This window comes from Equus caballus, chromosome 13 (genome assembly GCF_041296265.1).
Source record: "Equus caballus isolate H_3958 breed thoroughbred chromosome 13, TB-T2T, whole genome shotgun sequence".
Taxonomy (NCBI): domain Eukaryota; kingdom Metazoa; phylum Chordata; class Mammalia; order Perissodactyla; family Equidae; genus Equus; species Equus caballus.
In genome coordinates this window covers 8726917-8859007 of record NC_091696.1, presented here as the reverse complement: position 1 = coordinate 8859007, position 132091 = coordinate 8726917, and the positions used below count along the sequence as shown (strand labels likewise).

Below are 132091 nucleotides of genomic sequence, written 5' to 3'. Positions count from 1 at the left end.
CAGGGTGGTGTAAACCAACACCAGGTACATGTAGTAGGCTGAATGGAATGAGCTAACGGAAGAGTCAATGCTCTGACTAGCTCCTCTTCCCCTTAAGGAATAGGACTTTTGGCCTCTCATTAAGTGACTTTCAGAATTGCCCCATCAGGCCTATTCTAAGGACTCATAATGCTCATCTTGCTGACAGTGCCCAACAGGATCCTGGAGAGGCTGTTGACCTGCTCTGGAGTATATCCCAACCCTCTTCCCCACCCATCCCACTTACAGCGTTGAACTGCGGGTGAGTCCGCCAGGGGGCCCAAATGAGTGCAGGAGGATGACATTGGCTGTGGTCTGCCCCTCACCCATTTGCCCACCTGTCCTGTAGATAAGAGGCCTCTGTTCCTTGTCTCAGCAGAAGCCAGTTGAAGCTTGCACTCTGGGCTGAGAGATCTCCAGTGCCTATCAATATATTCAACTTCTAACTCATGTGAGGACTATGAAGCCTCCCCTTCCTCCAGTACCCACAGCACTGGGCTTTTGCAAGATATGAATGAGATAAGGCATGTAAAGCAGTATCCAGGGAACCACACCGTAATTAATTCTCAGTACATAATGTCGACTCACTCTTATTTCATTACCATGACCACCATCTTTATTGTGTGAAGTCTGCTAGAAGCACCAGCACATTAATAATGTAGAAGACACAGGTCCTATCTGGCAGGCTGCTATCAGCTCCAGAGCACAGGTGGGAGTTGAGGCCTGTTTCCAGTACCCCAGGGAGGGAAGGGAGGGACACCCCCATGATTCACATTCTGAATTCCAAATGACGTTGAAGTTCATTGTGAAGCTGAAGAGCAGCAGGGGTGGCACCACTTTACCCTGGTGATATCGATGTTCCTGCTCAGAACTTTCTAACCATTTTCCTGAAAGCTGGGGAAAAAGGATGTCTATAATAAGGACTTTATGGAGAAAAATGTAAAAAGATTGAAAAGACTGAGCTCAGATGTCTTTAAAATGACTAATATCAGAGTTGATGTCCATAGCTCAAGGAAAGTGGGCTGTGAAGTTGGGTGAAATAGGGAAAGAGAGATCAGATTGTTGAGGGAGATATGGGAGGCAAACAGCAAGGTGTCCCTCCACTTGAGTCTGCCCTCCCATTGGGTCAGCAGAGGAAGCTGACACTGGTGGAAAATGTTCTGTGAGATTTCCGCAGGGGCTACCATGGCCCGAACATCCTGAAGGGGAGGGGCTCTTAATGGGCTCACTGAGAGGAGTACTGAGAAAGGGACCAGACCCTTGTCAGAATTGGACATGCCCCCAATCCAGAGCAAGAAAGGAATGATCAAGAAAGAGCAGAGAATGGAGCAATGTGCATGCAGATCACAGTGATGGTAAAGTGGATTTATACTCTCTTACCTTAGAGGTGTCCATGTGTGCCTTATCAATCCTTGCCTCATAGCTGTTCATCTATCCACCCATTCATCCATCCATCCTTCCATCCATTCATCCATCTATCCACTATCAATCATGCACACATACACAATCCATCCATCCACCATTCATTCGTCCATTCATCTATCCCTCATACATACATCCACCACCCACCCACCCATCCATCCATCCATCCATTAATCTACCATCCACCCATTATCCATCCATCCATCATCCATCCATCCAGCCACTCACCCATTTATCCACCATCCATCCCTCATCTATTGATCCATCCATTCATCTACTCATCTGTCCACTATCCATCCATCCAGCCAGCCAGCCACCATCCATACAAAATCCTTTCATTTATCCCCTATCCATCCAACACGTATCTATCCTTCAATACATTTATCCATCCATCCATCACTCATCTATCCATTATCCATCTATCCATTCATCCATCATCCACCTAACCACCATTCATCCATCCACCCACCATCCTTCCATCCTTTCACCATACATCCACTATCTACCATCCATCCATCCACCCACCCACACACCCACCTACTATCCATTCATCCACCATCCATCCATCCATTTACTAGATAATTGTGGAACATGGGATAAAAATTGTTATGATTGTGTGGCCAGACTTTCCTTTGTCCGGACACTATTGAGGGCTCCAGATCCTCTAAACCAATACCATTGCCAAGCTCTTTCCCCTGAAATCAATTGCAGTTTTGTTCTGATGATGAGCACACATATGCATGCTATTCCCCAGGTCTTGGGCATGACCACCTACCAGGAGCTGGTTTACCAGCACTAGCTCTTGCCTCATCCCTGTGTCTTCTGGGGTTCAGTTTCCTTGAGAGGCTGAGGATAAATCTCAGGGTTGAATGAGACTAGTCTTTTCAGGCGTGAGGGAGAGGGAGGATCCAGACATGGGCATATAACTGGGAAAAGGCACAGAGAGGGGAACTTGGGTCCTCAGGCCCAGGTGGACAAGAGTGAGGCTGACAAGCTGCCCAGCACCTGCAGAGGAAAAGTGGACATGGGGAGACAAATGGGCAGAGAGGGGCCGGGAAACTTGGACTCTGCAATGGGAGCCCAGGTGTTGAGTATGCCTGGAGCCCAGGCCTGAGTGTCAGGGCTGTCTAGGTCACAAAAGTACCAACAAGAGGCACAGAGGGTTCCCAAGGAGGTGAGGCTGTGATGGTCCCTGTGTAGGGACCAGGAGTTTGGTGGTATCTAGACATTTGCAGACCTCAAATATTGTTTAAACAGCACCATGGATTTTTGAAGTTTATAACACATTTGGTAATAATGTGTTTGATTTTTTTTTTTTTTATTAATGTTATGATAGATTACAAGCTTGTGAGACTTCAGTTGTACATTTTTGTTAGTCATGTTGTGGGTACACCACTTCCCCCTTCGTACCCTCCCCCCACCCCCCCTTTTCCCTGGTAACCACTGATCAGATCTCCTTCTCAATATACTAATTTCCACCTATGAGTGGAGTCATATAGAGTTCGTCTTTCTCTGACTGACTTATTTCGCTTAACATAATGCCCTCGAGGTCCATCCACGTTGTTGTGAATGGGCCAATTTCGTCTTTTTTTATGGCTGAGTAGTATTCCATTGTGTATATATACCACATCTTCTTTATCCAGTCATCAGTTTCTGGGCATGTAGGCTGGTTCCACGTCTTGGCTATTGTAAATAATGCTGCGATGAACATAGGGGTGCAACGGACTCTTGAGCTATCTGTTATCAGGTTCTTAGGATAGATACCCAGTAATGGGATGGCTGGGTCATAGGGTATTTCTATTTTTAACTTTTTGAGAAATCTCCATACTGTTTTCCATAGTGGCTGTACCAGTTTGCATTCCCACCAACAGTGTATGAGGGTTCCTCTTTCTCCACAACCTCTCCAACATTTGTCGTTCTTGGTTTTGGATGTTTTTGCCAATCTAACGGGGGTAAGGTGATATCTTAGTGTAGTTTTGATTTGCATTTCCCTGATGATTAGCGATGATGAACATCTTTTCATGTGTCTATTGGCCATATTCATATCTTCTTTTGAGAAATGTCTGTTCATGTCCTCTGCCCATTTTTTGATCGGGTTGTTTGTTTTTTTGTTGTTAAGCAGTGTGAGTTCTTTGTATATTATGGAGATTAACCCTTTGTCAGATAAGTGGCTTGTAAATATTTTTTCCCAATTAGTGAGCTGTTTTTTTGTTTCAATCCTGTTTTCCCTTGCCTTGAAGAAGCTCTTTAGTCTGATGAAGTCCCATTTGTTTATTCTTTCTTAATGTGTTTGATTTTTAATATTGATCCCAGTGCAGTAGTCTTGCAAAATATAAACACATAATAAATGTTATTCACATTTATAGATGGACTTAAAATATGCAAAGTTCCTTCCGAACCATGACTTTGACATCTGAGGAAACTATGTCTTAGAAAGGCTACCTGACTTGCTCATAATTTCACTAGGAGTAAGGGGTTGTTAGGGACCCCTGATGGATGGAGATCTGTCTAAGGCCTCACTGAGCTCCACACCCCTGCAATGGGCAGGAAAATGCTCTGCTCTGCCTGGGAGACATCACCAAAGACATGAGAGGAAACTATGGCTCAAGTCCTCCTGAGGTTCAGAATAACAGGACTGAGACCCCAACACAGTGCAGGTGAGTACCCAGTTCTTGCTCCAAAGGGTGGGTGATTTGACCTTTACCAGGTCCCAGTATCTTCTATGAACCCTCCAGCCCTGGCCATGCTGCTTCTCCGCTGCGGGTGCATCACCCTTGTGGTCAGGAAAAAGCTCAGGGCTCCCTTCTTTGGCAGGTCTTCCAGTTGCTCCCGAGGAGGGTCAGCTCTCCTTTTCTGTCCCCCTTTCATGGCTCCTCACAGCCAATGAGTCTGTCCATCACTGTTATGTGGCAGGAAGGAATATTTGCCTTGTGTGTGCACTGCCCCACCCAGGGGCTCTGAGAGTTACTCATCTCAGAGAGGTGGATCCTCGCTGATGCTCTAGCAACACTGCCTGAAATGCCCTTCCTGTCCAGTCAAGGGCCAGAACCTGTGAATATGTTTGCTTTCATGGCAAAGATATATGAAGTTGTAGGTGGATTAAGAGAGCCAGTCAGCTCACCTTGAGATGGGAGCCAATCCTGGATTATCCAGGTGGGCCCAGTGTAATCATAATTCTTATAAGTGGAAGAGGGAGGCAGGATGGTCACAGTAGAGAAGATGTGAGGATGGAGGCAGATTCAGAGTGACGTGACATTAGGAGGACTCCACTAGACAATAAGGGCCTTGAACATGGATGAAGAGTCCATGAGCCAAGAAACATGGTGACTTCTAGAGGCTGGAAAAGGTGAGAAAATGGATTCTCCCCAGAGCCTCCAGAGGGAACCAGCATGCATCAGAAAAACAACAGTGGTCTGTTGTAGCGATGGTTTGAGCAGCCCCATGTCGGCTCATTCAAGAGGACATCTGTTTGTCTACGAGATACGGAGGCAGAGTTGGTCTGCACAGAGAAGACATAGCAGGCGGTTCTACCTGAAGAGATCTGGTGCAATCCTCACAAAACCAAAGGGAGGAGCTATTCTCTGGTCTTCAGGTGGGCTTTTCAAGGGGTTATGATTCAGCCTGAGATGAAGAGCTCTGGCTCTGTGTACGAGAGTGGCCTCTGTGAGTGTGTGTGCGTGTGTGTGTCTATGTGTATGTGTTAGTTTCTTGGGACTGCTGTAACTAACCACCACCATGTTGGTGGTTTAAAATAACAGAAACTTGTTCTCTCACGGTTCTGAAATCAAGGTGTTGCCAGGGAGCTAATACAGTGCATATACCAATCAATGATCCCCATTCCACAGCCTAGTGTCTGAAGGCCCAGGCAGCCTACAGACTGGTCTCTTCCTAGGGTGAGGCTGGGGATGTCCCCAGCTGACCACTGCCCCCTGCTTACTGCACATTGTCCAGATGCCTGTGGATTCTGTGAGCCACAGGATCATCTTGAATTTTATTTCTGCTTAAATTAGCTAGATTTTCTTCTGGTGTTTGTAGTCAATAACCCTCATTGGTCCAGATGCTTATAAAGAAAAAAATAACCCCTGCAACTCTTGCCTCCAGAAGTCTGTGATAGAACCAGCTTCCCAGTGTCCTCAGACTGGGTCTATCAGACAGAAGGACAATGAGACGGTGAAGAGCCGGTGAAGGGGAAAAGAAAATCTATGGGACGTGTGTGGATCGCATACAAGACTTGTCTGACCCAAAGGAATTGCTAACAGGGACCCAGACAAGTCCATGAACAAGTGTGTTCATTGCAGCATTATTCACAATAGCCAAAGGATGGGAACAACCCCAATGTCTACCAACTGAAGAACGGATAACCAAATGTGGTCTATCCATGCAGTGGAATATCCTTCAGCCATAAAAAGGAATGAAGTTCTGACACATGCTACAACATGGATGAACCTTGAAAACATCATGCTGGGTGGAAGAAGGCAGACACCAAAGGCCACATGTTGTAGGATTCCATTTATAAGAAATGTCCAGAGTCAGCAAATCCAGGGAGATAGGAAGTAGATTAGTGATTGCCAGGGGTCAGGGAAGGGGGAGGAATGAGAAGTGACTGCTAATAGACACGAGGAACCTTTATAGGGTGAAAATATTCTGGAATTAGTTCCTGGAAGGGGTGAGGTTGGGCTGCACCTCTCAGAAGGGGAGGGGAGGAGTTGTGTGGAATTTCTGAACTTGATGTGGGGCAAAAGTGTGGTGATCAGCGACCCTAGATGGCCAAGTGGCCTGGGCAACCCCCACCTGTGGGCAGGGTTCCCTCTAAGCTGACCCAGAAGGGGTGGGTTGAGCCCCCAGGGACAGCCACATCAGAGGGACCCACTGCTTAGGTTCAGGTCAGCACCAGGTAGACAAATGGTACAAATTCCAGGGCCCTGGAATCCCAGGACAGGGGCCTGCAGGCAGCGGGGCTTCCACTGGCTCCCTCCTGTTGGGGGTCATTTCCTTCTGCTGAGTTAGATGGCAGGGCCTTTTAAGTGCTGGGCTAACCAGAACTGGGTCCCTCTGGAGGAGACAAGCATGACTCCTGCTCAAGATGGTTCTTCCCAACACCTTAACTAGAGGTCAGGGATTGGGCAGCTCATCCCTGCAGATACAGTGCCCCCATGCTTGTTGGCCATGAGTGGACACGCGCTGCCTCCTGATCAGCATGTGAACAGGAACATCTGGGTCATCCATCTGGGCACCACTGAGATGGAGGGGGTTTCAGGGTGTGTGGCATAGAGAAGGAACAACTGAGGGGAGGCTGTGAGAGGCAGTCTGGCCCTAGGACCAGCTGTAGTGGGTTGGGGGCTGTGGTTTGACTACTAACCTCCCTCTTCTGAGTGTCCTCTTGGAAGGAGCGTTCCTGGGACCTGGAGGAGCTGCTCCCCAAAGGTGAGCAGAGGTGTTTACATGCACCCAGGACATGACAGGTGGGCTATAGTGTCCACACAGGGTGACTCTCTGAGCCCCTTCAGGAGAGAGACTGCCACTGAGGGGCAAGGATGACAGCTGGCTGAAGGTCCCCAGTAGCAGCGCTCCCAGGACCGAGCACAAGAGGAGATTTGTGGAGGAGAGTGCTAGGCTGGCCTTCTTGCCCTGAAGGTTCCTCCATGGGCAGCCATGGCTCCCAACTCCCCCCTGAGCCAGCTAGGCTCCTTGGAGCATCTCCTGCCTCATTTGGCTTCTTCCCTCCTGATCTTTCTCAAGGATCAGCTCCCAGGACCCTCTCACTCTCTTGCCTGGCTCAGTGGCCACTTCTCAGAGGACCCAACTGAGCAAGAAAACAGGTAAACAAACCAGGAGGAGAAAGGAAGAAATAGAAGTGTCATGTCTCCGGGAAAGATGAACTTGATGTGGTTGAACCCAGTGAGGTCTACTTCATACCCTTCTTTCTGTGTTTCCCCCCATTGCTTTTGGGGGCACCACAGCTAGGACCCTCAGACCTGGGACTGTGGGGCTGGTTTTGTTTTAGGGCCACTGCTTGGTCTCCACCCTAAAATGAGGTCCAGGTGGGGAGAAAAGCATGGTGGTTCGACAGTAGGGACTTGAACCCCCAGGACGCCAGCTGCCTCTCTGAGAAAGTCTGTGGTCTTCCTGGGGCCCCTCCAGGATCCTGTCCCATGGGAAGTGTGGTTTGCAGGATTCTTTTAAGATCTCACTTGTTCTGCCCCATTTGCCTGTGAAGGTCCTTCCTGGACACCAGGCCCTCTAGGGCCCAGGTCTTCCCTGAAGACCACTGCCCAGCACAGACCGGGCACCTGGACAGCCTTCAGGCAGGGCCAAGGTTGTTGGGGGGCAGACGGCGCTGGGGCAGGTGCTGGGCTTGGATCCCCAGATTGAGGAAAGGACTCCATGTAGGAACTCTGCGGCCCCCCATCTAGGAAGACAGACCCTGAAAATAGGCTCTGTATGAGCCCAGGAGCTGGGCATGGGGATTCTTCAGCTCTGCCCACTTATTCTCCACTTGGAGGGACGTGTCCTGGGGCAGATCTGCTGAGGATTGTCACCTGTCAGATCTTAGCATCCCTACCCCAAGTCTTAACCTCTCGACCCTTGAGGAGCCTGCAATGTGACCCTGGTCAGCCCACAGCCCCTTCTCTGCACAGCCCCCTGGGACAGCCACATCAGAGGGACCCACTGCTTAGGTTCAGGTCAGCACCAGGTAGACAAATGGTACAAATTCCAGGGCCCTGGAATCCCAGGACAGGGGCCTGCAGGCAGCGGGGCTTCCACTGGCTCCCTCCTCCCAGGCTCCTGCCTTGATGGCCTCGTGCCATTGCAGGGACAGTGGTGTAAGGACTGTCATCCTTATGGAAAGCTGAAAACACAAAGACAAGGCCATTGTAACCTCTGATTGACTGGCCCCCGGGCACCCCCTCAACTAGTGGGGGGCTTGCACCATGCAGGAACTCCCTACTTGGTATCATTGTCAAAGAAGGAACAAACAAATGCCAGGGTCCCAGCAGTCAGCATTTGTGTCCAGGAGAGGCCCAGGGATGCTGGCCACCCTACTGGGGACCTTGGGCCTGGGACTTGGGAAGGTGTATTGACCCTACATGAATGAAGCTCCCGGTGTCCCCCTGCCTCCAGGGAAGCTGGGCTGGGTTCACCTCTCCCACCACAAGCAAGGAGACCCTGACCTCAGTTGGCTGGCTGTCAGACCACTCACTGCAAAGCCCCAGGGTAATTTGGGAAACCATAGTGATGACATTAGAATTGTGACCAAGGTCGCTCTTGAAGTGGCTTCCTCCCCAGGGGCAGTGCCTGTGTCCAGTCAGGCCTAGGGGGAGGGAGCAGGAGCAGAGTCCCACTCAGGCTGGAATGCCGTGGTCCTGTTGTCCCTATCCTGGTGGCCTGGGGAAGCTTGGTCTCCTGCCTGGGCCCTCAAAGGCAGCTTCCCCTGTCATTCCTGCCACCACCTCCAGGCATTCGGGAACCAGGTGATCCCCACCTGCACACACGTCCCCTCCTCAGGGCTGGATCAGACTCTGTTATCGTCACACCCCCTCTTCCAAACCACGTGACCACCCAGAACGTGAGCTTCTTGGGTGTCAGACCTGTCCCCCATTAGACCCTTGGTCAGAGCTGTAGCACCCACCCCTCGGCCTGGACCCTAATGCCCATTGGATTGGTCTAACTCTCAAGGAGAATCCAGACATAGATGGGTCCTCCTGTCCTGCCTTCCCTGGCTTGCCCACTTCCTCCCAGTTCCCAGCCCACGCGAGGGACCCCACAGACAGGCAGAGTCACCAGGAACTGCTGAAGCTCTTTATGTGGAACTAGGAAAGAGGATGCAGGGCTCGGGGAGGAAGCGGAGTCAGGGTAGCAGAGGGGCAGAGCAGGTCAGGCTCAAGAGGCAGGGGCTCCTTCCATGTCCTGCAGGACAGAGGGTCCTGGTGGTGTCGCCCTGGGGCTGCTGTGGGGTCCTGGTGCCCCCTGCCCTAGAAAGAAGGGAGAAGGTCAGTGAGTCCAGGACAGAGGAGGGGAAGAGGGGGCAGGTGCGGGGTTCTCAGGGGTGGCAGTGTGGGAGGCACATGCAATGCTGTCAGGGCTGCTGCATGGAGGGCAGGTTCCCACTTCCTCCGGGTGCATGGGTGTGGAGGAGGACAGACCCTGGCCCATTGGTCCCAAGTTACAGAGACAGAGAAAAAAAGGAGTCCCTAAATGTCGCAGGAATGATGTTCGGGGACAGACATCCCAAGTAAGGATCGAATCCCAGAGGGGATCTCAGAGCAGACAAGGCTCTGCCTGGCTCACATGGAGTCCCTCTTGTCTCCACCTTGGGGGTGACTTGGTGACTCCTGACATTCCTTTGAATCCAGGACTCTTGTTTGCTTCAAGGGTCACTTACTCTAGTCACTTTCAGGAATGCAGCTTTCTGTAGAAACCAAGGAGAATTCAGCAATGAGAAGAGACCCTGGGCAAAGGCCCAGACCCCATCAAGCTGCAGCTCTGACACCAATAACAAAGACCCGGCGTGGGGCCCTTGTGCCCCTGTGACACACCACAGCGCTGATGTCTCCCCCATGGGGGGGGCAGGGGAAGGGAAGAGGAAGGTCATGGGGGACACAGAGGGACTTGAAGGGCACAGTGGGACACGAGGAACCTGCTAGGGACACAGGGAGAGAAATAGGGGACAGTGGGGGATGCAGAGTGGACACAGGGAACCTGGGCAGAGTTGTCCTCTTACCCGTCTGGACGGGCATGATGATGTTGTCCTGTGGCAATCCCTTGCGCTCTGTGAATTTCTTAAATTCTTCCAGGGCTTCCAGGCTCATGTCAGGATTTATACCTGTAGGCGAGGTGACCAGGTGAGCCCCAGGTTCAGGAAGCAGACCCCAAGAGGAGACAGTGCCTCCTAGCACTTGGGGGGCTTCGCCCTGTAATAGCTGAGGCTGAGATGGAGGGTTCCCCCTGAAAGTGGATACAGAGTAGGCACAGAGGAGGCAGGCCATCACCCAGCTGACAGGTCCCTGTGAAGGAGGATAGCCAGGGAGACACTCCGAGACACCGAGGGCCCCTTGGGTCCCAGGTCCACTCTCAAAACCGATCTGCAGGGTCACACCCCTGACCTGGAAGAAGCTGATGGCCTGGAGGAAGCTGATGGCCTGGAGGAATTGTGATGCTCTCTGGCCAGAGAATTCTTGGACTTCACCCCAATCTGGAGGGTCATTGCTCCAAGAAGACCTCTGTCAGCAACAGTGCACTCCCCAATGCTGACCTGGCCTCATGCCCCAGACCCCAGGAGATGGGACTTTGCAGCTGCGTCCATATCCCCTTGGTGAGAAGTCAGGTCACTGAGGGAGTTTGGACTGGACACCCCAGGGCAGCAAATTGTGCCAGGCCCCCAAAGACAGAAGCAGGGTGTTCATATTCCCCAGAATCAGGACTGAAGCCAGTCCCACTGGCTTCTAGAAGCAGAGCCTGTGGGGGTGAGTCAGGAGAGGCGGATCTCTGAGGACCTGGGGCAGCAGCCTCTTACCCACGAGTTTTGCCATGCGGATTGCTTTCCCTCCAAGCTGGCCCTCGCAGTAAAAGATATGGTGGTCCGTCACTGGCAAGTCCAGGATGTACACGTGCCTTTTGCCCCCATCTGCAGACAGACATAGAGAAAATTGGTATTTAGTGTCTTCATTGCTGCAGAAAATATTTGAGACATTAGGGAACATTCTGGAACGTTTCAGTTTCTCGGCTGCCTTAGCTCTACTGACTGCCCCATAATCCAGGTGCCCAAGCTGGTCCTGTACCCAGGACACACTGCTGCTCAGAACCATGACCCCCACACTGGAGATGGAGACTCCTCATGAGGAAGTTTCCAACCCAAGCAGTGGAGTCACTAGAGGCCAGAAGACATCAGAGGCTGGGGCTCTGTCCTTTGTTCTCCCAGCACCTGCCCCGCCCTGCATCCTCATCCTCAACCCTTGGTTCTCTGCAAGCTGAACTGCTAGGACCATCCAGAGGGAGGGTTTGGTACTGTCATCCCTGCTGTGGAGAAACCTGTCCAATGTCAGGACAAGGAGACTCCTGGGAAGGGAGTGGTTAGCTGCTCCTGGGAGGGGACAGGGCAGGGACTGCCAGGCAGCAGGCGGCCTCAGGGGAAGGGGAGGCCTGGGCTCTGGCGGGGAATGTGGCACAGCCTGGTCTGGGACTCACGGGCGCTGTATCTGCCAGGCTCCTCAGTTTGGTGCATCACAACTCTCTTCTCGTGGCACTGGCCCCCCTTCCTGGAAAATGGGAGGCAGAGGGAGAGGCTGTCGGGAAACACACTCGAGCCAACCTGAGCTCACCTGGCACATGAGCCTCTGCCCTGGTGTCCCCACAAGTTCCATTGTCATCCCCACAGTCTGGACTCTCTCCTTTCTATGTCAGGGGGACATTCATTTTACCCACATCCCAAAGTGGGATGGGAAGAGGCACGAAGAGGGGCTGCTCTGGGCCACCTCGCAGCCTGGGGAGAGGGAGGAGGAGGGGAGAGCAGCACCCTTAGGAGGCAACACTCACATGAAGGTGACCATGGCCTCCAAGTCTCCACCATCCAGGGCAGTGACTGTCAAGGGGAACACCTTCTTGGGCCTCTTCTCCTTAGGCAGGTCCTTGTCAGCCACCACGGCCTTCACATACCACGTCCCTATGATCTGAGCAGGGTGGGGGCTGTGAGTCCAGCACAGACACGGCCCAGAATCTCCTCCTCACCCCACTACCCCCATCCTCTGTGCATGGGCTGCAGCCATCACCAGACATCCCCAGCACCCCGGCTGCTGTCCTCCTAAGGCTGGCTGGGTCCCACACATCCACACCACGGGCTCTGTTAGAACAAGCCCAGCACTCAGGGCTCCTGACCCTAAACAGAGGCAGGGGGTCTCCCACCCCATGAATCTCTTCTCTGCTGGGACTGGGCCCTGGCCCTGGATGAGTCTATACTCCACAGGGTCCTCAGTGCCTCTGTGTTCCCAAAGTGTCAGACCAACAGTCCCTATGCTGAACCGGCTCCCCTGCTTCAGCCTCTGGGCCCAATGAGGAGCGCTGTCTGAAGACACAAGAACAGAGCCTCCTGTTCCTCTGACCACACTCTGCAGGGAGCACAGGGTCAGAACTTCGACCTTGAATGACACCTCCTAAAACAATGCCACTGGTCACTGCTGGCCAACAGGTAGTCACCACCTTTCCCCCATACCTCTCTTCCCGCCCTTCCCTGGGCTCACATTCTCGTTCTCTGAGGGGAAGAACAGAGGGTCCTGGGCCTGCAGGGCTGTGATCAGGCCAAGGGTGATGGTCAGGAACAGAACCTTCATCCCCAGGGGTCTGTGCTCACAGCCGCCGGCAGGTCACTGGGGTCTGGAGGAGGCTGTGCGAGTCCTCACAGTGCTGCCCTTTATGCCCAGCTCGGCTCGTGCCCATGAACACTTGGCACTGGCCACACCCCTCCCACCTAACATCCTGGCCAATTCTGCATCAGGGGAGGTGGACTGTCATTATTGTTGGTATCTAATGAGTGACAATTAAGTGCCACCCACAGAATAAAAGACATATAATACCATCCCTTTTTTGTGCCTCCCAGGGTGCTTGCTCCAGGTGAGCCATCTGGATGAGGACATTATCAGAAGGGGCAGGGGTGCATGTCTGCACTCCCAGTCATGGAGGGAAGGCCAAGGGCTTCCTTACCCTCCCGCCCATCCCCCTCGCCCAGGATCCCAGGGCTGGATCTTCCGCCAGTTCTCTGGTAAGTGGCCCCTCACTGCTGAGGGGAGAGGGACTGAGCTTTACAACTACAGAGACAGGGTGTGCAATCAGCTGAGTCCCACAGGGTACCCAGAGTCCGAGCTCTCTCCTGCCCTGGGGCCCCTGCATTTGCTCGTCCTGGGCCTGGGACCCTCAGGCCACATCTTCCCGGCATTGGGGGCACTATTTTATGTCTCAGGATCAGTTTAAATATCACCTGCTCAGAGGGGTCTCCCCAGGCCACAGGAGGGAGTGATATGGCTGTGCCACCCCTTCCATTCTGGACCCGGAGGCCAGGCTGTGTTTCCCAGAGAGCACTCATTACTCTCTGGATTGTCTGCTCATTTCTCCCCATGAGTGTTCACTGCCCATCTTCTGTGTTAGAATTAAGTTCCCCAAAGGGAAAGCCTTGATTCCTGGGTCTCACGAGTTCGATGTCCTGTAGGGAGGAGCTCCATCCACGTGCTAGGTGCTCTTGGTCGTTCGTTCATTCAAGAATAAACCAGTTACTGAATCTCTCTGAGCCTCAGAGGATTCCTCCCCCACAGGGGCACCCACAACTTCGACCACTTTGGATCTTTGTAAGACTCTGCTGAGTGGGCCTGCGAAGACTCGGCTCCCCTGACATGTACAAGGCTCAATGAATGAGGGCTCCCCTCTCTTTCTGCCTGGAGTGGGACCAGGGACCAGGATCCATCAGAGCCTGTCCAAACCCCCAATACTGAAAGTTGCTTACATTCATTCTTCTAGAACCCCGACTTTCCAAAATGCTTTCACCTTCCTCCTCAGCTTTGACTGCCTCATGTACCATAAGACAGGCCTCACATCTCCTTCCCTTTGGATAAATGGGCCGAGTGAGGCACACACAGGCCACGAGGGGCCTGTGCTCTGAGTTCATGGTTGAGCACACTTGGGCACGTGGCTCTGCTGGCCTCAGCCCTGGCTGCCTTCTGAGCAAGAATTTGGCCTTCTCCCTCCCTGACCCTGTACTTCCTGGGCTTGAATCATCTCCGCTGAGACCCACGGCTGATGTAGGCCCTGTACACAGGTGCTGCGGCCACACAAGGGCAGCTTTGTGCCTCTTTGGCAGAACATTGGACACCACTGTCGATTGCACACCCCCAAGTACTCACTAAATAACAATAATTAGCCCTCTCTAATAACCCCTGGGGGATTGTACTGAGGGTGCTGGCACGATCCAGTAATCAACTGCCAGCTTGGAAGGTGCTGCTGAGCAGAAAGCCTTCCCTCCTGGGAGTAGGAAAGGGCGAGGCCAGTGCACTTTAGGACCAGAGATTAGTAAACATGCTGGAGTCTCTATGTCAATGGGAGAGCATTTCCTGTGTCCTGTTCTTGTTGACTTTACCCCAGAGACCTTGATTTCCCTCATTATATGGAGTCACTCATCTAAGCATATTATGACATTGACAAATTTAATTCCATCCTTGAAAAAGATGATGGAACACCATGTAGGGGTCGTTGGGAGTACAGGGCTGCCCCCATGAACTCTATGCTTACTGCAATTGGAGGTTTCCAGGGGCTGCCCGTCGTCCACCATCTTGTGCTGTGCCACCTCAGGTGAACTCTACAGAGCTTTCCAATTGTGTGGTGTTTTTTTGGATACTGGATGTGTTCAACTGGTGGTAGACACCACTGGGAGAACAGCGGCAGGAGGGGAGACCTATCTCCGCCCCCCAGTACACAATGGCCTGAGGCATTTCTTTGGATGGCTGCATCCCTTTATGATGGGAGACCCTCATACCATCCACACCATGATGACTGCGTCTACTCCACAGCTGTAGCTCTCATCACTTCTGTTGACACCTCTCGCAACCTCTCCTTTGAATCTCAGAGTGGTCACAGCTCCTCACAGCTGCTACTTCCCAGATGTCTCACCAATGGGGACAATGTCTGGGCCTTCCTTGGCATATGGGAACAAGAAGGTCTTGATGGCACCACCAAAGAATCACCAAGACTAGAGGGTTTGCTGGCTGGAATAGGTGGGCATGTAGAAGGGGTAGGAGAGGAGGCAGGATGGATGCCAGTTAAGACCCCAAGAGCACCCGGAAAGCTGGGACTGCAGCTTGTTTCTACTAACCATCTCCTTTCATTGTTTTAGAGATTGTGGCTGGTTGCCAACATAAAGCCTCAGTTCCAGAATTTGCCAGAACAGATTTGGTTTGGAGCGTGAGTGCATCAGTGCAGTGCAAGGTGTGGACTATGGTTGACAGTGCTGATGGCCCACCCCCTCAGCCCACTGCAGCTGCAGTTCCTGCACATTGAGAGGGTCACAGCTTCCCATCTCAATGCCTTCATCCTCTGTTCCCCTGTGCTTCCCATGACACACATGGTGACACCAGAAGTGCAGGTGAATTCACCTACCGAGTCAGTAGAGATGGTAACTGATGGGCTAATAGTCCTAAGCTGTTTGTTCCCCATGGGACAGTCTTGAGATGGTTCCACCCTATTTCTCAGAGGATCTTCAGGAAGACTGAGCCCCAGTTGCCCATAATAGTGACCATCTCATTAGCATACCCTTTATTGGATTTTCTACCTTTCCCATCTCTCTTGATCTCAGACTTCTCCTCCTGGAACTGTGAGAGAATGAATGTCTATGTTTTAGCCACCTGGCTTATAGCACTATTTATAGCAGCCTTAGGAAACGAATGCAAGCCTTTACATATTAATGATTATATCAAATGTACATAGACTAACCATGTAAACTAAAAGCCATGGATTGGCAGAGTAGATTAAAAACCATGATACAACCATACGCTGTCTTCAAAAAACTTACTACGAATATAACAATAGAGGTAAGTTGGAAGTAAAAGCATGGAAAACATAAAATAAACAAAATAAATCAGTGAATTATGGTACCAGTTATCAATAGATTGCTTCTGTAATACAACATCAATGTGTTGCCCTCCATTGTTTGCTCTGCAATAATGGAGCTTGACCCAGTAGGCATTTCTCTTTTGCACCTGGCAGGGGTTAAGCTTTGTTAGCAGAAGGCTTAGGGCAAAGGGGCTTCCTTCCTGGTTCCAGGGTGCTTCCAGGTTTTTTCATTTTCTTTCTCCTGGTGTACAACCAGCAGTGGCACAATTTGGGGATGTCCACAGGCACTCGCCCACAGTGGGTGATCAACAGTGGAATCACTGGATCCCCTTGGATAGCTTCCTAGGGGGATTGAGTGGCACCCCCACAAGTGGAATCCCAGTGAGTCCTCTAGGTGTCCTATCTTCAGCCCACCTGGACCTGGGAGGGTACAGAACTTTGCCACTTGCCACTGTCCACCTACATTTCCCTACCCGCTGAATGCTGTTCTGACCATGGACCAGCTCTGGCCCTTGGCAACCAGCAAACTTGTCCACCATCTCTGAACTGCAGCCACACCTTCTCTGACAAAGTCTGAACCCAGCCTTGCAGAAGTGGACCCCTCCCACATTTGTTTCTTTCTTAGCTACTCTACTGTAATTCTGGGCTATTCTCTATAGTTCTCTTTACACTTTTATACTTATTTTTTCATTGTATAAACTATTCCTGCTCAATCTTTTGTATAGTTTCTGTGTCCTGCTTGAACAGTGATTCACATAATTACATATTATTTTAAAAGATGATAAGTGCTATGGGGAGAAATCTAAGTGGAACAAGTTGTTTAAGGAGTGTCAGGACAAGGGGATAGTTTTACTTTAAATGGCATGGTTGTGACAAGCCTCACCAAGGTGACATTTGAACACAGAATTAAAGATAATGAAGGAAATGAACCATGAAATCATCAGGTGGAAGAGAATTCCAGGTGGAAGGAACATAGTGTTCAAGTCTTTGGGTAGAAGAGTGCCTGGCACACACCAGGAACATAATGGAGGGCAGAGGGACTGGAGAGATTAATACAGGGGAAGAGTGGCCAGAGATGAGGTCAGAGAGAGGGTGGGACCGATTCAGTTGGGCTTGTAGGCCATGATAAGGACCTTAACTTTTACTCTGAGAGTAATAGGAAGCCTCTGGTGAGATTTTACAACAAATTTGACTTCTGGTTTTAAAACATCACTCCAGTTGCTGCATTGAGGATAAATTTGTGGGGCAAAAACAAAGGCAGAGAAACTACTTTTAAAGATACTTCAATAATCCAGTCCAGAACGATGGTGCAATGAGGCCTACCAGCCATCAGGGAGTAACGGGGTGTGGAATTACATACCCACAGCAAACAAAGAGAAAACTGGTCAGAATAAATGAAATGATTTCTTCACTAATGGCCAGTCTACATATGTATTGTTGGAAAGTCCACAAGGCCAGAAAAAAAAATCCTTTGTATAAAGAATGATTCCAAGGAACTGTAAGTCAAACCACACCCAACACACACAGATTCTAGAATTAGTTGACGTGCCAAGAAAATCGCACAGGAATAGTCTTTCAACAAGCAGTGTTGGGATAACTGGATATCCACATGTGAAATATTAAGTTGACCCCCTACCTCACACCATACGCAAAACTTAAGTCAAAATGGATCAGGAATGTAAATGTAGGATCTAAAACTACAAAACCCCTAGAAGAAAATGTACAACTAAACTTCATGGCCTTGGATTAGGCAATGGTTTCTTACATATGACACCCAAAGTACAAGTGACTAAAGGGAAAATAGGTCAATTGAACTTCATCAAAAGTAAAACTTTTGTGCACCAAAGGACATGATCAAGGAAGTAGAAAGACAATGCACAGAAGGGGAGAACATATTTGCACATCTTTACATGTCTGATAAAGGTCTACTGTTGAGTATACATAATATACTCTGCAACTCATCAATAAAAATACAAATAGCTCAATTATAAATGGGCAATGCATTTGGATAAGCATTTCTCCAGATTAATATACAAATGGCCAATAAGTACAGGTAAAGATGCTCCCCATTATCAGTTGTTAGGGAAATGCAAATCAAAACCAGAATGAGATATCACGTTACACACACCAGGATGACTATAATAAAAAAGCCAAATAATACCAAGTGTTGGTGAGGCTATGGAGAAGTTGGAACCCTCACTCATTCGCCGCTTGCCAGTGGGAATGTGAAAAGGTAGAGTTGCTCAGGAAAATAGTTTGGCAGTTTACCCTGATGAATAGATCAACAAAAGTGATATATAAATACAGTGGAATATTATTCAGCTGTAAAAAGGAATGAAGTATTGATACCTGGTACAACATGGATGAACCTTGAAAACATTATGCAAAATGAAAGAAGCCAGACCCAAAATACCACATGTTGTGTGATTGCGTTTACCGGAAATGTCCATAATAGGCAAATCCAGAGAGACAGAAAGTAGATTAATGAATACCGGTGGCTGGGGGGAAGGAAGTATGGGGTATGACTGCTAATGGGCACGAGGAACCTTTTTAAGATAATGAACATATTCTGGAATTAGCATAGATGATTGCACAACCTTGTGAATATATTAAAAACCACTGAATTATACGCTTTTTAAAAATTAAGATTATTTTTTAGAGCAGTCTTAGGTTCACAGCAAAATTAAGGGGAAAGCACAGAAATTATTCATATGCCCCCTGCCTCCACACATGCATGGCTTCCCCCATTTTCAAATCTCCCACCAGAGTGATAAATGTGTTATGATTGATAAGCCTACATTAGCACATCATACTCACCCCAAGTCCATAGTTTACCTTAGGGTTCACTCTTGGCCTTGTTCATTCTATAACCCTGGACAAGAGAATAAGATGTGTCCATCTTTAGGGTACCATACAGAGTATTTTCAATGCCTTAAAAATCCTCTGTGCTCTGCAGATTCACCCCTCTTCCTGCCCCCATCAATCTTCAGCAACCACTTAGGCGTTTGTTCAGATCTTTCACTCATTGATTAATGAGGTTGTTTGTTTCATTATTATTGAGTTTCAAGTGTTCTCTATGCATTTCCTGTATCACTCCTTTATGAGATGTGTTTTTGCAAATATTTTACCGTAGTCTGTTACTTGTTTTCTCAATCTCTTATCATCTTTCACAGAGCAGAAACTTTTTACTTTTAATGAAGTCCAATTTATCAATTTCTCATGGATTGTGCCTTGAGTTGTGTCTAAAAAATCATCAACATACCCAAGGTCATCTTGGTTTTCTCCTACGTGATCTTCTAAGAGTTTTGGAGTTTTGCGTTTTACATTTAGATGCATGATCTATATAGAGTTAATTTTTGAGAAGGGTGTAAGATCTGTGTCTAGATTCATATTTTTGCAGCTGGATGTCCATTGTTCCAGCAGCATTGATTGAAGAGCCGATGTTGGCTCCAGTGTATTGCCTTTGCTCCTTTGTCAAATCTCAGTTGACTATATTCCTGTGGGTTTATTTCTAGGCTCTCTATTCTGTTCTATTGATTGATTTGTCGTTTCTTTCACCAATATCACACTGTCTTGATTACTGTAGCTTTCTAGTAAGTCTTGAAGTCAAGTAGTTTCCAACTTTGTTCTCATTCAACATTGTGTTCTCTATTCATGTTGAATTTTTTGGTATGGAAATTAATATCTAAATAAAAAATATTTAAATCACCTCCTCAGAGAAACCTCCCCAGGCCACACTATGGAAGATGCTACCCCACGGCACTCCCTGCACTTCTGTCTCTGTCACTCCCCTGGCAGTGTCTATTGAGGACACATCTCTCCCTAGGGTTACCCTGCTCCTTAACTGCAACCCTGGTGATGATCAATTTTCCCATGGAGTAGGTTTGGTAATGGCTGTCACCAAAGATGTCCACATCCTAGTCCCCAGAGCCTGTATATGTGTTACCTTCATGGTAAAAGTCGCTATCCCAGTGAGATTAAGTGAAGGATCTTCAAATGGAAAGTTACCAACCTCTGTTGGCATCTGGAACTTCCAGGACCCCACACACCTGAGTGTAGACAGGGGCTAGAGGAGAGAGGCCACAGTGTCTCCTGTATAAATTAGGATGCTTGAAGTCAGTGATCCACATGACTGCAAAGTGTCTGTAGGCTTTGGTTCTCCATCAATGACCCACTATGCTCCAAGACCCTGGGATAATGCTTCCCAGACCCTGCAGGCCTGTGGATTAGGGAGAGATTCAGGGGCTTTGGTGGATGATCGTCAGGCTAGAGAAGGACATGCCAGAGCATGATGCAGCAATGCCAAAGTAGAAGGAAAGATGGTTTTTGTTGGGGTGCTCTTTTGGAAGTCGAGGGGAGTCGTTGTCCTAGCTGAGGCAAGGATGCCTTGTGAGTGAAGATGACACCGATGAATGAACACATGGGTGGGGGAAAGGAAGCTTCCAAAGCCCCTCATACTGTCCTTGGTGTCGTAGGTCCCACTGGGAACCTAGAGAGCCACCGTCTTGAGAACCCCCAATAGAGATGAATGTGTGGTTTTGTGCTGTCCCTGGCGTGGCTGCAGTCAAGTACTGGCCACTGGGGGGAACCTCCAGTGTCAGGGGGGCCCACTGAGCTGTGCTGGAGCAACTGGACAAAGGAGGAGTCATGTGGAAGTCACGCTGGCCATCCCCCCGCCTCAGATCCTGCTTGCACCTCCTGTTACTAGCGTTCGTCTCCACCATTGCAGCAGGTCAAAAGCAGGAAGGAGGGACCGAAGATCCCCCTGTTTCCTCATTCAGCAGCTGTATGCCAAGCCCTCACCCTTGGCCAGGAGCCCTGGTCGGCCCTGGGGTGGTGCTAAAAAGTGCCCAGTGGTCCCTGCCCCACAGGAGCTCAGTCTGGAGGGAGACGGGCAAAAGCACCACATCCGAGACATGTGAAAGAGAAGAGCATGAACTGGAACGACAAGAAAGAGTGTCCTGCAGGGAGGGCTGGGGTCTCACAGGGTAGGAGGGTCTGAAAGGCCTCCCTGGGGTGACATTGGCTGTGAGCAGAGTGACAGGAGGAGCCAGCCCTGAACATACCTGGAGCAGTGTGCCAGGGAGAGGGCACTGCTGGTGCAGAGACACTCAGGCCAAAGCGAGTTTGACAGAGGAGGTTTGAAAGCCTGGCACTATGGCTGCAGAGAGTCTGGAGGAGAGTGGAGGGAGGAGGGCAGGCAGACCCGGGGCCTGGGAGGCAGCGCGAGGGATCTGCTTCTCCTAGACTCCATTGCTCCCAACCCTGCACCTCTCAAATACAAATACTGATGATCTCGCCATCTCTGTGGGCCAGGAACGCTGGCACTGCTGAGCTGGAGCGTCTGCCTCCTGGCGTCTTGCAGGTTGGGGCTGTGGCCTCAACTGAGGCTGTGCTAGAGTGAGATTTGCTATGGAGGTCACTCCCGTGGGCGTGGTCAGGATCAGCTTGACTGAGAGCTGAGCTCCTTTCTCCCTGTTGTCCAGGGCATACCCCTGATTCATCCCTATGTGGCCTCTACATAGGGGAGTTCAGGACATCCATGCATGGTCCCTAGGTCCAGGGGCAAGAGAGACTGAGAGAGAGAGAGAGAGAAACAAAGGGAGTGAGAGAAGGAGGGAACACAAGAGCGGGAGGAAGTGGGAAGGACAGCCTAGGGAATGAGATCTGGAGGGCTGATCTATCACTTGTGCTGTGCTCTGTCGGTCAGAGGCCAGTCCCTGCCACTGAGTGGCTCCACAGGGGTGTGTCGGACAGGCAGTGACATTCATGCCTGCCAGGACCACACTGACCGTGAGTGGAGTGTCCCGCGGTGAAAGGCTCTCTTCCTCCCTGGGCTCGTCCTGGGCTGAGCTCCGATCCTCCTCCCTGGGAGTGTTACTCATCGGGACCAGCTCTGCTCTCCAGGTTTTCCGGGACTCCATCTCCTCAGAGGGAGGTGTACACAGAGGGGGACTGAGGGCCGAGAAAGCAGGGTCCCCCTCCCCACTCCCAGCTCCTTCTCTTCCTGTCCCAGGAGGGCTGAGGCCTCAGGAGCCTCTCCTCCCTGCTCCCCACCTTCTCTACCTTCAGAGCCCCTCGGCTCACCCTCTGAAGAAGACCAGGGAGAAGTTTCCAGGTGGGAAGGCCTCTCTGCATGCGAGCCCCAGAGAGGACAGGGACCCCACACAGGGCTGGGCTTTGCCCCTCAGTCAGCTGGGAGCCCCTGGGAGGCAGCAAGGCCTGGGGCCAAGGCCTGGGCTGGTGGCAGGTCTCTAACCCTCCCCACAATGCGCACCTGCCTGGTCTCTCCTGAGTGTGTACAGGCCTGCACGTGCGCACAACCGTCCAGACCCCCAGGGATGCGTGGAGCCCATCAAGTCCTTGTGTCTGTCTCACTGCCCGGTTCTCCCTCTCCACTTTCTGGCTAGTTTGTGGCTCTGTTCTGGATCCAACCTCAGGCAGCTACAAAGTTGACCTTCCACGGCAGCTTGCCGCTGAGATGGCTACAGTTTCCAGAAATGCTCAGGGGCTGGGGTTTCCCCACCCGTGCAGAAACCAAGTAGGCAACTTCTGACAGGGAAGCAGCCGCCTTCAGGCTTGCCATTGTCACAGGGCCCTGACACTGAGGGTGTGGGGCCGGGAGCTGCCCTGGGTGAAAACACCACAGACTCTCATTGGTCTCCCTCAGCCTCAGATGCTCCTCGGTGGGTTGTGTGCCTTCGTTCTCTTGGCAGAGTGCTGACCTGGTGGTTTTCTGCCGGCTTCTCCAGTGTGGTCATTGCTGTGTGGGAGGCGGATTTGCTGAATTCCTTGCTCCACCATTCCGTGTGTCCTGCCAGCCCACCCTGAGGACGTTTGGAAGGCACATCCTTCCAGCAATCTGAGCACCCGAGATGGAGACTCGGGCCTGGAGGGATTTTGAGAAGAGCTGGTGGGAGGGCAGTACTGCAAAGCTTTTTGCTTCCAGAAAGCTCTCTGGGGTCCTCAGCATTTTCCTGTTTTGCATCAAAATCCTGAGAGCTTGAAAATGCCAGCAAGGTTACAACGTGGGCCCCAAAAACCACTGTCTCTGGGCATCCAACACCAATCAAATATTCGGAATTGCTTGTCGCTTGAGATGAGTGGAAAGGAATTGGGCAGGTGGGGTGGAGGGGTGGTCTTGGACCCCACTTTGTGTTGGAAGGACAAATGCCATGCAGATGAGTCTTTCTCTGGGCAGAAGGGTGGGACCTTTGTGGAGACCCCAGCTGCAGACACTGCTGTGGTCGCACTCCTGTTCCCTCAGCCCACCTGAGTTCCCCTGCAGCTGGGAGCCAGTGCCCAGGAGACTGATAGCGGCCCCCTGCAGTGCCTGCATCCCTCCTCCCTGCCTGAGGGCTCTCCTGCCCCATGGGCCCTTCCTCTCCTGCAAGGCTGTGCGGCCTTGTGCAGGAATGCCCTGGGGTGTTCCCTCCACCTGAGGGGACAGAACCAGTCCAGGCAGGATCTGGTCTCCTGCTGGGACAGAGTGATGCTCACCACAGTGGTGCTGGTTCTTCAGGCCCCGCTAAGGCTTTAATCCTCCAGGCTCACTCCCCGCGTCCTCCCTCAGGCTTCCTGGGAAGACCTGCAAACAATTTCCCCTCCATCCTCCTCTGCATGGGTACCAAACTCTGCTGAGGCGCCACACTGGCTGTGACTCTGGACAGGCTGTACAGCCTTCTGGACTTGAGCTTCCTCGCCTGGAAGATGCTGACAAATGGCCTCCCTCAGGGAGTCATCAGGGGGGACCCAGTGTGTGACGATGCAAACCACTGCAAAGAAAGACTCCAAGTGATCCTAAGTGAAAGTGCCAGCCTTGCAAAAGAAGCAGGAGCTCATGAGGCCCAGGGAGGAATGCGGGCAGCCTGTCCCAATGACACGGACAGTCCCGGATGGATGAGGGTGGCCTCGCAGGGCAGGCCCCCGAGCAGCAGAAGAGCCATTGGATGAGGAGGGGCCAGGACAGAGGCTTCCAAGGAGGAAGATTGAAGTGCTAGGAGGTGAAAGAGGCCTTAGGAAAGTGTGAGCCCTAGAAGATGTTTCCTCAAATGCCATTGTTGGTCAGAAAAATGGTGTCATCAAGCCCCAATCCACTGGATTTCTTCTTTGTTGGTTTTAGGAATCAGTGCACACTTGTAATCAGAGCCCATGTTTTGTTCAACATAGGGCATATTTCTTTGTCCTAATTTTTCCTTCTTTTCTTGTTCTAGCAGAGGAGCCGTGCACGTGTTCTCTCCATTTTTTCCTGTGCATGACTGGCCTCTCTGTTCAGAAGCGGATTCCTGGTGCTCATCACTCCCCCTCACCCGAGGGATGGCCGTCTTCCATGTCACACAGCAAATGTGAACCGCAGGGACAAGGGTCATGCCCGGTCACACTCCCTGCTGAGGTCACATTGCTGGGTGCACAGCAGGGACCAGAGGATTTGGGCTGAATGAGTGAAAAGTATGAGTGAGAGTAGAAATGAATGAATGAGTGAGTGAGTGAGTGAGTGAGTGAGTGAAGGAAGGAAGGAGGGAATGAAAGCCTCAGTGAATGAGTGAGGGAGCGCCTAAAGCCACAGCAGCTGGGATCCACCCAGGAGGAGACTTGATTTCTGGTGGGCTCCGGTGTCACAGGACAGGCCCTGCACAGCGGCATGGAACGTGTCCAGCTGTCCTTCCGGCTCTGAGCCCCTGTCACCTGCAACACAGAGTCGCCTGGATCTTCTTTAACTCCGCCTCAAGGAATGCTGGCTATTCCTGGGGACAGGACAGCAGGAGGGAAGGCGAGGAGGGACTCCCCGGACCCTGCACCCAGGAGGACCACTGTGACAGCCTGGCAGGTGGTTCCCAATGCGCTCCGGACACCAGGCAAGAGATCCACAAGTCCTTCCTCAGCGGAGTCTCCCAAGAGCCCGTCACGAGGCCCAGTCATTTCCTCATTGCGCAGATGGGGAAGCTGAGGCTCAGGGCCTCCCCTGCAGTCGCCAGCTAGAGAGAGGCTGAGCATTGCCTAGGACCCCTGTCTCTCTCGCCCGGGGTCATTCTGCCCAGTGTCCCACATTGCAACCTCCTGGAGCTCAGGGCTCCTGTCTTTCCTGGAGCCTGCCCCATTCCGGCCTCCAGCCCTCACTGAACTCGAGGCCCAGGGCCATCCCATTTGCCTGGGGCTGGGGTGGTGACCAGGTTGGCCAGCCACAGACACTGTGGGCTCTCCGAGGACCAGGACCAGCCTATCCCCCCGCAGGATGAGGTCTCTCTGGGCACCAGCACCAAAGATTGTCAGGACTTTAGGGAAAAGAGTTCCTTCTTGGTCAGGGGGGCCCATGGGGCCTAAGAGGCACTGGCTTCCAGTCCTGGCTCTGCTTCTCTGTTGGGCACAGAGGGACCCAGTCTCTTTAAGCCTCGGTTTCCTCATCAGTGAATTGAAGGCCAGAATCCCTCATGCCCCACTGGGCTGCCAGGAGGATTTGGAGAGACAGCTCATGTGGCGAACAGAGGCCTGGTCCGAGCTCGTGCCCAGGAGCCGATCCTGCTGATGTCACCCCCAGGAGAGCCCCTGGGGCCCTTGGCCTCTGCCCACTCTGTTCTCCCACCAGGCATGCCCGACTCGCTCTGACTCCTTTGTTCCTCTGGAATAACTTTCTCCACCCCATCCGGTGCCATGACGGTCTGCCAGCCCGGGTGGGATCCAGGCCCCCGGCCCAGTTCTCCTCCTGGGATTCCTCATCATGGGAGCTAGTAGCTGTGGAGCTCTTCGAAGGAGCAGCCACTCCAAGTGCAGCCTCCGTGAACTTGTCTCACACCACCACGGCAGGTCGGCTGCCAGCCCAGTGCTCAGGGGAGGAAAGCAAGGCTTGAATGGCAGTCCCTTGCCAAGGTGCCCAGGGCTCTCTCCCTCATCCCTACTAAGCAGAGACCCTCCCTCCCAGAAGCAGAGTCTGCTGGCTGTGTGGACCAGGGGCTGGCACAGAGCCTGAGGCAAGGGTCACTGCTAGAGGACCCTAGCTCTGCTTTGTGCTCAATGACCTTCTCTAAAGCCCCCAGCCCCAGGCTTAGAGCTCTGGCACCTTCCACGAGGCCTCCGCCATACCTTGTCAAAGTCACTTCTGCTCACACGAGGTCCAGCGGGTCCTGCGCATGCAGTTGAGAACGACCCCTGGACAGAGCATGTTCGAGGTGGTCCTCGTGACTCTGTGCACTGCCCTAGATGTGCTTTCCTGCCTGGAGGATGGGGTTTGGAGGGAGAGAGAGCAGGCAGGAGTGTGCGGGCCCTCCTCATCCTCTGTCCTGGTCAGCAGGTCAGGCTGCTCAGCTCAGGAGAGTTAGAGACTGGGAGGGGCATTGGGAGGCCAAAGTGGGCTAGGGAGGTGGAGGGTGGGACCAGGGATGAGGCCAGCAGCAGGACCAGGAGGGCAGGAGGGGAGCCCTCCAGCTGGGCAGGTCACCCCTGGTGCCTTCCTCAGCTGCATCCTAGCAGCCAGTCCTTCTCCATCCCTCCCTGAGTTCTCTGCCCCAGGTTCTCTGCATCCCCACGTTCCCAAAACAGGCTCACAGCAGAGAAGGAGACCTCGAAGGTCAGAGAGTGACCAACCGCGGAACACCGTGTTGACGTCATGCACCAGAATCTCCCCCTCTGGGGATATGTCCTCCAGGATCAGAGATTGAGGGAGGCTGATGTTCCCCTCAGCGTGAGGAGGGGAGAGGAAAGTCAGAAACGGGGCACGTTCCACATCGGGGCCATTTGGAAATTCGGATGCCGGGATATCCAAGAGGAAGAGTGTTGTCTGACCAGGGTCCGCCCGTGAAGAAATCAGATCCAGAGGAGCACACGCCCTGCAGGCCTCCGCACTCAGCACCCACAGGATGCACGCACTCTGACGCACACACCGGCATATCCATGTGCACACACGCAGCACAGGTGTGAACATGCATCACCCCACACACATGCACCCCCGCGCACGGGCACACGGGCACACACACACACACACACACGCCCGCGCGCACACACGTGGACACCAAGGGAAAGGACTGGAAAGGTGAAGACCACCTGTGAAGGGCACTCCTGAGTTGCCGCTTCCTTAATTCTTCAGTCTCTTAAAATTCATTCTTTTACTACAATAAACGTTCATTGTCTTGGAATAGAAATCTTCAAAAATAGAAACTAAATAATGTACTTTATTCCAAAGATGAATCATCAATGGATTTCATTGAAGCTGTGATAGTCACCTTTTTAGAATTAGGAAAGGAATACACGCACATTCTAAGAACTTTCGACATCCCGCCAGGAGCAGATGAGAGACTGGAAAGTCGCGAGCCCCGTGAACAGTTTGGTGCATATCTCCCTGGCGTGGTTGCTCTCATTCTGTCTCCTTCTGTCTGTCTCTCTCTCACATGCACATTCATTTTCATAGATGTCTGTCTCCCTGTTGATGTCACATATCCGTGTTCTAACGGATGGGCCGCATGGGTCCCATTGCCTCTCCATGAACCTGAGTTGTGTTCCCAGCTCCCAGCCATTGCAACCAGTGCTGTCATGACTACTCTTGAAAAGATATCTTGGAAACCTTGGGCAAGACCTCCTGTGGGCCACACTCCTGGCATTCGCACTGCCAGCAAAGGTGGGGTCCTGGGGAACTTGGAAGGGTCCTGCAGGCTATTCTCCCAGAGAACAGTGTCCTTTCCCCCTGCTCTCCAGGGATCTGCGGGGGCCTCTGCTTCCCCAAATTCTCACCAGGGCTGGTCGCAACCAGACCAGAAACCTGCCAGTCTGCTGGTGACCAATGCCATCTCCATGGTGTTTATGTTTGCACGTGTCCTCACGGGGGAGGTCGAGCATCTCTGACATATGCCAGCCCTATGTATCGCCTCTCGGGGGAATTGCGTGTGTTTACTCTCTGTCCCTTGAAAACAATGACTTTCAGGAGTTCTTTGGTCCAGAGGGAGGTTGCACCTTTCTCTCACCTTGATTTAGGAGGAATGCTTTCGAGGTTCTGGTTTGTCTTTCCAGCTGTCTCCCTTTTTCTTGTTTGTGTTTTGGCCACGGGAAGAACCAGGCACTTCCTGTGTGGCTTGTGGCTCTGGTGTCCCCCTTCGAAGAGCGGTCTGTAGCCTGACATAATGCACATGTTTACTAAAAGGGCTTCATTTGAAGCATCTAATCCATAATCCATGGGGACTTTCCTGTCAGCTGGGAAAAATGCTATTCAAGTAGAAAGAGAAATGAAAAATCGATCAGTGCTTCTGAAAATATGGAAGCAGACTAGGATGGCCACCTATGGCATGACACCACTTATCGGATACATCCAGAAAAGACTGAGCAAAACCTGCCAGAACACACATTAGGGGTTGTCAGGCAGCGAGGGAGGAATGGGGGATGAGCACTTTGGGAACAGGCTTCCCTTGTGGTGAAGGGAATGTTCAGCAACTGGACAGCGGCGATGGAGGCCCAGCATTGGGACTGCACTTAATGCTCAGGAATTGTACCACTGAAAAGGAGAAAACGCAGAGTTCTTCAAACAGAAATCAATTAATTTTAAAATTTATAGAAACACCAAACAAAGAGACAAACACGAAAATAAAAAAAGGCTAGACAGACATACAGGGGAAGCAGGGAGAGGAAGGGAGGTAGTGGTGAGGGAGAAGGTGGAAGGGATGGGTCAGGAGCTGGGGATGACGGGGGTTGGAGAGTGAGCTCTCCCGGGGACAATGCTGGGGCCTGAGCGGGCTCCATGGCTCCAGGAGGATCTGGAGCAGGGGATGGCTCTCCCTGCTCCCTGGCGACCACTTCAGCCTGCCCCGGGGCACTGGCAGGAGCCGGAGCAGGGGATGGCTCTCCCTGCTCAGCTGATTCCATGAGAGCCAGCTGCATGGCTCCTGCCCGAGCCTGAGGAGGGGCTGGCTATCCCTGCTCCCCTCCTGGGGCGCCGCTTGTCTCCTGCCCTTGTGCAGGAGATGCTGGATGTGATTGTGCTCCCCGCACACGGGCTGGGGCCTGTGCTGGCTCTGATCCTTGTCCAACAGTCCCTGAGGACGCCAGCCTTTTCCCCACGCCTGCCGCTACGCTGTTCCTGCCCAGCTTCTCCTCCCTCGGGGAGCTGGACTCCGTGTCCCGAGTGGACCTCTGCAAAGACAGTGACCAACAGTCAGCCCAGAAGCATCAGAGCCCTGCTCAGCTGCCCCTGCTCTTTCTTCTGCCCTCTGCGCCTAATGCTCCCACATCAGGCACCACCCTGTGTCTGTGCAGAATTCTCCCCGGGATGAAACAGATAGGCCTGAGGGGCTCGGGAGAAACCTCGGGCAGACGGTGTTGCCCGGCACTCCACGTCCCACCCGATCAGCCATGAGCTGGGGTGGGAATGGGCCCGGCCCACCAGGCTTCTAACCCCTCATCAGCCTGCTCCTCCTCGCGGTGGTCCACTCACACAAACCACCCTTCCACACACACACACACACACATGCACACGCACACTAACACACACACACACACATGCACACACACACTAACACACACACACACACACACCCCCAGGGAGGGGACGTAGGGCTGTCCAAGTGGGACCACAGTGGTGGCCTGGCCTGGATGGGCCCACCTCGGGCGTCCCTGTGTTACCTTTGTGTCCCTCCGCACGAACGTCCAGAGACGTCTTGAGTGGGACAGGAGCCCGCCTTTGCGTCTTGGGCGCTCCTTGCGGGCTCTGCTGAGGCTGCGGCCCCGGCAGATAGGCAGACAGCAGAGAAACATGCTGCTCCTTCTAGACGAGTGCTAGACGAGTGAGCTGTTGGGGGCTGTCTCTAGGAGCTGGGTGCCTAGAGACCAGGGTTCCAAGTTCTCTTGGGCCCAGTGAGGTCACTGCCTGGGGTCCCCTTCCCTAGGCTTCCTGCTCACACGAGACCTCCCTAAGGGCCCCCTGGGCCGCTGACTGCTCACCCTCCATCCCAACACCACGGCCATCCACAGTTGCACCAACACAGCCTGCCTCACCCCCCCCGAGGAGGCCTGGCTCGAGTCAGAAGCCAGCGTTGGGGACGCAGAGCTGGTCAGACCTGGCTCCTCCTTCTTGCCAGTGATGTCCCCCTGGACAGCCATGTGCCTCTCAGGGCCTCCCCATGCCCCCATCAGTGCAGTGCGGGTCGTTCTAGTACCTACTTGCTAAGGGTGTCTTCCGGTGTCTAGACCTATCAATCCCTCCAGCGCCTGTCAACCCATGGGCCGCTACCCCCGTGGAGCTCCTGCCCAGACTTAGCATGGGAAGGGTTCCCCAAAGGGCTGGGCAGGACAGACAAGACAACTCCAACAGACCTGGGGCTGCTCTGGCATCTGGGAAAGGCACTGCCCCTCCTGCCTGTTTCCCAGCGTCCCCAGGGAGCGTTGACATGAAATGCTGTTCAGACATCATCTCCCTCTGGCTCACAACCTTCCGGGGCCTCCTGTTAGGATCAGACTCAGGTCCAATGGCCTCCTGTCCACGTCTGCGCGTGGGAGACCCCAGAATGGCTCCCAGGGTTCCCACCCCCTAGCCACACATCTTATGTGATCCGGCCTCCTCGCGGGGAAGGAACTGGGTTCCAGCCAGTAGAATACGGCAAAGGGATGGGATGTCCCTTCCAAGAGGGAGTTCAGGACTTGTCTGTGACTTCTGCCTGCTGCCCTCTCTCCTGTGTTCATTCTCTCTCCATCTCTCTCTCTGCCTCTCTCTCTCTGTCTCTCTCTGCATCTCTCTGGGCCTCTGTGTCTCTCTGTGGGGCTGTGTCATTTTCTGTCTCTCTCAGTCTCTCCCGGTCTCTGTTTCTCTGTCTCTTTCTCTCTCCATTTCCGTCTCTTCTTCTTTGTCTCTCTGTCTCTCCTCTCTGGCTTTCTGTCTGTGTCTCTCTCCGTCTTTCTCTCTGTCTCTCTGATCTGTTGTTCAGGAGAAGCAAGACGAGATAGTAGGAGCTGTGCTTGGTGGCCCTCGTGCAAAGAGCTAGCAGAGGGTCCCGGCTCCCAGACGGAAAAGACTCCCAAATCCATCCAAATGGCGTCCTGCCAATAGTCGGGCAGTGGTGTCCGAGACAGCCCCCGCCCCTCTAGCCTCCGTTGAACCTGCAGCCTCAGCCTCTCGGGAGACCTGGAGGCAGAGGTTCCTAGCAGAGCTGAGCCTGGATCCTGGGAGAGAAACGAGGAGGTGGTGCCTGTTTGTTCTTACGAGTACTAAGTTAGGGTCGTGCTCACACCCAGCCTAGACAGCTAGGAGCTCCTTCCAGGCCTGAGTCTGGCCCTGCCCTCCTCCCCTCCAGCCTCCTCTCCTCCCCAGCTCTCTGCAGCCACTCCAGCTCCTTTCTCACCTCCTCTCGGCCTGATTCCCTTGCGCCTCCGAGTGTCTGGCCCTCGGAGCTTCCCTTGGCACACTGCTCCCGGCTGTGTGCAGGGCTGGCTCCTCGTGTCCTTCTGCTCGTGGCACCAATGTCCGCTCAGAGGACTTTCGACCCACCTCAGGGCTGCAGGCCCTCCCTCCAGCACCCTGCTTCCTTGCCCTCTAGCACCTGCGCGTCTTTTCCACATGGGTTTGCTTCCCTCACTTGGTCCCTTCCCCCTGCAGGCGGTGAGGTCCTGGAGGACACGGGCCGCGTGAGGGCTTTCAGAACCGCCCCCAGGCTCACACCGCGCCTTGCCAGAGTGAGTGCAGGGCCCACAGCAGCTGAAAGAAGGGGGTGACCTCAGAGCCCCCTTCCGCCTCCGAGCACCTCCCATCGTGGCCATGGGCGCCAATCCTGAAAGGTACCTGTTGCTTTGGCCAGGGGAACCCCCAGAAGGACCGCTGAGTGTGCCTTCCCTCTTCCAGTTACTCCTCTGAGCACGAGCAGGAGTGGCCACCAAGCCCCTGGTGGTCAGGCCCAGCATTGCAGCAGCAGGCGGGAAAGCAGGCCACGAAAGATACACCTTGGTTCTGGGCCTGGAGGCAGCGGTTCCAGCAGGGCCCAGGGCGCAAAGGAGAAGGCCGTGCAGGCTCCGGGGGTGATGTGAGGGACCTGCGAAGCCTCTCTTGCTCCCTCTCTCCTTGCACTGGCCCCGGCGTGTGCCCTTTCCCCACGAGGCCTCCTCACCGCAGCCAGGGCACTGACTCCACTCCACGTCCAAATGAGGACCCCGAGGCTCCAACAAGGATGGCCTCGGTCCTGCTCTCCAGAGGAGGGGTCCTGTGCTCTGCCACGTTCTGCAGTAGCCAGGTGCCCAGCCCACCTACAGCTCAGGCTGCCCTCTGCCCAGAAAGGCCTCGAGGGACTAGAAGGCCCTGTCCAAGGCCTTGGAGCACGGTGGGTCATGGATGGACAACTGAGATCGATAGACTCTTCTACAAGCTTGTGGGGTCCTTGGAGTCACTCCTCTAGGCTCCTCAATTGATGGAGGAGTAACCTCAGGCCTTCTATCCAGTATCCACTTCCACACTGGGGGCGGAGGCAGGGGGGATGTCACATCCTCCATCCAGGTGCCCAGAGTGGTGGACACAGGACCCCAGACCTTGTCAGGCTTCCTCCTCCTCATGCTACAGACCTGGGCATGTTGCTAGGGGACCGGAAACCCCTGGGCCATGGCAGAGCCACCTCCAACCTCTTTCTTCTTTGCGGCTGTCCCCTCCCCAGTGTGCAGTCCCCTCCTGACCCCCACCCTGGGCAGGCAGAGTGTGTGTGAGTGTGAGAGTGAGTGTGCGCCCAGGTGCGGATGCCCAAAGGAAAGGGCCCCCAATGGGAGGTCGTGGACAGAGGTCCCCCAGGATCTTAGGGGCTCTCCTTCCCAAGGCCAATCTCCTGGGACGCTAGAGCTGGCCCAGGGGCCTGGAAGCCTCGCTTCTCCTCTGGACTCTGCCCACCTCGCGGGCCCAGGGCCGGTCCCTGTTTCCCCTGGCCTCAGCTTCCTAACTGTCCCGTGAGGGTTGCGCAGGAACTGCATCAGCCCTGCTCGGCATGAACACAGCCCTGGCCTCCTGCCCCCCTGGGTGTGGTGAGGCCGCCCTCAGGGGCTCCCAGGCCTCTCTCCCTCGGGGCAGCCGGGCCTCCTGTCCCTGGCCAGGCACACAGAGCAGCCCTGCCGGCAGCTCACGTGGGGGTCCCCGCCCACAGCACGCATGTGGACCACAAGAGGCTCCTGACACGGCTGCTTTCGATCAGTGCTTCTGAAAATATGGAAGCAGCCTAGGATGGCCACCCATTGCATGACACCGCTTATCGGATACATCCAGAAAAGATTGACCACAACCTGCCAGAACACACATTAGGGGTTGTCAGGCAGCGAGGGAGGAATGGGGGATGAGCGCTTTGGGAACAGGCTTCCCTTGTGGTTCAGGGAATGTTCAGCTACTGGACAGTGGTGATGGAGGCTGAGCATTGGGACTGTACTTAACACTCAGGAATCGTACCATTGAAAAGGAGAAAACGCAGAGTTCTTCAAATAGAAAGAAATTTATTTTACAATTTACATAAACACCAAAAAAAGACAATAAAATGAGAAACATAAATGGCTACACAGACATACCGGTCAAGGGGCGAGAGGAAGGGAGGTTGTGGTGAGGGAGAAGATGGAAGGGATGGGTCAGGACCTGGGGATGACAGGGGGTTGGAGAGTGTGCTCTCCTGGGGACAATCCTGGGGACTGAGCAGGCTCCATGGCTCCAGGAGGATCTGGAGCACGGGAGGGCTCTCCCTGGTGTGCTCCCACAGCTTCAGCTGTCTCTACAGCCCTGGCAGGAGCTGGAGCAGGGAATGGCTCCCCCTGGTGTGCTGCCGCAGCTTCAGCCTGCCCCAGGGCCCTGGCAGGAGCTGGAGCAGGGGATTGCTCCCCCTGGGAAGTGGTCCAGGCTTCAGCCACCTCCACAATCCTGGCAGGAGCTGGAGATGGGGATGCCTCTCCCTGGTCCGTGGCCCCGGCTTCAGCAGGCTCCTGGGGCCTGGCAGGATCTGGAGCAGGGGATGGCTCTCCCTGGTCCATGGCTGCGGCTTCAGCTGGCTCCTGGGCCCCTGCAGGAGCCAGAGCAGGGCATGGGTCTCCCTGCTCAGCTGTTTCGAGCACAGCAGGCAGCATGGCTCCTGCAGGAGCCTGAGTAGGGGCTGGCTCTCCCTGCTTCCGGCGTGGGGCCCCGCTTGTCTCCTGCTCTTCTGCAGGAGCTGCTCAAAAGGATTGTTCTCCCCACACATGTGCTGGGCCCTGTACTGGCTCTGACGCTGGCCTTTTCCCCACGCATGTCGCTCCAGTGTTCCTGCACAGCTTCTCCTCCCTCGGGGAGATGGACTCCGTGTCCCCTTCCACCAGCTCTGTGCCCACCTCCTGAGATGACCTCTGCAAAGACAGTGACCAACAGCCAGCCCAGAAGCATCAGAGTCTTGCTCAGCTGCCCTTCCTCTTTCTTCTGTCTTCTAGACCTAATGCTTCCAGATCAGGCACGACCCTGTGTCTGCGCAGAATTCTCCCCAGGATGAAACAGATAGACCTCAGGGGCTCGGGAGAAACCTCAGGCAGAGTGTCCTGCCCAGCACCCCATGTCCCACCCAATCAGGCATGAGCTGGGTTGGGAATGGGCCCGGCCCTCCAGGCTTCTAACCGCTCATCAGCCTGCTCCTCCTCGCAGTGGTCCACTCACACAAACCACCCTTCCACACACACACACATACATGCACGCACACACACACACACACACACACACACACACACACAGGGAGGGAACGTAGGGCTGTCCAAGTGGGACTACAGTGGTGGCCTGGCCTGGATTGGCCCACCCTGGGCATCCCTGTATTACCTTTGTGTCCTTTCTCACAAACGTCCAGAGATGTCTCAAGTGGGACAGGAGCCAGCATCTGCATCTTGGGTGCTCGTGGCGGGCTCTGGCTGAGTCTGCGGACCCGGCAGATGGGCAGACAACACGAAAACATGGTGCTCCTTCTAGACATGTGCTAGATGAGTGAGCTGTTGGGGGCTGTCTCTATGAGCTGGGAACTTAATACTCAGGAATTGTACAATTTAAAAGGAGAAAACACAGATTTCTTAAAATATAAATCAACAAATCTATTTCAAAACTGACACAAACACCACAACAAGACAAGAAATCAAAAAACATAAATGGCCACACAGACATACAGGTTAAGGGGGGAGACGAAGGGAGGTTGTGGTGAGGAAGAAGGTGGAAGGGATGGGTCAGGAGCTGGGGATGACGGGGGTTGGAGAGTGAGCTCTCCCGAGGACAGGGCTAGCGCCTGAGCAGGCTCCAGGTGTCCAGGAGGATCTGGACAAGGGGATGGCTATCCATGATCTGCAGCTGTGGTTTCAGCTGCCTCGCCAGCCCCAGCAGGAGGCAGAGAAGTGGATGGTTCTCTCTGGACCGTGGCTGGGGCTTCAGCAGTCTTCCAGGCACAGGCAGAATCTGGAGCAGTGGATGGCTTTCCCTCTTCCCTGGCCGCGACTTCAGCTTGCTCCTGGGCCCTGGCAGGAGCCGGAGCAGGGCATGGCTCTCCCTGTTCCGGGGCCACATGTTCAGCTGGCTCCACAGCCATGGCGGGAGCTGGAGCAGGGGATGGCTCTCCCAGCTCCTGGGCCCTGTCTTCAGCTGGCTCCACAGCCCTAGCAGGAGCTGAAAAGTCAAAGCCCGTGTCTTTCCAGTGCTGGCAGTCCCCATCATCCTCCCCCAAGCTCCGCTCACTAAGCCAACCTGTGGCTGTGACAGCAGTGCCCGGCTGCCCCCTGCCCTGGCTTACAGTGGGCACAGATATATTGGGGGATTTCCTTCCAACCTCTGCCCAGTGTCCACTCACAGAGTGGCATCAAAACTTCCTCAGTCCCAGGGCAGGCATGCTCTGCTCTCATCTGTGAGCTCCCCAAGGTCCCCTCTCTTAGCTGGGGCTGGGAAGGGCCCTACATGTCCCCACATCCAGACCCAGTGGCTCAGAAAGGTGGCCCAAGATGGCCATGGGGTCCTAAAGGTCAGCCTGGGAGATGCTGCCAGGAGGGTCCTGTGGTAGGTGGGCAAGTTTCTCTTTGCTGATCAGCAAATGGTGCCATCAGCTTGGGGTGGGGGCCACGACTTTCCTGTCTCCCCAGAGCCTTCTCTGCTGACCTCCATGGCCTCCTCTGTCACCTCAGAGGGGACGAGCCCCACCAGACCCTGCATTTTCTTCTGGACACCACACTGGTCACCGAGGCCATGCTGCCCGGTGGGGAGGCCACAGTGGGCATCACTGAGTTCCCCGGCTCCCTCTCTTCCACCAGGGGCCTGTGGCCTGCAGAGGGTGGGAGGGGAGCCTGCTGGTGCTTGGGGGGCTCTGGACCCCCTGAACCTTGAGAGTTGAGGTGTGCACAGCTCTCCAGCTCAGACGAGTGCCTGGGCTGAGGGCAGTGGCATGGGAAGCACCTCTTGGGGGACTTGGGAGACCCCTGTGGAGGATGGAGGTGCAGAGCCAGCCCCGCCCAACTCTCTGAGGGTGAGGACTGGGGCTGAGGGAGAAGGGGGTTCATGGGAACCAGGGGAGCCGATGCCGAGGGTGGAGCCAGAGCAGATATTTCTAATTGGAGTGAGGGAAGCGGTGCCCAGGGCTCCCCCTGTCCCTGCCTCTCCCCTCCTTGGCTCTCACCACTCTGGACTGTACAGGGATGGGGTGGGCGAGGGGCGAGGGGTGGGGGTAGTGTAGACGGTTTGAGCTTTTCTCACCAGGGAGAGGCACAGAGGCAAAGACACAAGCTCAGAGCCCAGGTGGCGGCTCCCGGTGCCCACTTACCCCACCTCTCGTTTCCCTCCCTGTGCCGCCTGCCTCCCCACCCTGAGCCCAGAGACCCTCAGCCCCTGCGGGGCATCTTCCTCAGGCCTCCCTGAGCCACAGCTGCCCTCAGGGACCGCCTTTGCCTGCAGCCTGCAGGAAACGTGGTAAGGGGCTCTTGTCCTGAACATGGGATCAAGGGTCACCCAAGATGGCAGCCCCCAGCATGGGATTCCTCTGACGTTTTCTTCGTGTCACACAAGGGACCTGAGCTCCACGTGGGCAGGAACCATATTGGGTTTTGCTCCCTGGTGAAGTTACAGTGCTGGGCACACAAGCAGGGAATAGAGGCTACTGGCTGAATGATTAAAAGAATGAATTCCTACCTGAACGAATGAACGGATGATGAATGAGCGAAGGCCTGAATGAATGAATGACTGGATGAATGAGTGAGTGAGTGAGGCCATGAGTGAATGAGTGGATGAATAAGCCAGTGAATGGAAACACAGACGCCGCGATGCAAATGGGAGGAGCCTCTATTTCTTGTCCTGGGGCCTCTGCCCAGCTCAAGGGCCCAGCCAGTCCCTGCCGCTCCTGGCCTCCGTTTCCCCACTGTCCCCTGAGGGACGGGTGGTGGGGCTGCAGCAGCCCAGCTCGGCGTGGCCATGGCCGGGCTCTCCCCGCGGACTGTGGCGGGGACGAGCTCGGAGCTACAGGGCCTCCCTCCAGCGGCGGACACGGGCAGACCCCGAGGGCAACCCGGCTCCCTTCCTGGCCCTGTGCAGAACTGCCAGAGAAAGCGTGTGCCGGTGACCGCCCGCCGCGCGCACGCGCATCGCCAATGGCGCCCAAGAGCCGCTCCCGAGGCTCTTGGCCTGCCATCTGCTCCGTGGCCGGGTCGGGTGGGGCGTGCGGAGAGGTCCTGGGTCCCGGTGGGCCAGGCTGTGGGCGCGGCGGGGGGAGCCGAGAGAGGGAGCCTGTCCCCCCAGAACCCTCGGCCCCGCGTCCTGGGCCAGCCGGCGCCCAGAGGCCGGCAGAAGAGGCTCCGGGGCCGCAGAGATGGCCTCTGAGCCCGGAGACCCGCCTGTGGTTCGCCCTGTGGGCCGGACGCAGGGGACGGGGGCCCTTTGCTCCGTGTCCCGGTCCTTTATCACCGAGGGCTGTTCGTCGGCGTCTGCAGGGACAGCAGGAGACCTCCGTCACCTCGGTGAAGGACACGGCCCTGGCCTGGTCAGCCTGCAGGTGAGAGAGCTGCTGCCCGCCACCAAAGGCGGCGCCATCCCGCCACCCCTGTGCCAGGCCCTGTCTGGACCCCTGTGGGAGGGACGGGGACCTGGTGGCAGGAGCACACCTGTCTCGCAGGTGGATGCTACCTGGGCGAGGAGACCAATGTGTCTCTGCTCATTTATGATGAGTTGATGCGTTTACTGTGGGGGACTATAGGGATGAAGGGGTCAGGACTCTAGTCGTTTGGTTCAAATGTCCGTGGGGATAAACTGAAAATGGCAACTCGCCCTAGAGTTTTCTCCTGTCCAGTAGACTGTTTCGTTTCTGCGTTGGGGAAAGAACGAAAATGATCCTATGTTTTACCCTTTGGAAAAAAGAAAGCACCAACCTTTGTTTCTTTAAAATGATGTCAAAAGTTACTGGTGTCCTTCAAGTTTTGTTTGGGGGTCACTTGATGGTAAACAGGCAGCTTTCTTGGAAAATGTCTTGTTCTAATGATCAGGCCACTCCTGGCACAGGGAGCAGAGATTTTTATGTCTCGCCAGGGAGAAAGGCCCTGGATCAGCTGTCAGAGACACTCCCAGTGTGTCCTTGGAGCCTCCCTGCGTCTCAGTTTCCTCATCTGTAACATCGGGCTAGGCTGGAGGGCCTAAGTGGTTTCCAGAAGTTCCTGCAGCTCTGACAGCTGATGCCTTAAGTTACCAAATGTTCCTGAAGCCATAAAACAGGGGACACAAATAGTTTTTTCCCCTTGAGGGTCTAAACTGGTAAACAGACAAATGAGAGAGGCCGAGCTCTCAGATGAGTGGTTCCAGTGCAACTCACTCACGGCCTGTGTGTCATGGAAAGTTCCCCTTTCCGTGCTCACTGCACAGGTCCTGCTCCTTCCGTCTCACCAGAGTTCATCGATGCCCTTGGGCACTTTCATTCATCTTTCAGCAGGATCTGTGTTCACCCTGGTGGCTCCCTGACTATCACACCAATGAGTCAATAATGTTCACTTGTTCCAAGTCCTGTTGTTTAAAATCCCATCTCCAGCTCTGTTCTGGTCAAGTTTCTAAGGAAACCTCCGTGTCTTGGTCTGATTGAATTAGAGAGAATGTTACAGCATACGCACTCACATTTTCTCCCTTTGGATGTGTTTCCCACGTGGAATAGCTGCTTTGAAAATCAAAAGATAAAATTTCCACTCTGTCCTCTGCCAGCTACCCTCTTGCCGAGAGAGACACCTTAAGCTGCACCTGCTTTTCCTTGGGAAGATCGAGGCATAAATTCAAGGCAAAATTTCTTTAGTGTGAAGGGTCGGGTTAGGGCTGCTGCTGCCCATGCTGCTGGCTGGAGCAAGTCTGCACCCCTCTTCCTGTGGTCAGCATCCCCCATCCTTTCCTTCCGAGGATGTCTTGCCCTTTTCCCTGGGGGTGGGCTTTGTGGGGCTGTGACCCACATCCTTTGGATTGGTTGGGACTCGGCTGTAGCCAGTGCCTCGTCCTACTTATCGTGGGACAAAGGCACATCCCAAAGTTAAAAGAAAATTACTCTTCTTTTTCTTTTTTAAAACAGCTTTGTTGACATATAACTGCCATGCCATGTAATCCACCCATTTTCAGTGTACAATTCAGTGGTTTGTGGGATATTCACAGAGCTGTGCAACCATGATAGTAGAACATGTTCATCCCCTCGAAATGAGACCCTGTACCCGTGAGCAGTCACTCTCCCTTCCCCCATCCCCATGGCCCTAGGCAACCACTCATCTACTCTTTGTCTCTCTCTGTCTATTTTGGACATTTCATGTAAACGGAATAACACAATACGGGTCCTTTGATGGCTCCTTTAATGTAGGATGTTTCAAAGTTCATCCGCATTTATAACACATGTCAGTAATTGATTTTCTTTTATGCCAAATAATATTCTGTTGTCTGGATATACCATGTTTTGTTTATCCACTAACCAGTGGAGGGATATTTGGGTTGTTTCCAACTTTTGGCTCTTGTGAATCCTGACGCTATGAACATTCATGTTCAAATTTTTCATATGTTTCCATTTCTCTTGGGTACATACCTGGGAGTGGAATTGTGGCATCGTATGGAAACTGCGTCTAGATTTTGAAGAGCTGCCGGGCTGTTTTCCAAAGGGCTGCGCCATGTTTTATTTCTGCCAGCAACGTATGAGGATTCCAAATTCTGCCCATCCTTGTCGACACTTCTTACTATCTACCTTTTAAATTACCACAGTCCTAGTGGCTGGGCAGTGATATCTTGATTGTGGCTTTGATTTGTTTTTCCCTTCTGAGTAACGATGTTGAGCATTTTGCCTGTGCTTTTTGGCCTCTTGTGTATCTTCTTTGGAGAAATGTCTGTTTAGCTCCTTTCCCCATTTTTACGTTGAGTTATTAGTTTATTATTTTTTTAATTCTTGATTTTATTTATTTATTTATTTATTTATTTATTTATTGAGTTAATGATAGGTTACAATCTTGTGAAATTTCAGTTGTACATTATTGTCATTCGTGTTGTAGGTGCACCACTTCACCCTTTGTGCCCACCCCCCACCCCACCTTTCCCCTGGTAGCCACTAATCTGTTCTCTTTGTCCATATTTTTAAATTCCTCATATGAGTGGAGTCATACAGAGATTATCCTCCTCTAACTGGCTTATTTCACTTAACATAATTCCCTCAAGGTCCATCCATGTTATTGCAAATGCAATGATTTTGTTCTGCTTTGCAGCTGAGTAGTATTCCATTGTATATATGTACCACATCTTCTTATCCATTCATCTGTTGATGGGCACTTAGGTTGCTTCCATGTCTTGGCTATTGTAAATAATGCTGCAATGAACATTGGGTTGCATAGGACTTTGGAATTGCTGACTGCAGGCTCTTTGGATAGATACCCAGCAGTGGGATGGCTGGATCGTATGGTAGTTCTACTTTTAATTTTTTCAGGAATCTCCATACTGTTTTCCACAGTGGCTGCACCAGTTTGCATTCCCACCAGCAGTGGATGAGGGTTCCTTTTTCTCCACAACCTCTCCAACATTTGTTACTATTAGACTTAGATATTTTTGTCATTCTAATGGGTGTAAGGTGATATCTTAGTGTAGTTTTGATTTGCAGTTCCCTGATGATCAGCGATAATGAGCATCTTTTCATGCGCCTATTGGCCATCCGTATATCTTCTTTGGAGAAATGTCTGTTCATGTCTCCAGCCCATTTTTTGATCAGGTTGTTTGATTTTTTGTTGTTGAGTTGTGAGAGTTCTTTATATATTATGGATATTAAGCCTTTGTCAGATATATGACTTGCAAATGTTTTTTCCCAGTTAGTGGGTGGTTTTTTTGTTTCAATCCTGTTTTCATTTGCCTTGAAGAAGCTCTTTAGTCTGAGGAAGTCCCATTTGTTTATTCTTTCTGTTGTTTCCCTTCTCTGAGAAGACATGGTATCCAAAAAGATCCTTTTAATACTGATGTCAAAGAGTGTACTGCCTATGTTTTCTTCTAGCAACCTTATGGTTTCAGGTCTCACCTTTAGGTCTTTGATCCATTTTGAGTTTATTTTGGTGAATGGTGAAAAAGAATGGTCAATTTTCATTCTTTTACATATGGCTTTCCAGTTTTCCCAGACCATTTATTGAAAAGACTTTCTTTTCTCCATTGTATGCTCTCAGCTCCTTTGTCGAAGATAAGCAGTACACAGAAATGTGGTTTTATTTCTGGGCTTTCAATTCTGTTCCATTGATCTGTGCACCTGTTCTTGTACCAGTACCATGCTGTTTTGATTACTGTAGCTTTGTAGTATGTTTTGAAGTCAGGGATTGTGATGCCTTCCGTTTTGTTCTTTTTTCTCAGGATTGCTTTAGCAGTTCGGGGTCTTTTGTTGCCCCATATAAATTTTAGGATTCTTTGTTCTAATTCTGTAAAGAATGTCATTGGGATAGCGTTGAATCTGTAGATTGCTTTAGGTAGAACGGACATGTTAAGTATGTTTATTCTTCCAATCCATGTACATGGAATGTCTTTCCATCTCCTTACGTCGTCATCCAATTCTCTCAGAAAGGCCTTGTAATTTTCATTATATAGGTCCTTCACTTCCTTAGTTAAATTCACCCCGAGGTATTTTATTATTTTTGTTCAGATTGTGAATGGTATTGTGTTCTTGAGTTCTTTTTCTGTTAGTTCGTCATTAGAATATAGAAATGCTACTGATTTATGCAAATTGATTTTATACCCTGCAACTTTGCTGTAGTTGTTGATTACTTCTAAGAGTTTTCCAATGGATTCTTTGGGGTTTTCTATATATAAGATCATGTCGTCTGCAAACAGTGAGACTTTCACTTCTTCCCTCCCTATTTGGATTCCTTTTATTCCTTTTTCTTGCCTGATTGCTCTGGCCAGGACCTCCAGTACTATGTTAAATAAGAGTGGTGATAGAGGGCATCCTTGTCTCATTCCTGTTTTCAGGGGGATGGCGTTCAGTTTTTGCCCATTGAGTATGATGTTGCCTGTAGGTTTGTCATATATGGCCTTTATTATGTTGAGGTAGTTCCCTTTTATGCCCATTTTGTTCAGAGTTTTTATCATAAATGGCTGTTGGATCTTGTCAAATGCTTTCCCTGCATCTATTGAGATGATCATGTGGTTTTCATTCCTCAGTTTGTTGATGTGGTGTATCACGTTGATTGATTTGCGGATGTTGCACCATCCCTGTGTCGCTGGTATGAATCCCACCTGATCATGGTGTATGATCCTTTTGATGAATTGCTGAATTCTGGTTGCCAAAATTTTGTTTAGAAGTTTTGCATCTATGTTCATCAGTGATATTGGCCTGTAGTTCTCTTTTTTCATGCTGTCCTTGTCAGGCTTTGGTATCAGCATGATGTTGGCCTCATAGAATGTGTTAGGAAGTGTTCCATCCTCCCTAATTTTTTGGAATAGCTTGGAAAGGATCGGTATTAAATCCTCTCTGAAAGTCTGGTAGAATTCCCCAGGAAAGCCATCTGGTCCTGGGGTTTTATTCTTTGGGATGTTTTTGATTGCTGTTTCAATCTCTTTCCTTGTGATTGGTCTGTTCAAATTGTCTGCTTCTTCTTGAGTGAGCTTTGGGAGATTGTAGGAGTCCAAGAATTTATCCATTTCCTCTAGGTTATCCATTCTGTTAGCATAGAGTTTTTCGTAGTATTCTCTTATAATCTGTTTTATTTCTGCAGAGTCTGTTGTTATTTCTCCTCTTTCATTTCCGATTTTGTTTATTTGAGGTTTCTCCCTTTTTTCATTGTAAGTCTGGCTAGGGGTTTCCCAATTTTATTTATCTTCTCAAAGAACCAGCTCTTTGTTTCATTGATCCTTTCTACCGCCTTTTTCGTTTCAATAGTATTTATTTCTGGTCTGATTTTTATTATTTCTCTCCTTCTGTTGACTTTGGGCTTTATTTGTTCTTCTTTCTCTAGTTCAGTTAGGTGTAGTTTAAGATTCCTTATTTGGGATATTTCTTGTTTGTTAAGATGTTCCTGTATTGCTATGAATTTTCCTCTTAATACAGCTTTTGTTGTATCCCATATGAGTTGGTATGGCATGTTATCATTTTCATTTGTTTCCAGGTATTTTTTTATTTCTTCTTTAATTTCTTCAAGGATCCATTGCTTGTTCAGTAGTGTATTGTTTAGTCTCCACATCTTTGTGCCTTTCACAGCTTTTTTCTTGTAATTAACTTCTAGCCTTATAGCATTATGATCAGAAGATGCTTGTTATTATTTCAATTTTTTTAAATTTATAGAGGCTTGCCTTGTTTCCCAACATATGGTCTATCCTAGAGAATGTTCCATGTGCACTTGAGAAGAATGTGTATTCTGCTGTTTTAGGATGAAATGATCTATATATGTCCACTAAGTCCAATTGTTTTAGTTTTTCGTTTACCTCCACTATTTCCTTGTTGATTTTCTGTCTGCATGATCTGTCCATTGATGTGAGTGGGATGTTGAGGTCCCCTACTATTATTGTGTTGTTTTTAACATCTTCCTTTAGGTGTGTTAATAGTTGCTTTATGAACCTTGGTGCTCCTATGTTGGGTGCATAGATATTTATAAGCATTATTTCTTCTTGATGCAGTGTCCCTTTGATCATTATATATTGTCCCTCTGTGTCTCTCTTTACCTGTCTTATTTTAAAATCTGCTTTGGCTGATATAAGAATTGCAACACCTGCTTTTTTTTTTTTGCTTGCTATTAGCTTGAAGTATTGTCCTCCACCCCTTCACTCTGAGCCTGTGTTTGTCCTTGGGGCTGAGGTGTGTTTCCTGGAGGCAGCAAATTGTTGGATCTTGTTCTTTAATCCATTTTGCCACTCTGTGTCTTTTTATTGGAGAGTTCAATCCATTTACATTGAGAGTGATTATTGATGCATGTGGACTTAATGCTGTCAATCTGTTGCTCGTTATCTGGCTTTCCTGCGTTTCTCTTCCTGTGTTCTTTAGCCTACCTGTTTAATACTGTAATTTCTTATGCTGAGTTTCTTAGATTTTTCTTTATTTATGTTTTGTGGCTCTGTTCTGTTTTTTAGTTTAGTGGCTACCCTGAGGTTTGTATTTAGAATCTCGTGTATAATATAGTTTATTCTCTGGTGGTCTCTTATTTTCTTGGCCTAGACTGATTTAGTCCCTTTGCTCTTCCCCTCATAGATTATTATTTTCACTTCTTATTCCAACTCATGTTATGAGTTTGTAGTTAGAGTGATAAGATCCTCTTTGCTTTGGTAGTTTCCTTACCTTTATCCTAATGCTATAGTTGAATATTTGCTTCCTATTCTGGTTCTATTTATCTGTCTCCCTACTCTGTGGTTTGTGACCCCTTTCTCCCTTTTTTCTTTTTTCTGGTATGAGAGCCTTCTTGAGGATTTCTTGTAGTGGAGGACTTTTGGTTACAAATTCCCTTAACTTTTGTTTGTCTGGAAAAGATTTAATTTCTTCCTCATATCTGAAGGATATTCTTGCTCGGTAGAGTATTCTTGGCTGAAGATTTTTATCTTTTAAAGTTTTGAATATGTCACGCCATTCTCTCCTAGCTTGTAAGGTTTCTGTAGAGAAATCCACTGAAAGTCTGATAGGAGTTCCTTTGTAGGTTATTTTCTTCTGTCTTGCTGCCCTGAGTATTCTTTCTTTGTCTTTCATTTTTGCCATTTGTACTACTATATGCCTTGCAGTAGGTCTTTTTACATTGACAAATCGAGGATATCTGAAAGCTTCCTCTACACACATTTCTCCCTCAATCCCTAGATTTGGGAAGTTCTCTTCTATAATTTCATTAAGCATGCTTTCTGCTCCATTTTCCTTTTCCACATTCTCTGGAATTCCTATGATCCTTAAATTTTTTCTCCTCATTGAATCCGCTATCTCCTGGAGATTTTCCTCATTATTTTAAATTCTTAGTTCTCTTTCTTCCTCTGTCTGAAGCCATTCAACTTGTCTATCTTCTATTAAGCTAATTTTCTCTTCTATGGAATCTACCCAGGCATTCAGGGAATCCGTATTCTGTTGTATCTGGTCCATTGTGTTTTTCATCTCTAGTAATTCTGTTTGATTCTTCTTTATAATTTCAATCTCTTTTGTGAAGTAACTCCAGAACTCGGCTTGTTTCTCTATCTTTCTGTCTACCTCATTGAGTTTTTTGATTATAGCTGCTCTGAACTCATTTTCACTTAGTTTACCTATTTCCAGTCCTCAGGACTTAATTCAGTGTTTTTATTGTTTTCCTTCTCGTCTGGAGCTTTTATAAATTGCTGGATGGTAGAGGAGCGGTTTTTTCACATGGTGGTAGAATTCGGTTGCAGTTACAGCCTGTTGCCACTAGATGGGGGTCGAGAACTGCGCATTCTGAGCTCTGCACCTTCGGGCAAGATGGCTGCACCCAGCGTGGTTCGCCAGGCGAAGGGGCGGTTTTTCTCACGTGCCAGTCTGGATTCAGGTCATTTCTGTTCTCTGGTCTCCTGGGGCCCAGGGTTTATGGGGTCCCCGCCCACGGAAGCTTTCCCCCATCAGCGGGTTTCCACTGTACTGGCAGCGGGAGTCCTGGATGATACCCCTGTTGTGCGGCCCCTACCCCGCTCCTTCCCTCACTGGCAGCAGCAATCCCCGACTCTAGGGGAGGGAGCGAAGTTCTCTCCTACTGTGTTCCAGCTCCTCTGAGGCCAGCAGCAGGGTCTCCGTCCTCCGTATTTTTGATGCTGTAGGTCTCTGACGTCCTGGCATTAGGTTTATTTGCTGAAATTCAGTTTTTTTCCAGTCTTTTGTTGTAGTTTGGAGGGGAGAGAGTCCCGGGTCAGCTCACCCTGCCATTTTGCTCCGCCCACACCTGTAGTTTCTTTATTATTGACCATTAAGTGTTCAGTATGTTTTCTACACGCAGGTCTCTTATTATACTTCTGATTCGCTGGTGTATTGTCCCATTCAGCAGGTTGTCTTCTCACCTTCTTGATACTCTTGTTTGAGACACATGTTTTTAATTTTGATGGGGTCCAATAAATTTCTTTTATATTTTATACTAGTGCTTTCGGTGTCATCCCTGGGAAACGATTGCCTGACTCTAGGTGAGAAGTTGTGATCCCATGTGTTTTCCTGTAGGAGTTGTGTAGTTCTGCCTCCTGTGTGGTGTTGGATCTCCGTGAGGTCATTTCTGGAAGTGCTGTGAGGAAGGAGTCTGACTTCCTCCTGTGCATGTGAATATCCAGTTGTCTCAATCCCATTTGTTGAAAAATTATTCTTTCCCTTTTGAACTGTCTCGTCTCTCATCAAAATTCAACTGACTGTAAACGTGAACATTTATTTCTGGGCTTTCAATTCTGTTCCATAATCTGCATGTTTATTTTTCTGTCGGTACCAAACTGTTTTCATTATTGCAGCTTCACAATGAGTTTTAAAGTCGGGAAGTGTGAGCCCTCCATCCTGTTCTTCTTCTTCGAGGTTGCTTTGGCTCCTCTGGCTCCCTTGCATTTCTCTATGAATTTCGGGATTGGCTGGTCAGTTACTGCAAAACAGGCTGCTGAGAGTTTGCTCGAGATTGCATTGACTGTGCAGTTCTCTCCATGCAGTATCGCCATCTTCATAGTATAAAGTCTTCTGATCCATGAATATGGGCAGTCTTTTCATGTATTTTGGCCCTCTTTAATTGCTTTCAATAATGTTTTGGAGCCTTTGTTGTACAAGTTTTGTACTTCTTAAGCCAAATTTATTACTAAGGATTTTATCGTTTTGGATGCTATTGTAAATTAACCTATTTTCTTACTTTCATTGCTAGCATGGAGAAATAAAATTGACTTTTTAATTGAGATATTATATTAGTTTCAGGTGTAAAACATAATGATTCCACATATGTGTATATTCCCAAATCTTACCGCCGTAAGTCTAGTTCGAGTCCATCACCTTGTTACTGAGCAAGGGCTTGCTGCCTGATGCACATAGAAGCCTGGACTATGACCTTGGCTTTTGAGAAAAGAAGAGCTTCATTGCAAGCTCAGCTCGCAAGGTGACAGGGGGCAAATCTCTCCAATCTGTCTCCCCAATGCAGATTTGGGGTGACATTTCAGCACTTATGGACCACTAAGCTGCTGCTGGGCCCACGTGGGCTGCCTGGCTAGCCTGCAACCGGTAGTCAAGCTACTTGGGCTGCTGGAAGCCAGATTGTCCTTATTGAAGGACCGCTTGCTTCCGGTGGCAGCATTTCTGAAGATTCTTGTCTCCGGGTCCTCCTGGGGCCATGGGTTCCTGCCTGGCGCATGCACAGTGCTATCTCTGCTGTTGAGCACCAGGATTGATTAATCAACAACCTGTGTTAAGGGAGAAAAACTAGTTTAAGATGGGCAATGTTTTTTGTGCTGTTTCAACCTCATACAGTTACAAAATATTTTTCATGTCTTGAGAATTTTTAACATTGACTCTCTTAGCAACTTTCCAATAGACACTATAGTATTGCTAACTCTAGTCACCATGATACACATTAGGTCCTCAGGACTTCTTCATTTTAGAACAGGGAATTTGTATCTTTTGACTCCCTTCCCCCTTTGCCCGCCCACCACCCCTTCCCCCTGGCAGCTGACAGCCTGTTCTCTGCATCTATAGCTCAGACACTTGGGTTACTTCTGTGTCTGGGCTCCTGTGAATCATGCTGCAGTGAACATGGGGGGCAGGTGTCTCTGCAGGAGTGTCTCTGTTTGCTTTGGGTAAATACCCAGAAGTGGAATTACTGGATTGTATGGTGGTTCTATTTTTAATCTTTGGAGGAACCTCCATACTGTTTTCCATGGTGGCTGCACCAACTTGTAGTTCCGTAGATAGGTGGTTGCTTTGTTTTGTTTTACTGATCTTGTATCCTGCCACCTTGCTGAAGTCATTTATTTGTTCCAATACTTTTTCCTTGTTTTCTCTGGTTTCCTGTACATATGGTCATGTCATTTGCAAATAGAGAGAGTTTTACTTCACTCTGTCCAATCTGGATGCCTTTTATTTCATTTTCTTGCCTATGTGACATGGCTAAAGCCTCTGGTAAATGTAAAATAGAATTGATGGGAGTGGCCCTTGCTCACCTTGTCCTGACATCAGGGACGAGGCTTCCAGTCTCTCCCCATGAAGTATGATGTCTGTGAGCTCTGTCTTGTTCACAGATGCCCTTTCCCAGGCTCAGGGAGTTGCCTTGTGTTTCTAGTGTCCTGAGTCTTTTTATCAAAAGGGCGTTGGATTTTGTCCAATGGCTTTTCTGCACTTAGTGGGAATCAGCTTTCCCAGCAGCTTTCAAACAATGAATGCCCTCTTCCTCCATCTCTCCCCCTCACACAAACACACAGACCTCTCTGAAAGCAAATCAGAATCCATGCAGCAAATCCTTGCGGAAAGCTGTTGAAGGAGTCGTCTAGATCTCTTGCCCCCGGTTATCCTTGCCCTGGCTGCTGTGCAGCTGGGCGCGGCCCCTGCTCCAAACAAGTGATGGCAGAAATTCACATGCTCATGGTGATTTTCGGTGGTGCTGGCTCCCTCTGGCACACACAGGCCATGATTTTTCTTCTCTTGACTGACTATAGAGTGGAAACATTTAGCAGGAAAGGAGAGGACCGTGCAGGAAGGAGCATGTGTCAAGTGCTAGTGCTAAAGGGTCACAACAGATAGGCAAAAGCTTGACTTCCCAAAGAAGTGTGTTAAAAGAAATGTGACATATTCTCGACAGCCCTTTTGTTACCGAACCTGAAGTGAGGTCACTCACCCGTTGCCCAGCAAGCCAATCTCTGAGACCGGGTGTGGTGGAAGAAAGTAGGAATTTTATTTCTGCACAGCACTGAGCAAGGAGAGAGGGCAGCTAACGCTGAAATCCCAAACTCCCTGCAAAGCTAAAAGGAAGGGTTTTTATTTGGTGTTTTGGGTAGGGAAGGGGGAGCATATGGCCTTGCTGGTCGGAGCTTTCCCACCAGCCTGTCTTTGGCCTTGAGACTACTTGCAGAGAGGAGGGAGCTCATGACCTTGCTGGTCAGCAGCTTTCCCACCATCCCGTATCTCTTTGCGGGAGGAGATTATCCAGGTGCTTGTCCTTGACGGTGTCTGTCTCCATGGAGGATAGTAGATTCTGGAGCCAGGAAGCCAGAGAGTAAGCAGGGAATGAGTGTTTTGGTTTCAACCCCATATATGCTGGGTTTAATGTGGGGAAACTGATATCAAGGTCGATATCACTTTCTGGCATGGAAGTCCGCATTCTGAAAATCCCGTTTTGGGTTTATTTTCTGAGGCCTCATATATCGCTTTTCTCTTGCAGGAGTCTGGGTGCTGACATGTTGTCGGCCGGCCCTCAGGAGGGTGAGCTTTCTGTTCCTCGTTTCGGCCTGTTGCAGGTAAGGGGCCTTTGGTGTCCTTTGTGTGTCTTCATCCAGGAAAGGCTCAGCCGGGCTTTTCTCAGAATTCCCCGGCGGTGCTGGGAGTGCCCGCCATGCAGTACAAGGTCTGGAGTGGACAGACACTTCGTCTGCAAACTGCCTATGGCGCTGAGTTTCTAAGGCCCTCGAATGACAGGGATTCTGAAGTGGAAAAGGGAAGGACAGAGGGACTTCAGCGCTGCGTTTTTCAGGGTTCTCCTGAAAACAAGCAGCAGGATACACACCCACGTGCACGTGCGCACATACACAGATGTGTGTATAGGCATGTGGAGAGAGAGACTGACTTTAATATACTGGCCTGTGTGAGCATGTGGGCTGGCGAGTCCACAGTCTGCAGGCCAGGCTTGCAGACTAGAAGCACCTCTGGTGTCTAGACGCTGAGGTCTAGAGGCAGATTTTCTTCTTTGGGAAACGTCAGGTTTTGCTCTGAAGGCCCTCAACTGATGAGGCCCACCCGCACTGTTGACAGTCATCTCCTTTCCTTAAAGTCAACTAATTGCACTTGTTAACCACGTCGGCAAAACACCTTTGCAGCAACACGTGACTAAATGTCCAGTTTGATTAAACAGCTGTGCACCATGGCCTGGACAGGTGGACACATGAGACTGACCATCACAGCCCACAATCCCTCAATGTGGCACCCACTCACATCTCCTTTAGCTGTATTAATCTCCCAGTAAAGACAGGAAGAAGGTCATTCTTCCTCCTGCCGTGGTCCACCTCTCCTGCGTACAACCCAAAACACACAAATATTGTCCCCAAGGCAGATGCAAAGTCTTTGGGTGAGTTCACTCTTTTCCTTGCTGTTCAACCACTTGAATACTATTATGTGAAGTTAACTATTATTGATAATTATTTTGTTACATGTCATGTTACATGCTAAGAAGATAAGGAAGAGAACAGAATAGTATTTGATACACACACACAGTCTACGGTCCTGGAAGATTTCCTGCAGTGGGGTTCTAGGGCTGGGGCTTCTCTGGAGGCAGTAAGATGTTTTGTGGTTTTGGAAAGGCAGTCGTCTTGGAGAACTTTTGTCCTCTTGCAGCACCACTGCCAGCTCTGAAACAAGCTCCAGAGCTAGTGCCAGCTCCTCAACCTGCACGACCACCAGCTCCAAAGCTAGCACCACCGTGAGTGCCAGATCTCGCACCAGCTCTAGTGCCAAATCTGGACTTAGAGTCGCTTCTGGCACAAGCCGAACAGTTAGGCAGACACACAGCAAACTCTAGCACCAGCTCTTGCAGTAGTTCCCGAGCTGGAGCTCCAGTGCCACTCCCAGATTTAGTGCCAGCGCTATCACCAAATCTAGTATGAGCTCAGAGCTAGAACTACTTCCAACATGAGATGCTCATGTCAAAGCCCTGGAACTACAACCAGCTCCAGAACTAGCTCTAGCACCAGCTCCAAAGCTAGAACCAGCTTCGTCACTGACTCTGTCACCAACTGCAGAGAGAGAAGAACTCTATTATCAACCTATGAGTCAGCTCCAGCACCAACCCTAACACCAGCTCTAGAGTTTGAATCAGACCCAACACAAATTCCAGAGGAACAGATCATGACAGGCACTGAACTGGAGCCTACTCCAGCACCAGCTCTGGCGACACACTAGGACTCCAGGTAGCTGTAGCATGAGAGCCTTCTCTAGAGCTAGTTTCAGCACCAGAACTAGCTCCAGCACCCAATTCTAAGCTGGAGAAAGCCCCAGTGCCAGCTCCAGAGCTGGAGCCTACTCCAGCACGAGGTCCAAAACCAGAACCAAATTTCACATGAGCTCCAGGAGAAGCTCGAGTACTTCAGTGGCCTCCAGAGCCAGCTCCAACCAAAGCTCCAGACTCACGGCCAATTGGAGCACCAGTTTCAGCACTCAATCCTCTGCTAGAGCCGGTTCTATTACTAGCTCCAGAATTAGAGGAAGCCACCAGCTCCACAGCCAGAGGTGCCTCCAACACGAGCTCTACCAATAGCTTCAGCACCGGGGTTTGAGCCAAGTCCACAACTGGAGCCAACTCCAGATCCAACACTTATATCAACTCCTGAGATAGAGCCAGCTCCACCTTCAGCTCCAGTGCTAGTTGCTGGGTCAGAGCTGGTGTCCTCCCATGAGCTAGAGCGTGCTTGAACAGTAGCTATAGCACCGCTCCACAGATAGAGGAAGCTCTGTCCCCACGTCCTGGGTCAGCCATGGGAATAGTCCCAGTGCTCCCTTTAGAGTGAGAACCAGCTTGATCCAGCTTCGAGCCAGTTCCAGGTTCCAAGGAAGAGCCAGCTCCAGCACCAGCTCTAGCATTGGCTCCAGAATTAGAGCCATTCCTGCCACCCACTCCAGAGCTAGAGTCAGCACTAAGTACAGAGCTAGAGGCTGCTTCATCAACAGTTCTAGACCCAGATTCAGAGCTAGAGCCCTCACAAGTGCCGGCTCTTGCCCCAGCTCCAGAGTGGGAGCAGGCTTGTCTCCCAGTAGCAGACTTAGAGCCAGTGCCAGCTCCAGAGAAAGAACCAGCTCCAGCAACAGCTCTAGCCCTAACATCAGTGCTAGAGCATGCTGTGGTAGCAGCTCTAACACCAATTTCATAGAGACAGAGGCAGCTCTATCCTCAACTGCTATGCCAAAGCCTATATATGTCCCAGTGCCAGAATCTGCCCTGATTCCAATTCCAGGGCCAGAGCTACAAACAACTCCACCACCAGTTTTATTCCCAGCTACAAAGCTAGAGCTGGGACGGGCATTACAGCTAAACCACAAGAACCAGATGTAGGACCAGAACAAGAGTCAGTGCCAACTCCAAAGCCAGAGCCAGCTCAAGCGCCAGCTGAAAAGATCAAGCCAGCTTCAGAATGAGAACCAGCACCCTCTACAGCCAGAGCCAACTCCAGCACCAGCTATCACACCAGCAACAAGTCCACCACCTGTTTCACAGCTAGATCCATCACTAACTCTAGCACCAGCTGTAACACTCGCGCTCTAGCTACATCGAGCTCTGGTAGCAGATCCACAGCTCAAGCCACTCCAGCACCCCCTCAGCACAAGCTTCAGTGTCAGATTCAGAACTAGATCCACAGCCAGCCCCAGAGTCAGAGCCAAAAACAGCAAGAGCTCCAGCAGGAGTTGTAGTGCCAGAGTTACAGCCAGCTCAAGACCTATATCCCACGCACAGCCGGACTACACTATGTCTGAAGGTAGATTGAGTGGAACACCTCTTCCAGAGCTAGAGCCAGTGCCAACTATGGAGCTAGAGCCAACTGCAACACCGGCTCGTGCATCCACCCCAGAGGTTGAGCCAGCTCCAGCTTCAGCTCAGGTGCCAGTTCTGGGATCAGAGGCATCTTTTTGAACTAAAGCCAGCTGCAGCACCAGCTCTAGCACCAGCTCTAGAACTAGCCCATGACACCTGCATCCTGGGTGGGGCCAGGTGTGGGGCTGCGGGAAAGGACAATTTCCACCAGGGAGATCACTCTCACTCAGGCACCTTGCTCACCCCCCACTCCCAGCTCCTCCTCCTCCCTCCATCCATGAGGTCTCAGCCCCAGGGTGTCTGTGCCCCTACTTTCCCAAACAAGGCTCAAAGAGGCCTCTGATGTTGGAAACTGTGGCCAATACCTTACAAACCAAATACATTTTGACGCATAAATTCCACATCGTGGATTCTGTCCTAAATAGAGCTTCATGGAGGCAGATGTTCTCTTCAGCAGGATTCAGAGTGAAAAATTGGGGACGGCGCATATTCCATGCTGGGGCTTTGCAAAAGCTCTGATGCTGTGCCCCAGACAGTACCAAGGGAAGAGGATTCACTGGCAGTGTCACCCCTGGGCAGATCAGGCTCTGGAAGAGCACACGCCATGGAATCCTCCCTGCCTGACACCCACAAGTGCACACACGCATGTGCGCACATGCACACACACTCTACAAGACTTCCAGTGGGCCACACTCCTGGCATTCACACTGCCAGCAAAGGCGGGCTCCTGGGGAACTTGGATGGGTCCTGCAGGCTATTCTCCCAGAGAGCAGTGTCCTTTCCCCCTGCTCTCCAGGGATCTGCGGGGGCCTCTGCTTGCCCACATTCTCACCAGAGCTGGTCGCCACCAGATCATAAACCTGCCAGTCTGGTGGTGACCAATGCTGTCTCCACGGTGTTTCCGTTTGTACGTGTCCTCGTGGGGTAGGTTGAGGATCTCTGACATATGCTGTCCCTATGTCTCGCCTCTCGGGAGTTGCGTGTATTTGCTCTCTGTCCCTTTTAAAAGAACGACTTTCGAGAGTTTTTTGGTGCAGTGAGAGGTTTCACCTTTCTCTCACCTTGGTTGAGGAGGAATGCTTTCCAGTTTGTGGTTTGTCTTTCCAGCTGTCTCCCTTTTTCTTGTTTTTGTTTTGGCCACGGGAAGAACCAGGCATTTCCTGTGTGGCTTGTGGCTCTGGTGTCCCCCTTAGAAGAGTGGTCTGTAGCCTGAGTTAATGCACATGTTTACCAAAAGGGCTTCATTTGAAGCATCTACTCCATAATCCATTGGGACTTTCCTATTAGCTGGCAAAAATGCTATTCAAGTAGAAAGAGAAATGAAAATTCGATCAGTGCTTCTGAAAATATGGAAGCAGACCAGTATGGCCACCTATTGCATGATTCCACTGATAGGAAACATCCAGAAAAGATTTACAAAAACCTGCCAGAACACAGAATAGGGGTTGTCAGGGAGCGAGGGAGGCACGGGGGATGAGCGCTTTTGGAACAGGTTTCCCTTGTGGTGAAGGGAATGTTCAGGAACTGGACAGTGGTGATGGAGGCCGAACGTTGTGACTGTACTTAACGCTCAGGAATTGTACAATTGAAAGGGAGAAAACACAGAGTTCTTCAAATAGAAATCAATTTATTTCAAAATTTATACAAACACCAAAAAACCCCAGAAAAACGAAAATAAAAAAATGCTAAACATACATACAGAATAACCAGGGAGAGGAAGGGAGTTTGTGTTGAGGGACAAGGTGGAAGAGATGGGTCAGGAGCTGGGGATGACGGGGGTTGGAGAGTGAGCTCTCCTGGGGCCAATGCTGGGGCCTGAGCCCCCTGCAGGGGTCCAGCAGGAGCTGGAGCAGGGGTTGGCTCTCCCTGCTCCCTGGTGACAACTTCAGCCTGCCCCAGGGCCCTAGCAGGAGCTGGAGCATGGGATGGCTTTCCCTGATTCATGGCCCCATCTTCAGCGGGCTCCACAGACCAAGAAGGAGTCATAGCAGGGGATGGCTCTCCCTGGTCTGAGGCCTCATCTTCATCCAGCTCCACAGCCAGGGCAGCAGCAGGATCAGGGGATGGCTCTCCCTGCTCAGCTGGTTCGATGACAGCCGGCTGCATGGCTCCTGCACCAGCTTGAGTAGGGCCTGGCTCTCCCTGCTCCCGTCATGGGGCCCACTTGTCTCCTGCTCTTCTGCAGGAGCTGCTGAAAAGGATTGTTGTCCCTGCACATGTGCTGGGTCTTGTGCTGTCTCTGAGGTTTGGACAAGAGTCACTGAAGACGCCGGCCTTTTCCCCACGCCTGCCGCTCCATTCTTCCTGCACAGCTTCTCCTCTCTCGGGGAGATGGACTCCGTGTCCCCTTCCACCAGCTCAGCGCCAATCTCCCGAGTGGACCTCTGCAAAGACAGTGACCAACAGCCAGCCCAGAAGCATCAGAGCCCTGCTCAGCTGCTCTTGCTCTGTCTTCTGCCCTCTGCACCTAATGCTCTCAGATCAGGCACCAACCTGTGTCTGAGCAGAATTCTCCCCAGGATGATACATATAGACCTCAGCGGCTCGGGATAAATCTCGGGCACACGGTGCTGCCCGGCACTCCATGTCCCACCTGACAAGCCATGAGCTGGGTTGGGAATGGGCCCGGCCCACCAGGCTTCTAACCCCTCATTAGCCTGCTCCTCCTCGCAGTTGTCCACTCACACAAACCACCCTTTCACATACACATCCACACACACACATGCACACAGGGAGGGGACGTAGGGCTGTCCAAGTGGGACCACAGTGGTGGCCTGGCCTGGATTGCCCCACCCCGGGCGTCCCTGTGTTACCTTTGTGTCCCTCTCCACAAACGTCCAGAGACATCTCAAGCAGGACAGGAGCCCGCATCTGCATCCTGGGTGCTCCTTGTGGGCTCTGCTGAGGCTGTGGCCCCTGCAGATGGGAAGACAACATGAAAACACGGTGCTCCTGATGCGGGGTCGGTTAGCCGAGGAGTCGAAAGAAAGATTTCTTGGACTCTCAAAGTCTGGTAGTGGTGCTCTTTTACTTAGAGAACAGTACAGAATAGCATGGGGACAGGACCCATGGGCAGTGAAGAGCTGTTGCTGCTGCTACATGGGGACAAGACCCACGGGCAGTCAGAGCTCCTGCTGCTGCCCTGAGTTGAGAGTTAGGGCTAAATTTATAAGGCATGGGTGTGTGACTTATTTTTACTGGAAAAAGAAAAGATAATGTAAAAAGTCATTAAATGATTTCAGTGCAGATGGGGTCTGGTTATTGTGCGGTCATATAACTTTAGACACGAATCTGGTCATATAGATTGGCATGTAGGTGAGGATGCCCTGGGCTTCTCTCCCTGGGGCAGCCCTAATTCATACCACAAAAATCCACCGGGTCATATAGTTTGGCATGTAGGCCAGGTCACCTTGGGCTTCTCTAGCTGGGGCGGCCTTAATCCACATCATAAACCCCCCCTTAACTCATTTGGGCCCAAATTCTTTTGGGGATATGGACTATGATCTGTCTTCTGTAACTACTTCCGGCTGTACAAGGTCATAGAGCTGTCCCTAAATGGGGCCATAGGTATAGGTAGGAGCTTCAGTGGACTGGATGGCTGCACCCATGGAGTCCAAGGCTGACAAGGCATACAGAGCCTCTGGAGTCTAGAGAATCATTTGACAAGAGGTGGTCCAGGAGGTCAAACTTTGTTGACATGCAGAAGACAATGAAACAGACAACAAATTATAATAAAAAATACAAGCAGTGTGATTAACCTAATGAATAAGGTTTTGATAGTAGTCCAGAAACCTGGTCCTGACAAGGAGTTCAACCAATCATTTAGAGATAGGGCAGGGTCAGACATGGACTTAATTTGGTTGCTCATATCAGATAGGAAGCCAGAGATATTTTGATGGTAGTCAGGAATATAGACATAACATTCAGTTTTTATAATGCCACCAGTGCCTCCCTGTGCTGCTGTCAAGACATCCTGTGCCATTCGGTTTTGGAGGACTGCCTTACGCATTTGGGATACTTCTAAATCGAGCAGCAAAAAGCTATGTTGTGTATCATTTAATGCCTTCATAGTAAATTTGTTTAGGACTTCCATGTGCAAGATGACACTTTCGATTCCTAATTGGGGAAGGAAAATTGAGGAAAGATGGTCATACCAGTGGAAGACAGAGCAGGTCCAGTGCTGTTGCAGGTTGGGAAGGTTAGCAGGAGGAGATACAGTAAATGTAGTTCCACCTTGCATCCAGACGAAGTCTAAAGTGCATCGTCAAATCCATCCATGTGGCAGCCAAGGCCATAAGTTGGAGCCACATAGCCACTGAGTGCCATTAGGGGCTAATCAATGCATGCTGAGCCGTCTATCCCAGTCAGTCCCAAACCAATCAGTATTTCTTAAGGCTCTGATATGAGAACACATATAATGGGGAATTTTTCCCATAGGTCGGGTGCTATTAGGGCATGTATCACAGTTGTAATTGGTTTGTTCCCAACATAGAGTGGCCTTTTGACTGAGTTGACCACTAGTAGGAGTGAGCCAAATATACTCGTCCCAAATTTGATATAGTCCATCCTGTGTGTATCGATAAGTTGGGGACTTTACCTTTGGAACTTGTTGTTTATGATCCAACTGTGACAAGGCAAATCTAGTTAGTATTTGGGCAGTAGTATTGAAGGAAAAGGTTTGATTGTGGCCAGGGAACTCCCAGGTATCAGAGACAGATGGCCACAAGGAGACATTATGATTAGTAATAGATGAATCTTGTGGAAGAAAAGAGCTAGAATCTAATATCCATGAATGCCTACTATAGCTTCTACTGAAACATAATTTTTTCTCTCTAAAATCACCCTCATTTTTACCAAAGATAGCCAAATTAAGATTAACTGGTTTGCAAATAAAGTGTAGTTTCAATACAACTTGGTCCAATTATTTACATAAGAGCAGCAAGAATAGTAATTGATTATCCAGGCTTTTAAAAATCTGCTTTGCTGGAATTTTTTTATGAGGAATCTCAGATTGAACTGTGAAGGCCTCTCGAGGCCAGAAAAGCCAAGCCAAGGACTTGCCGTCAGATTTTGCCTGTAGTATCTACAGATTTGGGTGGATTTCTCTCTTCTCGAGGTCCCCCAAAATATTCTGAGGTTCCTTGCACCTGCCAGATAAGCAAGCTTCCTTACTTACTGGGTAAGATTGCCAGAATCTCTGTAAAGAAGGTACCAGGCCCATATTTCCAAGTGGCTTTATTTCCAGAAAGTCCGCTCTTTGTTCCTGAAAAGCTGTCTTGTCATATCCGAACCTGTATGTTTCTCTCAAATATGACATTCCAGTCAGAGCCTGGGTAATATAACCAATGTGTCCTGTTATAAGGAGACCAAATTCTTAGTGAACTTATGCAAATAACTATATTGCCATGAAATAACCATACTCACAAAGAGTTTCCAAATTCTGGAGGGATCAGGTAGGGAGAAAAAGATAAATGCTTCAGTTTTGCTCATAAAGGTATATTTCACTAAATTGCTGTAAGTCATAGCATAAGAGAAAAGAGAAAAATATTTCCTTAAATATGAGAAAACAAAACAAAACATCAAAACAACAATATTCCAAACAGAAGTCATAAAAAATTATAATCATCCTCATCAGTTCACACAGTCCTGTATAATCAGTTCTTGAGCTTAATCTTCTGTTAGCAGATCTATGAGCTCAGTTTCTCCGTTAGAATTCTATAATTTCTTACCCAGTTCAGTTTTACAATCTGAAAGTTTATCAGAAACTTGTAGCTTAGAATCGTGTGTCAGAATCCTTTCCAGGAATTTCTCTGAAGACGAAACATATTTGCAAAAGCAAAAAGCATCAGAGTAAAACAGCAACTATCTGCAAATAGACAAGACTCAAAAGGGCAATGAGCAAAGAAACTTGACTACTTCTGTGACATACAACACTTCAAGATAACAATTGGAATTATGACAGATAACCAGGACAGATCAAAATTTTAGGAATGCTATATAATTTTAAGACATCTATATCAATAGCATTTACCCACATAATACCACCTAAGGAAGTTTATCATCACTTATTTGACAATGCTTCCCATGTAGCTTAATAGACCAAATAAGCCTAATTAGTTTTTTCCTCCTTAAAGGAAGAGAGAGCAAATTTCTTTGAGAAGTCTCAGGGGCCCTCTGAAAATCCTCAGAGAAATTTTTCTTCCATCTACCAGGTCAAAAGAAAGCCTTCATTCAGGATTTGAATATTTTTGAGGGAGAAGCTTGTCAAAAATATCAAAAGTTTTTAAAATACTTGTTCAAATAGGAAACAACACTCACTGTTAAACAATGCTCAGGTATCCATTCAAAGTGACAACAGAGACAGTCAAGAGCAAACAACACAGTCAAAAAATTTTAGAAGAGACCTCTTTCTTTCTGAATATAGGAAATTGTTTTAACAAAACATAGATTTTTGTCTTTTAGGTAGAGTTAGAGCAGGCCAAAAGTTCAAGAAAATTATCCTTTGAGAGAAAACCAAATTTTAATTTCTGTACCAGCTTATTTTTAACATTAAAACTCATTCACTTAATTGGATTTACTTTAATCTTAGTCTACTTGACCAGACATAAAACTCCTTTCAGAATTTCTCCTTCATAAACCTTCTACAACTTTCTTTTTGCCTTCAGAATTTGTCCCAAAGTCTTTCTTTTTTTCCTTTCTAGTACCTTAGGACAAATTTATCTTTCTTAACCCATCAAGCAAAAATACTTCCATTCTTTATACCCTCTTTACTGAAAACATATTTAACTTTCCTTGAATACAGAGCTGTTTTCCTTATTAATTTCCAGTAGCTTTAATTATATATGTTAATTAGAACTTTTAACCATTAACAGACCCTAGTAAACACTAAAAGGTAAGCAATTATGAATTGTCTTTTACATCAGCATTCTAAACACTTCATAATTTCTAGAAACACGCCACTTTACAATAACAGACCCAAAGACTTTTAGCCTCTCTGCAATAAGAAGCCAAAAGTAGATAACTTCAATAAGTTTAGCTGTAATGCTTGTGTGCTATCCAATCCAAAAATGACCCAGATGATCAGATTTTTATCATTTAACTTAAGTTGGCAAAACTCAAGATTGTTATCAAAAAGAATTTGGAAGCTGTTTTTTTTTTTCAAGTATACAGACCATAAAACAGTTATTGTACCCACAAAAAGTTCATGAGACATTAGACAAAACTGGTCATCATTTAAAGCTATTGTTTTGCTGACGAATTTAACAGACAATGTGAACTTATTTGACTAGTAAACCCAGGCTGCATGCCTGCATCGTATGCAAATACTGACAACTCTGAGAAGAAGACTATTTTCAATCAAACCAACAAACTTAAACAAGCTTTCATTTACCAAAGGTTAATTCACATCAAGTTAACTTGAAAGACATTGGATTAATTTCTACTACATTTAGAATTTATGTAAGTGCTTACTTTAAGCCAATTAAACCGAGCTCTTAATTTTGGCCATACCATCCGGAGGTAAAAATATCACACATATAACATACATAAGACATACGTACACAGAGACTGCACAGCTATTTTTTTTTTTACCAATATTTGTGGAGAAGACACTCAAGATGCTAGATTTTTTGCAAGGGCACGCTTATGGCCGTTTTTCCTCTCCCCTCCTCTTTTTTTTTTCTTCAGTCTTATGAATTAGTGATGGGCTAGATAGTAGTTCCTGGAGAGGGGAGATGATAATCCTTTTCGTGATAAAGGAACTAGGTGGAATCTGAACTGCCTCTAGAGCTGTATTTCCAGTCTTGCAAGGATTTTCTAAGGACAGTTGCTCTTGATTTCCCAGAAACTGGATTGTAACTCAAATTACATTCCAGGTTGATCTACCTGTCCAACTGCATCACAAAGCCACAGAGAAACCCCTCAAGTTTTCTCCCAGCTGGAATTTCTGGGGCATAACCCATCCAATTGAAAGTGTTTCTAATTAGTTAGAATGCACCCGAGCAGTGAGTCTCTGGGGATGCTTAGGGCATTCCCCATGGCGGTAAAGCCAGTGTCCGACTGACAGTGGACTGGAGAAGGGTGCAGAGTCCGATTGTGGGTGTTGACATAGTTATAAGATTTAGTCAAGTCTCGCTCAGCCTGGGCACTTTGTCTCCGAGCCAGCACGGTTGAGGCAGGGAAGCAGGAGGAAAAGGTCTGGAACTGGCTGGAGGCTGGGACTCCCAGCACCAGGGTTGAGAGTTAAGTCCCTGGCAAAAGGCTTAAGTTTTGATTTTACGGAAAGTCCAGGTTCTGCTCAGGTCCAGCATAAACTTAAACTTGACCTGGTGACAACAAAGGAGGTGATGAACGAAACGGACAAAGAAAGGAAAAGAAGAGATCAGACCTCGCCCTCTTGGCCTCTTCCAGAGGGTTATCAAGACAAGAGTCACACAACAGTTACTGTGCTGGGGCACACAACTCCAGCAGGACAGTTCACAGAATGAATCACAGGTCTCCTACCCTCACAGCAGACTCAGTAGGTGACTACAATACTCAATGAGTCAACTGCCAAGAGAAGGCACCCCACTTGGGGTCACCAGGGTGATCAGGCCCAGAAACCAGAGTGGGGGCTCCCACGGGTGGAGCCTTTGATTCTTTAAAGATTTCTTTGTTTCCTGGTTGCAAAGCTCAAAAGGAGACGAAAGTGGCCATTGTAACTCCAAGAGAGACAAAAGAAACGGGTCCATTACCTTGAAAATCCCCCCTGAACCTAGGGCAGCGTCCTACCCATTGTTCCTATGGTGGGGTTCCTATAGCAAGGGGTGATGGGGGCGTCCCCCGGCATTGCATCCCTTGTATACCTTCCCTGTTATGCCTGGCAGTAACAGGTGCCTGGTGAACATCTTTCCTATTCTTCCTGGCAGCATAGGCCTGGTGAATGGTCCCTGAGAGAAAAGGAGAAAGAAAAGGAGCCACTACCTTGAAAATCCCCCCAGTGGGGTTCCTGTAGCAAGGGATGATGGGGGCATCCCTTGAACATTTTCCCTATTATGCCTGGCAGTAATAGGTGCCTGGTGAATGGTCCCCAGGATAAAAGGATAGAGAAAAACAGTGAGGAATTTTCCGCCAGTCGGGGGAAGATTCTACCCAATTGCAGCCTGGAGCCATTCTCCCAAGAAGGGGTTCCCATACTCAACCAAAGGTTAGAGTTTGGTACTTCCCTTGAACTGGAGTCCCGAGTGGGACTTTCCCGCAGTTTAGAGCGTGGTCAGGCGCCATGAGAGGGATTGCAATCCAGCCTTAGGAAAAGAAACCTTCCACGGGAGTCTTGGAGATTGGCGACCGTCCTAATGACTTAAGTGGCTGACCCGTGCCCATGTAAAATTTGTCTATTAGAGACAGAGTCAGGAAGGAATGGATGAATTCATTCTCCATCACCCTGAGGCTTAAGGTACTGATTCTCTTCAAGCTGAATGCCACAGTTTGCCCCATAGAGTAGCCATGGGCAGCAAACGTGGATTCATACAGTCATCCAAGAAAGTTCCCGATGGAGAAGTGAATTTAGATCCATCCTCGAAAAAGAGAGAGGCACAAGGAAAAAGGGCACTTACCAGAACTTGAACTCACAAGCCGATGAAGCAAGCTCCCCGTACGGGCCACCAGAAATGATGCGGGGTCGGTGAGCTGAGGAGTCGAAAGAAAAATTTCTTAGACTCTTAAGATCTGGCAGTAGTGCTCTTTTATTTAAAGAATAGTATAGAATAGCATGGGGACAGGACCCACGGGCAGTCAGAGCTTCTGCTGTTGCCCTGAGTTGAGGGTTAGGGCTAATTTTATAAGGCATGGGTACATGACTTATTTTTACTGGAAAAAGAAAAGATGATGTAAAGTCATTAAATGATTTCAGTGCAGATGGGGTCTGGTTACTGTGCGGTCATATAATTTTAGATACGAATCTGGCCATATAGATCGGCATGTAGGTGAGGATGCCCTGGGCTTCTCTCCCTGGGGCAGCCCTAATTCATACCATAAAAAAAATCCACCGGCTCATATAGTATGGCATGTAGGCCAGGCCACCTTGGACATCTCTACCTGGGGTAGCCTTAATTCACATCAGAGGTAAGCTGGGGAGGAGCATGCGTTGCGATGACAGCAGGGAAGCCCGGCAGGGGTTTGGGCAGCAAGGACAACAGTAGGAGCTACCCTCTAGCTCACTGGGGCTGGAGCACGGACTGAGCGGCCTGGTAGCAGATGGCAGTGGGGAAAGGCCCCGACAAAATCAGGTAAGAAACGACAAGGGACAGTGGCAAAGGGAGGAAACAGGACAGGGGATGGCACTGCCCTGGAGTTTTGCAGGATAAGCTACCCTCGACTGTTCTCCCCGCTGATGCCCAGAAGCAAAGGGCCTCGCAAAAGAAAAGCGTCCTGCACCCAACGAGCCGGGCAGATGCTCGGGAAACGTGCGCTGCGCTCCAGCTGAGCTCAGGCGGAGCTGGAACTCCGAGGATGATCGCGCACTACTTGGCAGGGCCAAGACCGGAACCCCTTGGTCCACTCGGCAGAATCCGGGTCCCCGGCTCCGCCCAGCCCAGCCCAGCCCTCCCGCCTCCCTGAACCATTGGCTGTCCTCAGCGCCTTTGCCTTCAGCCAGTAGGAAACAGGCCGCCGGCGCATACGCCGGGGCGTGGGGTCAAGGGTCACGCAAGATGGCGGCGCCCAGAGGCCGCTGAGACGTGAAGCAGAGAATGGCGCTGACGGTGCTGGCGGCGGGAGCTCGGCTGGGGCGCCGGCTGAGCTGCCCGGGCCCTGGGCGAGGGCACTGGACGGCGGCCGGGCGCTCGCGGAGCCGGCGCGAGGCGGCGGAGGCCGAGGCGGCCGCTCCCGTGGTCCAGTACGTGGGCGAGCGTGCGGCCCGCGCCGACCGCATCTTCGTGTGGGGCTTCAGCTTCTCGGGGGCGCTCGGCGTGCCCACCTTCGTGTTGCCCGGCTCCGGGCCTACGCCCCGCGCCGGCTCGCGTCCGCGCCGCAGGATCCAGCCGGTGCCCTACCGCTTGGAGCTGGACCAGAAGGTGCGGACGGCCCGTCTCCCCCTGCGTTCCTCCCTCCGCCGCTCTTTCCTGGCCCCTCGGCCTCTTAGAGAAGCTGTGACGCTGTGGGGGTCAGACTCCGGGAGGACGCCCCTCGAGCGGCTGCAGGAGCCAAAGGGGAAGGCTGTAGGGGCGCAGCCCACAATGATGGAGCGACTGGTCCATCTGCATGTCACTCGGGGGTCAGGGTTGTCACCACAGTTGAGATAGGAGAGGGAGGCTCAGAGAGGTCGAGGAACAGGTCCCAGGCCCCACAGCTGGTGGGAGGACATACAGTGGGATCCGCGCTCCGGCCGTCTTGACTTGGAAGTTGTGATGTTAGGAAAGGCGAATGCAAAAGGCGAGGGACGTTGCCGGCCGCCTGGAGTCGGTGAAGAAGTGGGAAAGTTAAGTATTAAGTGGAGCAAATACAGGCATGAGAGAGGAGGGAGGAAGGGTCTAGACACGCTAGAGTGGTTGCGCAGGAGGCCTCTGAGTTGCCTTAGCTTTGAAAAGATGGCAGCAAAGTACAGCTACCAGAGGGCAGCTTATCTCCAAAGGCAACGCTCAGAAGAGCAAAACTACGCTTAGCGCAGCTTTGTTACTGAACCAGGTTCATTTCCCCCGCCACACGATGATCAGACTCTCCGAGAGGATCGGTTTGCAAAGAGAAGGGATTTAATCACAAGGCGGCCAAGAGAGGAGGCAGGAGAATCACTTTCAGCCCTGCCTGCTTGAAAATGGGGTCTCAGGGACACGGAATAAGGGGGCGGGGCGGTCTGAAGGACAGGAATAGATGATTGGAGTTAAGGAGAAGTGAGGTAGTTGATGATCTGCGCAAGGGTAGTCAAGCATCAGGCCTCCTCATAGGATGCATGTCACAAAATGGCCACATTACCGTGATCTGAGGGTGGAGTTTTTAGCTTCTTGATGTCAAAAAAGGTCAGTTGTTTAGCATTTGCACAGGCCCAGTTGATGGGTTGGTGGTGTGAACTGGCCTGAAATGGACAAGGGGTCCTAATTCCTGAAAAACAACAGCTCAGACATCTGTTGCCATGGTGACCCAGGCACTGGGGAGGTGTTATCTTTAGGAACCTAGTGGGAGTCCCATAGTGTATTGCCAAAACAGCGCAGTTAACAATGGGTGGGTAACCAACTAAAAGCTATAATTAGTAATTACAAAAAACCGAGCTACCAGCTACCTAATCATCAATGGCTGTTCACTGGTTTCAGGTTCTTGCTTGGGGATGGTTGTGGAAATCTTGGTGGTTGATGGCAGAGGAGCAGTTGTAACCAGTTTAGCTTCCGGCGTTTCTGTCAAGAGTAAGAAGTGGTCTTTAACTGCAAAGGGGAGATCAATAGAAACGGAATTTATGTTCTGGATGTAAGAGAGGTTGGGTTGTTTGACTTCTTAATATCGAGTTGTAAGGGTTATTATGTATTCTGGATAGAGGTCCTTTATCACATGTATGATATCTGCAAATATTTTCTGTTGGTAGGGCTTTTCTTTTTATTTTCTTAACAGGGGTCTTTGAAGAGCAAAAGTTTTTAATTTTAATGAAATTCAGTTGATGTGTTTTCCTTCGAAATTTCTATAGGGTTGTTAGTGACATCCCCTCTTTCATTCCTGATTTTGGTAATTTGTACTTTCTCTCTTTTCCTTGGTCGGTCTAGCTAAAGATTTGTCAACTTTGTTAATCTCTTGAAAGAACCAAATTTTGGTTTAATACATCTTCTCTACTGACTTTCTGTTTTCTGTGTCATGGTTTTCTGCTTGAATTTTTACTATTCCCTTTCTTTGCTTTGGGTTTAGTCGCTCTTTCTAGTTTCTTAAGTTGGAAGGCTAGGCTATTGTTGAGGTCTTTTCTCTTTTGTAATGTAAGTGTTTAAAGCTACATTTAAAGCTTTAAAGTTTAGAGCTAAAGTTATAATTTTCTCTTTAAGCACTATTTAGCTGCAGCCCATGAGTTCTGATCCATTGTATTTCCTCTGTCTCCATTCACCTTCAAGTATTTTTTTCTGTTTTCTTTCTGATTTCTCCTTTGACCCATGAATTATTTAGAAGTGTTTAATTTCCAAATATTTATGGTTTTCCTGATTTCTTTATTTGTTGATTTCCAGTTTAACTGTGTTGTGGTTAGAGAACACGCTTTAATTTCAGTCCTTTTAAATGCATTGAGACTTTGTTTTATAGCCTAGCATATGGTCTGTCCTGGAAAATGTTCCATGTGTGCTTGAGAAGTATGTCTATTCTGCTGTTGTTTAAGTGGAGTGTTCTATAGGTATCAGGTCGAGTTAGTTGATAGTTTTTTGGTTAACCTATTGTTTCCTCCAGTTGTTATCCACCACCTCAGGTAACTTCACTGTTCATCATTAGCCTCTGATTGTTTTCAACAAACGTCCCTAGGGCTGTTTGCACTGGGGGACAACTGGGTCAAGTCGAGTAAATAGAGCCTTGTGAATGGAGTCTTGCAGGGAACCACCAGAGAGATCAAAGAGAATTCTCTGGGAATGGGGCTTTGAAGTTGCTCCAGTCCCATCCTGCCTCATCCAGTGGCTGCCAGACTGCTGGTTTTCACTGTAATTGTGAGCTGTTGGTTTTCAGGGTTGCCGCAGAGCTGAGAAGAGGTGGATGGGAATAGGTCAATTTAACATGCAGCAAAGCTTCCTGTTCTTACTGTGATTTAGCTGCTTTCTTGAGTAGACATTCCCCAGATTGCTTCACATCTTTGGTTCATTGCCAGAGTTTTGAAAAAGTTGATTTTGACAATGTTTGCCAGCATTCTTGTTGCTCCACCATTTTCACTGATGTCACTCAATCCATGTCCTTTTACTGTAATTACCAATGTGATTGGATCACATCTACCATTTTAATCTTTGTTTCTGTATGTCTTTTTTGTTTCTCGGTTCTTCCTTTGCTGCCTTCTTTTGTGTTAAATAGTTATTTTTCTAGTGGACCCTTTTAATTCCTTTGTTGTATGTTTTAATATATTTCTTGAGTTTTTTTTTTTTCTTTTTATTAGTAGTTGCTGTTGGGATTACAATGTGTGTTAGTTTATCACAATCTACTTTAGGTCAATAGTGACCTAATCTTGAGGAAGCTATAGCAACTGTTTTCCAACATAGCTCCATTTCCTCCTCTCTCCCTTGTGTGGTTATTGTGATATATGTTGCATCTTTATATATTTTAAGCCCAACAATACAATTTATAATTATTATTTTATGCAGTTGTCTTTTAAATCTCTTAAAGGATTAAGGAAGAAAAATATATTTATGCAGTGTTTTATGTTTACCTTTGTAATTACTTTCACTTTCTTCCTTTCTTCTTGTGATTTTTGGTTACCGTCTGCTGTCATTTCCTTTCAGCCTGAAGAATGTCTTTAGTTCTTGTTAACACAGGTCTGCTAGCAGTGAATTCTCTCAGTCTTTATTGGGGAATGAATTAATGCTCTGTTGACAGTTTTTGCCTTTCATTGCTTTGAATATGTCATTCTACTGGTTTCTGGCCTCCATAGTTTCTGATGAGAATTTAGCTGTTAATCTTATTGTTGTTGCCTTGTACTTGATGAGTCCATTTTCTTTTGATGCTTTTAAGATTTTGTCTTTTAACAGTTTTAACAGTGATTTGTTGAGCAGCTTTGATCTGTAGATTTATGTTTTTCATAAAATTTGGTAAATTTTCTGCCAATATTTCTGTATTTTTTTCTACCTCTTTCTCTCTTGCCCTTCTGTGACTCCCATTTCATAAATGTTAATATGCTTGATACTGTGTCACAGGTCTCTGAGGCAATGTTTATGTTCTTTTTCAATTTTATTTTTCCTGTTCTTCAGAGTGAATAATTTCTGGAGATAGTTCTTCAAGTTAACTGATTCTTCTTTCTGCCATCTCAAATCTGCTGTTGATTCTATAAGTGAATTCTTCATCTTGTTATTGTACTTTACAACTCTATAATTTCTATTTAGGTTTTTGTTTGTTTGTTTGTTTGGTGAGGAACATTGTCCCTGGGCAAACATCTGTTCCAATCTTCCTCTATTTTGTATGTGAGATGCCTCCACATCATGGCTTGATGAGCAGTGTGTAGGTCTGTGCCCAGGATCTGACCCCCTGAACCCTGGGACCCCAAAGCAGAGTGCAGGAACTTAAGCACTATGCCACTGGGCCAGCCCGTCCATTTCGGTTTTTGATGTTTTTATTTGTGAATTCAATGTCCATATTTGTAAAGTCATTGTCATGATGTTTTCATTTAGTTTTTTGAACATGGTTTTAAAATATTCCTTAAACAATAGTTCATTGAAGTCTGATAAATCCAACATCTGGGTCTACTTCTTGTCAGTTTCTGTTAGCTGCTTTTTCCCCTCAGTATAGGTCACGCTTTTATTTCTTTTCATGTCTTGTACTTTTTTGTTAAAAACTGGAACTTGATGATATTTTATAAAACTTTGGATTCTGATATCTTTCCCTCTGAGTTTCTTCTTTAGTAACATTTGTAGACTTAATCTATGGAGAAGCTGTCTCCCCTTCTGTGCCTGGTCACTGATGTCTTTGCTCAGATTTCTGTTTTGTCCTCCTCCCTCTTTTGTTTGTTTCAGCCTGGCTTCTTGATGGTTGCCTGCTATCTGCATACCTTTGTGGTCAGCCGATAATTTGGGCAGAGGTTGTGCTCAAACACCTTGAGCTTGTAGGGTTTCTACCCTTTGCCTTTGATTCTGTGTGTAGGTTGGAACCACATCAAAGTTTTGCCTGTTCTCAAGTCTTGGCTTAGCTTCCCACTGGGTGCTCAGGGCTCCTCTGTTCATTTGTGCAGTTTCCCAGTCAGCCATGGATGTGTGCAGAGCCTTTGATGGCTCTCTCATTTCTAGTATCCTCCCATTAAATTTCTGGCTGTCCTCTTGCCCCAATCAGGATTGCAACCTGAGTTGTGGATTTTCCTTGTTTGTTCCCTACTGTGTTTGCTGCTGGGCCTGAGCTTTTCACCCTCCACCCCAAATTAACTCAGTCCTTTCTGGCAACGAAGCTGATGGTTTTCACGGCCAGCCAGACCCTTTTCAGCCTTCTGTGCTACCTGAACTGGGGTGGATGGAACAGCACAAGACAAGAAGTCTGTAGACTCCTGCTATTCTTACCTGTAATTCTAGCAGCCTTCATGAATAATTTATCAGTTTATTTCCCTTGATTGGTTTTTTGAGCCCTGGAATGCTTGTTTTTTTTTTTTTCTTTCAGTTTTGTCCATTTTTTTACTTACTTTTTGGTGAGAGGTTCACTAACATCATTCCACTGTAGTTAGAAGTCCTCTCCTGGTGCATTATTATAACAAACATTACTTAATGCTGACTCTGTGTCAGGTATTCTTCAAAGTCTTTTCACCTACTAGTAGATTTATTAATACAGCAGGTCCACACCAAATATTTGGTGAATGTTGAATAGACAGCTACCACAAACAATGAAAATAATCGTAGTGTGCTGTGCCTCACCTCTGAAGTCATTTCTTTTCTGTGTTTCCTGTCCTGTGGTCAGGGGCTGGCTCTTGCCTCCCCAGTGGGCCATTTCTTTGGAGCTGGAGCCATTCCAGAAGGCCATAGAACTGAGGCTTTTTGATGAACACAAGGGTGCATGTGTATATGTGCCCTGTGAATGTTAGGAGAGAAAATACCACAAGGCAAAAGGTGGGATATATCACTTTGGGGTGACTTAATTAAACGAGTCATCATCAAATCAAGTTTAAAGGAAATATTTAGCTAGCTTTCTTCAAGAAATGCTGAAACTAAAAGAGATTTCCTCATGTTTGTTCATTATCAGTGATAAGCTGGCGTTTTCCTTGGGATAAGGTTAGATGTATGTGTAGTCTCTGAGATCAGCTGCAGAGGCCTGTGATAAACTGTTTACAGCCAAGAGAGAGTGGGGGCTCTTTAGAGTGACTGTATATTTTGTCATCCAGTTTGTTTGAGAGCAAAGGTCAAGACATCAAGTGTAAACCAGGACTATCCCAGGAGGTGGTCACTGGGTTCATGGGAACAGGGTTGACTCTAAAGCCTGCTGTCTTTGGTTTGCTTCAGCCCCACTTGAAGCCTGAGTTTCCTCATGTGGTCAGTGAAGGTGAGATTGATAACAGTGCGGGTGAAACACCCAACAAAGTCACTGGGCTGTTAATGTGTTATGTTCACTGTAGCTGTACTATGAATTCTTCTTCATGGCAGGGTTGAGAGTGTCACAGTGCAGCATCAGGGTCCAGAGCGTGCACTCTGGAATCAGACAGCCCCTACTTATTAGCTGTGTGACTGTATTAGGTGAGTTACTTAGTCTCTAGGAGCCTCAGTTTTCTCCTCTACCGGATACTTCTCCAACTACCGCCTATAATAATAGTGAGTATGTGACATCGCTCTTAAGTGAGGTGCTATTTACTGTAGGGGCTTTGGCTTTGTTAATTCATTTAGTCCTCACAACAACCCCCTAAGAGAGACACTATTATGAGCTCCATTTCACATAGAGGGGAACAGACACAGAGAGGTTAAGCAGTCTATCTCAGGTCACACTGCTGGTATCACAAATCAGTTAATGCTTCATGGCAACTCTTTTTCAGATTTCATCAGCTGCCTGTGGCTATGGATTCACACTGTTGTCCTCCAAAACCAAGGATGTGACGAAAGTTTGGGGAATGGGCCTCAACAAAGATTCTCAGCTTGGATTTCACAGGAGCCGGAAAGATCACAGTGAGTGCTCTCCCCTTGGCTTCATCCGTTGTTACTGGGCTGAGAAAACTCCCTCTGACTTTTGAGAGTAGGATGACATGAGCCAAACCGTAACAACAACATAGATGGAGTCTTTAAAGACATGTTTGACACCATCTGGAACAGATTATTTTTCAGCCTGTTTGGTGACAACATCGAACCTTTAGGCAAAAGGGCATTTGCTGATAAGTAAAGATGTTGTTTTTTGGCCCCAAAGAGATGACCTTTCTTTCCTAGCTTGGAGATACCTTGAAACACTCTACAGTGCCTAGAATTAGTCTGGAGAAAAAATTCAATTAAATCCTTAAGATGGAACTTTGCTCCAAATATTTAGAACTTGGATTGTAAAAATGTTAGAAATGATTTGTGATGACATTTTAAAAAGTAGTCATTAGTCAAGCAGTATTATAAGTACAATAGGGAACATTTTTTAGAATAAAGGGGAAATTACCCAGAAGTACATACTGGACAAACCTTTCTTTTCATTTTTTTTTGGTTCTCTCATTTGTATGCAAATTTATTTTTAAATATAATTTTGATCATAGCATATATTTTGTTTTCTGCCATTTTTGAATAATTTCATCAGGATTCTTGTTTAGTTACTATTGAAGTCATTATTAGCTATAAGAAGCCACATTACATTTCTTTATACCTTTTTCTTTTGCTGAGGATGATTTGCCCTGAGCTAACATCTGTTGCCAAGCTTCTTTTTTTGCTTGAGAAAGGTTCACCCTGAGCTAACATCTGTGCTAGTTCTCCTCTACTTTGTATGTGGGTCACCACCATAGCATGGCTGATGAGTGGTGTAGGTCTGCACCTGGGATCCAAACGTGTGAACCCAGGCTGCCGAAGTGCAGTGCGCCCGACTTACCCCCTTTGCTAATGGGCCAGCCCCCTCTTTATACCTTTTAATGCAAGCAATTGGAAACGTGTACAGAAATGGACAGAGTCTGGTAATGCGTCCCGCAGACCGTCACCAGCTTCAGCCATCATCAGCTCATGATGGTCTTGTTTTACACATTTCACCCGCCTTCGCCCTTGAGAAATTTGGAGCAAATCCTAACATTATTGATTTGGTTTGTAAATATTTCAGTACATATCTAAAAAAATAAGGACTCTAAAAAAACCATGAATACATCATCATTATCACACTTAAAAATAATTAATATAATCCCTTAATATCATCAAACAGCCAGTTAGTGTCCAAGTTGCCAGGTATCTCATAAACGTCATTAGATTTTTATTTTACTTTTAAAAATTTGTTTGAATTAACATCCATGTAAGGTCCAGACATTGCAATGGGTTGATAAGACTTTTAAAAGTCTTTTAAGTCTATTTTAATCTTTTTTCCTTGAAATTTATTGAAGAAATCACATTGTTTATTCTATAGAATTTTCCAGTCTGGAGTTTGCATCTCTGTGGTGCCATTTGACATGATCCTCTGTTCTCTGTATTTTCTGTCAATTGCTAGTTGGACCTACAGCCAGATTCCCTTTCAATGTTATGTGTTTACTACTTTCTAGGCTCTTAGGGGTCTATGCAGGTAGTAATGAGGGATGTGAGTGACTTTTCAGTATTTTAAGGTATTACCTAGTTTCACCTAATGAGGCTCTGTAAGCTAACATCATTGTCTAGTTTCTTTGATTTTGCCTAGAATCACATCATCTCATTGTGAAAAGGCAGTTATTCTATGCTTATCGAAAGCTCTGTCTGAAAATCATATCAGTCACTGATGAATACTAGTAGGTGAGTGTATTATTAAAACGGTGATAATGCCATTTATTTGGTAGACAAAATCTTTTTAAACATGGGGATCATGGGAGAAAATAGGGGATCAATAGTGGGGAGTAGGTGGAGAACCAGTGTATCTGCAGATCCTCTCAACTCCAGCCTCCATTGTAACTATTTGAAAGCTCATTGATTAAAACCTGCAAGAGGAATTCCCTACATAGACCAATCTGGCCTCTCCAGTAGGACTGTAAAGAACAATAAGCTGCTTCTTTAGAGTGACTTCTACAAAACCTTCCCCCTTACTTGCTTATTTAAATATTAAAATTTTCTGTTTTGAATGGATAACATATTTGTATAACATTTCATTTCAGAATCCTGATGGCAGAGCAGAGCATATAATGAAAAGTCTGCTTCCCATCTCTGTGCTCCCAGCATCATGGTTTTTCCTCCCTGTAGACAACCTGTACTAACAGTTTCCAGTTTATTCTTCTAGAGAGATTTAATGCATTTACAAGCGAATGTGTCTATGTATTCTTTTTGCTTCCTTTTAATATAAGTGGTATCATATGAGAGATGCTGTTTTCATCTTCCCGAGAAATCTTAGTATTGCAAAAAGAAAATGCTTTTACTTTCCTGAAAAATTCAAATTGTATTAAATGACATTTGAAGAGCTTTCTTTAATAAGACTAAGGATGCTTTTCAATAACCCAGTGTGTATTGGAGGCAGTGTGGTACAGTGGGCTGAAAGTTGGGGACCGGGTTTCTAGTCTTCGCTCTGCTCTAACTTTTGTGCCTTGGGTAAGTCATTCTGATCTCTGATTGCGTAACAATGTGGAGGTTGGACAGTATGACCTTTAATGTTACAAATGCAATGACCCTCCATCAGTGCACTGACCCTGGTTGTGTTTGTTTCAGTGAGGGGATACGAGTATGTTTTGGAGCCCTCGCCCATCCCACTGCCTCTGGACAGACCTCAGGAGACACGGGTGCTACAAGTCTCCTGCGGCAGAGCCCACTCTCTCATCCTGACAGACAGCGAAGGAGGTGAATTAACCTGTTCAAGACTGAGGGAGGGTCGGGGAACTGCTTTCTTGCCATTGGGCCTGAAGTGGCTTGTTTTATTGAGCCCCATCTGATTTGTGGAGCTGTTGGCATTTCCCGAGCAAACCAGTAGGATGGCTCCAGAGAGCTGTAGGGGCAGACCTTCCTCTTATGTTTGCTGCTCTCTGTGGCTCTTGGGAAATCTCAGGTATTCATAAACGTGACAGCGCACACCAGGCAGCCTCATCAAGGCCTCCCGCTCCCTTTGTCGTCAAGTCGCTGAGCCAGGCTGCGTGTGTAGACAGCTTTTCTCTTGTACATTTGCTAACACTCCTTCCGCATGGCAGGGCTTTCAGAGTCCAGGCTCATGGGTAACCCCGAGGCTCTCCAGAGGAGTGGTTGTTTCCAGGGAAGGGCAAGTTGGCTAAATTTTTCAAATTTCATTTTCTGTCTGAGTGTGCTTTGTAGGAAAATGCGAAGGTGGTGTTTACGAACTCTTTCAAGAGGGGACTTGGCATCGAGGGCAGCCTGGTGACAGGTCCAGGGAGTGGGACTGCTAAGGCCTTTCACAAGAGGTGCTCATCTCATCACATGGAATTCCTGAGAGGCGGAACTAGGGCCCTGAGATGAGACAGAGGGACAGAAGAGGGGGCCAGGCTGTTGCAGCAGACCCCAACTTGCCTGGGAGTATGCCTGCGCTGGTGGGGAATGTTGGAGAAAGAAACCCAGTGGCAGTTGGGTGAGCAGTAGGACTAGGATCACTTTATATGCCCTTCCAGTCCTGACTTTCTAGGATATCCTGAACCTGCAGGATTGATTTCATTGGTGGTGTTATTCTTTAGTCTTCAGCCTGGGAAACAACTCTTATGGACAATGTGGAAGGAAGGTGGTTGAAAATGAAATTTACAGGTGAGTTCCCACAAGGACTACCCCTCCCCCAAATTGTGTTGAGCAGTAAACATTTCTGGGGTGATTACTATGTGATAGACCCACAAAGCAGTAAAAGGCAAGGTTCCTCTTGCCTGCGAGGAGCACTGAGTGCTCCCTGGAGAGCTATGGAGAGTGCTGTTCCATTGCAGGGTGAGCTCCGTACTTCAGCCTGGTGGGAGGGAGGGCGCCTGAGTGTTGGTGCCTGGAACTTCTTTGAACTTTTTACTCTTAAGCAAATTGATTAACTTTAAGAATTCCTCTGTTTCAGTCCTATTTATTTTAGTCTTTGGAAACATTTTCCTCTGTTCCTCGCATTGTTCTGCTGGGTCTAAACACCGGTCTCAACTCTGGCACCGTAGTAAAATCACCACAGGATTTTGTTTGTTTTACTTTCACACCTGGGTCTAACTCTGCCTTTTATTTGACCTCGAGGGTTTCCCTAGCAGTTCCTGTGTGCGTAGGGGTGATAGGGAGGGGCCAGAAGCCCACAGTGCTCACCGTGACCATATCTCTTGCTTTTCCCCAAATTGCTCCTGGCTGTAGCGAAAGTCACAAAGTCCACAGAATGCGGGACTTCGATGGACAGGTGGTCCAGGTAAGTGGCGTGGGCTGAGAGACACCAGTTCTGCCCCCTGGGGCACTTTTTAAAGGGTGAAAGTTGGGTGGACTGATGGCAGATTTGTTAGGGTGACTTTCTGAATTAATAAATTATTTTAGTAAAAATTATTGCCTGCTTTCTATAGGCCAGGATGTACAGTAGATAATGGGGTACAAAATTTAATAAGGTTTAGGGAATGACACCTAGTGGGAGAGACAGGTTAAAGTTAGCTGTACCGCACCACACCGTGTGTTCTAGGCTGGCTTTATCTTGCTCACCATTTTATTCCCATCCCTGGGGCAGTGCCTGGCACATGGTAGGTACCTATAGTCAGTACTTAAAGACACAAATGAATGCATAAAGAAAGTGCTATAAGAGTACAAAAAGGGGAATTGTTAAGTCCCAAGGGTGGAATGGAAGGGAGAGAAGCCATCATGGAGGAGGTGGCAGCAGAATTTACCAGATAGACCTGGGATGGGTGGTAGGAAAGGGACAGACCAGGGATGGGTGGTAGGAAAGGTTCCATGGCAGAGGGGAGGGGCAGGGGGAGGCTTTAACTGCTGAGAGCCTGAGGGGCGGCTGGAGTTTGCTGTGCTTCCAGGGGAGCGGTGTGGGAGAGGCTGGAGGACAGGTGGAGAGTGAGCGATGCAGGGTTTTGGAGATTTGGAGGAGGTGATGAAGGCCACTTGGAAAGCCATGGGGAGACATAAGGAGAATTGACTGGATTGGGGGCTTGATTAGATGGACAAGCAGTGAGCTAGAAGGAGTGGCGCATGACCCCACAGGCAAATGAGTGGCTGCTGATGTTTTCAACCCAGATTAGGGAGAACCAGAGGAGGAGCAGGTTTGGGTTGGGGGTGGGGGAGGCGTGGAGGAGGTAGAGAGTGACTTTGCTTTTAAAGTTGCAGTAGAGTGTAGTGCTCCTTGCACAGGCTTCAAAGTCACCAGGATGTGAGTTCAAGTTGCTGCTTCTCTGCATATAAACTAGATGACTTTGAGCAAGTTACCAACCTTCTCTGACATTCAGTTTCTTATTAGGTGATCTTGGTTATTAGCTTAGCACAGGACATGGCATAACAAGTGTTCGGTAAAGGGTATTTTTCATTAGGCTGTTGGAAAAGTAGGTTTGGAACTCAGTAGAGTTCTTGGGACTGGAGATAACAGTGTAAAAGTGACAGCAAAAGGCTTGGGAATGAATGCAGCCTCCCAGGGGAGTTTGAAGAGTGGGAAGAGAAGAGGGCAGAAGACAGATCTTGGAGAAGGATTCCAGCACTGAAGGATATGAAGCAGAGGCTCAGCTAATGACAAAGATTAAAAGCTATTAGAGGGGCCGGCCCCATGGCCGAGTGATTAAGTTCTCGTGCTCTGCTTCGGCGGCCCAGGGTTTACTGTTCAGATCCTGGGCACGGGCATGGCACTGGTCATCAGGCCATGCTGAGGTGGCATCCCACATAGCATAACTAGAAGGACCGACAACTAGAATATACAACTATATACTGGGGGGCTTCGGGGAGAAGACGAAGAATAAAGAAGAAAAAATTGGCAACAGATGTTAGCTCAGGTGCCTAAAAAAAAAAAATGCAGGGCAGGGATAAAATCCACGTAAGTCTTGTTTAAAAAAAAAGCTATTAGAGAAGCAGAAGAAAGGGATGGGAAAGAGAAAGGCTTATGGAGGAGGGAGTGGTTCCTCAGGGATGGAGTGGGATGGAGGAGATCTTGGGTTTGCTCCTTAGTATATTTGGCACTTTCCTTTAGCAAGAGCACTTTCTGTGCAGTGGGACAGAAGCCAGGCTGCAGTGGATTGAGAAAGAATCCGATGTGGAGGCTGTGTGGGGCAGCCTGCCTGAACCCAGCCCCCTCGGGGTTCAGGAGCAGTAGGGAATGCTACTGTGCTTTGGGTCCATTGACGAGGACACTGGGCTTCCAAGGATTTCTTCTCATCAACCTCCCATCTGTTTGTCTGATAGGTCGCCTGTGGTCAGGACCATAGTCTGTTCCTAACAGATAAAGGAGAAGTCTATTCTTGTGGATGGGGCGCAGATGGACAAACAGGTAGTGGACCTTTCATCCCTTGGGATGGTGCTGTATACAGCTGTGAGCTGCAGAGCTCTTGGGATAGAACCTCCTGCCTTGCTTTGACTCTTGCCTCTCTTATCACTTCCTCGGGGCAGTGTTCTGTTTGTCCCTTCCCTATCCCCTCACTCTGACTCCCCTGAACAAACTGATTGGATGGAGGAACAAGTGAGGGAGTGAATGGAGGATTTAGAGCTGCCCCTCAACAAAGGGGTTCTGTCTTTCTCTCTGGAGAGACAGGAAACTGTGAGGCTTTTAAAGAAGAAACAAGGGCCACCTAAAAGGAGCTCGATTTTAGCTGATTTGAGAAGAACATGATTAAGGGAGGGAGGAATAAGGGAAAGGCTTTATCAACCTTGTGTATTTATAATCTTTTTGTTTCTGATATTTATCTGAAGGGAAGGCCTTTGAATTTAAGATTTCAATCTTATATAAATCCTCAGTAATCCTACCACCACCTCAAATCATCTTGGTTCATTGTCTCATGTTTTCTTCTATCCTTGTTCATGTGTACATCGTTTATATTGTAACATAGTATAGGTATGACTTTATATGCCTGTTTTATCATTTAAATTTACATAAAACATTTTTCCATGTTGGTACAATCAATTTTCACAGTTACTGTTGTTAATATTTGTATGATATAGCATCAAATTAATTTACCATAAGGCAATTAAGCACTTAATCATTTTATCAAATAATTACTTAATCATTACCCTGTTGGCAGAGGGCATCCTTTTTTGGGGTGGGGTGCAGTGGCAATTGGAGATGTTGAGGCATTTATCATATGTTCATATATAGCTTTTTCTTTCTTTTGGGTTATTGCCCTAGAATAAATCCCAGGAGTGGATCAGAGGATTGGGGTATTTTTATTGTTGTCAGAACTCCTTGTTAAATTGCTTTCCAGAAGTTTTACCAGTTTATACTGCCAGCAGCAATGGGTAGAAGTACCACTTTAATCATATCCTTACGTGCAATGAATATTGTCAATTTAAGTGTGCTACATTTCATTACTGTGCTAGTTTTTTATATGTGCTTTTCTTTAGTAACTATAAAGTTGAAGCTTCTCTTTATTTTTAAAATGTTGTTGAATAAGTAATAAAATTGTTGATATATTCTCACAGCAGAGACAGAAATGAGGTAAAAAGTAGAAGTCCCACTAGCTGGAGATAACCATGCTAAACAGTTGCCTAGTGCCATTCCAGAAACTTGCCGTCACATGCTACCCCTCCTTCCTGCCCTTTCTTGCCAGGCTCTGACTCCAGCCCTGTGGCCCTGCACTCAGTTCCTGGAGTGAGCCCTCCTCTTGGCTGCCATAGGGCCTTTGCACATGCCATTCCCTTAGCCTGGAACGCTCTTCTTTGCCCCCCTTTTCATCTTCTAGGCCTCAGCTCAGGTGTCATCTCTTCAGTGAAGGCTTCCCTGACCATTCTCTCTAACCCAGTGTTTCTTCTCCTTGTGGTTTCTGTCTCAGCATCCTGTTCCTTTCTTTCATCATCCTTCAACAAGTTGAATTGCTTTTTTTCAAAATCTTTTTGATCATATAAACATTGTGGGGGTATATAAAAGATGATGTGTATCCCCAAATTGATCTTCAGTGCGATCCCTATCCAAATTCCAACTGCCTTATTTGCAGAAATGGGCAAACTGATCCTAAAGTTCCTATTGAATTGCAAGGAACCACACATAGCCAAAAAAATTTTGAAAAAGAACAAAGTTGGAGGACTCACTTTCTGATTTCAAATCTTACTACAGAGCTACAATAACCAAAACAGTGTGGTACTGGTGTGAGAATAGACATAGATCAATAGAATAGAATTGAGAGTGCAGATGTAAACCCATACATCTGTGATCCATTGTTTTTTTTTATTGAGGTATAATTGATGTTTAACATCCTATTAGTTTTGGTTATATGGCATAATGATTTGGTGTTTGCATATAATTCTGAAGTGATCACCACAGTAACTCTGGTCAGCATTGTCACGATACCTAGTTGTAGAATTTTGTTTTCTCATGATGATAACTTTTTCAGATTTACTCTTTTAGTACCTTTTTTTTTTAAGATTGGCACCTGAGCTAGCATCTGTTGCCAGTCTTCTTTTGTCTTCCTTCTTCTTCTCCCCAAAGTCCCCCAGTACATAGTTGTATATTCTAGTTGTCGGTCCTTCTAGTTATGCTATGTGGGACGCCACCTCAGCATGGCCTGATGAGTGGTGCCACATCCACACCCAGGATCTAAACTGGCGAAACCCTGGGCTGCTGAAGCAGAGCGCACCAACTTAAGCACTAGGCCACGGGACGAGCCCCCTTAATAACTTTTGAATATGTAATACAGTATTATTAACTCTAGTCGCCATGCTGTACATTACATCCTCATGAGTTACTTATTGTATAACTGGAATTTTGTACCTTTTGGCTCCCCATTTCATTTCACCCATTTCACCTACCCCTTACTCCCCACCTTTGGCAACCACCAATCTGTTCTCAGAATCTATGAGATTTCTTTTTTTTTTTTTTAAGATTCCTCACATAAGTGGGATCATACAGTATTTATCTTTCTCGGTCTGACTTATTTCACTTAGCCAAATGCCCTAAAGGTATATATCCATGTTGTTGCAAATGGCAAGATTTCATTCTTTTTTAACTGAATAGTATTCCCTTGTATATATGGGCCACTTTTCTTTTTATATGATCCATTATTTTTGACAAGAGTAGTAACACCATTCAGTAAGGAAAGAATCGTTTTTTCCACAAATGGGGCTGGGACAACTGGATGTCCACCTGCAAAAGAGTGAATGTGAACCCATACCTCACACCATCTATGAAAATTAACTCAAAATGGATCAAAGTCATAAATGTAAGAGCTAAAACTATAAAACTCTTAGAAGAAAACTTAGGTGTAAATCTTTGTCACCTTGGAATAGGCTGTAGTTTCTTAATGTGACACTCAAAGCACAAGCAATGAAAGAAAAAAATAAATAAATTGGTCTTCATGAAGATTAAAAACTTTTGTTCATCAAAAGATGCTATCAAGAAAGTGAAAAGGCAACTCATAGAATAAGAGAAAATATTTTGTAAATCATATATCTGATAAAGCTCTAGTATCCAGAATGTATAACTCTTAGCACTCAATAACAAGACAACAGCCCAATTATAAAATGGGCAAAAGCTTTGTGAAGTCATTTCTCCAAAGGAGATATACAAATGGCCAAAAAGCACATGGAAAAAGACACACATAATTAGTCATCAGGGAAATGCAAACCAATACCGTGGTGAGATATCACTACCACTTTACATTCATCAGGATGGTTACTATCAAAAAGCCTCCAGCTAATAAGAAGTGTTGATGAGAAGGTGAAGAAATTGGAACCCTCATACATTGCTGGTGGGAATTTAAAATGGCACAGCCACTGTGGAAAATAGTTTGGCTATTCCTCAAAAAGTTAAGCGTAGAATTACCGTATGACCCAGCAATTTCACTCCTAGGTATGTAGCCAAGAGAAATGAAAACATTTATCTACCTAAAAACTTGTTCACATATGTTCATAGTAGCATTCCCCATAATATCTCAAAAGTAGAAACAACCCAAATGTCCATTAACTGACAAAATGCGTTCATTTTGTTTGAAGGGGGTCCAAAGGTTAAAAAAAATCAAACAAAAAAAACCAGACAAAATTACCAGGTGGAGGAAGAGGGAAGCGCAGTTCCAGTCATCTCGAGCCATTGCTCATCCACTAACACCTGCTGTCCTTTCCTCAAAGAGGCCTAGATGGCTATTTCATAGCAGGTGTAATTTACACAGGTACATTTTCCCATTTCTGTGCTACGCACACTGTGTGATCCTCTGTGGAAACATTTCCAAGGCACGTGAGCCTGGAATCCCACACAACTTCAGGTACCTGTAAACTTGGATTGGCACACACTGCTCACTGACTCAGCTGCACAGTTGAATCCCTTGGATGTTGCAACAAAGGATTGGAGATGAATTGTTCTGCCTCTTGTTTAAACAAAGCAAAAACCAAAGCATGGTATATCCACACAGTGAAATATTATTCAGCCATGAAAAGGAGTGGAGTTCTGATACTTGCTATAACGTGGATGAACCTTGAAAACATTGTGCTGAGTGAAAGAAGCCAGACACACAAGAACATATTTTGTATGATTCCATTTATAGGAAATGCCCAGAATAGGCAAATCCATAGAGACAGCGAGTAGCTTAGAGGTTGCCAGGGCTGGGGGTGAGGTGGAAAATGGGGAATGACTGCTGAGTGGGTGTGGAGTTTATTTCTTAGTGATGAAAATGTTCTGAAATTAGTTAGAGGGGATGGTTGCACAACATCCTGACTATTACTACAAACTACTGAATTGTACACTTTAAAATTATTGAAATGGTGAATTTGTTATGTTAATTTTATCTCAATAAAAAATATGTAACATAAATGTAAATTTTAAAACATGATAATAAAGTCAACTTTTGTGAAACGACTACCCAGTTGAAGACCTAGACATTTAAGACCTGCCCAATTAAGAACATTCCCGATGCTGCAGAGTCTGTCCCTACACTCCTCTCCTGTTCCCTCCACTTGCCTTCCCCCAGGGGGATCTGCTGTCTAAATTTTATTTCTATTATTCCTTTCTTTGAGGGGGTAAAATGTATACACACACACACACTCCTAAATAACGTCTTGACCAGTTTTGCTCATTTTAGGGGTCATACTGTATGTAGTCTTCTGTGACTTGGCTTGAACTCACAAGCCAAGCTCTTGTTCATAGCAGCACTATTCCAATAGCTCACAAGCCAAGTGAGTTCTTGTGTCTTAAGAACTTGTGTTTCTTAAGATTCAGCCATGTTGTTTTATGTATGCGTCTGCATACGAACGTGTGTGTTTGGGTTTTGTTTTGTTTTTTTTCCCTACAGCCAGGGAGGCCAGTTCCAGCTTGTAAATTGTTTTTTGTTTTTCTTCAATTTTTTTTATTGTGGTAAAATACACACAATATAAAACTTACCATCTTAACCATTTTTAAATGGACAGTTCAGTGGTATTAAGGACATCCATGTTATTGTGCAAATATCCCCACCATCCATCTCTAGAACTCTTTCATCTTACAAAACTGAAACTTTATACCCATTAAACAGTAACTCCCATTCTCCCCTCCCCCTAGCCCGTGCATCCATCATTCTGCTTCCTGCCTCTATGAATTTGACTAGACTAGGTGCCTCTTTTAAGTGGAATCATACAGTATTTGTCTTTTTGTTACAGGCTCATTTCAATTAGCATAATGTCCTCAAAGTGCATCCATGTTGTATCATATGCCAGAATTTCCTTCCTTTTTAAGACTGAATAATATTCCATTCTGTGTATAGAACACATTTTGCTTATCTATTCATCCATTGATGGACACTTGGGTTGCTTCTCCTTTTAGCTATTGGAATATTGCTGCTACGAACATGAGTGTACAAATACCTCTTTGAGACCCTGCTGTCAGTTCTTTTGGGTATATACCCAGAAGTGGAATTGCTGAATCATATGGGAATTCTACCTTTAAATTTTTGAGGAACTGCCATACTGTTTTCCACAGCGACTTCACCGTTTTACATTGTCACCAGCGGTGTTTGAAGTTCTAATTTCTTCACATCCTCGCCAACACTTATTATTTTCTGGGTCTTTTTGTTTCTGGTAGGAGCCATCCTAATGGATGTAAAGTAGTATCTCATCATGTATTTTTTTTTTTTTTTTAAGCAAATGACTTTTTTTTTAAAGATTGGCCCGTGAGCTAACAACTGTTGCAACTCTTCTTTTTTTCTTCTTCCTTCTTCTTCTCGCCAAAGCCCCCCAATACATAGTTGTATATTCTAGTTATGAGGGCCTCTGGTTGTGCTATGTGGGATGCCGCCTCAGCATGGCCTGATGAATGGTGCCATGTCTGCACCCAGAATCTGAACTGCCAAAACCCTGGGCCCTCGAAGCGGAACGCATGAACTTAACCACTCAGCCACAGGGCCGGACCCTCGTTGTGGTTTTGATTTGCATTTCCTTAATGATTAGTGATGTTGAGCATCTTTTCATGTGCTTATTGGCCATCTGTATGTCTTCTTTGGAGAAATGTCTGTTCAAGTCATTTGTGTGGTTTTTAATTGAGTTTTTTGTTGTTGTAGAGTTTTAGGAGTTCTCTATATATTCTGGTTATTAATCCCTTATCAGATTTATAATTTCCAAATATTTTCTCCCATTCTATGGGTTGCCTTTTTTACTTTGTTGATAGTGTCTTTTGATGCATAACAGGTTTTAATTTTCCTAAGTCCAATTTGTCTGTTTTTTCTTTTGTGCCTGTGCCTTTGGGGTCATATTCAAGAAGTCATCGTTAAATCCTGTGTCATTAAGCTTTTGCTCTCTTTTCTTCTAAGAACTTTATAGTTTTAGCTCTTATGTTTAGGTCTTTGATTCATTTGGAGTTGATTTTGTACGTGGTGTTAGCTAAGGGTCTAACTTTATTCTTTTGCATGTGGATATCCAGTTTTCCCAGCATCATTCTCTGAAAAGCCTATCCTTTCTGCATTGAATGGTCTTGGGACTCCTGTCAGAAATTATTTGACTATACATGGGATGGTTTATCTCTGACTATTCTGTTCCACTGGTTTACATGTCTCTCTTTAAGCCACACTGTACCACACCGTTTTGGTTACTGTAGCTCTGTAGTAAGTTTTGAAATCAGGAACTGTGAATCCTCCAAGTTTGTTCTTTTTCAAGATCAATTGGCTTTTAGGGTCCTTTGAAATTCCATATGAATTTCAGGATGAATATTTCTATTTCTGTGAAAAACACTGTTGGCATTTCGATAGGAGTTACATTGAATCTGTAGATGACTTTGAATAGTGTTGTCTTAGCAATATTAAATCTTGCAGTCCACGAACATAAGACGTCTTTCCATCTATTTATGTTTTCTTTAGTTTCTTTCAGCAATGTTTTGCAGTTTTCATTGTAGAAATCTTTCACCTTTTTGGTTAAGTTAATTCCTGAGTATTTTATTCTGCTGGCTGCTGCTGTATATATGGTTGTTTTCTTAATTTCCTTTTGTGGAATGTTCGTTGTTAGTATATAGAACTGCAGTTGAGTTTTTTGTGTTGATTCTGTATCCTGCGTCTTTGCTGAATGCACTTCATTCATTTTTATAGCTGCATGATATTCTACCATAGAATATATGTCAATTCATTCACTTTCCTTTTGAGAGAGATTTGGATGGTTTACAGTTTTTTGTTATATAACAAGCAGTGCTTCTGTAACCATCTGTTAGTCTCCTTGTGCACATGGTCTAGGATTTCTAGTGATGAGTCTGTGAGTAGAAGTGAGCTACAGGGTATGCATATGTAATTCAAATGATTGTTTTTCAAAATAGTTAACAAATGACCCCCCACAGCAGCACAGTGTTGTTCCACAGCGTGTCCGAGGCTTGGTATTTTTCCTTTATAAGTTTTTGCCTGTCTGGTGGATGTGAAATAGTCTCTCACTGAGGTTTGAATTTGCATTTTCCTAATTGCTACCTGAGAGTGCCCATCTTTTTATATGTTTATTGGCCAGGATTGTTTGTTTTCTCTGAAATGTACATGGTGTCTTTGCCCATTTGTGTTGACTTGTCTTTTTCTTACTGATTTTTTAGGAGTTGTTTATATACACTGTATCTTTATTCTTTATCAGTTATTACAGGGTTGTGCAGATCTTCTCTCAGATTGTGGCTTGTCTTTCTGTCCATCCATTTGAGTTTTTAATTTTAAGTATATTTTTTCATTTCTAATTTCTTCATTTTCTGATTTGCCTGGCCATTTGCTTTTTTTTTTTTTTTTTTTAAAGATTTTATTTTTTCCTTTTTCTCCCCAACGCCCCCCGGTACATAGTTGTGTATTCTTCGTTGTGGGTTCTTCTAGTTGTGGCATGTGGGACGCTGCCTCAGTGTGGTTTGATGAGCAGTGCCATGTCCGCGCCCAGGATTCGAACCAACGAAACACTGGGCCGCCTGCAGCGGAGCGCGCGAACGTAACCACTCGGCCACGGGGCCAGCCCCTGCCTGGCCATTTTCAATAGTCTCTTGTTCCTAATGTTATTTCTTTAAACCTTGCACACACAGGTATTTTTTATTCCGTGCGTCATAATTCCAGTGTCTGAAGTCTGGAGGGGATTGTAAGTTGTGGGTTCTGTTGACTCTCACTCGTAGTGGCATCTTTCCTTATGTGTTTAGTAGGTTTTGACTGTGAGCTCATATTTTATTGAGTTTAATTTGCGGAAACTCTAAGGGCCTAAATTGGAGGTGCTTTCCCCTGAGAGGAAGTGGATTTGCTTTTGCTGTTGTGAGGGTGCTGCAGTCTCACAGTGCTTTGAGGCCTGGTGTGAGCAGGAGTCTGTGGTCAATGTCCTGCCTCGCTCTGCTGCCCAGGGGTCACCCTCCATTTCAGTGCTGATGGTGACCTTTGTCCTTCGGGGAAGCCCTGTGTTTTCCTCTCTTTACTGGTTACCACACCACTTTCCCTATCTTGGTTTCCTGGGTTTTGGGGGTGGCCTGGGGGGTCGGGATGGGATGGATTCTTAGAAATTTCCTTTACTTTTTAGCAAGCCCAACAATATATTAGAAATTGCTCATTGTAATATATGTACGCTCTTTTCGGTTCATTGTATAGTGGTGTTTCATCTGGAAAAGTTTTCTCACTTGAATCAGACCTAGAAAATTCCAAGGGTTTTAAAATAATGCCCATTACAATTATGTCTTTTTCCTCCTCTGAGAACCTGGAGAAGGAAGTTGTAGATAATGCAGACGACCAGGTTAGGATTTCTGAGTTATTTGTAAAGTGTTCAAAACTGTGTTTTGCACATAGGAAGTCTATGTCAGTGTTTGCTAAGAGAATAAATAATTAAAAGTAAGTGTTTTCCATTGTGTTAGGTCTGGGTCACTACAGTATCACCAGCACACCCACCATGCTGGGTGGAGACCTTGCTGGAGTGAATGTTGTCCAGGTCGCCACCTACGGTGACTGTTGCCTGGCTGTGTCTGCTGACGGAGGCCTCTTTGGTTGGGGAAACTCTGAGTACCTGCAGCTGGCTTCTGTCACTGACTCCACACAGGTATGAAGTCACTTACAACATGGGGCTGGGAGATTTGGGAATATAAAGTGCGAAGGACAATTATAAGAGATTCTTAACCAAAGTGTGATGTATAAAGTGTTGTTTAGGCCTCACGTGCTGTAAGAAGGGCTCTTCCAGGTACCGAGTTCTTGGCGATCTCGTTGGAGCCTGGAAAGAAAGCTTAGATTCAAAAGCCATCATCATTAATACTTTGATGAGGTAATCCTGATGTAGAACAGTATTTTAGGTGTGTCTTTACCCTGTCTTGTTCTAAAAGGGATATGAGGCTGTTTACATACGTTCCTGTGATGTCACAGTGTGCTTTCTGTTGCGTTGTCACATATATGCCCCAAAGCACACATGTCCTAAGTGTGCAGCTCAATGACGACACCTGTGCAACCCCACCCAGATCAGGCAGGAGAACACTGGCAGCCCTGCAGACCCCTCCTGTGGCCTTTCCTTGTCACTGCCTCCTCCTTCTCACCAAAGTGAGCCACCATCAGTATAATTTAGTAGGATTTTAAAAGTTTTATTGAGGAAAATTTCAAATATAGACAAAAAGAGCTCATTGCATAATTAATCTCTATGTACCCATTACCCATGTTCCACAATTTCCAACTAATGGCCCAATATTAAAAATAGAGAGATAATTCACCATTTTTGAGTGTATAATTTAGTGGCTTTTAGTCTAGTCACAGGGTTGTGCAACCATCACCACACTCTAATTCTGAACATTTTCATCCGCCGCCACCCCCCAAAACCCATACCTCTAATAGCCGATTCTCTTGCATCTATAATTTCGTCTGTTTCTCTGCCCTGGATTATTTTGAAGCAAATCCTAGATATTATATTTCTTCCATTAAAATTTCAGTATCTCTAAAAGATAAGGACTATTTAAAAAACATACTACATTCTTTAATTTCATCAAACTCTGAGAACATCCGGAAGGGTTTTAAATATATATGAACAGATGAAGAGATTTGCACAGAGGGAAACTAAAGGTCAGCTAATAAGATGAAAGACTGCATTCTCTCTGGTCTGGTCCAGTGGCTAGAAGTGGATGCAGATTTGGCTCTGAGCTTCCTAGTAGCCAAAGCAAAGAAGAAAATATGATCATATAAATGGTTCGTTGTTCCTACAAGATAAGCAGTAATTAAAGGGTTCAGGAGAAGTACTGCTCTTCCTGATACCAAGGCTGCAAAACTGTCTCCCATGGCCTTTCTGTGGGGGCAGATCAGTGTCGTTTCATTGTTATCTGTTGCTGTGTAACAAATGCCCCCAAAGTTTAGTAGCTTAAAAGAACACACATTTATCATCTCGTTTTCTGTGGATCAGGAATCTAGGTGGGGGTCTTAGCTGGGTCTTTGGCTCTGAGGGTCTCAAAGGCTTCAGTCATCTTAGGATTCCGCTGGGGAAGGCTCTGCTTCCAAGACCACACCGGTGGTTGTTGGGAGGATTCAGGTCCGCGTGGTTGTTGCACTGGGGCCCCAGGTCCTTGCTGGAAGTTGGCCAGCTAATGGTTGTTGGCCAAGCCTTCCTTGGTTCCTTGCCATGTAGCCTTCTCTATATGACAGCTCACAACGTGTCAGCTGGCTTCATTGGAGCGAGCAAATAAGAGGGCAACAAAGAATGCCAGCAAGACAGGAGTCCGTGTTCTATCATTTATTCTTAGCAGTGACCTCCCCTCACTTTTGCTGGCCTTCTGCTCATTAGGAGCAAGTCACTAGGTCCAGCCCCCACGCAAGGGTAGGGATTACACATGGGTGTGACTAGCAGGAGACGGGGATCATGAGGGGCCATCTTAGAAGTAGCCCACCACAATCATGATTCTTTACTGTGGCGTGAGCCTCACCCTGTCCGTGACAACAGGGGTGTGTTTCCAATGGCTCTTTGCCAGAGCACAGTTAGGTAAAACAGCTGTCTGAGAGCCAGGCAGCAGAGGCCAGACCCCAGCTCTGACAGCTTTGCTCATCTAGGCATACATTTTCTGGCTCAATAAAGACTTTTCATTCCTTTTGAGTCAATTAGGGGCTATTATTGTCCAGCTGTCTTCATTTGAGAGTGACTCTAAAGATTCATGGCTGTCACTGAAGCGTTTAAAATCTGTCTTTCCAAAGTTATTCCTCAGCAGAGATACCAGGATCACATCCTGCTGGAAAGCTAAGTTGGTCACACTTGCTCCCATCTCTCACTGTCAGCAGAAGAACTCGCCTCCTGTTTCATAGAGGAAACAGATGCCTCCAGCTGAGAAAGCCCTCAGTTTCCCTCTCAGACTCCCACACACTCGCCTGTACCTGTCCCACCCTGGGCCCATTCCCTTTGCAGCAGAGGGGAGGTGTTTCTCTTCCTGTTGGAGCTGGTGCTTCTCTCTGTGCCCTGGGTCCCTCTCCTCCCTCCTTCTCGGAAGCCTCACTCCATGTGCTGGGCCTTCTTTCCCACAGCCCCAACCTCCCTCTCTGCTGGTCCCTCCCCATCAGTCTTTACTCCTGACTCAGGTGTCTTCCATCTTAAGAGGCCCTGTGTGGACCCCTCCGTCTCCTCCCAATCCCCCTTGGCTTCACCTCCTGCTTCCCCTTCTAGGCTAAACTCAGGAGCTGCGTTGACTTACTATCTGCATTTCCTCATCTCCTTCTCCTTCCTCTGTCAGTTGCACTCAGCTTCCACCGTATCAGTTTGCTGAGTGGCTCTTGCTAGGGTTCTAGTGACCTCCATGTTGCTAAAAACAATAATAAAGAAGCTGGAGAACATTTTCCAATCTTTACCTTTCTTGACCTCTCAGCTGCATTTGACGTTGGCCGTGACATGCTCACCATCTTTGTGAAGAACACTCTTCTTTTTGCCCCTGTGGCTAGACTCTTGGAGGGCTCTTTCCCTTTCTGGTTCCTTCTTGGTCTCATTTCCTGGCTCTCCTCCTGGACCAGGCCTTCCCATGTCGAAGGTCCTTGTGGTGGGGACTGTGCTCTCCTTTCCTCTGTGTTCTTCAGAAGCACTCACCCTCACCATGGCTGCATTGCCGTCATGAGCTCAGGACTCTCCAGCTGGCAGGTCAGGCCCAGACTGCTCTTTGCGGGTGCAAACCTCTCTCAGTGCCACTTGACATTTGCGTTTGGCCATCTCTAGGCACTGCGAGTTCATTGTGTCCAAAACTGAGCTCCCGCTTGTCCCCTACCTGCTCCTTCTCCACTGTTTCCCACGCCCACCTGCGGTCCCCTCTAGAAATCAGTTCCTCCCCTACTTAAAGCCCATACTGGCTCCTCGTTGTGCTTAGAATAAAGACCAAATTCTTCCTGTGGTCTACAGCATCCTGATGATTTGCCCTCCCTGCTCCCTACCAGCATCTTGCAAATACTCCCCCTTGTCCCCTGGCTCCATCTACTCGTCCTTTGTTTAAACTCCCTCAGTGGGCGGTGCGCCCTGCCCCCCTTTGCAGGTGCCATCTACCCTACTTGGAATACCCTTCTCTTCCCTCCCCTCCTGGCTACTCCTCATCCCTCGGACCACAGGGTAGAGTGGAGCCTCCCGACTGCCCCCCAAGCTCCATCAGGCTCCCTGGCGGTCCCTCCCGGAGAGCCCTCGCCGCCCTCAGTGCGGTCAGCACGGAGGAATTTGGTGTCAGTTTTGGGTGACCTCTGCTTTGCTTGTTTGTCTTCCTAACAGTGTGGACCCTTCCTTTGATTCAGGTGAATGTCCCCCGGTGCCTACCCTTCTCAGGAGTAGGGAAGGTGAAGCAAGCTGCGTGTGGAGGCACAGGCTGTGCTGTATTAAATGGTGAGACCCTACTGCAGGCACTTCATTGGGAAGCCTGTAGGTGATGGGGTGGGGAAGGGTCAGTGTCCGTTGGATTCGCAGCAGCCACCCTCAGCCTGAGGGAGGAAACATGGCTGTGGGATGACCTTGTTAGGTTGAGTTCAGTTAACAGAGGGTAAGGGTGACATTGCTGACAGAGAGGTAATAGCCACAGTTTATATGTAGACAAATAGCCAGCCCAGAGCTTAGTAATTCTGTAGCGAGCCTCTGGAGTGGAGAAGGAAATACTTTCTCCCTCTCCCTTAGCCTGGGCCACAGATGCCAGCCCTGCCTTCTCCAGAGAGAAGCGCCAAGAAGCAGGCAGATGGAGAAGAGCCTTGGGGTTTGGATACTGAGATCCACGCCCCCGGGATTAAATGTCTGGCACCACTGATGAGGATTCAACTTTTTATAGCCAAAAAATTGTTTCTAAGGGTTTTAGGTATCTGGCCAGAAGTTGTTTGGTACTTGGCTTGCTCTTCTGATCAGTGTGAAACTTAGAGCTGTTGGTAGGGGACAAACTGTCCTAAGGCTCTCCTGTGTTCACAGGGGGTTTCGGGGTGATTTATGGCCTGGGCCCATCCAGGTTACCCTCAAGATGTGGGAAGTTTCTATTCTGAGATTAGGTAGCTGGCTAGACATAACTCCACAAGCAAGCATTTGAAAGAGGAGAAAAGAAACTTATTATTTCAAATATCTGTCAGCATGTTCTTGCCAAGCAAGGAGGAAAAAAATCCACGTGGATCTAATGTATCTCAGTGGTGCAGTTTGAATCTCCAGTGAGGGACGCGGCACTTTGGTTTGACTTACTGATTGTTGTTTTTACTGTAATGTAGAAGAAGGGCGTGTTTTTGTCTGGGGCTATGGAATTCTTGGGAAAGGACCAAACCTAGTGGAAACTGCCCTGCCAGAAATGATTCCTCCCTCTCTCTTCGGCTTGACGGAGTTCAACCCAGAAGTCCAGGTTTCCCGCATTCGCTGTGGACTCAGCCACTTTGCTGCCCTTACCAGTAAGTGACCAAGCCCCAAAGTGCGGCCCTGAAGACAGTTAGAGTTCCACTCTCTCAGGTTCACCCCCAGAACGTGGGCAGCTCTCAGTTTCCATCCATCCAGTAGGGGGCGCCCCCTATGGATAGTAATAGAGCAGGTAATCCAGAAGCTGTTTGGCTTGAGGTTGTATAAAGTGTGTCTTTTTTCATCCTGGAGTTTTGTTTTTGCTTCATTTGGTTTGTGGTTGGGCTAATGTGAAAGTGAATTTTCTCAAGAGGATGCTCATCGGTGGTAGGAGAGGGACCCTTGAGAATGTCGGGGTGCTGGGGGGAACCAGCAGAGGTTGGGTGAATCCCCTAGAAGGTCATTAGGAAATGAATGTGTGGGGCTCACCTCACTCCTGGTCAAGCCCAACCCTAACCTGATCCAGGAACGTGGGATGGCGGGAGGCAGGCTTGTCAGACCCTCCTCTGGTTTTGGGGAGGGAAACCTGCCTGATTTATGCAAAGTGCTGGGAAGAGAATGATCAAAGAGAAGACTGACATGGAGCTTTTCTCAAAGGTTTGCCCAATTACAAAGCCATCAGATACGCAGGTACCCACTGACCTCTCGAGTGTGTGCTTTTTCTTGATGGTATCTCCTATTCCACCACAGTGGCTCTTGGTTCAGTTCACTGCTCTTTAGTTGACTAGACTAGAAAGACTGAACTAAATTAATTTCATTTTGTTATCCTCAAGTAGGTTTCATATTTCCTTGCAATTAAAACATCTTTTCATCTCCCGGTAGAAAATTGTTTTCTTTTAAACATCTGGGCAGGGACAGCCAGTGTGGGTCATTCTCTGGCCCCACACTACTCTGAGGACTGTTCCAGATGCCCGCCCTCTGCCCCAGAGTCCTGACTGCTGTTCAGTTGTCGTCTGAGGTTCAGATCTCGGGCCCTGAAAGCACCCAGGCTGTGGCGTGGACTGTGGGCGTGTGATTGTGTATGCAGCCCCAGTGGTCACCATGATCACCCGGGAGAAGCCATCAGCACTGTCACAGTTAGCACTTCCATTTGGTAATGACTCCAGAGCACGAGAGTCGTCTAAAGCTATTTTGATTTAAAAAATGAGTCATTATGGACTCATTCCGGAGATATCAGTGATCTATTTTCCAGAATGTTCTAAGGCTTAAATTGTGCAGAGTCACATCCTTGGAAATCCATACGAAGTGTGCAACTAGAGTAGACTGTTTTCTGTTTGCTGTCATGCCGTATGTCCATTTTGGGTCACACTGAAATGAAATCCCTGTCTAGATTTCCCAAAGCCACCCTCCCGGTGCCGGTGACCATCCCTCAGTAGAGGGAGCATCAGAGCTTGCGTTTCTCCCCTGTCTGTGTGTCCAGCGTTTGCATATGTTCGGCTAGGAGCTGGAGTTGGTTGATTTACCCTGAGGTCTGCTGGCATTTTGGGGGCGAGACTGAATTGTTCTGTTAAACACGTATAATCTGAGAGTGGAAGACTTAGGGTGGGTCAGACCCGAGGGGTTCTGACGGCTCGTAACCAAAGGATTCCTTCTTAATCAGCCCAGATGATTCTAGTCCTGGCTTCTTCATGTCTTGTCTTCTAATTCTACTTCCCTGACGGGGGTGGCGAAATGGAGCCTCAGTGCCACAGAGTGCCCAAAGCTGATGCAGAAGTCGGGACTGAAGGCTGGGTAGTGGGGGCTGCCCCACCAGGTCTGGGGGCCTGTCCTGGAGGCTGGCGGTTCCGGGAGCCCTCATCTAGGTTCAGTCTCCTGGGTGTCCTCTGTAGCACTCTGTCTGTTCTTGTCCCTCATGGCACTTTTTACACTTTGTAAACATGTGTATGTTGGTTTGATCGTTTATTTCTAGCTGTTCACCAACTACAGCCCCATGAGGACAGGAACCGTGCGTGTTCCTTCACTGTCCTATCCCAGCTCCCGGCACACAGACACAGACCCGGCCCAAAGAGGCACCCAGTGACCAGGTGTCACCTGAGCGAATGCTCCCCAGATGTGGACACCCAGACAAGGAATGACAGATGGGCCTACTTCTCCCCCTGTCAGGGCTTGAGCAAGATGGGAGGGTCTCCGATTTCAGGAGGTGTGGAGGGCATGGTTTGGTTGGACATGATTGTGGGTGAGGAGGTGCATAAGGGGTGAGCAGAGGAGACCGTGTGCAGGAGCCTCCTGGGCCCACAGCTCTGAGCAGGAGCTCATCTCCCATGTGGCGGACAGTGTCAGTCTAGGCTTGACATGTCTTTGGTTTGGGGACAGTATACTTTTCCCTTCAAAAGGAAGCGTTAATGCCTGGTAGAAATTGAAGTTGAACATTGGACTCTGTACGTGGTTCTAGAAAGCCTGTTCCCGTGACCCTTCCTCTTGCTGACTTGTCCCTGGCCTAGCCCCAACCAAGACACTTTTTTCCTTTCTTTGCAGACAAAGGAGAGCTGTTTGTGTGGGGCAAGAACATCCGAGGGTGCCTGGGAATTGGTCGCCTGGAAGACCAGTATTTCCCGTGGAGGGTAAGGCCAGACTGGGCGGGTGTAAGGGCGTGCCCACAGGGCAGACGCAGCTGATCAGGCAGCAGCGCCCAGTGTGCAGCTGGGCCGGGACCGGGTCCCCAGGAACTGCTCCCCGTCCTGGTCCCGGCTGCCCTCCTCCTTCCCCATGGCATCCTCTGCCAGGGCCTCAGGAGAGAATGCGTAGTGGTGAGCAGCTCACTGCTCTGAGCTCCTTCCTTGGCCTGTTGAGGGAGCAGCCTGCCCAAGAGGGGAACAGCCTGCCCAAGGAGGGAACAGCCTGCCCAAGGAGGAAACAGCCTGACCACAGGTTCCAGTGCCCAGTGAGAAACCTCATCAGAGGCTGTCCACTGGCATGTGGAGCAGAGAGAGAAAACCCTGCTGTGGCCTCAGAGAGGAGCCAGCTGCAGGCGGGGCACCCTGAGGCCCCAGAGAGGCTCCCAAGAGGCACATATTTGAAATGAAAAAACTGGCATGCCAGCAGCTGTTTAGAGGGGCTGGTGTAGAGGATTGTTTTAGAGCGCATTTAAAAGAAAGCAGGATGTTCACTGTTTAGAGGGTCTGACCACAGCCATGAAAGTGAAAAAAATAAGCCTTTTCATAGGCAGACGATGCAATTAGACAAAAAGTCTTGTTTCAGAATTAAAGGGGAAAAAGTTTCTTTCTTAAATTATAGTTTATCACAGTGTTGTTTTCTGAGTCAGCTCTTTAAGTTTCTTCTTAAGAAAAGCTATTTATTTTTTTGAATACAGAACATATGTATTTAGTACAAAGTGTATCATGGAAACTAAGTCTCCTGTCTCCTGTCCCAGAGGCGCCACCAGTCCTGCTTCTCGTGTTCCCTCCAGAGACAGACTCTGCAGAGAGAACACGTGTGTGTGTGTGTGCCCGTATGCACGCACAGGCCTAAGGGCTTCCTTTGAAGCCTTGATCTTAATAACGTGTTTTGAAATTGTGGAGAGCCTTTTTAAAAAACACTTGCAAAATGCAAAAGAAATGTCTAACTTAAATAAAAGGAGGATCTGTCTGTCAAAATCCCACTGCAGAATGTTTTGAGGCACTTTGGTAGTTTAGGGGCCGTTTCCATTGGCCCTTCCCTCAGCTGCTGCCTTTCCTGGTTCCTGTGACCTCGGCAGGCGCTGCCTCCCTTGTAAAAACTGCAGGTGCAGTATCTAAGAGAACAAGTCAAAATGGAGACTTTAAACTTGGTAGAAAAAACATGGTTGTGCCCCAGAGTTGCTCCCAAGCTGGTTGGCGCTAGCTCACTTGTTTTCTGAGCCTGGAAATACTGTGATGTGTGAGGGATGGAGAGTCACTGAGTGGACAGCGGACTGCAGCTCAGGTGACAATGAACATCAATAATGTCGATATCCCACTTGTTTTCTTAATAGTTCCTCACTGCCCTGTCTTCACCCACCAAGAAGGACTTCTTTCTGAGGGGAAGCTAGGCAAGCAGTAAAGCCACTGGGTTTTGGGTAAATGACCACTGTGACTAGAGCTTCCCACCTGCCTTCATTTCCTCCAAATTAGAGCAAAGATCAGCCTTGAGATAAGATTTGAAATCCGAGAGCATTTTCCCTGTAGAAATGGCTGGGCCAAGCTGGGGCCTCTGGTGGAGCTGGAGGCAGCAGGCTGCTGGGGGCCTGGCACCGCTTGCCCTTCCGACCACAGTCCCCTTCACTGACTCCTTCCACCCCTGTAGAAGCGTCCTTCCTCCATCATGCCATCAAGGATACTTCGCTCTGCCCCTGTGACGCCTGCTTTCTGGCCACACTGGCGTCCTCCCTTGCACGTTTGTTGAGTGCTAAATTTTGTGGAGCTCCTTTATTCCCTTGTCACTTTGTGATTGGTGTTGGGAGGATTGGGTGCAGTACAGGGCCTGAAAGGATGGTGCTGAGGGCCGAGGGCCTGGCCTTTCCACTCTGTACAAGCTCGAAGGTGGGAGGCCGGGGCTCTGGGAGAGGTGGTGGTGGGAACCAGGTTTGGGCACAGCTCGGTTGGGTTCCTTAAAGATGAGATGAGTCTGTTCTTGGGTAGTTGGACCTCACTTCAGTCTGTTGTTATACTCACTTTTTTTTTTAATTACAGGTGATTTTTATTCTTTAAAAAACTGTGTTTTCTTACTAATCTTCAGTGGGGAATATGTAACTTTAGAAGCATTCCAAGAAAGAATGCTACACTGGTACTAACTGGTTATTCTTAGACTCACAGAGCTTTTCTGCGAATGTGTAGGCCCAGGAAGTGACATCTGAATCACCTGATTCGCGCCTCTTTCCAGATGCTTTCTGGAATGTTTTCCTGCCACGCATTGATACTCAGAGCTCAGAGAGGTTCAGTGATTTCTTCAAGGTCACACATCTAGTAAGAAGAAGAGCCAAGATTCAGATTCAGAGGGTGAGAAACTGCTCGTCAGGGGCAGCCACCCACTGCTCCCCAGAGAGGGCTCTCAGAGGCCAGCCTCAGCCGAGACCATCATCCTGGTGAGGAAACCAAGGCCGAGTGGTTTGCTCTGACTTGGGCTCTAATGGCCAGAGCACTGAGGGGGCAAGGACATCAGTGCTCAAGTGCAGCAGCTTGACTACAGATGAGTGCAGAGTGGCTGTGTCCCTGGAAGGTAACGTGCACTCTGATGGCCTGGGGAGGTTGCTAAGGTGCACCTGTGCCCAGTCGCCTCAGAGGCAACATTTTCTTTGCTTCCATGGCCGGACTGGAACATTTTCTGTGCCTGCGTTCCTTTGTGATGAACTGGAGGCACCACTTCTTGTTTGTTGAGTGATTTCTGTGATTGGTTTTGCTAAAGACGTATTTTTAGACAAGGAGGGGCAGGTGGCACAAATTGGTTGCTAGCATCCATTTGCCTTGTGGCCAGGAGTCCTTAATGGCCTCATCTCCCCATATCAAAGGCGCCAGGCTCTGGGGTTGGTGCCTGCTGCCTCCAGGCTTTTAGGCCGGGCTGTCTGGATTAGGCATTTTCCCCTCTTAATGTCAGTCAACTCCACAGGCTGTTACAGGTCCCCTTTCCAGCTGTCACACTGCCTGGCTGAGCACTGCCACCGGGAAGGATGGCAGAATTTGGATCTGGTCAGAATGGCAGCCTCAGCATCCAGGCAAACGTCTGAGGGGTAGTGGTGCAGGTGCAGTGTCTTAAAAATTGCCACCTGAGACAACGCTGTACAGTCCTGTGCTGTATAGTGACATTTCGGTCAATGACAGCCCACACATAGGGCGGTGGTCCCATACGATTAGTACCATATAGCCTGGCTGTGTAGTAGGCTGTACCCTCAGGCTTGTGTAAAGTGCACTCTGTCGTGTTCGCACAGCAATGAAATTGCCTAACGATGCATTTCTCAGGACTCATCCCCGTGGTAAAGCGACTCATGACTGTATCACATTTGCTGCTTTTGCATCAAGAACCTCTAGAAGGATAAAAGAAACCATTAAAAGTAGTTTCCAGTTCAGAGGGAAGGTGGGGAATGGGGCAGATGATGACAGGGGTGATAGTAAAGGCATTGAAAACTTTTTTATTCTATTTCACTGAATGTCACTTAGCCACATGAATGTATTACCTATTTAAAATAACAATAACAACAACAACACTAACAACAATAATAGTAAAGCCACAAGAGAAGGAAAGCGCCCCTTTTCTGGAGAGCTGGTGTGGCTCTGTGGATGTGGAGATCCTTGAGTCGTGGGCACACCTGGAGCTGGTGGGGGTGTCCATTTCGAAGGCTCACTGTGCAACAAGGCAAGTCAGTTTAAAGGCAAACAGCTGGAGCCTCAACACCTGCCTGAGGGTGGTCTGCTCGTTACCCGGAGGGCTGGGCCTTCGTGAGATGTAATGTCAGCGTGGATGGGCAGTGTTGTGAAGACGGGTCAGCAGGCCTTTGACACCTTCTGAGACACAGTAAACATCCCTCCTCAAGGGTGCAGGTGACTTGGGAAACAGCCTGCCTGTCTGGAACTGGACATAGTGGGAAAGTGGGTGAAGACACTGGGCCACGGGGGCCTTGTTCCCAATGTGGACCCTGAAGACACGAGAAAGGGTTTCTTGAGTTGCTCCAGTGAACCATGGTGGTGACCCCTAGGAAGGTCACTGATCATCTGGCTGGAGAGCAAGTGTTGACTCTGGTGGTGCCCCACTCAGAGGGGAGTACTCTCTGTGGGATGTGCACATTCCAGGATGGTGCACTCAGGGTCTGTGCTCGTGCCCAGAGCGGCCCCTCAGAGGGCTGCGTGTGAACAGTCACGTGTGCTGTTGGTGGGGTGGGAGTTGGGATGGCATTTCCCACCGTGATGGCATTTACTCCTCCCAATAGACCTGCTGGGTAGGTATAAGCATCCCCATTTCAGGTGGGGGGTGGCCAAGTCTCGGAGGATAAGTCACTTACCAAGAGGCATAGCCATGATCAGGCCCAGTTGGGCTGTCTCCAAGCCTGTCTGCCTCCTAGCCAGCCATTTCCCCTCATGGTGTACTGGGTCTTGTTTTTCAGGTAACGATGCCCGGGGAGCCTGTGGATGTGGCATGTGGTGTGGATCACATGGTGACTCTGGCAAAGTCATTCATCTGAATCTCCTGCCTGACCCACTCGAGCCCGGCCCTGGCCTCAGAACCACTTGGACTGCTTAGTAGTGGCAGCCAGCTGGGTTTCTTGATTAGGGTCAGAGAGGATTAGGCCCTTTGTGAAGTGTGACGCTGTCGCCTCAAGCCCTCAGCAGGAACATACTGGAAGTCCCGGGATGTGGTCCCTTCTCCAGCTAAGGATGAGACCTGCTAAATTCAGCACAGGACGGCTGCCTCTAGCGGGCCGAGCTCCAGTGAGACGAGTCCCATGGCTGTGTGATCCCGGCAGGGCAAGGCTGATTCACACGTCTTGGCTCTTTCCAGGGAACCTGTGATGGCTTCTGGTGTCACGTCTGGCCCCAGAAACTGGTCTTAGGAAAGGTTAGCTCACAGTGTACCATTTTACTTGAACTTCAAAGGTGGCCTGACAGATTTCAGTGCTCGGGAGGGCTTCTGTGGCCCCTCTGCCCACAGAAAGGTCTTGGTTGGTGTCTGGGCAGGCTTTGCTTGGGCATCAGGGGAAACCCCAGTCCCACTGAGGGAGCAGGCTGGCTTTGGCTTGGGGTTTTCATTCAGGTCCCCCTCCCCACTCAGCCATTTCCTGCCAGCTGTCCCCAGCCAGCTCACTGCCGGGACCCACTCTGAAATCCTTGAACTGGGGTTCTCCCTGGGGATACCAGTGGGCGCCATCCTCGTACCCAGTGGGCCCAGTGCTGTCACCTGCCTTGTATCCATTCTCACTGCCTGGCTTGGAAAATAGAAGCCTCCACAGAAGAAGATCGAGGCCAAATTCTTGTGGGCTGAGGACTCTGAACACATCCTGCAAAAGCTTGGCTGGAGAGCCAGCCTTGGAGAAGAAGGTTTGGAAATTGTGAGAAATATTTGAGTTAGTAACATAACTTTTCTTTAAGCATATCTTTTAAAAATATCTTTTGGAATAAAGTCTATTTTCTGCCTTTTTATTTTTAAGAGCTAAAGAGGTCTTTTTATTTTACCTGATCATCTAGAGATTAGCTTTCAAAAACAAGGCTGTTTGATAAAGAAGCAACTAGAAGCCAGTGAAAAGTACTTGAGAAGACAGCCATACTTGGAAACTCTTCTCTCTCTGAGTCTACTCCCACGGTTCAGTTGGGAGGAAACAAGGACGTACAAACATCACTGGTAATCATGCCACAGACTGGGGTCTCCCTCCCTGCCTGCCCGTGCCCCCTTCCTTCTGTTCATTCACTCACCAGATTCCCCCTGTGGCCCCTCATGAGCCGGGTCCTGTTCATCACACTGGGTCACGTGGTGACAAAACTCCCTGTAAGTAGGTCTCTTGAAGCTTAAGTTCTAGAGGACGAAACAGACTAAACAAGCAAAATGCAAAGTCTGCTGGATGGTTGTGTGGACTGTGAAGAAAAATAAAGCAGGCAAAGGGATGGATGAGGTTAGGCTAGTTGCAATTTATACGGGAATGGTCCCTGGGTAGATGTCCTTGCTGAGACTGAGGAGTGGGCACTAGCCAGCTGGTGTCCAGGGGAGCAGCCCTGGGACCCCTCATCTGGGCTCATGTTGCTTCCACTTCTCTGTGGGAGACCATTCTTATGTTCATTACAGCCCAGCTTTTCCATAAACTTTAAAGTGAAAACAATTTGTCATTTTCCTTCCTGAAACTCCTGGTTGGGCCAGGTACCCTGTCGCCCCAGGGTGACAAACAGTAATCTGTCCTCAGTGAACTGCACCCCTTAAAGCATGTCCTGATTTATGGAGGGGGGGCGCTCCAGAGGTCAGGCCCAGGGTCTCACAGTGGTGTCCAGGGCCACTAGGTGATGGTGGTGATGGAGTAGCCCGGATGGTGATGGAAGGTGGGCGTGGTTTTTAAGTCTCCCACCCCAGTGACCACCAAGATTCAGTTCCAATGAGAACCTCTGCCTTGGACATGGCCACCAGGGTATAATACGGGGCATCCTTGGATTTGTCTTAAAACCCAGTGTCTTCCCTTTGGGCTTAGTCAGCCTGGCTGGGCAGTGTGGCTGTGATCCTTCTGGGTGATGGGGGTTCCTGGTCGGAACTCATCTGCCACACAACAGCCCCTTTCCAGTTGTCCTCTGTGTTCATGTCCTTTCCCAGGTTTTGCTCCCTTGTTCCCAGCCCCTCCCAGCATTTAACACACAGGGAAAGAAACCGTCTCTGCCATTAGCTTGGTCACCATGATTTATCCTTTTGTTCTTGTGAACAGTCCATGTTTGCACGCTCCAGGTTCCTCTCACCTCAGCGAGCCTGTGAATGACACTCTGAATGAAGTGACCATGGACTGACTCTGACGTGTCCTCTGGCCATTCCGTCTTCTTACCCTCAGACTGTCCGTTCACATATATCGGGGTCACTAGCCACGGCCAGAGCAGAGCCTGAGAGGCAGGCGTGGTCTGAGAAAGTGTAGGGACTTGTCACTTGGTGGCCACCACTGTCTCCTCCAGTGGACAGTTGTTACTAATGTGCTTGGGTCTCTGTCTTCCATTCCCTGAGCCCGCCAGATGCATATGCTGCCGCTCTATAATGATTTCTGCAGGAGGGATGGCCCTTACTGGCATGCAGAACCTTAAAAGTCAGTGAATAAGGGCACTTGGCCTTCCATTCTTGTCAGGTTAACCCCAGACACACGCAGTAGAATCCTGTCCTGACCATTCTTGTTTCTTGAATGTATGGCTGGCTCATATTTTCATGAATTCAGGAAATAATTATGCACTTAGTGTGTTGCACATGACAACGGATGCTGAGAACCAAACAGTAGTGACGGTGCTCTGACTTGGCACAGCAGGTGGCAGTCGGGCTGAGTGTGTGGTGCAGGATAGACACTCGGACTGCATTTGCAAAGATGCACAACATTCTCTTTTCTTTCATTATGCCCTGGTCCCAGCACCTGACCAGCAAAAGAGTTACTCCAACTGCTCTAAGGCCCTTCTCCCTGCAGTGGCTGCAGCAAAACTGATCATGTGCTTTGGCTTAAATCTTGATAAATGCTCCATATGCACTTGAAAGATGTGTATTATTTGTCAGGTGGAGTGTTTTGTAAGCATCGATTAGGTCTAGTTACTTAATAATGTTCTATTCTTCAAATATTTTTTCTGTCTCTCCTGTTTCCACTCTTTTAAGGACTCCAGTTATATGTATATTAGGCTGATTGAGGTTGTCCTAAAGCTCACAGATTCTCTGTTCATCATTTTTCAGATTTTTTTCCTATCTCGTTGCATTTTGGATAATTTCCATTGCTATGTCTTCGTACACTCATATTTTCTTTGCAGTGTCCAATCTGCTGCTTATTCCTCCAGTGTGTGTTTCATTTCAGACATTGCGGTTTTCAACTCTAGAAACTCGTGTATTTGTTCTATCTTCCTTGTCTCTGCTAACATGTTTACTCTTTCCTCTAGCATTTTGACATGTGGACTACAGTTGTAATAAGTGTTCTAATGTCCTTGTTTGCCAATTCTGTCTGATCTAACCAATATGATGAGTAAGATACCCCAAATTGGTCTATTGAGTCTCAGTTCTGGGTTGGTTTCAAGTTGCTGATTTTTCTATTTATTATGGGTAATATTTTCCTGTTTCTCTGCATGCCTGATAATTTTTTATTGAATGCTAGATGTTGTGAATTTTACCTTGTTATGTGCTGAATGTTTTTGTATTCCTGCAAATGTTCTTGAGCTTTGTTCTGGAATGCAGTTACATTATTGGGAGTCTGATCATTTTGCCTCTTGCTTTTAGGATTTGTTAGGCAGAACCATAAGATGGTTCAGTCTAGGTCTAATTATTCCTCACTACTGAGGCAAGAACCTTCTAGTATTGCACCCAGTACTCCAAAACGGGTTTTCCAGTTCGGCTGGTGGGAACAGGCACTGTTCCTGGCCTGCCCCATGTCTACGTACTGTTCCCCCAATATTTTCAGGTACTTCTTTTTCCCAACCCTGAGTAGTGTCATCAAGTACGTGAGCTGATCAGTACTCTGCTCAGTACCTGAGGGAGAGCTCCTCCACATCTCTAGGTTTCTCTCTCTCTGCAGCTTTCTTCTCTCCAGTACTCTGCCCTGCTAATTCCAGTAGGCTTGGGATTCGCAGACTCTCAACTCATCTCCTCAACTCAGGGAGGTACTTTGCTTCCACCTGCCTTATTCCTCCATCACTGCAGACTGGCAACTGTCAAGGCAGGGATTACTGTCCTTTTTGGTCTAATGTCCAATGCCTTAAACTCTTGTTTTATACATTTTGTGCAATTTTTTAGTTGTTTCAGGCAGAAGGGAAAATCCCACCCATGTTACTGCATCTTGGTCAGAAGCAGAAATCCCTACAAGTACGTTTTAAGCAATTAGAAAAGCATTCTTTTCTCACACTCAAACAGTCTCTTTCCCTCTTTTTCTATTTTAACTAGACAACGTTTTATTTACTTGGAATTCTTGAGTACATTAATACTTGTCATATTCTAATTAAATTAAATAACTCTCATGTGTAATATACATTATTATAAAGTGAATTCTAATGTGGGTGTGTATAATCAGAGAAATTCAAGGACGTGTTAAATTCCTGGTTTATTTTCTAACCAATCTTGGTAATGTGGTTATATGAAATTGCTTGTGGTCAGAAAATTCCAATCCTGTTTTAGATACTGGGAGTGCATCATTCTTCAAAAGAGGAAATAAGCACTCATTGTTGTAGTAACTTGTCTGAGATCGCATAGCCAGTAAGTATTGGAAATGGGATTTGAACTCAGTGTCTTTGGCCCTATAATTCGGTGCTTAATCACCATACCACCCAGATTCTCTCAGTGGACCAGTGAGAGCTCTCTTAACTCATGAGGTTGGTTAGGTATCTCTCTTTTTAGCTTTTCTTCACTCTTTACTTATATTTTTGTCCACTTAATCTTTCTTAGACCGAGAGAGGTAGATTAATGTTTTCCTCCTGCAGTTTGTTTCCCCTTGTAGTTCCTATGATTTGGCTTTATTAACTGTTGCTGCTGTGTGAGTGCTTACATTTTTGTAACTACTGTATCTTCATATAGATTGCACCTATTTTTACAATCTTTTACAGATTTTAGTTTCAATGTTATATACACTTAAAATAATACCCTTTATCATTACAATATTTTCTTTTTGTCTTCCATGCCTTTGGAATTGATTTCTAATTTTTCAGATGATAAGGTCATAGTCCTTATTTTTTACAGTTTTCATTTAGCTCTGCCCATTCTTTCATTTTTTGGCTTTGTGAACTATTTTTTATAGAGATATGTTCTTTTATACTGCATAGAGTTCGACTTTGCTTTGTGATCTAATTTGAAAATTCTTTTCTGTGTATAACAGGGTTAAGTCCATTTGCATTCATTAATAGCCCAGGTGTCTTTGTTTTGAATCCTGTCACATTGTATTCAGATGTCTTCTGCTCTTACTTTTTATTTTTTAAACTTTATTTTTAGTTAGGTAACATTGATTTATAAAATTATATAAATTTCAGGTGTACATCATTATATTTCAATTTCTCTGTAAACTACATCATGTTCATCACCCAAAGACTAATTACCATTGTCACCATACACATATGTCCTTTTACTCCTTTTGCCCACCCCCCCCTTCCCCTCTGGTAAACATCAAACTAATCTCTATATCTATGTGTTTATTGTTGTTGTTGTTTTCATCTTCTATTTATGAGTGAAATCATATAATATTTGGCTCTCTCCATAATAATTTGGAAATTAACTTCTTTTCAGATAGATGACTTATTTCGCTTGGCATAATAACCTCAAGATCCATCCATATTGTTGCAAATGGCAAAATTTCATCTTTTTTATGGCTGAGTACTATTTGATTGTGTATATGTATACACATCTTCTTTACCTGTTCATCCGTCGTTCGACCCTGAGGTTGTTTCCAGGTCTTAGCTGTTGTGAATAATTCTGCAATGAACATAGGGGTGCAAATATCTTTTTGGATTAGTGTTTTCATGTTCTTTGGATAACTATCCAGAAGAGGAATAGCTGGATCATATGGTAGTTATATTCTTAATTTTTTGAGGAATCTCCATGCTGTTTTCTATAGTGGCTGCACCAGTTACATTCCCACCAGCAGTAGATGAGGGCTTCTTTTTGTCTACATCCTCTCCGACACTCGTTACTTCTTGTCTTGTTAATTATAGCCATTCTGATGGGTGTGAGGTGATATCTCATTGTAGTTTTGATTTGCATTTCCCTAATAATTAGTGATGTTGAACATCTTTTCATGTGCCCATTGGCCATCTGTATATCTTCTTTGTAAAAATATCTGTTCATATCCTCTGCCCATTGTTTGATTGGGTTGTTCATTATTTTTTGCTGTTGTTGAGTTGTGTGAGTTCTTTGTATATTTTGGAAATTAACTTCTTTTAAGACATATGATATGCAAATATTTTCTCCCAGTTAGTGGGCTGTTTTTCGTTTTGCTGATGTTTTCCTTTGCTTTGCAAATGCTTTTTAGTCTGATGTAGTCCCATTTGTTTAGTTTTTCTTTTGTTTCCCTTGCCTGAGTAGACATGGTTTTTGAAAAGATACTGCTGACACTGATGTCAGAGAGTGTACTGCCTATATTTTCTTCTAAGAGTTTTATGGTTTCAGGTCTTACATTCAAGTCTTTAATCCATTTTGAGCTATTTTTTGTGTATTGTGTAAGACAATGGTCTGCTTTCATTCTTTTGCATGTGGCTGTCTACTTTTCCTAACACAATTTGTTGAAGAGACTTTACTTTCTTCATTATATGTTCTTGGCTCCTTCGTCAATGATTAGCTGTCCATAGATGTGCGGTTGTATTTCTGGTCTCTCAACTCTGTTCCATTGACCTGTGAGTCCTTTTTTTTACTACTACCATCCTGTTTTGATGAGTATAGCTTTGTAGTATAATTTGAAATCGGGGAATGTGATACCTCTCTTAATTCTTCCAATCCAAGAGCACAGAACGTCTTTCCATTTCTTTGTGTCTTCTTCAATTTCTTTCAACAATGTTTTATAGTTTTCAGTATACAGGTTTTTCACCTCCTTGGTGAAGTTTATTCCTAGTTATTTTATTCTTTTCTTGTGATTGTAAATGGGATTGTATTGGTAATTTCTCTTTCTGCTACTTTGTTGTTAGTGTATAGGACTGCAACTGATTTTTCTATGTTGATTTTTTATCCTGCATCTTTACCATATTCATTTATCATTTCTAAAATGTTTTTCGTGGATTGTTTATGGTTTCCTATATATAAAATCATGTCATCTGCAAATAGTGAGATTTTCACTTCTTCTTTTCCAATTTGGATCCCTTTTCTTTCTTTTTCTTGCCTGATTGCTTTGGCTAGGACTTCCAATACTATGTTAAATAGGAGTGGTGAAAGTGGTCATCCTTGCCTGGTTCCTATTCTTAGAGGGAGAGCTTTCAGTATTTTCTCCATTGGGAATGATATCAGCTGTAGGTTTGTCATATACGGTCTTTATTATGTTGAGGTATTTTCCTTCTATACCCATTTTATTTAGAGTTTTTATCATAAATGGATGCTGTATCTTGTCAAATGCTTTTTCTGCATCTATTGAGATGGTCATGTGATTTTTATTCTGCATTTTGTTAATGTGGTGTGTCACTTTGATAGATTTGTGGATGTTGAAGCATCCCTCATCCCTGGAATAAATCCCACTTGATCATGGTGTATGATGTTTTTAATGTATTATTGAATTTGATTTGCTGGTATTTTCTTGAGGTTTTTTACGTTTATGTTCACCAGTGATATTGGCCTGTAATTTTATTTTTTTGTATTGTCCGTGTCTGGTTTTGGTATCAGGGTAATGTTGGCTTCATAGAATGTGTTAGGAAGCTTTCCCTTCTCTTCCATTTTGTGGACAAGTTTGAGAAGGATAGATATTAAGTCTTCTGTGAATGTTTGGTAGAATTCACCAGGAAAACTGTCTGGTCGGGGACATTTATTTTTTGGGAGGTTTTTGATTACTGTTTTGATCTTCTTACTGGTGATGGATCTATTCAAATTTTCTATTTCTTCTTGATTCAGTTGTGGAAAGTTGTATGATTCTAGGAATTTAGCCATTTCTTGTAGATTATCCAATTTGTTGGTGTGTAACTTTTCATAGTATTCTCCTATAATCTTTTGTATTTCTGATGTGTCTGTTTAATTTCTCCCTTTTTGTTTCTGATTTTATTTATTTGAGGCTTCTCTCTTTTTTTCTTGGTGTGTGTAGCTATAGGTTTGTTAATTCTGTTTGTCTTTTCAAAGAAGCAACTCTTGGTTTCATTGATTTTTTCTATTCTTTTTTGAGACTCTATTTCTTTGAAATATGCTCTCTTTCTACTGATTTGGGGTTTTGTTTGTTCTTCTTTTTTCAATTCCTTTAGGTGCACTGTTAGATTGTTTATTTGAGGTTTCTCTTGTTTGTTGAGGTAGGTCTGTATTACTATAAACTTCCCTTTACAAGAGCTTTTGCTGTTTCCCGTAAATTTTGGCGTGTCATATTTTTATTTTCATTTGTCTCCAGATATTTTTGGATTTGTCCTTTGATTTCTTCATTGAGCCAGTCACTGTTCAGTAGCATTTTCTTTAATCTCCAGATATTTGTCTCTTTTCTGATTTTACTTCTGTATTTGACTTCTAGTTTCATAGTATTGTGGTCAGAAAAGATGCTTGGTATCACTTCAATCTTTCTTTTTTTTTAAAGATTTAAAATTTTTTTTTTTCCTTGTTCTCCCCAAAGCCCCCCAGTACATAGTTGTATATTCGTCGTTGTGGGTCCTTCTAGTTGTGGCATGTGGGACGCTGCCTCAGCGTGGTTTGATGTGCAGTGCCATGTCTGCACACAGGATTCGAACCAACAAAACACTGGGCTGCCTGCAGCGGAGTGTGTGAACTTAACCACTTGGCCACAGGGCCAGCTCCCAACACTTCAATCTTCTTAAATTTATTGAGATTTGTTTTGTGGCCTAATATGTGATTAATCTTGGAGAATGTTCCATGTGAATTGAAAAGAATGTGAATTCTACAGTTTTTGGAGGGAATGTCCTGTATATATCTATTAAGTCCATCTGGTCCAATGTGTCATTTAAGGCCAATGTTTATTTATTGATCTTCTGTTTGGATGATCTATCCATTGGTGTAAGTGTAGTGTTAAAGTCCCCTGCTATTATTGTGTTACTTTCTATTTTTCCTTTTATATCTGTTACTAATTACTTCATATATTTATGTGTTCCTCTGTTGGGTGCATAGATATTTACAAGTGTTATATGCTATTGTTGGATTGTTCCCTCTATCATTATGTAGTGCCCTTCTTTGTCTCTTGTTAAAGTTTGTGCTTTAAAATCTATTTTTTGTGGGCTGGCCCCGTGGCTGAGTGGTTAAGTTCGTGCGCTCCGCTGCAGGCGGCCCAGTGTTTCGTTGGTTTGAATCCTGGGCGTGGACATGGCGCTGCTCATCAAACCACCCTGAGGCAGCGTCCCACATACCACAACTAGAAGAACCCACAATGAAGAATATACAACTATGTACGGGGGGCTTTGGGGAGGAAAAAGGAAAAAGTAAAAAAAATCTTAAAAAAAAAATGTTAAAATCTATTTTTTGTCTGATATAAATATTGCTACCCCAGGTTTATTTTCATTGCCATTTGCATGGAGTATCTTTCCCATCCCTTCACTTTCAGTTTGTTGGTGTCTTTAGATCTGACATGTGTCTTTTGTAGGCAGCATATATATGGGCCTTGTTATTTTATCCAATCAGCCAACCTATGCCTTTTGTTTGGAACATCTAGTCCATTGACATTTAAAGTAGCTATTGATAAGTATGTACTTATTTCCATTTTGTTATTTTTTTTCTGGGTGTTTTAGTAGTTCTTCTCTGTCTCTTCTTCTCTTGCTCTCTTCCCTTATGGTTTACTGGCTTTCTTTAAGAGTATTATGTTTGGGTTCCTTTCTCTTAATTTTTTTTTTGAGGCAGATTAGCCCTGAGCTAACATCTGCCATCAATCCTCCTCTTTTTGCTGAGGAAGATTGGCCCTGAGTTAACATTTGTGCCCATCTTCCTCTATTTTTTTTTATATGTGAGACACCTGCCACAGCATGGCTTGCCAAATGGTGCCATGTCCGCACCCAGGATCCGAACCAGTGAACCCTGGGCCACCAAAGTGGAATTTGTACACTTAAAAGCTGAGCCACTGGGCAGCTCTACTCTTTTACTCCCCTCCTCCCACATTTTATGTTTTTGGTGTCACATATAACCTCTTTTTTTGTGTGTGTGAGCATGACCCATCTTATCATGGAAATAGGTAAGTTTAGTACTTTTGTCTTTTGACCTTCATATTATATTCGTGAGTGGCTGAACTGCTACCTTTACTGTATCTATGCCTTTCCCAGTGATTTAATGCTTTTTAGGGAGGGATAATTTTCTTATTCCTATTTGTGGTCTTCTCTTTCCCACTTAAATAAGTCCTTTTACCATTTCTTGTAAAACCAGTTGCTTGGTGATAACTCCTTTATTTTTTGCTTGTCTGGGAAACTCTTTCTCTCTCTTTCCATTCTGAATGATAACCTTGCTGGGTAGAGTATTCTTGGCTGTAGGTTTTTTCCTTTCAGTGCTTTAAATATATTGTGCCACTTCCTTCTAGCCTGTAAGATTTCTGGTGAGATGTCAGCTGATAACCTTATGGTATTTCCTTTGTATGTAACTAGTTGCCTTTCTCTTGTAGCTTTTAGGGTTCTCTCTTTATCTTTAATTCGTGACATTTTAATTATAATGTGTCTTGGTGTGGGCCTCTTTGGGTTCACCTTGTTTAGTGGTCTCTGTGCTTCCTGTACCTGGAAAGTTTTCAGCTATTATTTCTTCAAATAGATTCTCTGCCCCTTTGTCTCTTGCTTCTGGGATACCCATCATATGGATGTTAGTGCACTTGCTGTTGTCCCAGAGGTCCCTTAGACTATCCTAATTCTTTTTAATTCTTTTTTCTTTTATCTGTTTAGCTTGGTTGATTTCCTCTAGTTTTTTGTCCAACTTGCTGCTCCATTTTTCTGTATCATCTACTCTCCTATTGAGTCCCTTTAGTGAATTTGTCGTTTCCAGTATTGTATTCTTCATTTCTAATTGTTTCCTTTTAATATTTTCCAATTGTTTGTTGATGTTCTCACTGAGTTCTCCATTCTTCTCCCAAGATCAGTGAGCATCCTTATGACTTTTTGATTGAACTCTTTGTCACATAGATTATTTCTGTTTCACTTAGTTTTTTCCTGGGGTTTTGTCCTGTTCCCTTACTTGGAACGTATTCCTTTGTCTCCTGATTTTGCCTCTTTCTCTGTGCTTATATCTGTGTATTAGGTAGGTCAGCTACATCTCCTGATCTTGGAGAGAGGGCCTTATGTAAGAGATGCCTTATGAAGCCCAGCTGTATGCTTTCCTCTTGTCACCAGTTCCAAATGTCCCAGGAGTGAGCTCTGTGGGGGCTACATGTGTCCTTCTGTTGTGGCAGCATTGCTCTTGCTGCAGGTGCCTGGGGAGGGTAGGCTGTCCCATGGCCAGTTGTTTGTCATGCTCAGCTGTGTGTGGCTGTGATGGTCGCTTCAGTCACTTTATCAGGCATGGGGAGCCCTAGCACAGTTGGCTGCAAGGTCTAATAGGACGTTCGTGTTGCAGTTCTTCTATTAAGTGAGTAGGTCCTCAGCATGGCTGGCTGCTAGGCTCAGGAGCTTACAATTGCTATAGGCCTCCAGCCTGCAAAGCTGTTGTCAGCTCTCTCAGGGTTGCAGCTGAGTGGTGCCAGCTCCATGCATGGGAGCACCCAATTGTTTCTGGCTTTGGAGAGTGGGGCCAATCCTCTTTGTGGCTGTTTGAGAAGCACAAGTCTGCTGCAGCTGAGAAGCCCCACTGCTACCAGGGCCACACACCACATTAACATAGTCCTGCCCCATGTGCACACCCTGACCCACTGAAGCAGACCCAGTCCCCCTTCTGCAGAGGCCCCACACACTCCACCAATGCAGGCCCACCCCTCATGCAGGCCCTGCCTCACAGATGTGGACCCACTTGTCCAGCTACAGAGGCTCCAGGCACCCCACCTATTCAGGTCCGCAAGTTCCCTGAGAGCTTGCTGTTGGGTGGGCCCAGCCCCTATGGCAGGCTTCCTGCCCTGGCTGAACTGGATTAAATTAGTTCTCTAGTTGGTGGGGCAGACCCTGGGCTAACAGGCCAGGGGAAGAACTCCAATGGGGTTTGCCAGCATCTGTGTCAGCACCCTGAACTAGGTCACAGTGATGGCTGCTACCAATGTCTCAGTCCCTTGGGAGGTGGTCCCAGCCTGGGGAGATCTCACCTCTCACTGAGATGTGATGAGAGCCTATCAAGTGAGTCTTTTCACCAAAGGACTGTGCACCTTTCATTCTGATGCTTTATGTTGCTTTTCAAAATGGATGAATTTGTGTGTGGGGCCTTAAAGAGCAGGCTTTTTCACCCTATGTCTGATAGCTTTTCTGAGTGTATCCCCTGTTGTTGTTAATAGCCAGGAAAGCCAGACATTATGATGCTTGTTTCAGATGTGCTGAGTCCAAAAGCTGCTTATTGTGATAATGCTCCCCCGCTCAGATCCCCCACTCCTCCAGGGAAGGCTTCATACCCTAAGATTTCTCTCAGCTGGCCATGAAGCACTGAAGCTAGAAGGTGGCATTTTCCTCTCCAGAAAGGAATTTCTGCCTCTTCCACCTCAGTCAGCACTGTACCTTGTTGTGGGGGATCCTTTTATCCAGGTTTTCAGTTCTTGTTCAAGGATAATTGTTCCAAGAGTAGTTGTAAATTGTTATGTCTGTGTAAGGAGGTGATTTTAGAGTCCTTCTATGCCACCATCTTGACATTAAATGAGTTGATTGGTTATTTTTTAAAGTTTCAATCTCATTGGTACAGTTCTCCTTCTGCTCATTGATTTTATTCCTGAGCTCATTAAATTACCTGTATGAATTTTCTTGTAGTTCATTGAGTTTCTTTATGATAGTTGTTTTGAATTTTTGTTAGATCATAATCTTTGATGACTTTATGTTTTGTTTCTGGAGAATTGATTTCTGTAGCAGACATATCTTTCATTTAGGTACTGTTTTGTTTTGAGTCAAACTTTTCAACTGCTTGGAGTTTAGAAGCCTTTCTGTTTTTTTCTCAGTAGGTGGCGCTATAGTGCTAGTTTTTGGTTTCTGTTACGTAACTGCCTCTCGCTATATTTGAGGATCTCCATCTTCTAAACTCCACCACCTGTATTTTGGGTATTGTTGATATTATTGTGGTTGCTGCTTGCACTTCTGGGGGGGGGGTCACTGATGCCTTGCTGTTGCTGGTGTCACTGTGGTTGCTGGTTTTGCTGCTGAGGCACAGCAATGGCTCATGCCTCACCCATGTCTGAGGTCACCTGGGTCAGAAGTTCCACTGGAGTGGTGGGGGGATGGGTAGGATGTGGAGGGAGCCTGGTACTTGGGGCACTATCTCAGCTGTTGCCTGTTACCTTGTGGTCCCAGGTGCCACTGAGTTTGAGATGTAGGAGTTTTGTGCACACCTCTGCCACTGCTGCTAACCTCTGAGTTGAGGGCAGGGGCTATGGATCGTGGGGCTCCACCTCCATTGCTGCTCTACTTCCCAGAGCTGCAGGTGCTTCTGCTGCTGTCTGGCTGTAGACATGCATACAAACCTCTGCTTCTGCACACTGGGTTCTCTGGGTCTGGGAGCAGCTGGGTCAGCTGCCATGGCTGGGGGTTTAGGATCCTAGGCTCTGCCTCTGCTGTTTCCCCATTTAACCTCCTCTGTGTGCTCCAATTCACTCACCTTCATATGTATTGATGTGTGGATCTTTCTGGTATCCTAGGGTGTTTTGCAATGTAGCTTTTGTTGGGTTATGGATGACTTAATCACTGTAGATTGAAGGGGAGAGGACAAAGGATCATTTCACACCACCATGATGATGATGTCTTTGATTAATACAAATTCTTTACCCAATATGATATACCGTTATTACTTATTTATTCGTTTTACCTATAAGTCCCACGGAGGAAGGGACTATGGTTACCTGTTAATCACTGTACACGTGCTACCCAATACAGTGCTTGGGAGATAGCAGATGTTCATCACATATTTGTCAAAAAAGTTAATGAATTATATAAATACTGTATCTGCCTTAATTAGAGATAATTTGTATTCTGGTGAGAAGGAGAGCACCAGGTAAAATCATTAGATGGTACAATTTGAAGAAAGTGATGATATATTGGGCCTACTCAAAGAATAAACAAGGTAAGCTTAGTGAAGTAAGACATTTTATCATCTGAGTTGAGATAGAGAAACAAAGAATAGTTCAACAGGTCCTTATAGTAGAGAGGAAGAGAAGGCTATGAGAATGAGATGGGAGTAAATAAGAAGGAGATATATGGATACACCATTTTCTTCTTTTACTTCTGTACCTGAAATCTTTTCACATGTTATATTAATGTAGTCTATAAAATTGAAATATCACCACCAGATTGGGTGGGAAACATAGTGGTAATTTCCGGCCTCCATTCCTTGACTTCTCATCTATCTTAAGGCACATGGGGAAACACTCAAAGGGTCCTGTGGGCCATAGAGACTAGATCTTTCTCAGACTGTCTTCTCAAAAGGGTTTGATAGAAAGGGGATAGAGAGATCTGGGTTCCAAGATTAAAAACAAGCCAGAGACTCTAGGAATTGTTGTCTTCATGGTTAGTTAGCCCTTGGAGAAGGTAGTCCCATGTTGTCTTCAGAGCCATGCTCATCAAAGTAACTCATTCTGACTCCTACAAACAAACTCCAAGAAAGCCCTTTGGGAATGCTCATCTCAATGCGTACACCAAGTCTAATTGGCATCTTAAGTAATGGTTTTCAGAAGAGATTCAGGATATGTCCTCTGGGTTGCAATCCCTGATGCAATATATTTAGCACCTTCAGTTTGCCCCAGCTGACATCAAAGGTCCTCTGGGTTATGAGGATGTTTTATTTCTCACAGATGGTGCTCCTCTTCCCCCATGATTGGCTCACGTCTTGCCATATCTGCCCTCACCCTAACCCCCATGATTCCTGCTGAGGAAACATTCCACAGTCGAGAAGGCACTTATTCTAAAAACAAATGCTAGAGGCAAATTCTGATTTTATTAATTTGGAGGAGGTGTAAAGTGAGGAAGAAAATGTCCGGAGTGATCCCAAATTGCAGAAAATAGAAAACATGTTTTCTTTTGACTCTGGACTCTTTAATAATTACGCTGGTATTAAGTGTAGCTTCTTAGTCAGGTAACATTAATGGAAATCCTTTTTGCCCAAGCTCTCATTGCCATTTTGCTATGGAGATGCACCTGAAATATATGTTTAGAAACAGCAGAAGCATATGCATGATTCAAAGGCCCAGCTAGTAGAGGTTAAAGAAGCTCAGTTACTTAATATGTCCTGACGTGTGCTGATGGAGTTCAAAATCTGAGTACACATTGCAAGATCATTACAGAATTACATGTGCTGTTGCTCCTGATTATGCCCTGTCACTAGGATAAGTAGTGTGGAGGAAACAGGATGACTGTGGAGGACATTATCTTCTATGCCATTCCAGCAGTAAATGGATATCTCCAGCGTTAGAGAAGGGGAAGTCTGATGAGCACCTTAGAAAGACTTGTTTGGATGATCAGTAGCCAATGTTTGAGTCAGTGTGGACCTATCCTGCCCTCGCCATTTCACTTCTATACTTGTTCTACCCACAAGTCTCTGCAGAGGAAATTCCAGGTAAGGAAATTTTGGGGCTTGACGTATCCAGGAAACCTTTATTAGAAACTAGGTCATCCTCTTGCATTGTCACCTTGTTTCTCCATCCCTTAAGTCAGAGGGTGATGTCTGGTCAGTCCTTGAGGAAAGCTTCCTGAGAAGGCAGAGGAAAACAGCTGGAGAACACAAGTCAGAATGGGAAATTTTTAGGTAAGTTGCCTAAGGGAGGAAGAGAGACATGAATCAGATGATAGAAAACTTACACTATGGAGATTTACAGAGAAAGAGGGAAACTAATGAGGAAAGAGATAGGAAAGTATATGAATACATAGTAAAATGAAAATGTCTAGATGTCTTTTTGGGATTGGAGCCATCAAGGGGAGCATGGGAATTCTGGGTCCTTAGTCAAGAAGAAGCTGAGTTTGAAATAACAGTGTGAGGTGACAGCCACAAAGATGATCTTAGGCTGTATTAACATGGAGAGAGATGATACATGTGACCTCTTTCTTACAGGTCAAAATATACTTTGAAGAATACACTCACTTCTGAGTTCTTTGCATTAAAACATAAGTAGATAGTGCGCAATACGTGAAGATCTAGGGAGATGTTTAGGAGAAAAAACACAAAGAGGCATAAGGTGGATAATCTGGGGATCAATTTAGATTATTATTTCTTTGAGTTGGGCTTCACCATGGAGATGAAGCTCTCATTCTGATCAGTATTTCTGTGAGGAGTAGATAAAGGGCTTATTGGGAAATTTGTCTTATTAAATTTTAAAATCCTAGTTTTATCAGCTTGATCATAATTTGAAAGCTCTCAGGTCTATGAAGACGTATCTCTTGTTTTATTTTTCAGGTGCGTAACTATGGTGGCTTTGTTATGTGTCAATTCAGCACCCATACACATTTCATTAAACTATACCTAATCCTCAACTTAAGACAATACCAAGTTATCCTTCCACTTAACATGGTAAAACCAAAAATATGTTAACCTTTCCTCAAGAAGAGGATATAAACCATACCCACTGTTTTCCCATAAGAGGATACAGAATCCTTTTTTTGTCTTTAGCTGAAATTCATTCTATCTGATTCAAGTTATAATGCTTTTAGGCCTTATAACTTAAATACTCAGATATGAACCTAACTATATTAATGTATCTTATGTTATAAAAAAGGTGCCCAAGGGGACAAAAACAAAAATATGTAGTTAATATATATGTACAAGTTATTCATATCAAAATAAAGAAGAAATGCCTATAACTATTACAGGTTTTGATTGCGAAGCTGCTCATGTGCTCATGGCTGGTGCTTGTAATAACCTTCTTTCACTATCCGTTCGATATTCCCTTTGTCCACAGTTGATATGCTTCTTTGTGTGGTGGGGTGACCCAAACCTTCATTCCTGAAAGATCTAGGCCATTAGCTGTCCTGTGTGAATTGGGTTGTTGTAGTGTTTTACTGACTTTCATCACAGGCCATCTGAGTACAGAGGTGCACCCTAGAAAATTACCTGCATTATAGACATGCTCCTCTTTATCTCCAAGGTGTAGTAGCAACTCAATTTCCCCTTGCTAGTCAGGATCAGTGACTCCAGGCAGTACATAGTAACCTCCTTTGCTTGTCGATTCAGTGATATGAGGAGCCAAGTGTGGCAGGGTGGCAGTCTCAATTCTCTGTAAATGAAATCATTGTTGTCTCACCTGGTGGAAGAATTTCCTCCCTTTGGGACTAAGACCTCTAAACCAGCAGAACCTAAAAGTGCAGACACAGGAATCAATTTTTCTGGTGGATCAAAATTATAAATTTTATAGTGAGAGGACTCACTCCCATTTCCACCTCTTTATTCCTGGTCCTATAAGCCCTTGTGACATAAGAAACAGCATCATAAATTAGATGCAGATTAGGAGGATTTACCTCATCATGGAGGACATTGTCCCAGCAATGTGAGGTGTTGCCAACTAGCTGTTGCTGTAACTGAATCTTCAAAAGCCCGTTCCACCATTATATTAAACCACTTGTTTCAGGGTAATGGGGAATATAGTAAGACCAGTGGGTTCCATGAGCATGGGCCAATTCCCACACTTCATTTGCTGTGAAATGAGCTCCTTAGTTAGGAGCAAAGTTTCGTGGAATACAATTTTGGTGAGTAATGCATTCTGTAAGTCAATAGGTAGTAGTTTTGGCAGGAGCACTGTGGGAAAGGAAGGCAGATCCATATCCAGAGTAAGGGTCCATTCCAGTACAAATAGCATGCTATTCTTTCCATGATTGAAGCTATCCATTGTAAACTGTCTACCACCAAGTAGCTGGCTGTACCCTTGTGGAATGATGCCGTATCAGGAACTCAGTGTTGGTCTCAGCTATTGGTAGATTGGGCACCAGCAGTGGCTGTAGTGAGATCGGCCTTGGTGAGTGGAAGTCTCTGTTGCTAGCCTATGTGTAGCTTCCATCCTGGCTGTCATGACCACCTGCTTTGTGAATCCATTGGCATTAACAGGAGTGACTGAGAAAGAGTGCTAACTAACATCACAGAATGGTTTAGTACTTGGAAAGGATGACTCATTCTGTGGACAGTAGTAATGGATATTTCTTCCCTGTTTTATAGGAATATTTGGCATCTTTTCAGTTGTATGCAGGATAGTTACACCATGTTAAGCAAAAGGATGACTTTGTTGTGTTTGTTTTGGGATTAAGTGTGGCTTAAGGAGATGTGCATGTGTGCCAGATTGACAGGGGATGGACTCTAGTGGTTTTGTAATGTGTCTACATGGCTATGATGGACTACATTTCCCAGAATTCCCATTTTTATGTGTTTCTGGTTAAGGTAGGCCACAAGAGAGATTAGAGAGATTGAGAGGGAAAAGGGAGCAGCCATTCTGTAGTTTGCAGACATTGTTGGTGACCTGCTGACTCACCTCAGTAGTACGAAGCAGCAGCTGCGCCTACAATTGCTCCAGCTTCCCCTGGATCTTCCTCTAGCTTCTCTGACTTCCAGGCCAGGTGTGCGTGTTTCTGCCTCATGAAGAAGGACCCCAGCTTCTGCAAGATAACCCTACCACCAATTCCAGAGACAGCAAGAACCTACGTGGGTTTCAGTTTACCTTGTGGGGTTGCAGCTCATGCTCATGGGTTCCAGCCTGCCCTTGATCTACAACACTTTATACCCATCTTCCCTTCCTGACTGCTTGCCCCCTGGGCTTCAAGTACCAGCATCAGACAGAAGGTGACAGCCTTACGTAGACTGCTTAACTAGCTTTCACTATTGCGTAAGGCCAATTTCTATACAATCCATTAAATGTATGCTTATATGAATGTATAAGTCTCTTAGTGGTTCAGCTTCTCTGGTTAATCTGTCTGAAATAATAAGTAAAAAAAGTATATATGTATACTTTATATATATATAAAATTTAGTGTGGATATGTGTGTGTGTGTGTACGTATGTTTATTCCTTAATGAGGGAGACTCTTTTTTGAAGTTTGGCACTTAGAGCCTAGATATTCTGGAATTTCAGAGTGATCATGTTTTGAAGAGAGATTTGACGTTCTTTCTTTTTTTTTAAAGGTTATTTCAATAATATGAATTGTTGAATAATTAGAAATAGAAAAAAATTTTTTCCAAAAATTCTTTTGTCGATCAAAAGGTCTTATTGTTAGGTATGCTGAACACCAGTATTTCTGATATCACACTTCATCTCCACTTCCTGTTTCCCCAGGGACTGAGAAAGGGGAGATGTGGCAGAGGAATCAGACCTCTCTAGCAGACTTCATCCTTGAAGGCCTCTTTGATGATTCCCTCACCCATCTTTTTCTTTTCTCCTTGACCATGGTGGTCTTCCTGATTGCAGTGAGTGGCAACACCCTCACCATTCTCCTCATCTGTGCTGATCCCCAGCTTCATACACCCATGTACTTCCTGCTCAGCCAGCTCTCCCTCATGGATCTGATGCATGTCTCCACAACCATCCCCAAGATGGCTACCAACTACCTATCTGGCAAGAAGTCCATCACCTTTGTGGGCTGTGTGACCCAGCACTTCCTCTATTTGTCTGTGGGTGGTGCTGAGTGTCTTCTCCTAGCTCTCATGTCCTATGACCGCTACGTTGCCATTTGTCATCCACTGCGTTACACTGTTCTCATGAACAGAAGGGTGGGACTGATGATGGCTGTTGTGTCATGGTTGGGAGCATCCATAAACTCACTAATTTATACCGCAATGTTGATGCAGTACCCTTTTTGTGGTCCTCGAAATATCCGCCACTTCTACTGTGAGTTTCCAGCAGTTGTGAAGTTGGTATGTGGAGACATTACTGTTTATGAGAATACAGTATTCATCAGCAGTGTCCTACTTCTCCTCCTCCCCATCTTCCTTGTTTCTACATCTTATGCCTTCATTCTCCACAGTGTCATTCAGATGCGTTCAGCTGGGAGTAAGAGAAATGCCTTTGCCACTTGTAGCTCTCACTTCATTGTGGTTTCCCTCTGGTTTGGTGCCTGCATGTTCTCATATATGAGGCCCAGGTCCAGGCGCACTCCATTACAAGATAAAGTTGGATCTGTGTTCTATAGCATCATTACTCCCACACTGAATCCTTTAATTTATACTCTTCGGAATAAAGATGTAGCTAAGGCTCTGAGGAGAGTGCTGGGGAGAGATGTTATCACTCAAAGACAGCAATTGCAGTTGTCCTGAGTATAAGAGTAGAATGGGATAAGCTCCTTAAACTGATCTGGGTAAATCCCTAACAGATTTCAAGGGTCCAGATCCCTGATGACTACTGCAAAAAAGAAGTGGTCAACAAATAATTCCAGTATTCTAACTTGGTCTCAGGCCTCTAAGCACCATAGTGTACTATCTTAGTCCATTCAGGCTGCTATTACAAAAATACCATAGAGTAGGTGGCTTAAACAACACACATAAATTTCTCACAGTTCTGGAGACTGGGAAGTCCAAGATCAAGCCTTGAAAATCCTAGACATTCTCTCATTTCCTTTTGATCTTTTTTTTTCAGTGTAACCTTGACAAAACATGCTTCCCTGAGTACCCTATCCAAATAGCACTCTTCGTTTTCTGTCCCTTGCTTCTAATTTGTAACACTACTTTACATGATGGTGCACAATATATAATATAATATTATATTTATTGTCTGTTTTACTAGAATGTAAGCTCCCTGAAGGGAAGGACTTTACTTGGGTACTATTGTCTCACCAGAGTCAAGGAAAGAGCCTGACATGAAATAAATTTCTCAATAATTATTTGTTGCATGGATTAATAAGTAAAAGGGACTTTGATTGTTTTACAAACCCACATGACATTGATGATATTTAATTCAGAGAGGGGAAGATATTATAAAAATGAATAATATAGTGGATGGCTTGGTAAGAATCATTTGTCTCAGATAGTCAGATATTAATCCCATGTGTATGCAGAAGCCTGACATCTCTGTGAACTTTCCTGGGGTCTAGTGGTCTGATGGATGCCAAAGTGAGGGAAAAATTTTTATAGCCTGCTTCCCCTACTATTAAAAATGTCGTGAAGCCCTGGGACAATCTTCAAAAGAGTAATACTTAAGGTTTGAGAGCCAAGTTGTACTCTCTTTGACAAGTAAGTATTTTCCCTTTGAGAAACAGCTTTTTCATATTCTGTAATAAAGTGAGCTATCCATCATGAGTTGGGGGTCATCTTCCACACCTTGCCCAAAGGTTGGATTTTCCCTTTAACACTCTAATGTCAAGAGAATTAGTTTTTACAGAAACCACACCTGGGTTGTTTGGAGACACAAAGGTGTTGCCTAAACAGCTGGCTCACAATCCCAGTTAGAGACAGGTGGTTGTTCCTCTGCTCCCTCTCTCTGTATACACACACAACGATGGCCTTGTCAGGAATCTTATAAGATTATTTGAAATTGAAACAATCTAAGCTAATTTTTTAGATGGTTATTTGTGTAATGCCAGTGTCTGCTAAATGTAAACAATACAGTGGTGTGTGGGCTCCCCTTGAAAAGAGATGTAACACTATGTGATTGTAATTGTTCTTTGTATATTCTGGATATTAACTTCTTATTAGATAGGTTGTTTACAAATATTTTAGCTCATTCCATAGGTTACCTTTTCACTCTGTTGATTGTGTCTTTTATGAACAAAAGTTTTTAAATTTTGAAGTCCATTTTATCAATATTTACCTTTGTTTTCTTAGCTTTTTGTGTCATATTCAAGAAGTCATTAACAAATCCAATGTCATGAAGACTTCCCCCTATGTTTTCTTCTAAGAGATTTATAGTTTTAGCTCTTACATTAGGTTTTTGATACCTTTTTAGTTAACTATTATATCTATATTGTGTAAGGTAAGGGCCCAACTTAATTCCATTTACAATATAAATGAAAAAGAATAAAATACTTAGGAAGTAACTTACCCAAGGAACTGATAGAGTTGTACACTGAAAACTATAGAACACTGCTGAAAGATATTAAAGAGACATAAACAAATGAAAAGATATCCTGGGCTCATGAATTGGCAGACTTACTGTTGATAAGATATCCATACTACCCAAAGTGAGCTACAGATTCAATGCAGTGTCTATCAAAATCCCTGTGGCATTTTATTCAGAAATAGAAAAACCTATGCCAAAATTTGTATGGAAACAAGCAATCTCAAATAGGCAAAACAATCCTGAAAAAAATAAAACTGGAGAATTCACACTTCCTGATTTCAAAACTTACTACAAAGCTACAGTAATCAAAATAATGTGGTCCTGGTATAAAGACAGGCATATGATCCAATAAAATTGAATAGAGAGTCCAGAAATAACGCCTCATACATATGGTCAAATGATTTTCAACAAGGATGCCAAGATCCTTCAATAGGGATATGACAGTGTTTTCAATAAATGGTGGTGGGAAAACTTGATATGCAAAAGAATTAATTTGGACACTTACCTTACACCATATACAAAAATTAACAGAAAGCGTATCAAAAACCTAAATGTAAGAGCTACAACTATACAACTCTTAGGAAAAATCATAGGGGGAAAGGTTTATGACATTGGATTTGCCCAATGATTTCTTGTATATAATACAAGAACACAGGCCACAAAAGTAAAAATAGATAAATTGGACTACATCAAAATTTTAAAAATTTCTGTTCATCACAGGACGCAATCAGTAGAGTGAAAAGGCCACCTGTGGAATGGGAGAAAATACCTTTAGAGCATCTACTTGATAAGGATTAATATCCAGATTATATAAAGAATGGCCAGAAGACAACAACAAGAATAAAACAACCTTTTAAAAAATGGGCAAATTACTTAAATGGATAGTTCTCCAAACAAAGTTTACAAATGGCCAAAAGCACAAGAAAAGATGCTCAACATCACTAATAATTAGGGATATGATTAGGAGAAATCAACTCAAATTGGATTAAAGACTTGAAAGTGAGACCTGAAACCATAAAAGTTTTAGAAGAAAACATAACAGCTAAGCTCCTGGACATTGGTCTTGGAAATGAATGTTTGGATTGGGACCAAAAGAAAAGGCAATAACAAAAGCAAAAGTAGACAAATGGGACTACAACAAACTAAAAAGCATCTGCCCAGCAAACAAAACCATCAAGAAAATGAAAATGCAACTTGCATAATGGGAGAAAATATTTGCAAATCATATATCCAATAAGGGGTTAATATACAAAAAATCCAAAGAACTCATACAGCTCAGCAGAAAAGAAACCCTAATATCTGATTAGACAATTTTCCAAATAAGACATACAAATGGCCAACAGGTATAAGAAAAGATACTCAACATTACTGATTACCAGGGAAATGCAAATCAAAACCAGAATGAAATATCACCTCATGCCTGTCAGAATGGCTATTATTAAAAAGATAAGAGATAATAATTGTTGAAGAGGATGTGGAGAAAGGGAACCCTTGTGCACTGTTGGTGGGTGTGTAAATTGGTACAGCCACTATTGAAAACAGAATAGAGATTCCTCAAAAAAATTAAAAATAGAACTACCATATGAGCCAGCAATTCCACTCCTAGGTTAATATCCAAAGGAAGTGAAAGTACTATATCAAAAAATATCTGTGATCCCATGTTCATAGCAGCATTATTTACAATAGCCGAGACATGGAAACAGCTTAAGTGCCCATCTATGGATGAATGGATAAAAATATGTGCTATATATATATACATATGCAATTGAATATTGCCCTAAAAAGAAAGGATATCCTGACATTTGTGATAATAAGGATGGCCCTTGAAGGTATATACTAAGTGAAATAAGTCAAAGAAAGACAAATTCTGTATGATTTCATTTATATGTGGAATGTAAACAAACTGAACTCAGAGATATAGAACACAGGTTGGTCATTGCTAGAGTTAGGGGATTGGGGTGGGGCAAGTGGGTGAAGGTGGTCAAGTTAAAAACTTCCGGTTGTAGGATGAATAACTTCTGGGGATGTAACGTACAGCATGGTGACTATGCTTAACAATACTATATTGTATATTTGAAAGCTGCTAAGATAATAGATCATAAAAGTTCTTATAACAATAAAAAATGATGTAACTTTGTGAGGTGATGGATGTTAACTAAATTTACTGTGGTTATCACTTCATAATATATACACATATCATAACATGGTGTTGTACACCTTGGATTAATATAATGTTATATGTCAATTATATCTCAATAATACAAGAAAAAATAAATCTCCCAGTTTAATAAAAAGAAAGGAACAAACAGCACAATAGGACACCACTTCATACCCATTAGGATAGCTATTATTAACTAAACAGAATATAAGTTTTGGTGAGAATGTGGAGAAATTGGAACATTTGTGCACTGTTGGTGGGAATCTGATATGGTACAGTAATTATAGAAAAGAGTTTGGCAGTTCCTCAAAAAATTAAAAATAAAATTACCATATGATCCAGCAATTCCATTTCTGGATATGCCCAAAAGAATTGAAAGCAAGATCTCAAAGAGATTTTTGTGCACCCGTGTTCATAGCAGCATTATTCACGGTAGCCAAAAGGTAGAAGTAACCCATGTGTCTACTGATGAATGAATGGAGAAGCAAAATGTGGTGTATGCATACAATGGAATATTGTTTAGCCTTAAAAAGAAAAGAAATTCTGACACGCTACAACATGAATGAACCTTGAGGACAATATGTGAAGTGAAATAAATCATTGATGAAAAGACAGGTACTACATGATTCCACTTATATGAGATACCTAGAGTAATAAAGTTCATAGAGACAGAAAGTAGAATGGTGGTTGCCAGAGGCTGGGGAAGGAGGGTTTGGGGAGTTTAATGGGTACGGATTTTCAGTTTGGGAAGTTGAAAAGAGTTCTGGAGACTGAATGCACACAATATGAAGGTACGTAACAGAACTGAACTTCACACTTAAAATGGTTAGGATCATAAATTTTATGTTATGTGTATTTTATCACATTTTAAAAATTTATATTAAAAAACAGCTTGGGTTGAATACAGGGAATTCTCATCATTAATGAGATATTCATTTGGATGGCAACTACAATTTTGGTGGTGAACATGAGGTAGTCTATATAGAAGTCAAAATATGATGTACACCTGAAATTTACATAATTGTTATAAATTAATGTTACCTCAATAGAAGAATAAATACAATTCATATGGAAGTTAAAAAAATGGTATGATCAAAAACTTACCACAAACATAAATTTTAAAGGAAAAAAACCCTTAGGAACATTTTCGCTAAAGCTGGGAACAATAAAAGCTTACAATTACTACTACTATTAGGCACTGTAACAGAGATTCTTACTAATACAAGAAGAAAGGAGTAAGGATAAATCTTGTGCAGAAAGAAACATTTATTACGTTATTTTTTACACTTTAGAAATCCAAGAGGATCAACTCACAAATAATTAGAACTAACAAGTAACCTCAAGAACTGTACAAAAAACAACACATTACTTAACAATGCAAATAACCAGTCAGAAAATATAATAAAACATTGATAAATAAAATGAAAATGCTAAGATAAATGGACGTAAATCAGCTTCCTGAATGGCAAATATTTTATTGCAAAGAAATCAGTTGTTCCTCAAATTAATCTTTAAATTCAATGCAATTTCAATCCAAACCTTTTAGTATATATTAAGGAATTGGACAAGATAATTCACCAAGTCAAACCATCTAGAAAATCTCTAAGAATAAAAACAGGATCACTGAAAAAGAGCAACAATGAAGAGCATGTGGTATCAGCTGTCAGAACATGCTATGAAATCCAGGATATTAAAACAGTGTGGTATACATTCAGAGAAGGAATCAATGAAAGAACAGTGAGTCCAGAAAACATATTTGTATATAGGTATTTAATATATAATAACCATGATGTTTCAAATCAGGGGAAATGATGTTAGAACATTGAGGTATCTTGGCAAGATGTGGGGCAAGAACTCTTTAAGGTATCACTTAATTTTAAAGTCTTCTAAATGTTTCAGGAAATCTATGAAGAAAAGTCTTAGAATATTTATTTTTCCCCAGAATTTCTTTTAACCCTTAATCCTGGAAGGGTGTTCCTATCTGGCTTTAGGGGAATATTATAGCACTTGGAGGCAAAGATGAATCCTGGTAGCCAAGCACTGGAAGCCATATGAAAAAGATCTCCACAGCCACCATGACCTTCCCCTTGGGGCTGTTACACACAGGGAGGAAGGTGATCCAGACCCTACAGAACACCAGCACGCTGGATGTCAGCTTGGCTTCATTGAAAGTGTCAAGCAGGCTTCCGGCCAGGAAAGCCAAGGAGAAGCTTGCAAAGGCCAAGGAGCCCTAGTATCCTAAGAAAAGGTAGAACATAATGACAGAGCCCTTATTGCACACAATGATAAGGAGTGTAGGCTCAGAATGTGCATCTATGTCAACAAAATGGGGAGAGGTTTCCAACAAGACTGCACAGAACGTCACTTGAATCAACGAGCAGATGGGGATGATGGAATTGGGTGCCCCTGATAGCAACCACTGCCTCATCTTTCTGCCTGGTGTTGTGATCTTCAAAGCCAGAATTAGTGATGGTTTTAGCCAAAATGGTGGAGACAGCCACAGTAAACAGAACTCCAAATGACATTTGTTGGAGGATGCAGGTGGCAGTGCTGGGACAGCCAATGAAGAGTAAGGAGCAGAAGATGAGGGCAGTGAGCAGGATTGCTTTGGCTATCTGTGGTCTTTTGTTGTTCCATATAAATTTTAAGATTCTTTGTTGTATTTCTATGAATAACATCATTAGTATTCATATTGGGATTACATTGAATCTGTAGATTGCACAAGGTAATGTGGATATTTTAATTATGTTAATTCTTCCAATCCATGAGCATGGAATATCTTTCTGTTTCTTTATGTCTTCCTCATTTTTTTCCAACAATGTCTTATAGTTTTCAGTACATAGGTCTGTCACATCCTCAGGGAAGTTTATTCCTAGGTATTTTATTCTTTTCATTTTGATTGTAAATAGGATTGTATTCTTCATTTCTCTTTCTACTAGTTAGTTGTTAGTATATCAATATGCAACTGATTTTTCTATTTTGATTTCATACCCTGTGAATTAACTGTATTTGTTCATTATTTCTAATTGTAATTGTTTTTTGGTGGACTCTTTACAGTTTCATATATTTAGAATCATTTCATATGCAAATAGTGATGGTTTTACTTCTTTCCAATTTGTATTCCTTTTAGTTCTTTTCCTTGCCTAATTGCTCTGGCTAGGACTTCCAATACTATGTTGAATAACAGTGGCAAGAGTAGGCATCCTTATCTTTTTCCTATTCTTAGAGGAATAGCTTTCAGGTTTTCACCATTTCATATGATGTTGCCTGTGGGTTTTTCATATATGGCCTATGTTATGTTGAGGTTATTTCCTTCTATACCCATCTTATTAAGAGTTTTTATCATGAATTGTTGTTGAATATTTTCAAATGCTCTCTCTGAATCTATTGAGATGATCATGTGATTTTGATTCTTCATTATTTAATATGGTGTACCACATTGATTGACTTATGGATGTTGAACCATCCTTGCATCCATGGAATAAATCTGACTTGATCATGGTGTATGATCCTTTTAATCTATTATTGTATTTGATTTGCTAATATTTTGCTGATGATTTTTGCATTTATGTTCATCAGTGATATTGGCCTGTAGTTTTCCTTTTTTTGTGTTGTCCTTGTCTCATTTTGGTATCATGGTAATCTTGGCCTCATAAAATGAGTTAAGAAGCATTCCATCCTCTTCAATTTTTTGGAAGAGTATGAGAAGTAAAGATATTAAGTCTTATTTGAATGTGTCATGGAATTCACCAGAGAATCCATCTGGTCATGGACTTTTGATTTTTGTGAGGTTTTTGATTACTGTTTCAATCTCTTTACTTGTGATTGGTTTATTCAGAATCTCTATTTCTTCTTGATTCTGTTTTGGAAAGCTGTATGATTCTAAGAACTTATCCATTTTCTAAGTTATCCAATTTGTTGGTGTACAGCCTTTTGTAGTATTCTCTTATAATCCTTTTTATTTCTGTGGTATCCATTGTAATTTCTCCTCTTTCATTTCTGATTTTGTTTATTTGAGCCTTCTCTCCTTTTTCCTTAGTGAGTCTAGCTGACGGTTTGTCAATTTTAGTTATATTTTCAAAGAACTAGCTCTTAAACAATCAGGCAAGAAAAAGAAATGAAAGGGATAAAAATTGGAAAGTAAGTGAAACTGTCACTATTTGAAGATGACATGATTTTATATATAGGAAACCCTAAAGAATCCAACAAAAAACTAATAAAAATAATAAGTGAATATGGTAAAGTTGCAGGATACATAATCAACATACAAAAATCAGTTGCATTTCTATACACTAACAATGAAGTATCAGAAAGAGAAATTAGAATACAATCCTATTATGCAATTGCAACAAAAAGAATGAAAAACCTAGGACTAAATTTATCTAAAGACGTGAAAGACCTATACACTGAAAACTAATAAAAATTGTTGAAAGAAATTGAAAAAGACACAAAGAAATGGGTAGATGCCATGATCTTGGATTGGAAGCATTAATATAGATAAAATATCCATACTTTCTAAAGTAATCTACAGATTCAATGCAATCCCATCAATGGTACAATACATTTTTCACAGAAATAGAACAAAGAATCCTAAAATTTATATGGAACAACAAAATACCCTGAATAGCCAAAGGAATCCTGAGAAAAAAGAACAAAGCTGGAGGTATCAGACTCTCTGATTTCAAAATATACTACAAGCTATAGCAAACAACGCAGTATGGTACTGACACATAAAACAGACATGCTGATCAATGGAATAGAATTGAGAGCCCAGAAATAAACCCACACATACATGGACAGCTAATTTTTGACAAGGGAACCAAGAACATACAATGGACAAAGGAAGGCTTCTTCAATAAATGGTATTGGGAAAACTGGACAGCCACATGGAAAAGAATGAAAGTAGACCATTTTTCTTACGCCTTACACAAAAATTAACTCAAAATGGATTAAAAATTTGAATGAAAGTCCTGAAAACATAAAAATTCTAGAACATAGACAGTATGCTCTTTGACATATGTCTTAGCAGTATATTTTCAAGTACCATGTCTGACCAGGCAAGGGAAACAATAGAAAAATAAACAAATGGGACTAAATCAAACTAAAATTCTTCTGCACAGCAAAGGAAACCATCAACAAAAGGAAAAGACAACCTAACAATTGGGAGAAGATATTTGCAAATCATATATCTAATAAGGGGTTAATATCCAAAATATACAAAGAACTCATACATCTCAACAACAAAAAAAATTAAGAACCCAATTAAAAGATGGGCAAAAGTTCTGAACAGACATTTCTCCAAAGAAGATATACAGATGGCCAACAGACACAAGAAAAGATGTTCAACCTCACTAATGATTAGGGAAATGCAAATCAAAACTACAATTAGATATCACCTCACACCCATCACAATGGCTAGAATTAACAAGACAAGAAATAGGTGTCAGAGAGGAAGTGGGGAACAGGGAACTCTCATACACTCCTAGTGGGAGTGCAAATTGGTGCAGCCACTTGGAAAACAGTATGAAGGTTCCTCAGAAAACTAAAAATAGAACTACCATCTATTTTTAGTGATGATCCAGGTATTGTACTGCTGGTTATTTGTCCAAAGAACATGACAACATAAATTCATAAAGATGTATGCACCTGTATGTTCATTGCAGTATTATTCATGATTGCCAAGACTTGGAAGCAAACTTGGTGCCCATCAAGGGATGAAAGGATAAAGAAGATGTGGTATATGTACACAAAGGAAACTACTCAGCCTTAAAAAAAGATGAAATCTTGCCATTTGTGACAAGATGGATGGACCTTGAGGGTATTCCGCTAAGCTAAATAAGTCAGATGGAGAAATTCAAATGCCCTATGATCTCACTCATAAATAGAAGATTAAAAACAACAACAAACAAACACATAGAGACAGAGATTGGACTGGTGGTTACCAAAGGGGAAAAGGGGAGGCAGGAGGACGAAAGGGGTAATTAGGCACATGTGTATGATGATGAATGTTAATTAGTCTTTGGGAGGTGAACATGATGTAATCTACACAGAAATCAAAATATAATGGTGTACACTTGAAATTTATATAATGTTATAAACCAATGTTACCTCAATAAAAAACAAAAAACCAAAGAACCAGCTCTTAGTTTCCATAGTTTCCTTTCTTTGCTTAGTCTCCATTTTGTTTATTACTGCTCTGATTTTTATTATTTCCTTCCTTCTACAGACTTCGGGCTTTGTGTGTTCTTTTTTCTTGTTCTTTTAGGTATAGTGTTAGAATGTTTATTTGATATTTCTCTTTTTTCTTGAGGTAGGCCTGTATTGGTTTAAATTGTCCTCTTAACACTGCTTTCACTGCATCCCATATGTTTTGTTATGTTGTGTTTTCATTTTCATTAGTCTCTGGGTATTTTTAAATTTCTACTTTGATTTTGTCATTGATCCAATAGTTGTTCAGGAGCATGTTTAGTCTCCACATATTTGTGACTTTCAACTTTCTTTTCGCAGTTGATTTCTAGTTTTATATCATTGTGGTTGGAAAAGATGCTTGATAGGATTTCAATCTTCTTAAATTTATTGAGACTTCTTATGTTTCCCAAAATATGATTTACCTTTGAGAATTTTCCATGTGCACTTGAGAAAATAGTACCTGCTACTTTTTAGATGGAATGTTCTCTATATATGTACTAAGTAATTCTTCCCTAATGTTTCATGTAAGGCTGATGTTTTCTTGTTGATTTTCTGTCTGGATGATCTATACATTGATGTAAGTGAGATGTTAAATTTTCCTACTGTTATTGTGTTGCTGTCAATTTCTCCCTTTAGGTCTGTTAATAATTGCTTTATATTCTTTGGTGCTCCTATGTTAGGTGAATGTATATCAAGAGGTGTTATGTCTTCTTGATGGATTTTCCCCTCTGTTGTTATATAATTTCCATCTTTGTGCCTTATCTGTTTTGTCTTGAGGCCTATTTTGTTTCATATAAGTATGGCTACATCCACTTTCTTTTGTTTGCATTTGCTGGGAGTATCATATACTATCCCTTCACTTTGACCCTTCCTTAGTCTTTAAATCTGAGATGGGTCTCCTCAAGGCAGCATATTGTTTGGTCTTATTTTTTAATCCATCCAGCCACTTTCTGTGTTTTGATTGGTGAATTCAATCCATTTATGTTTAGAGTGATTATTGATATATGAGGGCTTAATACTGCCATTTTATCTTTTGTTTTCTTGTTGCTCTATATTTCCATTGTTTTTTCTCCTATACTTCTGCCAGGGATTTCAGCTTGGTGGTTTTCTGTGATTTGTTCTCAGTTTCCTTGTTCTTTCTGTTTTGTGATTCTGTTCTGAATTTTTGTTTTGTATTTACCATGTGGTTTGTAGAAAAGGTCTCATAGATAAGACAGTCCTTTTTCTGTTGACTGCCTCTTATCTTCATTTTCCTAGGAAACTTCTACCATTTCATCAAAAAACCTGTTCTGGGTTTTTGTGTCACAATTTATCCTGTTTTGTATTGTGATATTGTTACCAAATTGAAGTGGTTACAGTTATCTTTAGTGCTTCTTTCCCTTTAAACTTTATGTTATAATTAAATGTATACTAATCTATTCTTATGCAAATTATAAGTATTAGGATTATATCTGTCTATTTATCACCTTGCTCCAAGATTTGTATACAGTTGCCTTTTGTTTCAGATAGGAGGGCTCCTTTCAAAACTTCTTGTAAGTCAGGTGTAGGGGTGATGAACTCCCTCATCTTTTGTTTGTCTGGGAAAATCTTTAGTTCTCCTTCTTATCTGAAAAATAACTCTGCTGGATAGAATATTCTTGGTGGACAGTATTTATCCTTCCACATGTTGAAATATATCTTTCCACTCGTTGCTGGCATGTAGGGTTTCTGCTGAGAAATCTGCTGACAGACTAATAGGCATTCCTTTGTAGGTTGTTTTCTTTTTTCCCCTGGTTTCTTTTAATATTCTTTCTTTGTCATTGATGTTTTTTCTTCTCCCCAAATCTCCCTAATACATAGTTGTATGTTCTAGTTATAGGTCCTTCTGGTTGTGCTATCTGGGATGCCACCTCAGCCTGGCCTGGTGAGCAGTGCCATGTCTGCACCCAGGATCTGAGCCAGCAAAATCTGGGGCCACTGAAGAGGAGTGCGCAAACTTAATTAACCACTTGGCCATGGGGCTGGCCATGACTTTGAAATTGATTTTTGACAGTTTTATTATTATGTGTCTTGAAGAAGTTATTTTTGTGTTGAGATAATTGGGTGTTCTATTAGCTTCCTGGATTTGTGTATCTAGTTCCTTCTCCAAGTTCTGGAAGTTCTCAGAAATTATTTATTTAAATAAGCTCTCTGCTTCCTATTCATTCTCTTCTCTTTTTGGAATCCCCACCACCATTATATTGCCTTTTCTAATGGAGTGAGACAATTCTCATAAAGTGACTCTTTTTGAAATGTCTTAGTTCTCTCTTCTCATACCTACATCATTTCTAGATTTCTATCCTTGAGCTCATGAATTCTCTTCTCCGCATGATCTGCTCCACTTCCACTGCTTTCTAATTCATTCTTCATATAATTTATTGAGTTCTTCAGCTCTAGAATTAGTTTTTCTTTAAGTTTCCATCTCTTTGGTAAACTTCTTTTCACTGATTTTATTCCTGAGGTCATTGATCTGCCTTTCTGAGTTTTCTTGTAGCTTGTTGAGTTTCTTCCTGATAGCTACTTTGACTTATTTATCAGTTAGATAAGAATCTTCCATGACTTTATGTTTGGTTTCTGGAGAATTCTTTTCTGTAGCAACCTCTTTTATTCAGGTACAGTGTTGATTTGATTGAAACTTTTCAGCTGCTTGGAGATTAGAAGACTTTCTTTAGTTTTTCAGTATGTGGAACTATGTCACTAGTTTTTTTTCCTTCTTACTTGAGCAGCCTCTGGCTGTATTTCAGTATCTGCAAGTTCCACCCTCCACTACCTCCATTTTGAATGTCAACTGTACTTTTGTTGTCACTGCCTGTGTCTCTGGGGGCTACTATACTTTCCTGTTGCTGTTGTTGTGGTGGTGGCTGGCTTTGCCACCGGGGCACAGGGATCGCTGATGCCTTATCCACATCCAGGATCATCTGGTGGGAAGATCTACTGTAGATCTACTGTGTGGGGAGGGAGAAGGTGTGGAGGGAGCCTGGTACAAAGGGTACCATCTCAGCTGTTGCCCACCGCCTTGTGGTCCCACATGAAACTTTGGTTGGGATGTAGGAGTCCTGTGTGCACCTTTGCCACAGCTACCAGGCTTAGAGCTGAAGACCACCAAATCACAGGGGTTTGGATCACAGGGCTCCACCTCCATTGCTGCTCCACTTCCTGTGGCTGCAAGTCACACTGTGGTTGACTGGCTGGAGTTTCATGCACACATCTGCTGCTGCTCACCAAGTTCTCTGGGACTGGGGGCAGCTGGCTCACCCTCCACAGCTCTGGGTATCCAGGATCCTGGGCTCTGTTTCTGCTGTTCTCCCATTTAGCTTCCTCTACTTCTTCCAATTCACCCACTTTATATGTACACATT

At 45.9% G+C, this 132091-nt stretch overlaps 5 protein-coding genes and 1 long non-coding RNA gene across 9 annotated transcripts; 3 read left to right on the top strand and 3 right to left on the bottom strand.

Moving 5' to 3' along the window:
- Nucleotides 1-9226: 9226 nt before the first annotated feature.
- LOC138917088 (odorant-binding protein 2b-like) lies at nt 9227-12845 on the bottom strand. The gene is made up of 7 exons (XM_070231674.1): nt 12675-12845; nt 11974-12107; nt 11626-11696; nt 10955-11065; nt 10163-10264; nt 9824-9850; nt 9227-9413 (listed from the first exon to the last, which is right to left on the bottom strand). Exons 1-6 carry the CDS (start codon nt 12762-12764, stop codon nt 9825-9827), a joined length of 534 nt encoding a protein of 177 aa, XP_070087775.1. The 5' UTR covers nt 12765-12845; the 3' UTR covers nt 9227-9413; nt 9824.
- Nucleotides 12846-28535: 15690 nt separating this feature from the next.
- On the bottom strand, nt 28536-29817 carry LOC138917094 (uncharacterized). The gene is made up of 2 exons (XR_011424582.1): nt 29623-29817; nt 28536-29133 (listed from the first exon to the last, which is right to left on the bottom strand). It is a non-coding gene; the product is annotated as an uncharacterized lncRNA (long non-coding RNA).
- A 7736-nt stretch (nt 29818-37553) lies between these two features.
- LOC111767604 (uncharacterized) lies at nt 37554-53507 on the top strand. Of its 3 annotated transcripts, none has more exons than XM_070231672.1 (3): nt 37554-37967; nt 49732-49807; nt 50737-53507. In XM_070231672.1, the coding sequence occupies exons 1-3, from the start codon at nt 37567-37569 to the stop codon at nt 50755-50757; spliced, it is 498 nt and encodes a 165-aa protein (XP_070087773.1). In that variant the 5' UTR covers nt 37554-37566; the 3' UTR covers nt 50758-53507. The 3 variants fall into 3 exon arrangements, with proteins under 3 accessions (XP_070087773.1, XP_070087774.1, XP_023472591.1); XM_070231673.1 differs by having other exon boundaries at nt 50898-53486; XM_023616823.2 differs by lacking the exon at nt 50737-53507 and having other exon boundaries at nt 49732-50009.
- A 1185-nt stretch (nt 53508-54692) lies between these two features.
- Nucleotides 54693-63741, bottom strand: LOC138917215 (uncharacterized). Its single transcript, XM_070232570.1, has 5 exons — nt 63738-63741; nt 63499-63702; nt 62679-62751; nt 55899-56001; nt 54693-55469 (listed from the first exon to the last, which is right to left on the bottom strand). Exons 1-5 carry the CDS (start codon nt 63739-63741, stop codon nt 55068-55070), a joined length of 786 nt encoding a protein of 261 aa, XP_070088671.1. The 3' UTR covers nt 54693-55067.
- RCC1L (RCC1 like) lies at nt 63722-99163 on the top strand. Of its 2 annotated transcripts, XM_023616809.2 has the most exons (11): nt 63722-64136; nt 70712-70841; nt 73506-73634; nt 74474-74540; nt 75105-75156; nt 77127-77211; nt 86161-86342; nt 90023-90110; nt 90965-91138; nt 93558-93643; nt 98131-99163. In XM_023616809.2, the coding sequence occupies exons 1-11, from the start codon at nt 63813-63815 to the stop codon at nt 98206-98208; spliced, it is 1395 nt and encodes a 464-aa protein (XP_023472577.2). In that variant the 5' UTR covers nt 63722-63812; the 3' UTR covers nt 98209-99163. The 2 variants fall into 2 exon arrangements, with proteins under 2 accessions (XP_023472577.2, XP_023472578.2); XM_023616810.2 differs by lacking the exon at nt 86161-86342 and having other exon boundaries at nt 63745-64136; nt 90000-90110.
- An 18507-nt stretch (nt 99164-117670) lies between these two features.
- Nucleotides 117671-118630, top strand: OR2AE1 (olfactory receptor family 2 subfamily AE member 1). Its single transcript, NM_001391356.1, has one exon. The coding sequence runs from the start codon at nt 117671-117673 to the stop codon at nt 118628-118630; it is 960 nt and encodes a 319-aa protein (NP_001378285.1).
- The last annotated feature ends 13461 nt before the right edge of the window (nt 118631-132091 follow it).

Bases quoted from the DNA above. Each gene is read 5' to 3' on its own strand.
- LOC138917088 (XM_070231674.1), bottom strand. From the start codon at position 12,764: ATGAAGGTTCTGTTCCTGACCATCACCCTTGGCCTGATCACAGCCCTG. The intron at 12,108-12,674 runs GTGAGCCCAGGG...CACCCTGCTCAG, and splicing joins TCCCCTCAGAGAACGAGAAT to ATCATAGGGACGTGGTATGT. The intron at 9,851-10,162 runs GTAAGAGGACAA...TGGTTTCTACAG, and splicing joins CATCATGCCCGTCCAGACGG to AAAGCTGCATTCCTGAAAGT.
- LOC111767604 (XM_023616823.2), top strand. From the start codon at position 37,567: ATGGCGCCCAAGAGCCGCTCCCGAGGCTCTTGGCCTGCCATCTGCTCC. The intron at 37,968-49,731 runs GTGAGAGAGCTG...TTTCTCTTGCAG, and splicing joins CTGGCCTGGTCAGCCTGCAG to GAGTCTGGGTGCTGACATGT.
- LOC138917215 (XM_070232570.1), bottom strand. The intron at 62,752-63,498 runs GTGCAGGACGCT...TCGACTCCTCAG, and splicing joins GCATCTGCCCGGCTCGTTGG to CTCACCGACCCCGCATCATT. The intron at 56,002-62,678 runs GTAAGTGCCCTT...TCCCATCTGCAG, and splicing joins GCTTGTGAGTTCAAGTTCTG to GGGCCACAGCCTCAGCAGAG.
- RCC1L (XM_023616809.2), top strand. From the start codon at position 63,813: ATGGCGCTGACGGTGCTGGCGGCGGGAGCTCGGCTGGGGCGCCGGCTG. The intron at 73,635-74,473 runs GTGAATTAACCT...GTTATTCTTTAG, and splicing joins CCTGACAGACAGCGAAGGAG to TCTTCAGCCTGGGAAACAAC. The intron at 91,139-93,557 runs GTAAGTGACCAA...CTTTCTTTGCAG, and splicing joins CCACTTTGCTGCCCTTACCA to ACAAAGGAGAGCTGTTTGTG.
- OR2AE1 (NM_001391356.1), top strand. From the start codon at position 117,671: ATGTGGCAGAGGAATCAGACCTCTCTAGCAGACTTCATCCTTGAAGGC.